The 144179-nt window shown below is 38.2% G+C and overlaps 1 protein-coding gene and 1 long non-coding RNA gene across 2 annotated transcripts; one reads left to right on the top strand and one right to left on the bottom strand.

Annotated features, from left to right (window-relative positions):
- Window positions 1-23110: 23110 nt before the first annotated feature.
- LOC139032366 (uncharacterized) lies at window positions 23111-87950 on the top strand. The gene is made up of 3 exons (XR_011484878.1): window positions 23111-23216; window positions 40022-40170; window positions 85957-87950. It is a non-coding gene; the product is annotated as an uncharacterized lncRNA (long non-coding RNA).
- A 49508-nt stretch (window positions 87951-137458) lies between these two features.
- LOC110141932 (heterogeneous nuclear ribonucleoprotein H-like) lies at window positions 137459-139594 on the bottom strand. Its single transcript, XM_070459649.1, is given in 3 exon segments — window positions 137459-138241; window positions 138292-139317; window positions 139319-139594. Coding segments are annotated over 3 exon segments (1356 nt in total). The 5' UTR covers window positions 139529-139594; the 3' UTR covers window positions 137459-138121.
- Between the last annotated feature and the right edge of the window lie 4585 nt (window positions 139595-144179).

Genomic DNA, 144179 nt, shown 5'->3' on the forward strand with positions numbered 1-144179 from the left:
AATCCTCATTGTTGTCATTAGTTTAGAGCCTTTTATACTGCAGACCCTTTTTAGAAGACTTTTTAGTAACAGATTTTAGAAACCCTGAAAACGTCCTACACTTTGATAAAGAATTTAGTTTTTTTAGAAATTCTAAGATAAGCGTTTCTGAGGCATATTAATGATTGTACATGAACAGCAAGGATTTTCAGTGGTTTAAACAGTTTGGCAAATGCTTGCTTAAATAAAGCTTTTAACTATGAGAATTTCTCAGAATTTTAATGTGCTAATGTATATTGTGAACTTTTATATTCCAAAAAAATATAAACAAACACTCTTGTCTAAACTTATTTGACTACAGAACCATTTTGTGGGGGGGAGTACTTCAAGAGATCAAACCACCATGTATTATGGTTTGAGAAATATTATCTCAATGACATCATTATGAAAGCCTGTAAAACTGAGCTATATGGATGTTCATAACAACATTGCATATAAGAGCAAAGGTAGTTAACACTTCATACATGTTTGAGTAGGTTCTCTATAAATAAATAATTCTAGATCTATTTAAGTGAATACTGTAGTAATGAAATATGGTTTAGAAGGGTAATTAATGCAGAAAGTGTTTGTGATATTTTATAAAGTAAAAAATCAGGTTGTAAAGCACTAACAATAATATCTAAGACACTTTGGGGTACATGCATGCATAGAAATATGGAAGGAGAATTGTCAAAATGTTAATAGGGGTAATTGCTAGTTTGTTATTATTTGTGACTCTGATTTTCTTTTTCTCATTTGTTCTTTTTATAAGGTACACAAATTACCTCTATTGTAGCAAAAGTGTTTTTATGTTATTACAAAAGATTTGTCTTTTATAGCTCTGTAAATTAATGTCAAATGTGCTTCTTTCACCCCTCCATTTCTTTCTTTCTTGTTCTTTTTTTTTTTTTTGGTGTTTTTAGTCTCTATTAAATTCTTTCTCACTGAAAATTTTTTTACTTGTGTCTTCATTTAATAGTGTGTACAGCTGTCCTCATATTTTCAAGGTGATATTTCATACATGAATTTTTTACTCACACTTCATCTTTGGTGCAGGAAATAATACCCTTTTAAAGCATCTGTTGCATTTTAAAATGTGTATTTAGATCATATCTTCTGCTTTAATTATTAACCTCATAACTGAGGTTGCATGAAATTTGAACACTTCTTAGTTCTGAGGACATTATGACATATGTAGAGCAGGCTGACAAGGGCTTTGACTCAAGAAAAATGCATATTTTGTGGTAATTCTTTTTTGCTTTCCAACTCTATTCATAAAACTGTGGATGCTCTTTGAAGGAACCACTATGTAACTGGGCAACTCTTTGAAGGAATCACCAATCTCCTTGTTTTCTTTTTGAACTAGGCTCACACATGTAAAAGGCTTCCTCGCTGGTTCAGCAATAAAGAATTCACCTGCAATGCAGGAGACACTGATTGGATTCATGGGCTGGGAAGATCTCCTGGAGGAGGAAATGGTAACCCACTCTAGTATTCTTGCCTGGAAAATCCCATGAACAGAGGAGCATGGTGGGCTACAGTCCATAGGTGTGCAAAGAGTTGGACACAACTAAATACACACTCACACACATGTGTAAAAAGCTCCTTTTCACTGTTTTTGTACTTCTGATGTCAGCTTTTCTGGCCTCATTCTCATTCCAGTTCCTTATAGGGTCCCCATGTCCTTAATCAGTAGCAACTCATGTTTTGAACTTTCCCCACCACACTTCTGTCTCCCACGTATAATTCTGTCTTTTCCCCCTCAGTTCTTTGACCTTTGGGAACCAACCTCATAAACTTCTCTGTTCCAGTGTTAACTCTCAAGGAAACCACAGGACAACTCTATGTTTAGTGTCAGGGACATGTCTCAGGCCCTGGAGAATGTTCTTTCTCTGCATGCATCCCAATTCAGGCTGCTGCTTTCTCTTTTCAGTGATCAACCATTTACTGCAGCCTGGGTTTCTTCACTCCTCAGGACTCAAGATTCAGGAGATGGAAGACTTTCCAGATTTATTTATTTTATTATTGCAATATAATTGCTTTATAAATGTTGTGTTGGCTTCTGGTGAACAACTATGTGAATCAGCTCTAAGTGTATCTGTATATATTAATATATGTACTTATTAATACTATTATATTACATATATTATATACATATGTGTATTATATATACATATACTTATATGTATATAAGTATATATATCCCCTCCCTCCTCAACTTCCCTCCCACCCCCATCGCACCCCTTGAGGTCATCACAGAGCTGCTGAGCTGAGCTCCCTGGGCTATATAGCAGCTTCCCACTAGCTATCCATTTTACACATGGTAGTGTGTATATGTCCAGATTTAAAGAGTAGTGGGAACAAAGGCACAGAAGAGGGAAGCAGAATGGCATCCAAAACTTTTGGGAATGGCTACAGTACAATAACTGGGGGGCAGTGGGATAGTATAACAAAGGGATCCAATCAGAAAGAACCCAGGGGTCCATATGGGGGGAGTATGAATTTTAACCAGAAGGATCCAGTGACCTGTTAAATAAGCAAATAATTTGACTGTATTTATACATCAGAAAGATCTGGTGAGATATCATGAAATAGAGGGGACTGAGGTTGGGGGCTGAGTAGTGGTGGAGGAAATTGATTAGAAGGTTAATGAAGACTTGATATTTGGACAGAGGAATGTTATTAGATAAGAATGTTGGTAGGAAACTTGAGAAATGAGTTGGCAATGATCAGAAACCCAACTCAAAAGCTTTTTTCCCTGCAAATTTTTAGTATTATTTGTTCTAGCTCTGTGAAAAATGCCATTGGTATTTCGATAAGACTTGCATTGAATCTACAGATTTCTTTGGGTAGCCTGCCCATAACTTTGTATCTGGAAGAAGTGCCAGTAAGTCCCTGCCTCTTGGGTTCATGCCCTAAAATTTGTATGAATCTCCTTCATGTATGACCCAGGTGCTTTCAAACTGCTGCCTCTGCACTAGGACTGAGAATGTAAGAGTTTTTGTGTTCCTATTTAAAATTTATTTTTTGGTCATATCAAGGGACATGTAGGATCTTAGTTCCCTGACCAGGGAGGGAACCCGTGCACTCTGCATTGGGAGCTCTGAGTATTGACTTCCGGACCATGAAGGAAGACCCTCTGTGTTCCTTTCAAGAGTGAAGCCTGGCTCTTCTGGACCTGAGCCCTGGTAGTTTTCAAAGCCAGACCGTAGGGGGCTTGTCTTCCCAGAGCAGATTCTCTGGCCTGGGTACCCAGTTGTGGGGAGTGGCTCTCTTGCTCCTCGGGGAGGACCCCACACTGTAAATACCCATCCTGCTTGTGTGTTGCCATGCCAACGCTACGGGCTGAGGCCAGATCTGCCCCTCTGCTCCTGTGTGTGCTACGTCACTTCAGGCATGTCTGACTCTTTGTGACCCTATAAACTGAAGCCTGCAGGCTCCCTTGTCCATGGGATTCTCCAGGCAAGAATACTGGAGTGGGCTGCCTTTTCCTCCTCCAAGGGATCTTCCTGACCCAGGAATCGAACCCATTGTCTCTTATGTTTCCTGCATTGGCAGGCAGGTTCTTTACCACTAACACCACCTGGGAAGCCTGTCTCTGCTGCTCTTAACCCATCTCAGTGTGGTTTTATCTTTCTGCCCTTAGTTATAGGAGATTGTTTCTGCTAGGCTTCAGGTCATTCTTAGAGATAGTTGCTCTGTATGTAGTTTTGGTGAGTTCGTGGAAGGTGCTGAGCTTAGGATCTTCCCACTCCTTCAACTTGTCCCTTCTTCACTTAATTTGTATGGGTGTGAGAGTTGGACTATAAAGAAAGCTGAGTGCCAAAGAATTGATGCATTTGAACTGTGGTGTTGGAGAAGACTCTTGAGAGTCCCTTGGACTGCAAGGAGATCCAACCAGTCCATTCTAAAGGAGACCAGTCCTGGGTCTTCATTGGAAGGACTGATGTTGAAGCTGAAACTCCAATACTTTGGCCACCTGATGCAAAGAGCTGACTCATTTGAAAAGACCCTGACACTGGGAAAGATTGAGGGCAGGAGGAGAAGGGGACGACAGAGGATAAGATGGTTGGATGGCATCACTGACTCAAGGGATATGGGTTTGGGTGGACTCTGGGAGTTGGTGATGGACAGGGAGGCCCGGCGTGCTGCGGTTCATGGGGTGGCAAAGAGTTGGACACGACTGAGTGACTGAACTGAACTGAAGGGCAGACAGATACGTGTTAAAGACTCCAATTGTTCCGACGCGTATCTCGGTCACCTTGCTTTTACTTTGTATATTTTGATATTGTTATACAACTTGCAGTATTTCAAGAGGTTTATATTTCATCAAATAGAACTGAAAGACAAATAGTTTCTTCCTTTGTTGATCCTCATAACCAGTTTTGCATCCTAAAGACAATCGATGCTTAATTATTTCTTAAATGAATTTTTTTTGGGAATATAGTTGATTTGCAGTGTTGTGTTAGTTTCTTCTGTAGAGCAAACTGACTCAGTTATTCATATACATATATCCACTCTTTCATAGATTCTATTCCCATATAGGTCATTAGAGAGTATTGAATAGAGTCCTGTGCTCTACAATAGCTTTACAATAGCTAATAGCTGCCTATTTTATATATGTCATAATGTGTATATGTTAATCTCATTCTCCCAATTTCTTCCTCTCCTCCCCCTTTCCTCTACGGTAGCCACAGATTTAATTTCTACATCTGTGACTCAACTTCTGTTTTGTAAATAGGTTCGTTTGTACCACTTCTTTAGATTCTACATATAAGTGATGTCGTATGATATTTGTCTTTGTCTGTCTGACTTAATTATTTCTTTTTGTGCTGGTTTGTTTTTTATTTCTTAACCAGTCTTCTTTCAAATGTGTAAATTCCCTAAACTCTCCCTCACTCCAGATCTCTGGGTTTGTTATTCCTCTGGCAGGAACCCTTCAATTCAGCTCTTCCTTTGGCTGCGTCCTCACTATCTCAGTGTCTGGTCATTTCTTCAGAGATGCCTATGGAGACCACTCAATCTGTAACAGGCCTGGCCTTCCCACTTCCCTTTCTAAAATTTTACCTTGCTTTGTTTTCCTTACAGAACACGTCCATGGGATTTCCCAGGCAAGAATACTGGAGTGGGTAGCCATTCCCTTCTCCAGGTGATCTTTCCTACCAAGGGATTGAACCTGGGTCTCCTGCATTGCAGGCAGATTTCTTATTGTCTGAGACACCAGGAAAGCCCCTTACAGAACACATGATGTAAAGTCATTTTATTTATCTCCTTGTTTAAATATAAACAGCTAGCTGATATTTATCCCTTTAGCATGTAAGCTTCCAAAACACTTATAACTTCTCTCTTCAAACATCCTGGACCTTCAGACCTAAAAGAATAACAAGCATGTCCATGGATCATTGGTGATCCATAAAAGTCTTGAATGAATACAGCAGTATTGGACCCTTACCTGAAGGGTAATATTCTGAGCTTGAAAGATCATTTTCACATTCTGTGTTCTATCTTCAAGTTTGGTCCCATGACTAGAATTTACACTGGCTGCTTCTGCTCCTTGGAATACTTTTGCACTAGATATCCACAAGGCTCACCTCTTCACCTTTTCCAAGAATTTGCTTAAATAAAATCTTCTCAGTGAGATGTTATCTGAGCACCTTTATTTAAAAGTGCAGGTCCCTTCCTACACCATCATTTCTGATTCATCTTACCTTAGTTTCCTTTCCCTTAGAGCATGTGCCATCTTCAAACAACTTCCTTTATTTATTATGTTTTATTGAATGTCTTTGGTTTGTCCTTCCTCATCCACTCTTCACCTGAAACCTCTATGCTCTGTACCCTGAAGGTCAGCTTGCATGGACCTGAGCTCCTGACAGGATCATCCCATACTGGCCAACTGCCTTGACCCAGGTTCACTGTTCCTGTATGCTGGGCCTTGCCTGGTTCCATGTTTCTATAGCGGCTCCCTTCCTTAATCATAGACCTATTGCTTATTGTCTGTTTTTCTGCTTTATCATGGAAACTCCACTAGAACAGGCAGTTTGTTGTCTGTTCATAGGTCTCATGCACCCTGAACAGTGCTTAATGCATATAAATGTTCAACAAATATTTGCTGAATGTTTAATGATCACTGACTCTGGTCTCAGAAAAATATTTAGCCCAACTAACATTCTTCCTTTTCTTCCCTCTTCTTATCCCCCACATTTTGATAATTATAGTATTATTTTTATTACCCTCCTGATTTCCTTCATAACTTTAAATAATATGATTAGAGCTTTATTTCTTATTCTGTAAAATTTAGATCATGTCCTTTGATTTCCTTCTGTCTAAAATGAGAAGATTAGGGCTGCTATCATACCCTCTACCTCTTCTTCCATCTGTCTCACCTTTTTATTTTATGCTATTAAATTCAATATGCTTTGGTAGATTTTCTTGACCCTATTTTCCAATTTTTGTATTAAGTCTTCCATTTTAGGTACAATATTTTAAATTTCAAAGAGCCCTTTCTTAGATGGCTGTATCTGTTTCATAGTTTCCTTTTCTTAAAAAATAACTTAAAAACTATACTTCCCAAGCAATGTCAAGAGTAAAACTGTCTTTCTTATTACAAAAGTCAATTAGTAAATTTTACTGCCTCCAATTTTTCTTCACTCATTTATTTTATTTTATCAGAAAAATTTGGAAATTTATTTGGAGCTTATTACTATTATTTAAAAATACTTAAAAAAAAAAACAATTTAACCCAAGGTTAATGCTACATATTTTACTCAAATAGTATTTTTGATATGCACAATAAAACATTTATATGAGATTTATGGATTTAATTCTATACTTTACTGTTTTTGGTGCTATTCCTTATGACAGTATATATTTTCTGAGTTTTAGTTATTTATATTGCTTTTTTCCTATTACTTTGAAAATAGTTCTTTTTTCCCCAGAAAAATTATATACAGAGGTTATTATCTGAGTACTTGCATATTTGAGAGACTTTCTGTTGCTTTCACACGTAAATGATAATAAGGTGGCTGGCTTTAGAATTCTTGGTCATGGTATTTTTCACTCAAAAGATCTTAGTTCTTCGTTCTTTGGCAATTAGAGTTGCTATAGACAATTGGGAGTTCAGCTCTCTATTTTTTTTCTTTGTAGCTCCCTAGATGCTGGCATCATTAATCCTTCAAGCTTAAAGTTAAAAAAATCACTGGCATAAATTTAATGTTAGTTTCTATCATGAATATTCTTTTTTAATGATCTGTCCTACAAATTTGCAGATGTGCATATAGGTGGGAAAATATTTCTTTTATGCAATTGATTTTTGCTTTTATAATATTGATTCTGATCTCACTGAAGCACTGACTACACTGACTATTCATATTTTAAATTACAAGCTATTCATAATCTCATTTCTTCATTCTGATTGCTTTTGTAATTTTTCATTTTAGGAGAATTCTCAAGTTTGTGCTTTAATCCATTTGGACTGTGATAAAAATACTCAAACTGGGTGACAACAAAATTTGTTTCTCACATTTCTTTAAAAATTTTTTTTTTTTTGGCTGTGCTGGGTGTTTGTTGCTTTGCTTGGACTTTCTCTAGTTGCAGCAAGCAGGGGCTACTCTTGGCTGTGGTGTATGGGCTTCTCATTGCAGGGACTTCTGTTGCAGAGCAGTCGGTCTAGGCTTCAGCAGCTGCAGCATGTGGGTTCAATAGTTGTGTCTTGCGGGTTCTGGAGTGTAGACTGAGTAGTCGCGGCACAAGGGGTTAGTTGCTCTGTGGCTTGTGGAATCTTCCCGGGTCAGAAATTGAACCCACGTCCCCTGTATTGGCAGGTGGATTCTTATCCACTGTGCCACTGGGGAGGTCCTTATTTTTCATATTTCTGAAGGCTGAGAAATCCAAGGTCATGGCATCAGGAGATTCAGTGTTTGATGAGAGCGTGCTGTAACCTCACATGGCAGAAGAGACAAGCTTACTTTCTGGAGTCTCCTTTATAAGGGCACTGTTCTGCTCACATAACCTAGTCACCTGTTGAAGTTTGCATTGCCTCATGTCATCATCTTGGTGGTTGGGATATCAACATATGAATTTTGCAGGGACACAAATATTCAGATCATAGCAGTAAGTCTGTAATCTAAACAGAACATAGATTCTGTCCTTTATTGCTGCCAAATGCCATCTTAAATCTTATCATAGTTTCCCTGTGTTCTTCCCTTAGAATGGCTTCTCAATTTTAGATGTTATCATCTTTTACCTTTTGCTTTATGTTTGGATATTCTTCCTTCCATTGGGATTATAAAACCAATGTTTACTAGAATAAATAATTTTTTAAAATATGTCCTTTTTCTGCCTTGTGTGCTGTATTTTTCTCTTTTATGCTGCTCCATTTATTTTTCAGATTTCATTGTTATTTTCTATTTATTCATCTTTCAGTAAGGAAAGGTCTATTATTTTGTGATATTTGTCCTAGTACAGTGATTTCTCTTTGGGTTTCAGAACTAATAGAAATTGTTACTATTCTCTTGAGGTATCTTATGCCAAAGAGTTGTGACTCATCTTCTGTAGAGTGTGGGTTTTGTGGAATAACCTATTCTGTTGGCAGTTCTAACGGGAACCTCCATCATTTCAAGTATTGTTCTCCTCTAGGGTTCTGGAACTGCTATACCAGTGGCTCTGTTAATACTGGAGGCACTTGATTCTGCAAGTTTATGGGACAGATTAGGAAGCCTCATCCCTATCTTCTTCAATGCAGAAGGTGTAGAAGCAGCCTTCTGACTGCTCTCTGGACGCAGCAACTTTCTTAGGAAGAGAAATTGGAAACTACCTTTGGGAATGTCCATAAGGATCATTCCAAGTAGACCGAAGCTCCCCACTAGCCTTTCCATCTCTTGTTTCTCAGACTGATGCCGGTTTTCTTTATTGCCATGTTTATTGCATATTTGGAAAAGTTTCTAAACCTCCTATGAAACTTCTCCATAGTCAAACTCAGTGTCAGTCAGTCAATAAAATGTCACCTTCATAAAAGTGACTAGTTCCAGGAACAAGCTATAACCCAGGAGAAATGTACAGTTTATAAATTGGGATAAATAATAGTCCATTCCTCAAAGTTTTGTTGCAAGAATCAAATGAGATTCACCAGGGCTGCACACAGTAAGCACTCAGGAAAATCTAGCTCTGTTATCTATATCAGGTATTTTTATTTTTTAAGATTTTTTTGATGTGACCATTTTAAAAGTCCCTATTGAATTTGTTACAATATTGATTCTGGTCTATGTTTTGGATTTTTGGCCATGAAGCATGTGGGATCTTAGCTCCTGACCAGGAATTGAACCTACATCTACTGCATTGGAAAACCAAGTCTTGACCACTGGGCCTCTATCAGTTTTTAAGCTAAGGAGTTGGTTCCCTATTTTCCTCCAACATGACTGACTATTTTTTCAACTGATTTATTATATGATTATAAACACCTAGTTTTAAATATAATTTGATGGGCTTCAATCTCTTGTATTTCTTCTTATTATTGATGCTCAGTGGAAAGAGCATACCATGTACCTGAAAATATAAATCTAGAATAAGCAATGCCAAGACTTATTCTAGTAAAACTACTGGACTGTAAAGAGAAACAAAAAATTCCTTTGGATGTCTAAATAGAAGAGATGTTTAAGGAGAAAAGTTAGATTATTATCTTTTTAGTGGTGATCTTTCATACCGAAAGAAAATGGAGTAATGAAGATATTCAAGAAAAGAAAATGTGAGTTAAGGATTTTAACAGAAACTGACTTTCATTTATAAAGGACACAAACTATAATTTACATGCATGAACTAAAGAAATATTGTTTCCATGAGCTTTCCTTGAGGAATCTACTAGAGAATATTCTAGATGAAAATGAGTAGGGAGATGTACCTGTAGAAACAAGATTAAATGAGGATTAAAAGAGAGGATAGTATGTAACAGCTATATGCCCTGATAATGTTAAAAAATTACTTTAAAAAAATGGGAGCAGAATGGGGTAAGCATATGCAAAAGTTTTTAATTGGTTTAAGTGATCAAAATTGCTATATTAGTATCACTTTTCAAAGATTGTTGTTTGTATAATGTGGGATAGAGCAAAAAGGAATTGTGGGTTATTCTAGTTCTATCATGTTCTGTGCCTTGGGAATTAAGATTCTCAGTGTGGAAAAAAATGCAGAAGTAATATAGGACTGGGTAAAGGAAATTCCTCCAGTACTTATTTAAAAGGAAATATGAATATGTACTTATGAGACATCTTATCTTAAAAAATAATCTCCCTGCTTCTCTTTCCTCTTATCTCTATTTTAGTTCTTGTTACTGAACTCAGGTCCTGCTGTTCATTCTCAAAAATCAATGCCCAAGAAGCAGTGGTTGGAGAACAGCTTTTGATCAGAAGGTTGGCAAGCTGGGCAGATGGTGAACTCAGTGTCCCCCCAAACTGTCTCCGAAGATTCTGCTCAGCTGTGAAAATTTTTAAAGGGAAAAAGGGAAGTAGTCTCAGTTAATCATTGAGATGGGGGTCAGAGTCATCACCATCACTCACTGGGTGCAGGCTTGTTGACTTCTTGTGATCTTTCCTCAGAGGTTATCTTTTGCCTGCAGTGTGTTTGTGAGATTACTGAAGGGAAAGAGATCTGGTTATCTGTAAAGTATTGGTTTTCATTTTTACTTCTTTGATCTATGGAAAGAACCAATAGTTTAGGAAAGATATTGTGTAGTCAGAAGATATGAAAGGTGTACTAGGGCCAGGGATGAGTAGAGCATGGGTGGTGCCTGATTTAAGGTTCCTGTCAAGACAAGGGGGCCTCATGCAGAGAGCTCCATCCTGGAAAGAGGTCTTATAAATCCCCACTTGTCAGAACATCATCCCATTTCTACTAGATTATGGATGAAGTTTCGTCTTCTGTAACTTCTTCATGCTGACATAGGGTGTAATGTTCTTAGAATGGAAGATTTTGACATGTGTCTGTAGTAGCTCTTTGCCGACAGTTGTACTTGCCTGTTTATCTATATGGGCAGAACAATCTTCAATTATTTTGATGCTTGAAAAGTAAGTATAGATTATTATGAACAACAGTGCTAATCCCATTCTCTTTCTAAATTTATTTTTCTTATCTGTACTTAAATTAGGTCCTTTAGTGCAATATTGAATAATGAGTAGCAGATATAGCAATCGAGGTTTATGCTTAGTTATGAATCTCTATAGTATTATCATAGATTTTTTTAAATCAGGTGAAGCAGTTTATCTTATTTTTAGTTTGCTAATGGCTTAAAATTTTTTAAAAAATCAGTGTTGAATTTTATTAAATCCATTTTACATAAATCATGTATTCACTGCTTTCACATTTTTGACATAGAAAACCACATCAATCCTATTCTCTTAAGGCCAGTTTTTGGAACTGTGCTGGTCATACTCAGTACTGCTCTAGATGGGACAGTCTGTCTCGGCTGCAGTCTGGTTATCAGTCAGTCAGCTCTTCCCCTCTCACGGCAGTTATAGCACCTGTAAAACAACTCAAGAATGTACATCAGACCCGGGACCTTTGACTCTATTGTCCTAAGCATTAGCTACTTGAGCTTGCTCTTTTGTGACTCAGGGAGGCCTGGGAGATCAGCTTTTCTATAAACAAGAGGCAGGGGACATCAAGGGGGCTTTGTACTTCATGGGGGGAAGGTGTCCCACAAGGTACCACTTCTCAGTTCCACTCTGTCCTCTGAAAAGGCCCATAAAACAATGTCTAGCCCAGTCTCAATGAGTATCCCTAGCTTACCTTGATTGTTGTCTTGAAACACTGTTTTCCACTGAATTGTCTGTTTCTAGGTGGAAACAGGAAATAAACAGGATGAGAATGGAACATCTTGTCATAACAAATAACAAGTAAGCTATTGAAGATACTAGATGCATATAAAAATGACCCAGGAACAAAATTGCAGAGTCTTCTGCTGGCCAAATTTGGTCCAATATGTCCACAGTTTCTTCAGCATTTTATTAGGAAAGTATTCATACATACAGCAATGTATATACACCTTTCCTCCTATCCCTAGATTCTACTGTTAACCTTTTACTCTACTGGTTTTATCACACATCTATCCACTACCCAGGCCCCCTTTCATTTTAATGTATCTTATTTTAGATGCATTTTAAAGTAAATTGCAGCTATTAATAACCTTTCTTCTAAATACTCCAGCATGAAAATATCCACTTTTAAAATGTAAATCTGGAAATCAAACACAAAGTTGACCCTGGTGACAGGCTAAGAGCACTGAAGTAGAGCTAAAAAGCAAAGAAAAAGGAAATCTAACAAAGACAGAAATTAAGGGCAGCTGGAAAGAAGTTCTTAATTTTGACAGTTTTGTCTGGGGCCATTCACAGGTGGATGGATTTTTTCCTCTTTCAATCTAAGTCATTCATCTTCACACATTTTTCCCTCTGCTGTCTGCATAATTGAGCAGGTAATTCTCTATATTTTATTTTCACCTAGGGTAAAGTAGCTGCTTTTAGGTTAGGCTTTGAGCTTATAAAAATGGAAGGAAAAATAACTAGTAAGTTATTCATTGAGACCCATTATGTTCACTTAGGGATGTAGAAGTCACCAACTTCGTCTTCCACAGTCCAGAAACTTAGCACCACTTGGAGCTGTTTGAGCTTATTGCCTTTTCACCGAAGAAACTTGTAACATGCTGCTTCCCCTGCCTGAGGAAAACATTAATCAATTGATCTAAGAAAGAAATGGAAAATTTTATTCAAACCAAAGTGTGGATTAGAATCCAGGAATAGCCTCTCAGAAAGCCCCGAGAACTGTTTCCCCCTGTTTAAGGTAAAAAAGCTCAGTTGTATAAGTTTTTGAGACAAATGACTTAGATAGTTTGCACAACCAAAGTTTGCAGGTACAAAGTGGAGGTCATCATGGCCTCTTATCAGATCAGGAAGGAATGCTGTTTTTTGAAGGAGCTGTCTTGTTGGTGCTAGGAGAATATTGCTGTTTCTGGCTGAGCAGATGTTTCTGCCCATGGGGAGGTTTGGTTGATGAGATTTTATACAATGCCCAGTAGAGGGGAGAAAAAAGGGGAGAGACAATTCCTTATGTCTAATTTTTTTCTTGTCTTGCCATAAAATATGAATTTTATTTCACACTGGAAAGCCCCCTCTCCCACTGCAAAATGTGTACATTTGTACAAAACTATGTATATGTCAGTTATATATATTGTGCGTTATGGTGGTTTAGTCATTAAGTTATGTCAGATTCTTTGTGACCTCATGGACTGTAACCCACCAAGCTCCTCTATCCATGAGATTTTCCAGGCAAGAATACTGGAGTGGGTTGCCATTTCTTTCTCAGGGGATCTTCCCCACCCAGGGATTGAACCTGGGTCTCCTGCATTGCAGGCAGATTCTTTACAAACTGAGCCACCAGGGAAGCTGCAAGAATTATAAGCAACTTCAAATTGAGGTTTATTTGCAATAGTTTACAAGTGATTAAAATGTGCATTATATATATACATATATATATATATAATATTCTCTATATGTTCTCATGATAATACACATATGTATATTTATTTACATATGTGCACACACATCACATGAATCAACTGTCTATTTAAGCCATTTTCCATAACAGCAATAGCTCAGGAGAGACAGCAGTCAATTCATTGCTATATATCTCTTTATAGATGTAGGTTCTTCCATTTTCATTGTTTCTTTGATCAAGGATTTGGGAAAATGCTTTCTTAAGAACTCAGTGAATGCTGAAACACTGGCATTAACCGCAGTATAGAGGAAGTTTCAATTTATAAGGGACATCTAAACTTTGTAAGGCTAAATTATGTACTATAATCTATGGACCTGCCCGTGTACATCAGTCATGACTGAAATCTTTCATTCAGAGCTAGGCACCAGCTTCTGGAGAACAGTAGGCTTCTGGCACCTTAAAAAGCTTGAATATACTTATTATTGAAGATAAAGATATTATCTACCATGATAGAAGCTGTGGAGTTACTCTTAGACCAGTCTTAAACTTTTTATCATTATTGGCATTCGCTCATGGGGTACAGAATATTTTGCCTTCACCATTTTAATGCAAGCATTTTAGTCACCATTATGATGCAGATAAAATTTTAAGACAGTAGTAAATGATATTAAATCAATTTAATTCTGTGGCTGCTTTTTTAAAAGATCAGTTAAACCATTTCCAGTTTTCCCATTTTCATTTTTATTTTAGAAAGTTAATTTTATCAGAATCAATTCTTTTCAATTTAAATTTTAAGATGAATGTATGGTTCATCAATCACATATTAGCAATCCAGGCATTTTGCCACTGGGGGATTTCTTTGGTGGGAATAATTGCCTCTAAGTTCAATACTCTTTCATCAATTTTTATGGCTTTAAATGCATCAAAAATATACCATTCTTAGATCAATTTTACTCAGTTTTCTTAATTCAACTTTAATACATTTATTTTGTGTGTATGTCTCTTGTAATGCTCACCATGAATTAGGTATGAGATTGACTTATAGCTATGTGTATATTAGCAATAGAAGACAAAACTGGGAGTGATTTTGTGATGGAGAGGGAGAGAAAAGCACAAAGAGAAGAGAGAGGTGTGGGGAGAAAAAAGAGAGGGCAACGGTAGGAGCAGAAGGAGAAAAAGGGAGATATGGAAGAAACTATTTTGGTGTATTGAGTGCTAAGCCACAGATATGAATGTGATACATATGGAGAGTAAGCTATTCAAAATATCCTTGGGGTGTTTTACATGCTTTACCTGTCAGTGCAAATCATTTTTGTAAAGACATTTTTGGACAAAGCTTCTTCATTCACAGAAGCTTGGAATCAAGGTTTGCCCTTCTTAGTTTAGGAGCAAATTTATTTCCTAGTGTGGGATCTTTTTCAGTTCCTGAGACACAGGAGAAAAAACAACATTGTACAATTCATTATAAGTAACTCAGGAAAAAAGTAAACATTTTAATCACTCGAAAACCATTGCAAATAAATCTTAATTTTAAGTTGCTTTTAATTCTCCTTGGGGCTTGCCGGGTGGCTCAGTGATAAAGAATCCACCTGCAATGCAGGAGACATGGATTTGACACCTGTGTCAGGAAGATACCCTGGAGAAGGGCATGGCAACCCATGAAAATCCCATGGTCAAAGGAGTCTGGTGGTCTATAGCCCACGGGGTCACAAAGAGTCTGACATGACCTAGCAATTAAACAACAACATAATTCTCCTTACTTTTTTTGATGGGGGGAGAGAGGATAGAAGAAATATCTTTAAGCTCTGTAGCATATTTTATGGGTGGGGCACTTTCAAATGCCGCCCCCCTCCCCCCCCACTTTACTGGGCTCACCTGCATTTTTGCTAGAAAATCATCTGAACTCTTATGGTGTATTGAAAATATCATGCCACCATCTGGACCTAAGGTAAGTGGTTTCTCCCTTCCAGGTTCTAACTTCCTCATGTGTGCAAAAGGGAGTTAAACTGTGAGGTTTTCTAGGTCTGATATGACAAGTTTGCTGTTTTTGAGATGTTTATATACACCCCTTTGGACATTTTGTAAATGATGAGAGAGCAGCTTTGCTTTTCTGCATACTATCTGGTGACTGGGATGCTTTCCCCATTGAGCAGCTGCCAGAATTTTCTTCCATTACTGACCCCAGCTTGTGTTAGGTCAGGGGCAGGGATTCGGCTCAGGCTGACCCTGGTTAATGGGAACCCAGTGTAATTACATTAGCTCAGTAGGGAGTTTTGAAAATCACATTAGCTCATCCAACAAAAGTGAATCTGCCAATAATTTATATGATGGATTTGCAAGTAGAATATAGAGGTCTTTCTTCTTCTTTGTGTTTTTTAAGTAAAGAAACAAAAAGAAAAATCACCTCAAAGAAATGAAGATTTCAAAGCATCTTACAGGTTATGTTTTAATAAAATTTCATTCTTTAGCTGTTAGTTTGTGTCCCTTAGTGAATGATACTTTACAGAATGATTTTTAATTGGTTGTTTTGTATAATCTACTATGAGTTTTTGGTAAAGATCACAAATAAATAATTTTGAATAGTTATTAAAAAATTTGTCAGAGCTAAAGACTTCAGGAATACTGCTTTGATAAAAAGTTCAGAGGAATATTTCATTGCTAGGTCTTTATAATCCAATTGTTTGAAAAGTACAATAATTGAGATTGTGTGAAGTGCTTAGCACCTAGATTTGGGAGCCTTTAATTCTGTCTTTGAATAGAGAAGTGGTAAGTGAAAGTGAAATTTGCTCAGTCATATCCGGCTCTTTGTGACCCAGTGGACTATACAGTCCATGGAATTCTCCAGGCCAGAATAATGAAGTGGGTAGCTTTTCCCTTCTCCAGGTGATCTTCCCAACCCAGGGATCAAACCCAGGTCTCCTGCATTGCAGGCGGGTTCTTTACCATCTGAGCCACAAGGGAAGTCCAGGGAAGTGGTAAAGGTAGACCAAAAAGGTAAGTAGGCATTTATTTGCACAGTAGGATTTGCCTAGGTAGCAACCATGAATCAAGTATAAATTTTACATCAAATATGGTGCTAAATGTTTTACATGCATTATATTAAGAACCTATGGAATATGATTTATTTATATTTCATTTCATAGGTGAAAAACTGAAGTTCACATTCTTTAAGCAGCTCGCCCATATCTCATAACTAATAGATTGAGCAAAACTTCAGAGTCTTGAGCACTGTTCTCAACTCAAGCTTTAGATAGAAAAATCACCTATGAGCTCAAAAATAACATCCACATCAACAGCAGCAATAACAATGAAGACACTGAATCAGAATCCTTGGGAGAGGGGCCATTTTAAAAAAGACATCTAAGAAATCTCACAGGTAATTCTGATACAGCCAGTACTGAGAGTTGTGGTTGAGGGGTATGGGCATTGTGGGCAGGTCCTAGTTTTGAAAAAACCCTAGTGTGTTGCTAGCAATGGTAAAACAATAGAGCTTTCAGTGGCCTTCAGGAGATATGACATACTTGTCTTCTTGTTGTAAATAATTATCAGCTATGTATATGTAAACTAAAAGTTAGTCACTGCACTCAGACTTGTCAAACACCTTTCACCCTAGGTTTACTGGAAGAATTGGAGTTACCTTCTTTTTTCCACCAAGAAGAAAGATAAGGTACTGAAACTAGAACACTGAAATTCCGTGAGAGGAGAGAGAGGCTCTTTCCAAGTAGGGTGAGTTGCAATAACCTAGGGAAGAGAAAATAACATTGGCTCTGAAAAAGGGTGCAGTTGTAAATGGAGCAAGATGCTGGAGGCAGTGTGATGTAACTGGAGAATGGAGAAATGGGAATGAGATGCTGTATCTGAAACAGCATCCCCTTATCCCAGAATGGGGAACAGCAGATTTAGATGGGTGACTTCTAAAATCTTTAAAAATATTCAAAGATACCATGTGGAGGATGGAGCTGGTAAATTCTGTTTTACTCCAAGGAGTACAGCTGAAACCAATGAAGTAGAAGTCAGAAGGAGACACAGTTTATTTGGATATGAGAAAATATTCTCTAACAGCCAGAAATAGACAGCTTAGTTATGAGATACAAGTGGACAGGCAGGGCTGGACAATTGTATTATTATTGAAGCTACTGAGTACATTTGAACATTGGTTGTATTGGTAAATCAGATAGCACTTACTGTCTCCTCTAACATGTTCTGTAACCTCTGACAAGCATTGGGAGAGGGATGCTCAGTCCCAGGTAGTCCAAGCATGTGTTCTTGTCTTATGTTGTTCCTCATGGTTCATATGTATATAGAACAAATAACAAAATTATTGGGTTGGCCAAAAAGTTCATTTGGGTTTTTCCATAACATCTTCCTGAAAAACCCTAATGAGCTTCTTTTGCCAAACCCAGTATTATGGGCTACATGGGCAGGTAGGGAATACTATGTTGCAGTAAAAGCCAGTATTTTGTTGCTAATCACATGGATCGCATCCTTGAATAACTCAATGAAACTATGAGCCATGCCATGCAAGGCCACCTAAGATGGGTGGGTCATGGTGGAGAGTTCTGACAAAATGTGGTCCACTGGAGAACGGAATGGCAAACCACTTCAGTATTCTTGCCTTGAGAAACCCATGAACAGTATGAAAAGGCAAAAAGACAGGGCACTGAAAGATGAACTCCCCAGATCGGTTCAGTTCAGTTCAGTTGCTCAACTGTGTCCAACTCTTTGCAACCCTATGAACCACAGCACGCCAGGCCTCCCTGTCCATCACCAACTCCTGGAGTTTACCCAAACCCATGTCCATTGAGTTGATGATGCCATCCAACCATCTCATCCTCTGTTGTCCACTGATGAGATAGTTGGATGGCATCACCAACTTGATGGATGTGAGTTTGAGCAAGCTCTGGCAGTTGATGACGGACAGGGAGGCCTGGCATGTTGCAGTCCATGGGATCGGAAAGAAGTGGACATAACTGAGCAACTGAACTGAACTGATCCATAATAAAGAACTAAAACTCCACAAAACAACAACAATCAAAAAAAAAAAAAAAAAAACCAAACATTAACTTCAAAACTGGATTAAAAAAGATATTTCTTCAAGGAAGATACACAAATGACCAATAAGCACAAGAAAATATGCTCCTATGCTTCACATTGGCAGTCATTAGGAAAATGAAAATCAAAACTGCTATTAGATGCCACTTCATAGTCATTAGGATGTCTGTAATCAAAAATAATATATTATAAATTAGTAGCAAGTATAGGTATGGGTAGTGTTGACAGTCACGCAACACTGCGAATGTATTGAATTATACACCTGTGAATGGTTAAAATGATACATGCCAGGTATATTTGACCACAATAATGATTGTTTAGAAAGAAAGACACATAGCAGTGATGATAATAGATGCAACTTATTGGAGAGGATGATAAATTCTGCCAGACTCCATGCTCTTAAAAAAGGATCAGGGGAATTCCTGGCAGTCCAGTGATTAGGACTCCATGTGCTCACTGCCAAAGCCCATCCCCCGGCCCCAGTTCAATTCCTGGTTTGGGAACTAAGATCCCACAAGACATGTGGCAAAAAAAAAAAAAAAAAAAAGATAAAGAAAGAAAAAACGGCAAAATATCTTAAGGCAGGACTTCAAAGATATTCTGGGGTCATTTGGGTTATATAGCTCTATTTTTCAGACTGTTGCTAATATAATTGGTTCAGACAATTTGTCTCTATACAATATTTACAACCCTGGTCCAAAGCACTTTTGGGCTGTTTGAGAGAGAATACCAAGAATAATAAGGGTAGTGACTACAGTAATAAAATTTTAAGGCTATAAATATACAATGTAATTATGTAACTTTAAACTTGAAGAACTGGCTGTGGCAGTCATATTTAGCCTGGACATTTTGTCAGTGATAAAACTGAGGCACAAACAAATGTTTATTATTTGTTTAAGGTCAAAGAGCTATTTCTACCAGAGTCATATTTCCTGACTTCTACTTCAGAGGCTCCTCTACTTTGTCACACTAATGTAATCTTTATTTATTCAGACACAATAAATACAATGATTTTGAGAGTTTAAGAGCCATATGGTTATTTGGCAACATAAAACCCATAACTTGAAAATTCTGAATGACACTTGAAAATGAACTAGCACTAATTTCAAAGAGCCCAGTTCATCCATAAAAGTATATTGGACCAGAAGAAAGGCTGTCATAGTTACAAGAACTCTATTTCAGGAAGTCATCTGACCACTTTCCAGTTATCTCTGACTCCTGTTGCTCCTTGATCCTAGCTTTCCTAATTAATCAATCCTGTCCTCATTTTGGTTCTAGCACTATTTATCTAAACTCTGTGATTCAGTTCAGTTCAGTACATCAGTCGTGTCCGACTCTTTGCAACGTTACAGACAGCAGTACGCCAGGCCTCCCTGTCCATCACCATCTCCTGGAGTCTACCCAAACTCATTGAGTCAGTGATGCCATCCAACCATCTCATCTTCTGTTGTCTCCTTCTCCTTCAATCTTTTCCAGCATCAGGGTCTTTTCAAATGAGTCAGCTCTTTGCATCAGGTGGCCAAAGTATTAGAGTTTCAGCTTCAACATCAAAAGAACACCCAGGACTGATCTCCTTTAGGATGGACTGGTTGGGTCTCCTTGCAGTCCAAGGGACTCTCAAGAGTCTTCTCCAACACCACACTTCAAAAGCATCAATTCTTCGGCGCTCAGCTTTCTTTATGGTCCAACTCTCACATCCATACCTGACCACTGGAAAAACCATAGCCTTGACTAGATGGACCTTTGTTGGCAAAGTAATGTCTCTGCTTTTTAACATGCTGTCTAGGTTGGTCATACCATTCCTGCCAAGGCTGCTGCTGCTGCTAAGTCGCTTCAGTCGTGTCCAACTCTGTGCGACCCCATAGATGGCAGCCCACCAGGCTCCTCCGTCCCTGGGATTCTCCAGGCAAGAATACTGGAGTGGGTTGCCATTTCCATCTCCAATGCATGCATGCATGCTAAGTTGCTTCAGTTGTGTCTGACTCTATGCGACCCTATGGATAGCAGCCCACCAGGCTCCTCTGTCCACAGGATTCTCTAGGCAAGAATACTGGAGTGGGTTGCCATTTCCTTCTCCATTCCTGCCAAGGAGTAAGCATCTTTTTAATATCATGGCTGCTGTCTCCATCTGCAGTGATTTTGGAACCCCTCAAAATTAAATCTCTCACTGTTTCCATTGTTTCCCTATCTATTTGCCATTTATTTGCTACTTATTCTGGATACGAGTCCCTTATTAGATATGTGATGTGCAATTATTTTCACTCTTTCAGGACTTTGTCTTTTCATTCTTGATTGTGTCTGTTGATGAATGAAAGTTCTCAGTTTTGATGAAGTGGATTTATTTTTTCTTTTGTTGCCTATGCTTTGCCAATTCCAATGTCATGAAGATTTTTCCCAGTGTTTTCTGTTAAGAATTTTGTAGATTTAGCTGTTACATTTAGACTTTTGGTCCATTTTGGGTAAATTTTTCTGTGTGGTATCAGGTAAGAGTCCAACATCATTTTTTTTTTTTTTTTGGCATGTGAATATCCAGTTTTCCGGGAACCATTTGTTGTCCTAGGACCATTTATTTCTCCACTGAATGGCCTTGGCATACTTGTTGAAAATCAATTGATTGTATATGTGTGATTTTACTTCTGGATTTTCTATTCAATTCCATTGATTCATATGTCTCCACTTATGCCTGTACCAAACTGTTTTAGTCACTGTAGCTTTGTAGATTGTTTTAAACTCAGGAGGTATGAATCCATCAACTTTATTTTTCTTTTTCAAGATTTGTTTTGGTGATTCACAGTCCCTTGCAATTCCATATGATTTTGAGGGTTGACTATAAGGACTCTTAAAATTTCATGAGAACTGCATTGAATCTGTAGATCACTCTGGTTAACACTGATATCTTAATAATATCAACTCTTCTTGTCCATGAGTGCAGAATGTCTTTCCATTTGTTTAGATCTTTAAGTTCTTTCAGCAATGCTTTCTAGTTTTCAGTGTACAAGTCTTTTACCTACTTTGTTAGATTTATTCTTAAGTATTTCTTTTTGATGCTGTTTTTAATGGAGCTGTTTTCTTAATTTCCTTTTCAGATTGTTCATTACTGTAAACAGAAACAAAACTGACTTTTCTCAGGGAAATATTATGAGATATTATGCCATACTCACTATATATTTCCTCTATTTGATGTGTTTTCTTTACTTTTTTGGATGCTTCTTTCTGAATGTTTGAAGCCTTTGTTTTTATTCTAGTCATTATTTTTCCTATGCTGACATCAATCCTCTTTTCCTTATTTAGGCTTCTACTATTTGGCTTTCAGTTTTAAGGCCAGAATACTGGAGTGGGTAGCCATTCCCTTCTCCAGGGGATCATCCTAACCCAGGGATCAAACCCAGATCTTCCATATTGCTGGCAGATTCTTTATCATCTAAGCCATCAGGGAAGCCTTTTTAAATAATATAAGCTAATTCTCATTGATAATCTAGGGATAATAACTGAGAAGATTGTACTCTTTTTTATTCTCCCATTATTTTAGTGCATCACTTCTATTTTTTTTTTCTTTACATTATACAAGAGTTAAATGTTAACCTTTCACTTGTCCTTTACATTTGCTTTTATCTTATGTCCAGGTGAATACATTAAAATTTTGTTATTATTCTTTTTGCTACAATATCCTCAAATTCTTGGTTTAATAAAACTTGTCATCTAGACTATTCCCCAAGAAATGTTTTTTTTTTCTTTAAATCTTTTCTGAGTTTTTAAACCTGTCAACTATGGGTTTTTTTTTTCTTTTAACTTTGATATTTAAAGAAATATTTAACTATGTCTAAAACTATCTCACACTTTTCTCCTTGACATTTAAAAATACTTCTTCAAGTTGTGTGATAACAAGATAATTTTATTTCTTTTGTGAGTAACCTGGTCTTTTACCTGAAGGCTCAGACTATATTTTTATTTTCTTCAAAGTCTAATAATTTCTAGTACATACATAGCTGTCAACCATATCAGACCTATTTTTCCAATTCCACCCTTAAGTATTTTTTACTTTCATCTTATTTTCCATGACTGTTTTCTTCATTTCATCATTTGGATGGTCATTTCTGTTAATCATTTCAATTGTTACATTTTGAAAATTTGAGTCAGGAATTTTTAAAATTTGCAAATGCTTTTTAAAAGGTATTTAGTTTATGTTGGAGTGTTTTTTTTTTTAATAGTTTTCCTCACTGTACTGTTGAATGGTTGATTTTTAAGGGGAGACTTTACTTTAGCTGCAATATTTTTATTCTTATTTTCTTAGACTGGCTTTGAAAGTATACAGTTTTCTGCTATCTTTCTCTTCATCTTTAAATGTTGCATTTTTCTGAATCAGCATTAATAGGTATATGTTGGCAGGAATTAGAGGTTTCATTGTGTTCTTGGTTTCTTATATCAAAGTTACTTTATTCTGTTAGTAAAGTGCAGTTTCTTGAATTGGTGATAATTCTTATGACTCGGTATGTTTTCTTATTTTGTGATTCTGATAAACGTAAATAATTTCAATTGTCATTTTCTTCCTTCTCTTTACCTTTAAGCCTCCAAGGGATGCTTGTTCACCCCAAGCCACTCTTCCGTTCCACAGAAATAATTTCTTCCCAAGCTTGCTGCTACTCGAATGCATTTCAAGCCATTTTCTTACAAAGGTAATTACAGAGACATGGTATTAAATGCAGTGTGTAATCTTCAAACAGGTAGACATTGGGCAATTGGCAAAACTCTATGATGGACTGTAGATAATTGAATAGTGTCATATAGTGTATCAAAGTTAAATCTCCTGAGTTTGAAAGCTGTAATGTGTTTATGTAAGTTAATTTTTTTCTTAGGAAGTACCAGGTAAAGGGGCATGATGTCTCCAACTTCCTTTCAAATAATTCAGAGAAAATAATATGCATATATAATATATTCATGTGTATATTATATTTATATATAATAATATTCACATGCACACCATATTTATATATAATAATATTCATATATATTTATATGTGGGATTCCCTGATGGCTCACCATGTAAGGTATCTGCCTGCAATACAGGAGACACAAGAGACACAGATTCGATCCCCGGGTCAGGGAGATTCCCCTGGAGAAGAAAATGGCAACTCACCCCAGTATTCTTGCCTGGAAAACCCCATGGACAGAGGAGCCTGATGGGCTATAGTCCAAAGGGTCACAAAGAGCTAGACATGACTGAGTGACTAAACACACATAAATATATTCATATATACTAATATGAATCTACCTAAAGGCAAACAATTAATTGATTTGGAAAAGTGTCATGATTACTCCTTGTATTCTTTCTGTAATATTTCTTGAAGCTTGTATTGAAAAAAAAAAGTTATAAATAAGAAGGGTTCTTCCTTTCAATTTTTTAGTAAAGAGATCCATGAGGTCACCGAGCTGTTTTTATTTTAATGTTTTTACTTCTTTTTCCCCAGCTTTATTGAAATGTAATTGACATATAGCATTGTGTAAGTTTCAGTTGTACAATATGATGATTTGATAGACATATATATTGCAAAATGATTACCACAATAAAGTTAGACAATACGTTCTTCACCTCACTTGATTACTATTTCATTGTGTTGTATACTGAGAATATTTAAGCTCTATTGTCATCACAACTTACAATATTATAGTTACTTCTGACACAGTTGCTTCTGCATTGCTAAAATATCTTTTTCTACTCTTTCTGGGTGTGTAAATTTAGATGTCAAACCTGTGTGAAGCACAGGTTCAACATTAAGAATTGCTAAGAAGTGTTCAACCTTAAGAATTGCTAAGTTTATTTTCCTACCCAGAGTCCAGAGAAACTTCCTCAATGCTCAGGTCATGGAGCTATTTTTAGTATTTCATCACTCCTGGTGGAATTCTTCACTCAAGATTTACAGTATTTGTTTTTCAATCTCACAATCCCCTAATCTCTTTTGCTTGCAGAAGCTCCTGCAGTCATAAATGAATGAGAAACTTAAGTGGTTATTTTGATGAATTACTGGGAACTGGAGGCAACATTCTTAGAGGGTCTCACACACTTTTGTGGGCTTCACCTCCATGAACTCCACCAGGTTTTCCTCCTGAAGACCTAAGGAAAAGCTCCTCAAAACTCTGGCTAGGAGAAAGTGAGAGAAAGTGTTAGCTGCTCAGTCAAGTCCGACCTTTTGCAACCCCGTGGACTGCAGCTCACCAGGGTCCTCTGTCCATGGAGTTTCCCAGGCAAGAATATTGGAGTTGCCATTCCCTTCTCCAGGGGCTCTTCCTGACCCAGGGATCGAACCTGGGTCTCCTGCACTGCAGGTAGATTCTTTATCATCTGAGCCACCATTGTCTTCATAACAAATGCCTTCTCTCCAGAGGAAGAGACTTTGCCAGTCTTAGCTGGGGTAGGACGTTCTTGCCACTTTTGAACCCTCTACCATTCTTGTATCACCTAAAGGTGGTAAGTATATAGCAAACAGGGATCAGGGCTTTAAAGAAATAGACTTGAAATATTGTAGCCTGAGAAACTAATGTGGGAGAAAAAAAGCTATACCACTGGAAAGTCACTTGTAAAGGTCAAAGACCAGAGACAGAGTCCTGCTAAAAGCTGAGATTTAATTATAAGATGATAGAATGCTTCTCTTCCCCGCACCTTATCATCACACTAACAGAGTTCTGGTGGTGCAGTGAATTACCGTGGAAAGAGCCCCGAGGCATAGATTCTCCCCAAGGAGAAGCACTTAAGGAAGCCCAAAGTCAACAGGGGGGACAAAAACAAGGACATTAAGAAACCTGATGCTTCTGGCTATGGAAAACATTAAATACAGCCAAGGTCTTTGCCAAGTTAATATAAATCCTCACGTCAAAGGCCTACTTACCTCAGTTCCTATTACCTAATACATCAAGTCCAGCTTTCAACAGAAAATTACAATATATGCCCAAGGCAAGAAAAACAGTCTTAAGAGACAAAGTAATCATTGGAACCAGACAGGTCACAGAGATGTAATTATCACAAAAGACACTTAAAATAACTCTGATTAATTTGTTAAAGACTCTAAAAGTGAAAAGTAGACAAGGCTATAACAACAAATGTGTAATGGAAAAGCAAATGGAAACTAAGGAAAAAGCTAAAGCAGGTGTTAGATCAAAAACACTGTAATACAACTGAAAGTGTTTGATGGGCCACCAGTAGACTCAACACAACTGAGGAAAGAATTAATGATCTTAAAACTGGATCTATAGAAACTTCCCAAACTAAAATTCAAAGAGAATGAAGGATGAAGAAAAGATAGAATATCTGAGAAATGTGGGACAATTTCAAAAGGTGTAATTTTTCTTGATTGAAATACCAGAAGGAGAACAAAGAGAAGATGAAACAGAAGAAATATTTGAAATGATTATGGTTATAAGCTTTCCAAAGTATAGATGACAAAGCAGATATTTTGGAAGCTGAGGGATAAATACCAAAAGTTAACCACATCTGGGCATGTCTCATACAAACTGCAGGAAGGAATAACAAAAGGATACTCTGGAAAGAAACCAGGAGGGAAAATTATTTTACCTGTATCAAGGATAAGAATCATACCAAACTTCTTTTCATAAACCATGCAAGTTAGAAGGGAGTGGTGTGAAATACTAAGTGTTGAGAGAGGAAATTCTATATTCAACAACATTATCTTTCAAAGTGAAGAGGAAAAAAGACCCTATCAGAAAAGATAACAACCATGACAAAAACTAAGAATTTATCAGCAGCAGACCTCTACTGCAAGAAATGTTAAAAGTTCTTCAGGCAGAGGAAAATGATACAGAATGAAAAATTGGATGTACATAATAAAAAGCATCTGAGAAGAAATAAAGGTAAAATAATTATTTTTCATATTCTCCACTGATCTAAAAGATAATTGTTTATTTAAATAAATGAGTAACAGTTTATTAGGGGATTTACATCATATTGATGAATGAAAACAATTTCACAAGGGACAGGAAGAAGGAATTTGGATTCCTCCCTATATGTGTACTCCATGTGAGGTCATATAATGTTATGTGAAGGTGAACTTAGATTAGTTAAAAATTTTTATTAGTAACTCTATAGCATCACTAGCAATGGCTAAAAAATAGAGGCATAAGTGACATGCTAAGAGAAAGGGTAAAATGGAATCATATAAAATACTTAATTAAAATCAGAGAAGTCAGAAGAAGAGGTAGAAAAAAAATACAGAACAAATGTGATGAATGGAAAATGGTTACAAACATGGTAGATATCAATCCAACTATATCAATAATTGCACTAAATGTGAATGTTATGGCACACCATTCAAAATACAGAAAAAATTGAATCTATATAAAAAAGAGCATCAGAGGAATAAAGATAAAATAAATACTTTCAATGTTCATATTCTCCATTGATCTAAAAGGGTAGCTATAAAGGACCCATTTACATATAGTAAACAAGAAATTAACTGTAAAGACTCAGGTTAAAAAAGTAAATGGAGTGAAAAAGATATATCACTCTTGTGAAAGCTGGAGTAGCTATGTCAGTTTCAGAGGAAGTAGCTGTCAGAGCTAGGAAGATAATCAGGGAAACAGAGAAGCATTACATGGTGATAAAGGAGTCAATTTTCCAAGAAGACAAATCAATCCTAAGTTTTTATGTAACTAACAACACAGCATTAAAATATGTGAGGCAAAAACTGATGGAAATGAAAGGAGAAATTGACAAACCCACTATTGTTAGAGAATTCAACATTCTTTGATTAGTGACTGAAGGAATAAATAGCTTGGAAATCAGTAAGGAGACAGATGACCTGAACAGCACTATCAATCAAAATTGACCTAATTGACATTTATAGATTACTTCATCAAATAATGGGAGAATAGGCTTTTTTCTCAAACTCTTATGGAAGACTCACCAAGATAGACTATATTCTGGGCCTTAAAAGATTACAAATTTAAAAGAAAAGAAATAATACAAAGTGGATTTTCGTACTACAAAAGAAATAAACTGGAAGAAATTCCCAGAATAGTTGTAAATTGAAGAACATATTTTTATACAACCATTGACCAAAGAAAAAGTCTCAAAATATAAATACATTTTTAGTAAAGCAAAATAAAAAATAGTCAAGATTTGTAGGATGTAGCTAAAGCAATACTTAGAAATTTATAGCAATTATATCAAATATATATATTGGAAAATTAGGCAGATTTAAATTCAGTGACTTAATCTTCCACCTTAGGAAACTAGAGAAAGAAATCTACGGCAAGCAGAAAAAGATGTAATAAAAATTAGAGCAGAAATCAGTGAAATGGAAAATAGGAAAACAATAATAATAATCTGTTGTATCAAAATGGGTTATTAAAAAAATCAGTAAAACAATAAACTATAGCTAGGTTAATGAGGAAATAAAGAGAAAAGACATGAAATACCAATAATAAGAATGAAACAGAGGCCAGCACTACTGATTCTGTGGACATGGCAAAGGTAATATAGAAATATTGTAAAAAATTCTGTGCTCACAAATTTGATAACTTAGATAACAGGGACTAATTCTTTGAAAGAAACCAATTACCAAAACTCATACAAAGAGAAATAGCCGTAGTAGACTTATGTTTATTTTATTAAAAATTTAAACATATTTAATTGACATATAACATTATATTAATTTCAGGTATACAACAATATGGTTCACTATTTGCATATATTGTGAAATAATCACATAATAAATCTAGTTAATATCTATCACCATAAATGTTAGTTACTCAGTTATGTCTAACTCTGATCCCATGGACGGTAGCTCACGAGCCTCCTCTGTCCATGGAATTTTCCAGGCAAGAATACTGGTGTGGGTTGCCATACCCTCCTCCAGGGGATCTTCCAGACCCATGGACTGAACCTGCATCTCCTGCGTTGGCAGGCAGATACTTTACCACTGTGCCACCTGGGAAGCCCTGATTGTGTACGGAGATAATGCCCAAATTTATCAGAAAAAAATTTGGACTACTAAGCATGTCTATCAAGTTTTCAGAATTCGAGGTTACACACAAAATCAATTGCTTTCAATGAACAATTGTAATTTGAAATAAAAAATTAATGATATTTACCATTGCATAAAAATGAACATGCTTAGTTACAAATCTAAAAAAATATTATGTATAGGATCTTAGTGATAGAGAACACTGATGAAAGAAATCAAAGGAAATCTAAATAAATGGAAATATATTTTGTGTTCATGGATTAGAAGACTTAATATTGTTAAAATGTCAGTCCTTCCTGGTTTGATCCATAGATTCAAGGCAATCCTAATCAAAATCTCAACAAGCTATTTTGTAGATATAAAGAAATTATTCTAAAGTTTATATGGAAAGGAAAAAGTTTACATGGAAAGCTGACACAGTACTGAAGAACAACAATGGACAGTTTTAAGCTATAGGATGAGATAATTGAGATGGTTGGATAGCATCACCGATTCAGTGGGCATGAACTTAACCCCAGGAGATGGTGAGGGAGAGGGAGGCCTGGTGTGCTGCAGTCCACAGGGTCTCAAAGAGTTGGACATGACTTAGCTACTGAACAACAAACTTATAGAAATCATAGTTTGGACTTTTCATAGGATAGATTTCTTGGGGTGAAATTACTACATTAAAAACCATGTTAATCCAAATGATGACAGACTGTATGACATTCCTCTTGCTGCTGTAACAAATGACTACACATTTAGCTACTTAAAGAACACAGATTTATTATCTTACAATTCTAGAGATTAGAAATATTAAACCAGTTTTACTGAGTTAAAATCAAGATGTTGGCAGGTGTGCATTCCTTCTTCTGGAGGATCTAGGGGAGACCCACTTTGTCACCTTTCTCAGTTTGTAGAGGTTGCCTTCTGACTCCTCCCTCCATCTTTAAAGCCAGAAGCATACCATTCCTATCTCCTCTTTGACCTTTGCTTCTGTCCTCACATACTCTCTCCTTAACCCTGGTCCTCCTTTCTCCTTCTTACATGACTGTTTTGATTACATTGGGTCCACTCAGATAACCCAGGATAATCTCTGGTTTATATTTGGCTTTTTTCCCCCTTAGGCACAAAGAATACAGTTCTGAAAAAAACAGATGAGGTCTATCATGTAGCCTGTATTCCAGCAAAGACCTAGAGATGGGATGGGTGGAAGGGAGATGGGCAAGTAAATGAACAAGAGAACTATTTGGAGTTTATATAAGGTATGAAAAAATAAAGTGATTATGTGATAGAGAATGATGATGATCATTATTATTTTTATTTTTATTTTATTTTTATTATTATTTTAGGTTAGGTGGTTAGAAAAAGTTTTACTGAGGTGTGAAATATATAAAAAGATAGCCATCCAAATAGAGAGCTAAGAACAGAGTGAAATAGGAATAGAAAGGCACATGGACAGATCCTGAAACATTTAGTATTTTGAGTGGACTTAGATCTGGGTGGCTTGACCCTATGGGAAATAATAAGCTTGAAGGTACAGGTTGAAATCAGATGAATGCAAAGTCTTTTCATTCTAAATCCAGTGGAAAGCCATTATAGAGGATCTGATTTGTGTTTTAGAAAGTGTTCTAATTGCTCTGTGGAGAGTGGATTTCAACTAGACAAGAGAGAAGACTAAAAATCCATCATAATTCATTTAAGAAAGGAGAGTGGCTTGAGATATTAGTAGCAAAGAGGGAAAAATTAAATGGGTTAGAAACAGGTTTTGTAGATGAAAGAGATAAGACTTGGTTATTAATTTCATATGGGATGATGAAATAGGATAAATAGAGTAACTATTAGAATTTGGGATTAAGTAAATGGTTGGTTTGTGGTGGCCATTTACTGGAATGGGAAAAATAAGAAAAAATAGACTTGGCTATAATATGATATATGAAGAATTCTGCTTTGTCTATGTTAGTTTTGTAATGACTGTTAGGCTTCTGTGTGGTGGTACAAGAGGGATCTTAGATTTATACACTTGGAGTTCAGTAAATGTTAGGAACGAAGATCCAAATTTTATAAGTCACCAGCATCTAGACTGTATTTATTAAGGACACCAGAATGAAAGGGATCTCTTAAGGAGAGAGCATAGACAGAAAAGTGGATAACATAGAACAGAGTCTTGAATCGTTTAATGTACTGATGTCAAGTGAAGAAGGAGAAACCAAAAGTGGTCAGTGACATAAGGAAAAGTCTAACAGTTTGGGAAGCGACAGAATTCAAGAGTAGGAAGTTGTTTAAACAGGGAGAGGAGGTGAACTTTGTTGAATGTTGCTGAGAGGTCAAGTAAGATGAGGACAGGAAAGTCGCTGGCAGCAGGAGTGACTGGATGTCACGGATCACTTTAATTTTCATAGTTTCAATGAAGTGGTAGTGATGGAGGCCCAGTGCCTCAGACTAGAGAAGATGTGATGAGAGGAAGTGAAGAAAGCCTTGCTCATAGGATGGAAGTTTTGCTTAGAAAGGAAACAGAGAAATGGGGTGCTAACTGGAGGAGGACATGGGGTATATGGGGTATGAAATACCATCTAGATGCGGATGACTCCTGGCGTCCCTCATAGCTCAGCTGGTAAAGAATCTGTCTGCAATGCGGGAGACCCAGGTTTGATCCCTGGATAGGGAAGATCCCCTGGAGAAGGAAATGACAACCAGTTCCAGTATTCTTGCCTGGGGAATCCCATGGACAGCGGAGCCTGGCGGGCTACAGTCCACAGGGTCGCAAGAGTCGGACACGACTGGGTGACTACCAGGTAGATGCCCTGATGCTCTGTGTGTGAAAATGGATGAGGCTAGATTAGGTTTGTATGCAGATAAAATTGATTCAGTACAGGGATAAATCAGTGATGATTAATGTGGGATTAAGACCCTGATGCTGGGAAGGATTGAGGGCAGAAGGAAAAGGGGGTGACAGAGGATGAGATGGTTGGATGGCATCATCCACCCAATGGACATGAGTTTCAACAAACTCCTGGAGACAGTGAAGGACAGGGAAGCCTGGTGTGTCCATGGGGTGACAAAGAGCTGGACACAGCTGAGTGACTGAACAACAACAAAAGTCCTTTTAAAAAAAAGTGGTGAGATCCAAAGAACAAAGGCAGGATTGTCCTCAAATTGGGTTAGTGATATTTTATCTACAATAACAAAGGCAAAGAAGATGGTATAGGTGCAGATGCAGAAATTGGTTGATATAGTGATGGCAAAATGAGGCATGACTAATCGCATATTTTTTCTTAATAAAATGTCAGACAAGATTAGCTGTAAAGGAAGTGACTGTAAAGGAAGTTTGGAAACATTGAAGGTTTGAAAAAAATAGAAGCATAAAGCTAACAATATTTTTGGAGAATGGGCGACTGAGCATCCCGGAAAGGGTAATGAGATTGTTGGATGGTGTTTTGTGCCTAGAAGAGATTTGTGGTCATGAGTTTGCAGTTAAACTTTCAGGGCAATTGTGTATTTTTCTCTGGATTGTTCTGGCTGTATATGAGCAGCTAGAGAGTAAGCAGAAAGATTTATTTAACCAGGATAGATGGAACATATGTGAGATCTCTTTCTCCATAATTTGACTTGCTGTTCAGTCACTCAGTTGTGTCCAACTCTTTGTGACTCCATGGTCTATAGCATGCCAGGCTTCCCTGTCCTTCATTATCTCCTGAAGTTTGCTCAGACTTATGTCCATTGAGCCGATGATGCCATCTAACTATCTCATCTTCTGTTGTCCCCTTCTCCTCCCGCCCTCAATCTTTCCCAGCATCAGGGTCTCTTCCAATGAGTCAGTGCTTCGAATCAGGTGGTCACAGTATTGGAGCTCCAGCATCAATCCTTCTGATGAATATTAGGGGTTGATTTCTTTTAGGATTGATGAATTTAATCTCCTTGATGTCCACGGGTCTCTCAAGAGTCTCCTCCAGCACCAAAGTTTGAAAGCATCAGTTCTTCAGCACTCAGCCTTTTTTGTATAATTTGACTAATTCTAGATATTATCAGTTTTAAATCTTTGTTACCATGGTAGCTAAAAAACAAAAATCTCACTTTATTTCATCTTGTGTTTCTCTGACCTCTAGGAAGACTATCCTTTTTTATGCTTTTCAGTCACTGTTTTTTTTTCTCTCCCCAAAATGATTCAGATTCTTTGTCTATTTTTCCTACTTAGTCATTTACCTTGTTTCTTATTGATTTTTAAAGATTTATGTAAGGATACTAACATTTCATTTGTTATATATCTTGCAGTATTTTCTCTCTGGGCATTGTATATACTTGATTTACCATGTCTTTCATTATATTGATGACTTGATAGTTTACATGGTCAAATATATTCACATTTTCCTTTGGAGCTTCTAGGTTTATGGGCTTCCTCTCTTCTATCCCACTGTAAGTTTATGAGCATTGTCTTCCATATTTTATTACAGTATTTTTCAAATTTTTTACATTTGAAACTTTAACATTTAGAGGTTAATTTTGTATATAGTATATGGTAAGAAATCTGTTATTTTGATGGATGGAAAGCCAGTTGTCCAATAATGTTTCCCAATGATTTAAAATACCATCTTTTCATATTTTATATTAATATACATACATACGTAGGTGGATATACAGTCATGTTAGGTTTCTCTTCTCTGTTCATTGGTTTGCTTGTCTTCACTTGTGTGCTGTTTTAACTCTTTTTTTTTTTTTTTTAGCATATTTTGCTATTTTCTAGGGTAAATCCCTCTCTTATTATTCTTCTTATTCTTCTTTTAAAATGTTTGTTGACTCTTTGTTTTTAAAAAATATATTTATTTATTTGGCTGCTTTGGGTCTGCACTGCATTATGTGGGATCTTTCATAGTGGCATACAGACTCTGGTTGCAGCCCACAGGCTTAGTTGCTCCACAGCATGTGGGATCCTAGTTCCCTGACCAGGGCTTGAACTTGTGTCCCCTGCCTTACAAAGTGAATTCTTAACCACTGGACCACCAGAGAAGTCCCTTCTGGAGTATTCTTGTATATTTACTCCTCCAAATAAATGTTTTAATTTGCTCAATTCCAGTGGGACTTGCTTGTATTGAGTTTACAAATTAATATGGGGAGAGAGCTTTGCTTTGGAGAGGAAGAAGAAAGCAAAATACCTACAGATTAAACAGGGTTAGTTGACTTGATCTCATGGATTTAAACACATGGTCTGAGACCCTCTGGATAGGAGAGTTCCAAAGGCAGAAGAAAGAAGGGGGCAGATATTGAAATCAATTTCCTTATCTCCATGCATTTGCTAAAGATTAGACTTGAAGTTTACAAATACAGTAATTTTGATAAAAACTACCTGCTGGAATAATGTCCAGTAAGTTACATCATAGCCATTTCCCCCCAAACTGATATTTACATTTGTTTAAATAAATTAATATTTTCAATTTACTCAGTAATTTGTTGGGAACAAATTCAAAAGAAAACAGAAACAAATAGTAGGAGAAAAAGGCAAGAATGGTGATGCGTAGGAGGAAAAGTTTACGATTTATCAAAATAAGACTACTGACAAACTAAAATAAATTCTTGTATGTGAGCATCTTAGATGAAAGAAACTTTGTAAGGGAATTAGAGTTTATTCAATAAAAGAAAAGATACTAGATTATTATACTAATTTCTTCTTTAGGACCCAAGAAAAACAGGCATTAGATGCCAACCCTGAAAGTACAGCAACTGAACACCTACCTAGCTTAATACTGGAAGGAGTATTAATAATGCACATGCATTATTTTCATAGTTGCATGAGTTAAAATTCTTGTGTAAAAGAAGCATTGCAGTCTCGAGCTGTACATCTATCCACACTTCCATTTTCTTTCCTGTGATATTTATCTTTCTGTCTGGCAGAAAGGAAAAAACTGGAAAAAAGAATGTTAGAATTAAATTTCCTTCAGCAGCACACAGAGCTGCACTATTGCTATAAAACCTTGTTTCTGGCGGGGCTAATGGCAGGGAGCTATTTATAGACCAGTTCTGAAATTTCCTTAGTAACAAGGTTTGCAAAGAACTCTCCTTGCTGCTAGAAGTGTCCCCAGCCACCCGGTAGCCTTGTTCCTGATTCCTTTAACTTTGGAATTCTTCTCAAGTGTTCCTAACCTCAATATTATTTCCCTTCATATCAACACATTATTCATGGTTGGAGAACTTTCATGAATATTTACCAACCCAATTTTGTACTATACTTTGTTTTGATGATAGTGTGTTCTCTCAAAGGGGAGATATTTCATGTTGATGGCTAAGCTTTTTACTGCAACAACTAATGTCTTTGCTTAAGTTTCTCATGCTTTGAGATTTATCAGCTTTCTATTATATTTCAGATTTCTGGGCATTGGCCAGAATCCCAACATTTTCTTCCTTCCCTTATGTTTGTTCTCTTTTTCCTTCCCTCCAGCTTGACCATCTGTCTCCCTACTTTTGCTTCTGTAGAAGTGTGGACTAGGACCCAGGGGTGAAACAGCACATGCTATCAAAGGATTCAGTTTTTGGAAGTCATCTCTGATCTATATAAGTACCGAACGACTTCTGCAGTGTTCTACATCTTGTTACCATCTGGATGTATTACCTCACCTAGTTAGAGCTCGGCTAACAAGGCCAAGGTCATGGATTCAGGCCCCATATGATCCAGTTTACTTTACACAGGATAGAAATTTCTTTTATGGCTCTAGTCTGAAATTGCAAATGCTAGTGGGTTCATCTTGGAAATGAGTCCATACTGGAGGACCTGGTGAGTGTTGGGTTGGAGCCAGGCCCTCATCATTATTATAGAAAACTTCAAAGCATATGTTCTACGGCTGGACAGTCAGCAGGACTCCTATCTCAATGCACTCTTTATATTAAGCTTTAGAATAGATAGGACACAAGCAATCATCTGTTTCAAACATCTAAGGTCACACAGGAAAATAAGAATCCAAAATTCAGTCCAGTCTTATGTGTCATTTTGCCCTTCTATTCATTTTTCCTGTTAACATCTCTATAAAGTGCATCTCTGAGGAGTTACAAATTTTACATATGGAGGTGAAGCTACTGGCACAATTAAACCTGGTGAGATGTGCTGCCACATGTAATTGGGAAGAGAATTGCCATTAAATGTGTACAATATCTGAAGACTTTAAGGAGGAGAAATTTTGAGAATCTCCATTTGGCTTTTGTGATACTAGTAAAACACTTGCAGGATGATTTAAAATTTATAGACCATTTTCATATCTTCCATCTCATTTGGTTCATCCAATGTGAGATTGGCTGGATAGACGTTATTCATGGTGCCGATTAGACAAATTATGTATATAAAGATTGTATGATTTGCCCAAAGTCATAACAAACGCTAAGGTCTTTGGATCCTGATCCAGGCAGCTTCCCGTGCTGTAACACTGTATTTTGTTACAGAAATGTCTCAATGGCAAACTGATTGTATTATTGAAACAATTTCTATTTTATTTTTGAGTTGACTTAGAGAGGGAAGATTTCATACAACTTCTATAATCACTATTACATACCAAACCAGTTTTATGAAGCTTGAGTGTGGCCTCTAAAGGATATTGAATAAATGGTTCTGAAAATCACCAAGAGCCCTTTTAGGGAGACTAGGTCACATGGCAGCTAATAAAGTTTTTGAAATTAGAGACTCTTGCTTTCAAAACTTGGATCTGCTTTAGTTTATTTTTCAACCCATCCTACCCTACATGATTAGGAAATAACCTTGGCAACAGTCTTTCTGAAGTGGATTTGCCAAATTGTGTAATAGCCCTGCTCAGAACTGAAATCAAAAGTGTGAAAATGATTAAAGGGATTTCAGTTCAGAATCCTGGGAGCAGGAGGAAGCAAAAGTTTTTAGTCTCTCTTTTTTTTTTGCCCTTGAGACCACTACACCTCAATCGTGTGACATTTCTTTTCCAATTAAAGCCATGTCTTGTAACCAAGGGGTCTCATTTACATATTGCTGCTTTGCAAGACCTAGCATCATCTTACCTTAGTTTTTACAATATTGCATAATGCATTATGTCTTGATGCAATTTAATGCCTCCTGCTGACTACTTGAAATTACTAAGCAGAAGGTCGGACTAGATCAGGGAACAGCTACTAAAATGCATAGGCAGCAACATGAACAGTGGATAATTAGTACTCAGTGCAAGCCAAAGCAGTGAGAAAAGTGAAGAAAAAAGATAAACAAGATGGTTGCTTAATTTTATGACAGTATCTTCCATTCATATTGATGCCCGTGGACTTAGATCTATCATCAATCTGTCTTTTTAAGGTTTGTTTATTTTTCTTCTGGTGAAATGTTTTATACATACAGAAGAGGACATAAAACATATGTGCAGGTTAAACAACAATTACAGAGCAACATTTGTGAATCACTCAGACCGAGTGGAAACTGGCCACATGCCTCTCCACAGTCAGAACAGACTTTTCCTCAATCAGACATAAAATCAAACAAAGAAAGGTGGCTATCTGGCCTAGCTTATCTCTATAGCTATTTCACTAAGGGTAAACCCTTAGTTTACTCACTAAGGGCTTCAGCTGGATTTTGTTTGCTTTCTTAATTTATATAAGCAAATTGTAGTTTGTTTTCTTTTTTGATGGCTTTTTTCACTCAACAGTATATTTGTAGGGTTCATCCATGTTGATGGATATATACATAGTTTATGCCTTTTTATGGTTGTATAGCTTAATACTATATTAGTAATAGTTTTTGTATTGACTCTATCTCAATGCACCTGGGATCATTTCCAATTTGGAGCTAATTTGAAAGATGCTGCTGTGAGCTCTCTGGTACCTAATTCCTAGCTGTGTACTAGAGTTTCTCCAGTGTGTCTAATTCAGGGTGGAATGCTACCTTTAACTTTATCAGAAAATGCTAAACTATTTGCAAAGAATTTGTGTCAGTTCTCACTCCTGAGAGAGTTCCTGTTATTCAGCTTTCTCACCAACACTTGAAATTGTCAGACAGTATGTTTTTTTGTGAATCTAATAGGTCTGTCCTATCACTTCATGGCAAATAGATGGGGAAACAGTGGAAACAATGGCTGACTTTATTTTTCTGGGCTCCAAAATCATTGCAGATGGTGACTGCAGCCATGAAATTAAAAGATGCTTACTCCTTGGAAGGAAAGTTATGACCAACCTAGACAGCATACTAAAAAGCAGAGACATTATTTTGCCAACAAAGGTCCATCTAGTCAAGGCTATGGTTTTTCCAGTTGTCATGTATGGATGTGAGAGTTGGACTCTAAAGAAAGCTGAGTGCCAAAGAATTGATGCTTTTGAACTGTGATGTTGGAGAAGACTCTTGAGAGTCCCTTGGACTGCAAGGAGATCCAACCAGTCCATCCTAAAGGAGACCAGTCCTGGGTGTTCATTGGAAGGACTGATGCTGAAGCTGAAAGCCTAATACATGGACACCTGATGTGAAGAGCTGACTCATTGGAAAAGACCCTGATGCTGGGAAAGATTGAGGGCAGGAGGAGGAGGGGACAACAGAGGCTGAGATGGTTGGATGGCATCATTGACTCGATGGACATGGGTTTGGGTGGACTCCGGGAGTTGCTGATGGACAGGGAGGCCTGGCGTGCTGTGGTTCATGGGGTCGCAAAGAGTTGGACACAACTGAGCAACTGAACTGAACTGAACTGAATAGGTCTGTAATGGTTTTCTGTCAGAACTTGGTCTTAATGGTCTTAATTTGCTTTCATTTGCTTGGTAAGGAACTGATCATATCTTCCTTTTTTAGTAACCATTTGGATTTCCTGTTTTGAGAAGAGTTTATTCAAATCTTATACCCAGTTTCTTTCAACTGGGATATTTGTCTTTCTTATTTATCATTGTGTGGGTTTTATGTTTTATATGCTCTTTGAAGCAATGACCTGAAGGAGAGAGGGCTTAGCCGTGGGGATACCTAAGGGAAGAGAGCACTCCAGACAATAGGACATGTCCAGTGCTAATGTCCTATTGCGCAAGCTTGCCTGGACTAAAACAATAGGGGGGAAATTTCAGTAGCAGATGAAATCATAGGGTAATGAAATGAGGTCTTGTAGACCTTATAGAAGTCTTTGGCTTGGACTCTGAATGAAATGGGGAGTAACTATAGTGTTCAGAGCAAAGGAATGACATGGCATGACTCTTCCCTCACTTTAAAAATTAGCATACTATTTATTTATTTAATGGAATTCCTTCAAAGCTCAGTTGTTAAAGAACTGACCTGCAGTGTAGGAGACTTGGGTTCTATCTGTCTATCCCTGGGTTGGAAAGATCTTCTGGAGAAGGAAATGGCAACCCACTCCAGTGTTCTTGCCTGGAGAATCCCATGGACAGAGGAACCTGACTCTCCTCATTTTAAAAAAATTAACATACTACTTATTTATTCAACACTTTTAGGTTTACAGAAAAATTTGAGTGGAATGTAATGTCTTTTTGGTAGAGTCTGTGCTTCCCATCTCTGCAACTATAGGCTCTACAAGGTTAGAGATTCTGGCCCCAAAGGAGGCACCCTGTTACTAGGAGACACTGTAAGAACTTATTGAAATGTATGCCATCCAAACTGCCAGGGTATCTTAGAGTCCTTTTTACAGGGACCAACAGATGAGAAGAGGAGAAATTGTATTGGCAGGAGTAGAAACAGGCACATCTGCTTTTTCATAGCAGAGGTAGAGAGGAACATTTGTGGTACCCAGGTGTTGCACTTAGATCCGTCATAGTGCTCTCTTGCCCAACTGTGACTCTGATTGAACACGTGCAGCAACCCCTAAGGATGGTATGATGACCATACATTCAGATTCTTCAGAAAAGGTTTGGTTTAAAGTACCAAGTAAGACACAAAAGGCTTCCTTGGTGGTTCAGTGATAAAGAATCTGCCTGTACTGTAGGAGACACGGGTTCCATCCCTGGGTCGGGAAGATCCCCTGGCAACCCACTCTAGTATTCTAGCCTGGAGAATCCCATGGACAGAGGAGCATAGTGGGCTACATACAGTCCATGGGGTTGCAAAGAGTCAGATATAACAAGCAACTGAGCATGCATGAGCTCAGTACCTTTATAGGTACCAGCTGAGGGTAGAGACATGTATAGTGAATGGTAAGGGAGGGAGATGATTAATATCGACTGTAGCCCTGAAACCAATGGCAGCAATGAGGGATGTAGGGAAAGAGGTCAACAGAACCATGGAAGATGTCTAGCCGCACGCCTCTGTGCAAGACAAAGATGGACTGTGGTGGCCATGGAGGGAACTGCACACTCAACAAGCAGATCTTCTGAAGGAAGCGTAGTTAGATAAACATCTCCAATTATACCTTTAGATATAACAGAGTGCTCACTCTGAAACCGTGCTTTCTTTGGGTTGTTCCCAGCACGGTAGAATTACTAGAGTTGGGACATTCCTGCCTCTAATGGGAAACCTTTGCTAGTGAGATTTCATTATCCTGCTGTGATACTCTCAGAACTATGAAATGATCTGAGGTTTCAATTTTCTTTTTCATTTTTTGCTTCTTTCACAGATGTTGGATCTGTATCATGGTCTAGAGGCTCTCCCAGCCTGCCCCAGTGGTCTCCTGGTGCTCCTCCACAAGCATGAGCCCCAGAAAATCTCTCGCCCCTCTAATCTCATTTTGGCATCTGTTTCTTGGAAGACCTGAGCTGAAATAAGGTATGTTTAATATAATTATCAGCATAATTTAGTTTCATTCTGCCATCTTGCTATTTATTGTCATTTCCCCCCATTTTCTGTTTGTTCCTTCCCCCTCTTCCTTTTGGATTCAGTTTAAAAAAATATGATTCTTTTATTATCTATACCTTGTTGTTTTGTTTTTTAGCATTTAACTTTAGTATCATTGGAAAGTTAGGGTTTAACTTTCAAGTGCTACTCTTCCACTTCACAAATGGTATTAAAAATGTACAGCAGAATTCACCCAAGCCTTCCCTCCTGTCCTTTGAGCTATTTTCAGATATTTTAGTTTGGTGTATGCCATAAACCCCACAATGCATTATTATTTTTGCTTTCAATAGTCAAATATCTTTTGCAGAGATTAAAAGTGATAAAAAATGTCTTTTGTACTTGTCCACATATTTACCCTTTATAATACTCTTCATTAATTTATGTAGAACCAGTATCTAATTGGTAACATTTTCCATCTTTCTTTAATATTTCATAGCATGAAGGTATACTGCTGATGAATTTTTTCATATTTTGTCTGAAAGTATTTCTCCTTCATTTGTTATTGTAAAATTTATAAAACAAAATTTATCATTTTAATCATTTTAAAATGTACTGGTCTATGGTATTAGATACATTTACATTGTTGTATTTCCTTCCTCACTATCCATCTTCAGAACTTTTTCTTTACCCACAAATGCAACTTTGTACCCATTTAAATATTACCCCCCCCATTCTCTTCTTTTGCAGTCCTGTCAACCACCATTCTTGCTGTCTCTAGTGTTTGACTACCCTAGGAACCTTGTATAAATGGAATCATACAGTATTTGTCCCTTTGATTGGCTTATTTCACTTAGTGTCTTTTATGTTCATCTGAGTTGTAGCATGTGTTAAAATTTTCTTCCCTTTTAAGGCTCAATAATATTTCATTGCATAAATAGGTTATATGTTGTTCATTAATTCATCAATCGATACAAGTTGTTTCACCTTTTTTGCTATTGTGAATAATGCTGCTATGAACATGAGTGTACAAATATCTGTTTGAGTACCTATTTTCACTTCTTTGGGGCACATGATCAGAAATGGAATTGCTAGATCACGTGGTATATTAGTTTTCTAGGGCTGCCGTAACAAAGTACTACAGACTCCGGGGCTTAAATAGCAGTCATTTATTGCCTCATAGTTCTTGAGGCTGGAAGTCTAAGACCAAGGTGTCTACAGGGTTGGTTCCTTCTGAGGCTTCTCTGCTTGGCTTGAAATGGGTCTTCTTGAGCCTTCCCTCTGGGCTTTTCTGTGGCCAAACTCCCTCTTCTTATAAGGAAATTTGAACCCAGTGTTAGGACTTACATTGAGTCCAGTGTTAGGACTCAGTATATGAATTTGGGGGAAAACCAATTAAAGTCATGATATTCTATTCTCTGGCTCCCTTAAATCATGTTCTTCTTGCATGCAAAAGACACTCACTCCATCTTAATAGACCCCAAGGTCCTAACTCGTCCTGCAGCCCCAAATCTCATCTACATATCATCTAAATCAGGTGTGGGTGAGACTTGAGGTGTGGTTAATCCTGAGGCAAAATTTCTCTCCAGCTGTGAAACTGAGAAACCAGACAGCAGGTTGCATGCTTCCAAGATGCAGTGATGGACAGGCATAGACCAGACATCTCTTTTCAAAAGGAGAAAATTGTCAAGTTCCTAATGGGGCCTTTTTCTAATTGTGGTAAAGACAACTAACATGAGGTTCCTTATCTGAGAAATTCTAAGTGCACAATATAGCACTGTTAACTAGACACACAATGTTGTACCGCAGACCACTCAATAGAAGTGTGTTTCCTAATGTTAAAATAGATGATTTTTCTAGATAGTTTGGTTTTTTATATAATAATTATTTATGTTAATAAGGCTTTGATTAAGCATGTGATTTTAATGTTTTAAAATGTGGTGAGGGTGTCTCTGTGGTCACTTAGACCAAGTATGTCAATATTGTTGTTCAGTCTCCTATACAGGCTTCAGAAATGTTGTGTGTTCAATTCCAGACCACTGCAATAAAATAAATATTTCAACAAAGCAAGTAATGTAAAGTTTTTGGTTTTATGCTTCATATAAAATTTATGTTTACATTATACTGTAGTTTATTAAGTGTGTAGTAGCATTATGTCTAAAAAACTATGTACATACTTTAATTAGAAAATACTTTATAGCTAAAAAAGTCAAAGCAATTACAGTAGTAACAATTTTCTTTAGAAGATTGTCAAGATTTCTCTGTTTTCTTACTTCATGCCAAACTGGCATAGTGGTGATAGCAACAGTATAAATTTGAGAACAAATGCCATCTATGCCAGTTGGTTTTTGAGAAGATCTAGGTTTGACATCAAATTTTTTTGTTTGACTCTCTTCTCCAGTTAACTGTTTGGAGACATCAGAAAAAATAAGTAGTAAAAGGTTAATAAAAAGCTCTTTCTGTGATACTGTGCTGTTTAGCATACTAATCCATCAATTTATCTTTTAAACAATTATCATGGCCTTTATATCACTGCACATTTGGTAAGAGCCTGCTATATTTAAACCCTGAGTGCTGAGACATTTAAAATGAAGGGAAATACATAGCAAGTTAAGTAACGCTAAAGTATTTGAATAATTCAAAGCAACAATAAAAGCAGTGTCACAATGCATAATAGTCAACAGATTGCTCAGGCAGTGACTTCTGTCAAAACTCAGATACATAACGGCTTTGACTCCAGGCAGGAATGATCTGGGGAGAGGCTTGCCAAGACAGCTGAAGAGGAGCTTAGTGAGGGTAGAGACGGTGGGGAAGGACCTTATAGATTGGTGTACCGTTGTTAATAAAGGTGTAGAGAGAGTAGGGGGCTAAGGGTAGTCTGTGAACCACTCTGAGGGGCACATGGCTTTAAAGAAGGCTACTGAATGAAAAAACAGAAACTTGCAGTCAGATTGTTCAGGGCCCTAATTATCAAGCTAATGACCATGAATAAGCAGCTAACAGAGAAGTTTTATTAGGTCATGGGAAGATAAGAAAAGCTGTGAGTGGTCAAGGTTAATGATTTTTGTCCTGTCATACGAGAGACAAAAAAACCCATAAAACAAAAAACAAACCTGGGGTAAGAAAGTGAACATTATCAATATGGAACCCCTAAGAGCACCCTGGGCTTCCCAGGTGGCTCAGTGGTAAAGAACTTGCCTGCTGATGCAGGAGATGTGGGCTTGATCCCTGGGTTGGGAAGATTTCCTGGAGAAGGAAATGGCAACCTATTCCAGTATCTTTACTTGGAGAATTTCATAGACAGAGGTGGGCTACAGTTCATGGGGTCACAAAGTACTGGACACAACTAAAACAGCAATGGAGCAAAAATAGACCCAAACAAAATATGCAGATATATTCAAACAATTAACAATGTTTAACCCATTGCCAATATTTTCTTTAAGTAATATGTATTTTTCATCATCTATATTAAGTGATGGCTACCAGGTGGAGCTAGTGGTAAAGAACCCACGTGCCAATGGAGAAGATGTAAGAGATGCAGGTTGGATCCCTGGGTCGGGAAGATCCCCCGGAGAAGTGAATGGCAACCCACTCCAGTATTCTTGCCTGGAGAATCCCATGGACAGTGGAGCCTGGCAGGCTACAGTCTGTGGGGTCACAAAGAGTTGGACACGAGTGAAGAGACTTAGCACAAGCATGCATGAGAACTGTGTTCCACCATGGAAAATTATAACACCATGTTATCTGAAGAATGTATATTCGGTTGTATGCACATGTAGATTGCAACAGCTTACTCTTCTTTCTTTAGAAAACTATTGTCTGTGATGACAATGGACTTATGGGTAAATTTTTCACTCATCTAAGAATCAAAAATAATTCTGTAAAAATAACTTACCTAGAAATCAGAAGTAGTTATGGTGCAGCATGACAATATAATCAATAAGTATATTTAAAAGAAAAGAAAAAGAGAAAAAAGAAGCAAAAAGAGAAAAGAACAAGAAGGCAAATGTGGATGGTGTTAGTGACTTAGTGGGAAGGGGAGAACCAGGGCACACGGGGGGCTCAGGTAGGTCTAAATAGTGACTTACCTTTGGATGAAGGAGCCCTCTGGCGGCTTTATTTCATTATTTCATGAGGAAAGAGGAAGATATTAGTATCTTCTAACTTCACAGTGTAGAAGAAATGTGCAGGTTTTCTTATAGATGGAAACTAAATGTTCTCCTGGGTATGTGAGATACATTTTGTCCCATACAACAGTCACTGGAAATATCCCATTCAGTTCCTGGTACAAAAGAAAGGGATTTGTGTGTGTGGCATGTGTGTTTGTGTGTCCGTTTTATGAATATTTAAAATGATAGTGTGGAAGGGAGAACGCTGGACTGTGGGTCATACTATATTGAATTCTGGGCACTGTTTTCTACTAACTGACTATGTAGCCCTTGATTTCTAATTCTTACACCTTTATTTTTTAACTTCTGCTAAAATGAGGGGTTGTACTACGTACTTCTGTGTAGCTTATGCTAACATTCTGTATGTTATTAGGCAAAGATAACTGACTCTTTCTGCTTTTACAAATGATCATCTGGTACCAAGAGGCCCTTGTCCTAGGGTAAAAGTCAACACCATTGAATGGCCAGAATATGTACAGGATTTAGAGACAATTGATTTAGAGACAATTATATTTTCTAATTACATGACTGATGAAAATGGATAAGTTTTCACTGAAGGGTATTTAGTGATCATAGTGGTTGAGTCTAAACAAAGCATTTCAAAGGAGACTGGTGAATGTTTATTCCCAGGACAGTGGGAAAATAGTTTTAGGAAAACGTCTGTGATCTATTCTAATCAAATCTTCAGTGTCTTTGGACAAAGCCTCTGTCTCATAGGATCCTGATTTCCGTCTCTCTGAGGAGGAGAAGTCATGGGAAATTAAGTTAAATTCAAATATATGTATTAAATAATAATACATGTCAGAAAGCACATGGTCTTTTAAAATAGCACCTTCTTCACAATGGCTAGGAAAGCCAGAGTATCTCTGTCAGCAAAATGGTCAAGTCACATTTACCCAATATGATGCTGATTATCTTAATTAGAAGGAACAGACGCTGCGGAGTTCTGGGAAGAATGGCAGTGGGAACTCAAATACTCGGGTCCCGGCCCCTCCGTTTCCATGAGAATTGGCTGAAATGAACAAAGAAATATAAAAATAGAAGAAAACCAGGATCAGTGATGTATGTGCATGTGAGCTAAGTCACTTCTGTTGTGCCCTCCTCCAGGGGATCTTCCAGACCCAGGGATCAAACCCACGTTTCTTTACATCTCCTGAAGGGGTGTCAGTCATTGCCACAAAAGGCAGAGTCTCTGCTGGTTCTCGGGCAGATGGAACCGGCGTGAAAGCTGTTAGAAGCCTAACTCGCTCTCGCTCGTGGAACGTGCTGGAAACTCACAAGGAAAATTCACAAGTCGTGCAGTTGTGGGCAGGGTGTGGAGAGAGAGAAGGGAGAGAGGGAGGAAGGAGGAGGGGCAAGGTAGAGGGAGGGAGAAGGAGAGATGTTGGGGGCATTGTTCCAGAGATGTTTGCATCCAGACATGGCTGCACTTGGAAGTTCTTTGTGAGGCTGCCTAACTTAACAGAGCCTGTAGAATTCGTTCTGACTCAGTTATTTTCCAGAATGTTCCAGGGCTCATCCTCATGCTCTAGGGATAATTCCTGACCACTGCAGTGGTCTCTCCAGATGGTGCAGGCAGTAGTAATACCAGTCAAGTCACAGAGCATGAGATGGAGCTTTGGCTGAAGAGAAACCGGATACAGAAAACCTCCTTGGTATAATATTTTCCATAAACACAGAGAAGAAGTCATACCGAGACAAAAATCTACCTGCTGGGATTATTCTTAGTTCAGTTCCCTCTCTGTCTTTCTCATACTGTTAAGTCACGGGTCAGAAATGTTTAAGCTGACATCATCCCTTCTCCAGACAACACATGGGAGAATTCTAATAAAGCTGGAGGAATAGTATGGAAAACTGTTAATGGTTAATAATATGGAAAATATAGTATATAAAACATATATAGAATATGGGGGCTTCCTTGGGGGTTCAGATGGTAAAGAATCCACTTGCAATGCAGGAGACTTGGGTTTGATCCCTGGGTTGGGAAGATCCCCTGGAGAAGGGAATGACAACCCACTTTGGTATTCTTGCCTGGAGAATCCCATGGCCAGAGGAGGCCTGGTGGGCTACAGATCATGGGGTCACAAAGAGTTGGATACAATGAGAGACTAACACTTTCACTTTCACATAGTACAGTAGTATGGAAAATAACTACCTCCCTTGAGGTAAATGCCAGGATAATCTAGAGCTAGTCTTCTTCAAATAGGAAGAGTAGAAGCATATTTAAAAAATAGTAATAACGCATAGTCTAATAATTCTACATATTTTTTAAAAAGAGTGTCTGTGTGTTTGTGTGGCCAAAGGGCAGAGTTTGGGAAACAGGGAAAAGTGAAAGAATGAAGATAGGGGATGAGAATTGTCATTGGAGTATGAGGAAAGAAATTGGATGAGTTAATGATCACAAAAATGTTAATGGAGATTTTCCCTGTGAACCAATAACTGGAAGTAAATTTAAAGCAAAAAAGATAATGGCATCAACAACAGAATGAAAATGGGAGTTCTTGGTGTGAGTGGATGTCTGTCTGGTGGAGTAGCCCTTTCTGGAAGTGGTAGATTCCTGGTGGGTGGACAGATGGTTGGGACCAGTGTGGTCACACTTCAGCTTCAGAGGTGATTGCCTCTGGTGGCCATTAGGGCAACTGTATTGTGAAGCCTGCCTATTGAATCAGGGGGTGTACATCCTTAAGACAAACACTGTAGACAGCTACAGGATTGGGGGTGAGAGCTGGGGAATGAGAGAAAGCAGTAGGGATGAAGTGTGACGTGATTTCTGACTGGATGAGCTTCCAGGGTGAGAACACTGATACAGAGATCCATCGGCCTAAAAGCAAAAGCAAGACAAAAGCAAAGCAAACAAGCCAAAGACTGGACCTGCACAAATAATTTCTGATTAAACTATAAAAGTCTAAAACAAAACAAAAACAAGTGTAACTTCTATAATATCCATTGGCTTAAGAAATCCATGTACTTTGATTTCTTTTTATATTTTTCCTTTTTCTAAACTTACTACCAAAACTTGCATTTCCTTCATGCTTACAAAAATATGTAGAATATATGTGTTGAAAAAAGGAAAGATAATTTGTAAATTCTTAGATTGGGTAAAAATTTTTATAAGTATATTATTTATAAGACAGCCAAAATTTACTGATTCAGCAGGGTTAAAGTATAAGTTGTAGAAAGACATAAAAACTTGGTGTAATAAAAAAATGCAGTGGTTGCCATATCAATATGGTGATTTTCAAAGAGAGATACAAAGATAATATTTTTATATATAGAATACAAAAATATGTCAAAATAGTCTTGAAGCTTTGTAGTTCAGATACCATATCAGCAGACTATATATAAAGTAAATCATTTCTATATAGAAATATGTAAAAGAAGCAAATGTCAGATAAAAGTAGCTGACAATTTCAACATACTTGGCTCAGCCTTTGACAGAATGATTATGCAAAATCAAAAGGAGTTTCTGGTCCTGGGTTTAGAAATTTAGGCATAGAAGTTTGACTCACCCACAAATTTGCAACTTTCAGATGGGTGGTTAATTTCTTTAAGCCTCACTGGCCCTGCCTGTCAAAGGAGATTAATATATGTCCTTATATTACAAAGCTGTTTGTTACAAGGGTACATGAGGGAACGCTGGATGGGTGGATGGTGGTAAGTTAAAGAAAAGGCCATCAGAGAACTTGAGGCTTGAATATTACTTAAGATTATTCCATGAACATAAACAGAGAAGAAAGAATTTCCCCTAGAGTAAGAAAAGATAGCACATGGAAGACACAGAGGTATGGAAAAGCAGAATGATAATTGTTATTGGGTTTAAAAAAAATTTTTTTTTTGATGTGGACCATTTTTAAAGTCTTTATTGCATTTGTTGCAATATTGTTTCTGTTTCGGTTTTTTGGTGGGAGGCTTGTGCGATCTTAGCTTCCTGACTAGGGATAAAACCTGTACCCCTTGCATTGGAAGGCAAGGTCTTAACCTCTGGACTGCCAGGGAGGTCCCATTGTTGTTATTTTTTTTTTTGATTACTTTTCATAAAAAAAAAAGAGCAATGTTACAGTGTTGATGTAGCAGGAACACAGAAAGTGGAGTGATGGGAGAAAATCCTGGAGAGATTGTGCCTGTACCATAGTGGTTAACAGCCCTCAATTTTAAGCCACCTCCAGGCTTCAAATCCTGTCTGAACCACTTAAGACTCATCTTCTTTGAAAATATCACTGAAATCCTGCATACCTCAGTTTTCTTGCCTGTAGAACGGAATTTTTGATGATTCCTAAAATGTGGGTACTAATAGACCCTATATCATAGGTCCTTTAAAAGGTTTTAAAAGGTATGGAGTATATTTAAGCAGCTTAAAACAATCCTTGGTATGTATCATTTACTATTGTTATTGTTTACTGTGTTGTTATTGTTGTTATTACCCCAATACGGAGCTATGGCTTTATCCTGTAAGTTAAAGACGCCATTAAAGGATGTTAAACAAGGCAAACCCAGATAGACATGTGCTTCATAAAAACAACTCTGGTAACATTGTGATGAATGGATCACAGAGATGTAAGACTGGAGGGCCACTTATGAGTCAGTTTCCTGTATGTTTCCTCTTGGTGAATAATGAGCATTAGGCCACTCTGAGCTTCTAATTTGCTTTTATTAGTTTTCCATCATAGATACAGTGCTACAAAGAGTGCCATGAGGCCCTGATGACTCAGGAGGCATTTAAAGGGCAGGCAAATACATCACAGCTACATGGAGGCGTTGTTACCCCCATTTTTCTTGTCAAAACATTCTCTAGAGTGACCCTGATGAATGCCAGTCATCAGCATTATTTCTGGAACCTTGGCAAACATTTTAATCTTTGTGCTCTGATCTTGATGGAGAGCAGATAAACCGAGTCTCCTGTTCTGCTTGCAGAACAATCAATACCACAGAAGAAAACGAAAAGCACTTAAGCTAAGCTTCCTGAATGGATACTCCGAAGAAGCACACAAATGATTTTTTTCCCAGAAAGGTGATCTTGAGGTTTGAATCCTTTATTTAGCAATGACAGATGGTTCAGAAAGGGGGATTAATAGAGTCTCTGAAATGATGGTGATAAGGTCATAGCTGAAGACGAAAATAAAAATACTTCCTTAGAACATGTCAGTTAGCAGAAACACCACTATTTATGAAGTATGCAGTCCTGTAGGATTAGGGTAATTCTGGTAATATAGCAGCATTGGTTCTTTATTTGATACATGTCTTTGAAGGTCTGACAGTGTTTCCTATCCTTCTTTAAAATCGGGTTTTCAGCAGGTACCTGAAATATCACAAGGCATTTCATTCATTCATTCAGAAGCAGAACACTGTGTGAGAGCCACTGATACCTGTTACTTTACCATCATAACTCTGTATGCCTAGCCTTTATCTTAGACATTACTACCTCCCAGTAAGTATTCTTGATCCCGCCCTCTGAGGCTGAATTACGGGTCCTTATTCTGTGCTCTCATAGAAGTCTCTGCTTCTGAAGGCACTATGTTGTAACTGCCTACTAAGTTGTTTTCTTTCCAAAGCCTTGCAGTCTTTGAAGAGTTCTGCCACTCTCAGGCCTTGCTGACACTCTCTGTGCAGCCCCTAGAACAATGCCCAAGATGCCCCAAAAACAACTTATGGAAGAGAGGGAAAGACAAGAGAGTTGATAACATTAAAAGGTTAAATCCTGAGTAATTAAATTTTCAGAGAAGATAGTGTTAGCTATCATTAACACTCCCTCCCGTCTCCACAGTCTTTTTCTTTGGCATCTGTGACTCAATTCTTTCCTGTTTTTTAAAAATTGGGGTATAGTTGTTTTACAATGTTGTGTTAGTTTAAGCTGTTCAGTGAAGTGAATCAGTTATATGTATTCATCCATCCTAAGTTGCTTCAGTCATGTCCTACTCTTTGTGACCCCATGGACTGTAGCCCACCAGGCTCCACTGTCCAAGGGATTCTCCAGGCAAGAATACTGGAATGGGTTGCCATTTCCTGCTCCAAGGGATCATCCTGACCCAGGGATTGAACCTGTTTATCTTAGGTATCCTGAATTTGCAGGCAGATTCTTCACAACTAGCACTGCCTGGAAAAGCAGCTATATGTTCAGTTCAGTTCAGTCTCTCAGTTGTGTCTGACTCTTTGTGACCCCATGAACCACAGCACGCCAGGCCTCCCTTTCCATCACCAACTCCTGGAGTCCACCCAAACCCATGTCCATTGAGTCAGTGATGCCATCCAACCATATCATCCTCTGTCATCCCCTTCTCCTCCTGCCCTCAATATTTCCCAGCATCAGGGTCTTTTCCAATGAGTCAGCTCTTCACATCAGGTGGCCAAAGTATTGGAGTTTCAGCTTCAGCATGAGTCCTTCCAATGAACACCCAGGACTGATCTCCTTTAGGATAGACTGGTTGGATCTCCTTGCAGTCCAAGGGACTCTCAAGAGTCTTCTCCAACACCACAGTTCAAAAGCATCAATTCTTTGGCACTCAGCTTTCTTTAGAGTCCAACTCTCACATCCATACATGACTACTGGAAAAACTACAGCCTTGACTAGATGGACCTTTGTTGGCAAAATAATGTCTCTGCTTTTTAGTATGCTGTCTAGGTTGGTCATAACTTTCCTTTCAAGGAGTAAGCGCCTTTTAATTTCATGGCGGCAGTCACCATCTGCAGTGATTTTGGAGCCCAGAAAAATAAAGTCAGCCACTGTTTCCACTGTTTCCCCATCTATTTGCCATGAAGTGATGGAACCAGATGCCATGATCTTCTTTTTCTGAATGTTGAGCTTTAAGCCAACTTCTTCACTCTCCTCTTTCACTTTCATCAAGAGGCTCTGTAGTCCTTCACTTTCTGCCCTAACGGTGGTGTCATTAATACATATGCCCCCTCTCTCTTGGACCTCCCTCCTACCGACTCCCCCTCTTACTCGTCTGGGTCACCGCAGAGCACCGAGCCGTACCGCTCCCCGTGCTCAGCCCGTCCCCACTAGCCGTCTAGTTTACACACGATAATGCACTCATGTCAGTGGTGCTCTCCCAGTTCATCCCACCCTCCTCTCCCCTCCCTCACCCCCAGGTCCGCATGTCCATTCTCTACTTCTGCATTCCTATTCTTCCCCTGCAAGTAGGTTCATCTGTACCATTTTTATAGATTCTACATATGTGTTAATAGATGATATTTGTTTTTCCCTTTCTGACTTAATACACAGACAGGTCATGCAGCTCAATATCAAAAGAAGGAAACAGCCCAATCAGAAAATGGGCAGAAGACCTAAATAGACATTTCTCCAAAGGAGACACACAGATGGGCAGGAATCACATGAAAATATGCTCCACATTACCAGTTATTAGACAAAGGCAGATCCTGGAGTTCTTCTTATCTCCCTGCTTTTTCTAAATATCTTTTCCAGGCACCACTCCTCGTCTGTCTCTTAGTTGCCTCTGTTTTTCAGGGTTTCAACTTGGCCTGTTTTCCTTCTAAACATGCACAATTTCCCCACACTGTCCTTATCTCTCTCATTTCTTTCTCCCTTCCCAATGATCTTATTTAACTAATGGCGATCAAATTTATATCTCTTGCCCTATAGTCTCCTCTTGAGCTTCAGACTCATAAATTCCAACAACTGACTAAATGTCTCTACGTGGATATTCAGCTGATACCCAAAGCTTAGTGTCTCCAAAATCATAAACTTTTCCCAAGAAACTGATTCAACTACTGATTCTGTTCTGAAGTCAAGCCTCTGTATTTTTTAATCTTGAAAATCTTTTTCCAGTCATTCTCCCATTCACCTAATGAATGAACAAGTGAAGACAATTCTATTTTCCAGATTGTTCTTAAACCATCCACTTCTCTTTGTTTTCACTAGCCAACTTTCTCTCTTACCTGGATCCTTGCAACGGCACACCATTTGGTGTCCAATTTCCCTTTCCTCTAGTACACACACCTCTAGAATTTGCTTTTCTAAAGTGCAAATCTAGAAAAACAATAAAGTGCAAATCTAATCATATTGTCAGCAACCCCTACATTCAAAACTTTTTTTATTTCCAAGGATTCTAAGGAAAAAGTTCAAACTTCTTCGTGGCCTTATCGCCTGCTCTTAGTCTTATTAAGCTAGTTACAACTCCTTGACTATTTCGTGGTCTTTCTCTTCCTCTCTTCTTTCTTTGCCTCTTCTCTTTCAGTCTCTTTCCCCACCATCTCTCTCTCTCTCCCCTCTTAGTTTCTTCTCTTTGGATCTCTCTTCCTTTCCGTGCCTGTCATTTGATGGGCTAACTTTTCCTTATCCTTCTGACTTTACCTTAGATGTCACTGCTTCCTGAGAAGAATTCTTGATCCTGTTCTGCAAGTCTGGATTATGGATCCTTGTTATGTACTCCCACAGAATTATCTACTTTCCCCTTCTGAAGCCATTTATAACAGTATATTGTGATGGTCTACTTAAATTTTTTTTTTCCTAAAACTATAAACTCCTTGAAGACAGATGCTGTTGCCACTGTCTTTGTACCATGTAAAATAATACCAGGCATGTAGTAGGTACTCAAAAATATTTCAGAGAGAGAGGAAGAGAAGAAGAAGAAGAGAAGGAGGAGGAGGAAGAAGGAAGAAAAAGGAGAAGGATAAGAATGAATTTGTGACATGGAAAGGTTGTTAAGTCCTAAGGAATTGAATTTTCAGAGAAGGTGGCTTTAAGCACATTTTATTTGAGTTTCCAGCTGTGCTTAATTTCATTCATACTATGTTTAACACAGAATTAATTATATAGATAAAATTGTTTAAAAATATATGACTGGATATTGTAAACAGTACTGCAATGAGCATTGGGATGCATGTATCCTTTTGGACCTTGTTTTTCTCCAGACATATGCCAGGGCGGTGGAGAGAAAAGATAGGGAGTTTCGGAGGGACATATACACACTGCTGTATTTAAAATAGATAACCAACAACGACCTGCTTTATAGCATAGAGAACTCTGCTCAATGTTATGTGACAACCTAAATGGGAAGAGAATTTGGAAAAGAATAGCTGAATCACTTTGCTGTATACCCAAAATGGACACAATATTGTTAACCAACTATACTCCAATATAAAATAAGAGGTTAAATGAATGGATACACAATTGTTTTACAATCTAAAAAGAAAAAAAAGCTTTATATACTTCAATAAACCAAATTCATAATTTGGTTTTAGTTCAGACTGTTTTACCTCAGTGCCCTCTGACTCAGAGAAGACATTATAATGTACAAAAACCATACACTCTGTCTTTCTCTCCTATATTTATCTCTGACTCCTATTGATTTTGCCTACTAAATATCTACTTGATCTTACCTCCACCACAGAATCTTTGCACATATTTTTCCTTTTGTTTAGAAGGTGTTTCTACCCCCACCCCCAGTTTCTCCTTTCATAGTTGTCCTTGTTTTTCTGTCTAACATAATTTGATTGTCCTACCTTCAGAAGAGCTTGTATACAAATGTTGGCTCCCTTGTGGGGCATATGTGAGAGTTCTTTAGAGAATACATTGGGATCTCTTCATGACACAAATCTGTAATGTAAGAGTTTCAGTTTTGGCTCAATCTCTTATACAAGCCCCTAATTCCTGCCATCACTACCAAGCATCTGCTGGTGGAGTCTCCTTATCCAGTGAAATACCTGCAAAAGGGGGTTGAGCCTACTTTCCTAGGTATTTACTCAGCCCCAAGAAAACTCTTTGCCTTTTTCACACGAGACAGTAGGCTTGGGGCTTCCCTGCTGGTTCAGTGGTGAAGAATCCACCTTCCAACGCAGGGGACCAGAGTTCCATCCTTGGTCGGGGAAACGAGATCCCACGTGCAGTGGGGCGACTAGGGCCATGCCCTGCAACTGGAGAAAAGCCTGTGCATCGCAGCAAAGAGCCAAATGCTCCAGCTAAGACCCAACATAGCTTAAGAAAAAAGAAAGAAAAAAGAAACATAGGCCTTTAGGTCGCTTCGTTGCATTCCCTCTCTTACCTACACTATTCATCTCCAGTTCCCTTTTCATCTAAGTAGCACTATTTTGAAAGGCTTGCTGGATAATTCAGTATTTAAACAAGAAACAAAATTCAAGTTACCGTTCTTTAGGAACTCTTCTCAATAATTTTCTGGGATCTCCCTTCCTTGGCTTCTCATGGAAAAAGAAGGAACTAATCTCTTTCAAGGCACACTGTTCTCCCCAGAAAGGCTGACAACCTACTCCCACATCCCTAATCCTCTTAATATAATGGCTGATGTGGTAAGTTCTTTTTGCCCTGGTGCCTGTCAGCAAACCTTATTAGGAAGTGGTTAGGTCCAGCTGTTGGTAGGTCTCAACCTTAAAATGTGAAGTCCTTAGGATAATTCCCCCCCTCGCTCTGTGCCTGACTCATAATTTCAGGACAATAGAAATCATTCTTCTCAACAACTTATATGCTCAACATAAATCTCCTTTGGATGATTCAGGACAAGTCTTCAGCACTGAACTTTGTATTAATTAAGCCATGTTACCACTAGAGACATGAATTGGAAAGTTAAAAGAGATGTATGTCATATTTATCTTCCAAGCTAAGTGAATTATAACAATTATAAATGTTTTTTTTTAAAATAATGAGATAAAGAATTACTGAATTCAAAGAGTCACAAAAATCCATGATTTGACTTCTAAGATAAAGCTTGTAGTTATTCTTGTGGTTAGTTGCTCAGTCATGTCCAACTCTGTGACCCCATGGATTGTAGCCCACCAGGCTCCTCTGTCCATAGTAATTCTCCAGGCAAGAATACTGGAGTGGGTTGCCATACCCTCCCTCCTCCAGGGGATCTTCCCAACCCAGGAATCGAACTCCGGTCTCCCACGTTGCAGGCAGATTCTTTACCTAAGTGACCCAAATGAAAGAGGTTACATAGAGATTTAGTTATCTATGGTCAATGTCATTCTACTTTTTATACTCTTCCCCTCCTGGGAAGCACTTTATTTGACCAAAGTTCTATCATCTTTCTTAATATTTCACTCAAAGTGTCCCAGAGACGTCAGTGCTGATCACATTCTTAAATATGCTGAGACATTGGAAATAGAGCTATTGTGAATTCAGTGCTGAGTGCTGAAATTTGAGATGAAAATCCTCATGATTCCTAGCTACTTCAAAACCTGATGTGTTTGGAGCAAAGACTTGATCTTTCCTAAGGCACACTTGGTGCCAAACACTCTTTGTGTACTGATGTGGGCTCATATGTGGGTTCATAATAAGACATTATTTGATTTCTTCTTTTCTAGGACTTTTATCCAAAGGGAAGACAGGGTCCCAAACTAAAGCATAAAAGACCCGTTTCAAGTGACTTTTAAATTCAGACTAGGCTTGGAGAACTGCTCAGATCTTTTCAACTTCACTTTGTCCTAAGAGAATTATTTGATTTTTTGTCTTAATAATATTACCTCTTGTAATTGCTAATGACTATTGTTGCTTGGATCAATCCTGGAACATCCTACAGATATTCTAAGTAGGATTTCATATTCTGGGCTGAATGTCAACAGTATCAGCCAGTTAAAATTTCCAACTGCAATTGATTGTTGATCTAATATTGGAATGAGGTTGGGGCATTCCTCAGGCCCAAAGGGAAAACTTTAAGCTCTAACAATAGCAAACATATATTGATTTTGCACCAAATGCCAGGAACTAAACATTTTACAAGTATTATGTTGATTTATCTTCAGAGTCTTCCCTATGAGGTAGATTCATTATTAACTCCATTTCATCGATGGGAAGATTGAGGGCATAGAGATACAATTGTACAAAGTCACACGGTGAGCAGATGTCAGAATTAAGAGTGCATTTAAGTCTGTCTGATGCTGAAGTTGATGCTCTTAACCACTGTATGCATTTCCTCTCAGAATGCTGATAAAGCTGTCTTTGGCATGGCTTCTTTCCTGGGGCCACTTTTATAGATCAGTAGCTCTAAGACATATGGGTATAAAATAATTCTTGCAAACATCATCATACCAGGAGGTTATCTGTCTGTGATACTGGATTAGTGCCTAGAGACTCAAGTTTCCCCAATATACCTTTTAACCTTTTGCAACATAATCCCTTCATTGAGAATAAGGAGAGGATTCACGTTCAGAAGAAGTTCCTTCTATCACCTTTGTGAATTTAACAAATGGATGAGTTTAACTCAGATGACCATTATATTTACTACTGTGAGCAAGAATCCCTTAGAAGAAATGGAGTGGCCCTCATAGTCAACAAAAGAGTCTGAAATGCAGTACTTGGGGGCAATCTCAAAAACTGCAGAATGATCTCTGTTCCTTTCCAAGACAAACTTTCAATATCACAGTAATCCAAGTCTATGCCCTGACCAGTAATGTTGAAGAAGCTGAAGTTGAAGGGTTCTATGAAGACCTACAAGACCTTCTAGAACTAACACCAAAAATAGATGTCCTCTTCAATATAGGGGACTGGAATGCAAAAGTAGGAAGTCAAGAGATAGCCGAAGTAAAATGAAACTTTGACTTTGGAGTACAGAATGAAACAGGTCAAAGGCTAGCAAAGTTTTGGCAAGAAACCACACCGGTCATAGTGAACAACCTCTTCCAACAACACAAGAGAAGACTCTACACATGGACATCACCAGATGGTCAATACCAAAATCAGATTGATTATATTCTTTGCAGCCAAAGATGGAGAAGCTCTATACAGTCAGCAAAAACAAGACCAGGAGCTGACTGTGGCTCAGACCATAAACTCCTTATTGCCAAATTCAGACTTAAATTGAAGAAAGTAGGGAAAACCACTAGACCATTCAGGTATGACTTAAATCAAATCCTTTATGATTATACAGTAGAAGTGACAAAAAGATTTGAGGGAGTAGATATGATAGAGTGCCTGAAGAACTATGGACAGAGGTTCATGACATTGTACAGAAGCAGCGATCAAGACCATCTCCCAGAAAAAGAAATGCAAAAAGGCAAAATGGTTGTTTGACGAGGCCTTACAAATAGCTGAGAAAAGAAGAGCCACTAAAGGCAAAGGAGAAAAGGAAAGATAGACCCATTTGAATACAGAGTTCTAAAGAATAGCAGGGAGAGATAAAAAAGCCTTTCTCAGTGATCAGTGCAAAGAAATAGAGGAAAACACTAGAATGGGAAAGACTAGAGATCTCTTCAAGAAAATTAAAGATGCCAAGGGAATATTTCATGCAAAGATGGGCACAATAAAGGACAGAAATGGTACGGACCTAACAGAAACAGAAGACATTAAGAAGAAGTGGCAAGAATACACAGAAGAACTACACAGAAAAGATCTTCATGACCCAGATAATCACAGTGGTGTGATCACTCCCTTGGAGCCAGACATCCTGGAATGTGAAGTCAAGCAGGCTTAGGAAGCATCACTACAAACAAAGCTAGTGAAGGTGATGGAATTCTAGTTGAGCTATTTCAAATTCTAAAAGATTATGCTGTGAAAGTGCTGCACTCAGTATGCCAGCAAATTTGGAAAACTCAGCAGTGGCCACAGGACTGGAAAATGTCAGTTTTCATTCCAGTTATAAGCAAAGGCAATCCCAAAGAATGCTCAAACTACCACACAATTGCACTCATCTCACATGCTATCAAAGTAATGGTCAAAATTCTCCAAGCCGGGCTTCAGCAATACGTGAACCAAGAACTTCCAGATGTTCAAGCTGGATTTAACAATGGCAGTGGAACCAGAGATCAAATTGCCAACATCCATTGGATCATCGAAGAAGCAAGAGAGTTCCTGAAAAATATCTACTTCTGCTTTATTGACTATGCCTTTGACTGTGTAGATCACAAAAAACTATGGAAAATTCTGAAAGAGATGGGAATAGCAGACCATCTTACCTGCCTCCTGAGAGGCAGGTCATGGAACAACAGACTGGTTCCAAATCGGGAAAGGCTATATATTCTCACCCTGATTATTTAACTTATATGCATAGTACATCATGCGAAATTCTGAGCTGGATGAAGCATAAGATGAAATCAAGTTTGCTGGGAGGAATATCAATAACCTCAGATATGCAGATGACACCACCCTTATGGCAGAAAGTGAAGAAGAACTAAAGAGCCTTTAAATGAACGTGAAAGAGGAGAGTGAAAAAGTTGGCTTAAAACTCAACATTCAGAAAACTAAGATCATGGCATCAGGTCCCATCACTTCGCAGCAAATAGGTGGGGAAACAATGGAAACAGTGAGAGACTATTTCTGGTGGCTCCAAAATCACTGCAGATGGTGATTGCAGCCACGAAATTAAAAGACGCTTGCTCCTTGGAAGAAAAGCTATGACCAACCTAGATAGCATATTAAAGAGCGGAGACATTACTTTGCCAACAAAGGTTTGTCTAGTCAAAGCTATGGTTTTTCCAGTAGCCGTGTATGGATGTGAGAGTTGAACTGTAAATAAAGCTGTGTGCCAAAGTATTGATGCTTTTGAACTGTGGTGTTGGAGAAGACTCTTGAGAGTCCCTTGGACTGCAAGGAGATCCAACCAGTCCTGAATATTCATTGGAAGGACTGATGCTGATGCTGAAACTCCAATACTTTGGCCACCTGATGCAAAGAACTGACTCATTGGGAAAGACCCTGATTGAAGGCGGGAGAAGGGGACGACAGAGGATGAGATGGTTGGATGGCATCACTGACTTGAAGGACATGAGTCTGAGTGTGCTCCGGGAGCTGGTGATGGACAGGGAAGCCTGGACTGCTGCAGTCCATGGAGTCACAAAGGTTCGTGCATGACTGAGTGACTGAAATGACTGACTTACTGATCACCTTTGTAGTCGAATATCTTTTTTATCCTGATTGTCCCAAGAAAATCCAAGCTTGAATTTTGTAAACACTGAGAGGATTTTTAGCTTATTACCTGGAACTTCTGTGATCATGTCACTTGGACCATGAGAGAACATTTTATGTGGAGTCAGAATCTCTATTTCCTGTTTTAACTCTTGTTCCAAAGCTTTGTACAATTACGATGGTGACCTCTTCCTCCCTTGCGTATGGCAGTAAGGATTCCAGTATTTTCTTATGGCCCCTTTGCGGGCCAGGCTACTGCATCTACTAAGTGAGCTACTTGATACAGTATATTATCTAATTTTCTTGTAGCATTTATATTATTTCTTTCTTGTATTGTTAATAAATCAGACACATATATAACTGAAACACCATTTTCCTTTCTTTTTGATTTCCTTAATTATCTCCCATTACCAATCAGAAAAAGAAAATTTATCTTTTCATTAATTCCTTTCAAATTCAAAAATCTCTTTTGGGTAATAACCATACTCAAGTATTATCATCTCAATTACTATTCTCAACTCTGTTTACAAGTGAGCATTTTTCCTTATGGGTCTTTCTTATCCTATTTTTAATTGAATGGCAGCATGAAGGACGTGCTAATACTTTGTACTATTTTGTTGTGCTGTTACTTATTCTATACTCCAAAACTGTTTATATTTTACCACCTCAGAGACGTAAATGTGATATGATTAGTTTGGTTTCTAATGTAAGTTTCATATAGGTCTTCTGGTTTACTATTTCATGTCATCAGCAATACTTTGCCTCAGACCTAGCATGTAGCATATAATCTATGAGAATTTACTTCTGTCTGCCAAAGCTCCCTTCCTTTCATTTCCCTCCTTCCTCTTTTCACCAACCCCTCCCCCCCACCCTGCGACCAAATAGGAATTTTCCACATATTAACTCAAAAATAAAAAAACCTGGGGGAATTTTCCAGTAAGCAGTCTATAACTAAAGATACATTTTTCATCCTAGTCATTTTGGTTATTGCTCATAGAAACCTTCCGTGTTCAAAACACTGCCCCAAAACCCATTTTTCATGGGGTGAGGCTTAGAGCATTCCAATTTTATTACAGAATATTTAAGTCCAGGACCACAACTCTTATGGGATTCTGCCACTGCACATGGTCCTAGAGGCCAGAGGCAGTGGCCTCTGTTGCTGTCATTACAAGCTACATTTTGCTCTGAAAACAAAAAACAAACAAGAATAAGAAAGTTCAGTGGCATAAACCAATGAAACCTTATCTCTCGTTAATGCAACACATCCATTCTAGCCCAGCAGGGTTCACTGTTGTCACCCAGGGACCCAGAGATAACACAGGGCCACCTTTTTGAATAATGTCAAATGTTTTCCAGAGAGAAAGAGCATGGTAAATCATGGATTGGCTCTTATAGCTTCTAATAGAAGTGACTCTCACATTTCAAATTCAGCCTCACAACCACTTCCACGCTTAGGGTGAAGGAATGCTATTCTACTTTGCCTGGGAGAAGAACCAGGAATACTGGGAAAACAACAGCATACATCCATGATAGGATGTATCTTTTTTTATACTGTGGATCATTTTTAACTTTTTATAGAATTTTTTACAATATTGCTTCTGTTAATGTTCTGGGTTTTTGTTTGAGAGGCATGTGAAATCTTAGCTCTCCCACCAGGGACTGAACCCACACCCCCTGCATTGGAAGGGAGTGTTTTAACCACTGGACCACCAGGGAAGTCCTGTGATAGGATGCTTCTTTTGCCTTAAGACTGTTGTCTTAAGATTTTGTCTTCTACTATAATTTCAGTCTCATGAGAAGGATAGAAAGGGGGAAAATGGACACTTTTAAATTTTGGATTCAGGTTCCCTTATAACTGATAAGTAGGACTGAATCACTTGTGAACTATGGAAACTTCCTTTGGGACTCAGGCCTAAGAGTCTCACCAGATGGAGGCTGGGAAGACCCCAGATTCTGAGTTTGTTTTGTTTCACTTATAGGGACAAGAAGGAAAGACATCTAAGCCCAAGTAAAATGGTACTAGAGGAATATCTTCTTCCTATAGTCTAGGCTAGAGTCAAGAGAAGCATCCCACTGCTAAGTGTCTGTTTAGTAGGAGATGTCACCCACACAGGGACAATGGCCTTGTTTATCTGAACGTGCATAGATGGGTGCATAGAGAGAGAAGACATCTAAAGACTTAAGACTGCAAAGCAATTATGGCAGAAATCATGAGTTTAAGTCTCTTTACTATAACTCTAAAAATGTCCAAATATAGCCTCCAAGAGAAAGTCTGAATCTCTCCTTCTCAAAGTTGGAATGAAAGGTGAGTGCTTGAATTCCTCCTAAAGGATAGCAGTGACCTTAGGTAAGGAGCCAGTTTTACCCATTTTCTTTATGTGGACAGATTCTCTAATAAGGAGAAGAAGTTTCTGGAGAACATTGAATTTCTGTCTCCCTAACTATTAATTAAAGAAAAAAAAACCCTGCAGCTGCAATGTTAATAGATTTAGAGGATTACTTTAACTATATGTTAAAAGCTACAAGACTGAGTGGCTTAATAACAAGAGATCATTTATTTTACCTTCCCAGAGTTAATTCAGTAGCATAACCATGTCCTCAAACACCCAAGTGCTTTCTGTTTTCCTGCCCTGCCATCTTTGTTATACGGGTGGCATTTCTCCTCATGGTCACTGGATGGCTGCCTCAGCTCCAAACATTAATTACATCTTCATAGAGAAGATCCAAATGCAGGAAGGGCCAAGTCCCCATCTATGTCCCTTCTAACACTGAGAAAAATGTCTTTAGAGGCATGCTGTCTTAGATCTCAATTGCCAGATTGCTTTACATATCCATGTTTATAATGATAACAGTAAGGGTAATGGAAATACTATAATCAATATTCATTGCCTGGGGCTGAGAAGTACTCATCTTCCTTGAGCTCAGGGGAAGCTGACTATCCAACCAAAACTGGAATTCTGCCAGCAAAAAGTACATGGAGAGAAAGACACGGTTCATGGCAACCTCAGAATCAAGACCCAGAGAGGTGCTGTGGTTCCTTCCCTTGGATTCTGTGAAGTTGGTGCAGAGTTAGATTGAGAACACTGGCCTCCTGTCTCCTCAGCACCATGTCTTTGTCTTTGTCTGTGTCTTTGTCGCTTTCTCTACAAAAGGGTTTGGCATAGAGTTTGCCTAAGTTCTATGGTGAGTAAGCATCATCATCCTAATTAAAAAAAGAAGACCTGCTGAAGGGATTACTTCCATGTGGAACAATGAAACAATCACCTAAATAGCCACAGCTCTGTTCACAGATGCTGCTGCCTGGATATAGGAAGAGTGCTGACTTACTGCACTGCTCTGCGGGGGCTATATCCTCACCCCACCTCTGACCAGCTGGTACGCCTCATCTCATGCCTTTGCTAGCATTTGCTGGCTGTGATGTATGTCCCCTGCAAGAAGGAAGAAAAACAAATCTCTCCTGGGGGTTTGTACTGCAGACTAGCAATCCCCCCTTTTGGCCCAGTATTTCTGCAGAGCTGACACACACACAGTTCTTTGCACAGAGATGCTGAAACCAACTGCCTCGTCATTGCACTGACTCAGAGAAAGAGCTGGAGCCTGTCTGGACTCGAGTCAGCAAGCAGGGCAGCTTGATACTCCCTCTGCCTTTTGCCTTCTAGAGGCTCAGGTGCATATTTTTAAATCCTTTGAGACTGCAAAAGAGAGAAGATAAATAGGCACCCACTCATTGGTTGGGTCTTGGTAAGCTGATACTATCCCATTGAGCAAACAGGGGAGGAGAATTCACCAGTGAGGAGGGAGATTGCAGTTAAGATGAGGACTGCAGAGTTCTGTCTGAATCAGCATCATCTTGTCCTGCAGAGCTCTCAGGTGACCCACGGCCAAGGACACTGCAAGGACAGTGTCACGTGGTCAGACACAGAAAATGGATGCTTTGGAAGCCAACCGGCATTTGCTATTTAATTACCTCCTCTTGGCTTCTGAAGATGATTTTTTTTTTTAATAGCAAAAAGCCAGGAAGAGAAGAAAATGTTCTTTCTTCAGAGCTAACCATGTCCGTACATTAACCTTTAACATTGATTAAGATAGATGCTGTTTCAACCACTGATGCTTTTAGAAAAGATTTGAATTCGGGTGCCCAGCTCTTGACAAGCTTGCATTCAGCTTCTGTGATGTCCCTCAGTCACCTTGGGTTGTTAATGACAGGGTGAACATCCAGTCACCTAGAATTAGTGTGACCACAACAAATGGAGCTCAGGTTCTTTTTCCTGTCTCCTGGGTAGTTACTCAGGCACCGCCAGGTCTTGTGGTCATAAATAGCTGTAAAGCAATCCACACAATGCACCACGTGAGCAGGACTGACTGATCATAAATGCGATAGCAATTCAGAGTAGGCACTTCTGCTGAGGTTATCCTGGAGAGCTTACTGGAGGAAATTGATTATTCTATTGAGAAAAATAATGACGTTTAAAACATAATCATATCCATACTTTCTTTTAGGAAGGGAGGTGAAAAATGATAATTCATAAAGCTTATTTAGTTTAAAAAATATATAGGAAGTTTATCTTTTTCTCATTAAAAGCAGCACCAGCCTCCAGTCACTTGACTGAGTTCTTTCGGATGGTGGTTGTGAGGGACCCAGCATTATGTACAGGCAAGGGGTGCCCAATGGTGTTCATTTTGCCAAAAGAAAGCATGTCCTCCGCAAGAAGACTGACAACTGAAATCCTGAGAACTGCAGCTGGCAGGAAACAAAGAGGCTGAGTTAGAATTTTTTTTCCTTAAGCATCCGATCATCTATCCCACCTCACCCACCTGGTAGAAGCTTCTGTGGACCCTGCCGGAAACAAATCTCAAGATGAGTTTTTACAAGAATTTAGATCGACTGTACTAAGAGTTTCTTTCCTCTTTTTTTTCTTTTTTGTGAGAGCCGAGATCTGATGCCACAACGAGGTAGCCCATAACTAGAGTAGGCTAACCCACAGAGATACAGGGTTTGCAAAAACTGCTTCATTCTCCCAGCAGGGATATCTGCTCTCAGAGAGAAGGTGCATTTGTTACCCCCACATGGGTGGCTTGGGCCACCTGCCCTTCACTGAGGTAGGTAATGGATAGACCCACAGGAAGAGAGTCCCTTCCTGTGAAGTCTGAGTTTATTTGTTATTCATGGGAGTAGCTTGAGTTTTGCATGAAGGAAAAGGAAGGTGACTAGGTGTAAGCTTGCCCATGTATCTTCTTCCTTTTAAGAATTCTCTGGGTGTTGGGAGGCATTATATACTGATTACTGATGATTTAGCTTATCCCACGCACAGCCTACTCCCCTGCATAAAAGGAACCAAACTGAAGAGGAACAGCACAGAGTGAAGGAGACAGGCAGAGGTCAATGCAGCCGGTTGCTCTGGAGCTGAAATCCCAGGAATGTTCCCTCCCCCTCTTGCCTCCCAATCCAATTTGTACTGTTTCCTTTGCTCCCCAACTTCCTGCTCATCCACTACCTTCCCGGGGGAAGTTTAGGGTTGCAGGCAGTTTTATTCAAGGACAGCACGCTGCTGGGAGCAATTCGCTCAGGGAAGGAAATGAGCAGGATGTATTTTCGTAGGTGCCTAGTGCTGGGAGGGACCTGGTGAGACCATGGATCTCTAGTCCCCCCTTCAAGGGAAGGTCGCCAGTAAATCAGATTATGTGGCTGACCTCTCGTGGATTCTTAGAGGATTTCTTTTTTTTTCATTCTAAGAGGGATGAAGAACATCTTGCATGACAGTTGGCGAGTTGACATTTCATATTCTGAGGGCAGATATATTTAGATGGATTTGATTGTTCATTAACATTCTGAAGCCAGGGCAAACTTGGTTCTCACAGCACTAGCCTGACCAGCATTCTCCTCTCTAGAGGCTGCAAACTCATCACAGGAAACATGGGAGAGTGAATCTCCTAAAGACCAGCCTTGGATATAAGCTGACTTCTCTCAGGGGTGTGGGCTGAATGTCTCCCCTCGTCTCTTCATCGCCATTGCCTTGTTTCTTTCGCGTATCTTAACCTCCTCTCCTTGTCTCTCTTTCTGCTTCCACAGATTTCTGTCATCCCCCACAGGGACTGAATTCACTTTGCGTTTTGGAGAATGTGCCTTATTTTCCACTGGAAGTAGAGAAGAATATTCATCTTTACTTCCTGCATGGGAATGACTTCTAAAATGATTTGGCTCTGAGAGAGTCAATTGAAGCCCTTCATAAACTAAACCTTAGAGAATTTGGCTTAAGGAAAAAAAAAAAAATCCACAAGAACCACCAGATCAAAACCTTCCCTTCTCTAATGAAAACAGCAATACCCCCAATACTATCCAAGGTGCCTTCAGAGGAAAATACATTTGAACATCAAAGATAGTATTTCTTTGAATTATTTATACCAATTCGGTTACATAAACATTTACAAATGTGTTAATAGCAGTGGCAATGATTTAGTGATGTAGAATGAAAGAGGTATTATCTATCACTGGCTGGAAACCTTATTGTAAATTTCTTCGTGTGCCTGTGTGTGTGTGCGCATACACTCAGTGGCTCAGTCATGTCCAACTCTTTGCGCTCCCTTGGATTGTAACCTACCAGGCTCCTCTGTCCCTGGGATTTCCCAGGCAAGAATACTGGGGTGAGTTGCCATTTCCTTCTCCAGAGTATCGTCTCGATCGAGGGGTTGAATCCTCATCTCTTACATCTCCTGCATTGGTAGGCAGATTCTTTACCCCTGCAGTACCAGAGAAGCCCAGCTGTACATGAAATGTTCTCTTGATGTTTATATCTTTGTCACTCTTACGTCTTGAATCCATATTATCTCCTTACTCAGAGCAAGATGCCTTGAGTATCCTCAAGAGCATTAGTAAAATATTGCCTGTTGAATAAGTTTAATATTGTATATTGTGTCATACCCTAAGTTTGAGGGTATATTTCTAGGGTATCAGTCTATAAAGCAAAGCGCCTTCTGTTTTGTAAGACAATGTAAAAGGTGGTGTTTCAGAGAGTTTGGTATTTTAGATGTTGCTATTTGTGTCTGCAAAATACCCAAAACCAAACAACTAAAATAATGACTAGAAACCCCTCCAGGAGTCTAGGAAAGCTGAAAGAAAGCCTAGACAATCTCAGCACTCAACCTCTTTCTTTAGCTGCCCTGTCACCCTCCACTCTGGTTGTAGGGAAAACCAGTGCTTCCATGATGTGTGCTTGGACTAAGGTGTCTTGTCTATGGCTGTACACCCCAACATTCCTCCCTCCTTTACCCCATCAGGATATCTTGATGTGCATTCTACTTGATCCAAGCACTCAATTAATTTTCACAAATAGACACCCTCAAGGTATTGGCCAGATGTGTCTAGAGCCAGAGCAGGGCTTTATCTTTGACAGACCTTGGTGGGTGGGGAGTGGGTATGGGTACAGGATGTGGACTCTGATAGATAGGGAAGAAAAAACAAAAGCAGGATGTGGAAAGTTAATGTGCTCTTGCTCATCAGAATCCCTGTCTGCCTCAAAAAACCTGGAGTTTGCACACAAGTGAGAACTTATTTTGAGTTAGATGATGTCAAACTGCAAGAAGTAAGGAGACAGAAGGTGATTTGAAGGGCCTCTGCGTCTAGACAATATGTTAACTTTGCCACTGTGCATCAGATCTTGTGATACTTAACAGGTCAGGTGATGGAAATAGAAGTATAAATAGATTTGAAAGTCAATCGTAGTTAGAGAATAGGCTGATGGCAGAATTTCAGAGCATAAGTAAGACATTACTTCATAAGTAAAGGTGATAAGTGACTGACACATTCTGAATCAATATGAAGAAACAAACATTATAGAAGATAGACAGTTGTTAATAAGATTAAGAAACCTAATAGGAAAAATTAATAATAAGCATGAAATGGCAATTCACAGCAAAAAGAACAAAGGCCCACTAAGTGTAAAAAGTAATGAAAGTTATAGAACAAACAAAATGTGATCATTTTTTTCTGTTAATTTGGCAAATAATTTTTTTAAAGATATTGACCAGTATTGATGAAGATATGATAAAAAGATAAGTCCATTTTGTAGTCAATACATTTGACTACGAAATGTATAGTCAAGACTATACATTTGTATAACTTTCTTGAAGGGTAATTTGGTGGTTTGATTAAAAATATATATAATGTTCAATTCATTATTCTTTAACAATACAAGTCAACTTTTAGGAATCAATTTCCATAAAAATAAGTCACACACAAAGATTTAATATAAATATATTAGTTGTAGTTTTGAATAGTAAAATATTAGGAACAAATGCCTATCAGAAGTTAAGTTCAGGTCATTGGGCTATTACTTTGCTATTAAGAGAACCAGAAATTTGTCAATACAAATTGATACCATCACATCTTCCTAAGAAGACCAGAGGGAAATATATTTCTATATATAGGAAAAGAAAAGTGTCAGTGGAAGGCAAAGTTACATGTTAGCTGTGCTCTGAACTTCAGACAATTTGGGCCATGTAGAGAAATTTTTATTTTACTAGGTCAGCTTGAATGATCTTGAGGGGCAAAGTAGTATTCTTTGATCTTTTCTCTGGATTGTCTCAGAATTTACCACTTCAATGACTCAAAAATCCATATTCATTATACAAGATGACACGAGCCTGCAAAATAGCAAAAAAAAAAAAAAAAAAAAAAGAGTAAATGTTTCCTTCTTAATCACTATCGTTGGACTTTCTCCCTGACTTTCCTCAAATATCCAGTCTTGTGTAACTTTTTCTGGTGTGGACTAGGTAGAAACAGATTTAGTTACCTTGATAGAAATGTATGATTGGATTTTCTAACATTTCAGAAGAATCTCTGCCTGGAGCAATGTGTTTTCAAAGACAGAAGAAAGTGAGAATAGCAATGGCTATGAATGCTGAAATTCATCCCTTCAAAATATCACTGCTTAAAAAATGCAGTCATAATGCATATTCTTGAACTTGAGCAATATACCCTCCTCTAGGAGACATTAACTATTTGCCCTGTTTTCTGAATCTTCCTTGAGAAGAATAAGGGTGAGGAAAGAAGAGGAACATTGATATGACAATGGAGCCAAAAATGTCCACAAATTATGTATGTCCTGGTGTATATAATTTGTATAATGTCACAAGGTCAAGACATTAAAAACCATGGACATGAAAAGTAACATCACAAAAAATGTAGAGTTTAGTGAAAAAAAGCTAGCTATGATATGTACAGTCTGAATTTAATAGTGCAAATATTATACATATTTATAGAAAAAAGTATAAGATGATGATAGATAACTCAAAGTATTAAGAATGTACATGAGTCACATTTCTCTCTTTCAATGCAAAAAAAAAAAAAAAAAGATCAAACTTTAGTGATTATGGGATATATTTTAAGTCATAAAAATCAACTAATACTTCCAGCATGATGAAACAACTGTATCAGTCTTTTTTTTCCTGCCATAAACTTCTGGAAAACAGAGCATATATATGGAGCAACTGTCTGTAGGCATTGGAAAGCAGGTTGCAGAGGACTGAGACTTTTGAGAGAAGAGTGAAAACCAAGATAAGAAAGATAATCTTCCTGGATTTCTGCTTGGAAGAACCTTCTGTATGGTGGGGAAGGAGAACTCAAGCAGAGGAAACTGACATTCCAGAGTCAAGAGCATAGAGATTAGAATATTAGGGTTTGGGTAACTTGAGGCAGCTGAAATTTATGGGCAAGAACATGGGAAAGGTGGGAACTGTGCAAAGGAGTATCTCCAGAAATCTGTACAAAGATCACATGGAGACTTTGATCGGACACTAAGGTCTGTATGGAGAAGACTCTTGAAAGTCATCTTGGACAGCAAGGAGATCCAACCAGTCCATCCTAAAGGAAATCAGTCCTGAATATTCATTGGAAGGACTAATGCTGAAGGTGAAGCTCCAATACTTTGGCCACCTGATGCAAAGAGCCTACTCACGGGAAAAGGCCCTGATGCTGGGAAAGATTGAGGGCAGGAGGAGAAGGGGGTGATAGAGGATGAGATGGTTGTATGACATTATTGACTCAGTGGACCTGAGTTTGAGCAAACTCCAAAAGATAGTGAAGGACAGGGAACCCTGGCATGCTGCAGTTCATGGGGTCTCAAAGAGTCAGGCATGGCTGAGAGACAGAACAACAACAAAGGTCTGTCTGTGGAAACTGAGATTCCAGGAACTCAATAGAATGGTAGGGAATGTTGAAGTTTTCATGAACCATGGTGGAGATACCTCATGGAATGCTCAAGACATTCTGCACATGTCTTGGAAGAATCATTCCTTAGTAGTAGAGCTCAGCTCACTTTGAGGTATAAGCTATTCTGGATGCACCCCAACAAATCTTGAAAACCTGTCTCAAGAGACTCAAGGAGGTCCATGTATGTCTTTATTATTGGCCAAAATAAAAGTCAACATCTTTAAGTGGGGACAACGAAATCCAGATGCTCAATAAAGCAATATTTATAAATCCTAACTTCCTAGGTGGCTCAGTGGTAAAGAATCTGCTTGCACTGCCAGAGATGTGTGTTTGATCCCTGGGTTGGGAAGATCCCCTGGAAAAGGAAATGGCAACCCATTCCAGTATTCTTGCTTGGGAAATTCCATGGAGAGAGGAGCCTGGAAGGCTGCAATCCATGCAGCTGCAAAAGAGTCAACTAAACAACAACAGCTATGAATGATGTGAATATTGGGAAAAATGAAGGGGAGGTAATGAGGGAGAAGTGATGAGAGGTAATGATGAGAGAATATATGGAAACTCTGTGTTTTCTTGTCATATTTATGAAAAACTAAAACTGTTCTATAAAGTCTATTAATGAAAATGTTGCTTAGAGGAATGTTAAGAAGGTGTGAGAAAAGAAAAAACTTCACAAAACATCTCAGAGGTCGTAAAAACCTAAACTCCCATCTTAAGAACCCAGGAAGAAAGAGCAAAGTAAACTCAATAAGTGGAGGGAAGGGAATAAAAAGATAAGAGTAGAAATTAGTAAAACAGAAAATGAATAAAATAAAGAAGATAAATGAAAGCAAAACTATTTCTTTGAACACATCATTTTGATTTATAAACCTCAAGCTAGATTAATCAAGAAAGGAAGGAGAAAAATACATATTACTATTATCGGGAATAATTGAGAGAACACCATCAGATATGCAATAGAATGGAAATGATAGTAAGGGGATATTATGAATTACTTCAAACCAACAAATCTGAAATTTAGAGAATTTAAATTGGAGAAATTCTTTGAAAGAGACAAATTACCAACACTAATACTTTTAAGACACTTGCTCCTTGAAAGAAAAGTCATGACCAACCTAGACAGCATATTAAAAAGCAGAGACATTACTTTGCTAACAAAGTTCTGTCTAGTTAAGGCTATGGTTTTTCCAGTAGTCATGTATAGATGTGAGAGTTGGACTATAAAGAAAACTGAGCGCTGAAGAATTGATGCTTTTGAACTGTGATGTTGGAGAAGAGTCTTGAAAGTCCCTTGGACAGCAAGGAGATCAAATCAGTCCATCCTAAAGGAGATCAGTCCTGAATATTCATTGGAAGGACTGATGCTGAAGCTGAAATTCCAATACTTTGGCCACCTGATGCATAGAACTGACTCATTTGAAAAGATTGTAGGCAGGAGCAGAAGGGGATGACAGAGGATGAGATGGTTGGATGGCATCACCAACTCAATGGACATGAGTTTGAGCAAACTCTGGGAGCTGGTGATAGACAGGGAGTCCTGGCATGCTGCAGTCCATGGAGTCACAAAGAGTTGGACATGACTGAGTGACTGAACTGAACTAATACTTTTAAAATTAGAATAAATGAATTTGCCTAAGCCACTGTAATAAGATAAGAGAAATAAAGTAATTATTTACAATAGACAGTAAAAGAGCAAGTCAAACAATCTCTGTTTATAGTTGATATGATTTTTTGAACACTGAAAGATCTAAGATGTTGAAAAATGTAGATCTAACATGCAAATTTAGTAAGAGTGCAGAATGCAATATGAGTAGAGATATCAACTGTTTTTCCACATACTAACAGCAAGCAAATGGAAATTTATTTACAATAGTATAAAATATGCAATAATTAGGAATAAGCTGAACATAAGATAGTCAAGAATGCTATGCTAAACTATAATACGTAATATTGCTGAGTGAGATTAAACATAGATGACCTCCATAAATGGGATGGTAATATGTTCATGAATTGCAAGGCTCAGTATTGTTAAATGTTCATTCTTTCAGAATCAATCTATGGATTTCAATGCAATTCCAATCAAAATCTCTGCAGGTTTATTTGCGCAAAATCACAAGGTGATTCTAAAATTTATATTGATATGTAGAAGTCTAAAAGAGCCCATACTGGTGCACTGGGAAGACCCAGAGGGATGGGATGGGGAGGGAGGCGGGAGGGGGGATCTGGATGGGGAACACATGTAAATCCATGGCTGATTCATGTCAATGTATGGCAAAACCCACTACAATATTGTAAAGTAATTAGCCTCCAACTAATAAAAATAAATGAAAAAAAAGAGCCCATATATTACTAGTGGAAATGTATGATGGCATGTTTGATTTGAAAAAATCCTAAAGAATGCATGTGTGTAAAAGATAAAATTCATGAAGTATCCAATTAATGTTTTTATAAGTTAGATTACATGTCAGAAGAGTGGGAAGATAAGACAGTTAGTATGCATGTGTCTGTAAAGAACATTGTATCAATAAGAAGTTTAGGAGGAAGTAATACTAGCATCCATTCTAAACAACTATTGTCAAGCAAGTCTTATTTCAAGAAATATCATCATCACCATTGCTGTGTGCACAGAGATTCCTCTTCTCCCTTGCTCTCTTTTCTTCTCTCTGGGCTCAGATGCTGTGATTAGTGTTGCCAAAATCCAGCTCTTTCTGTGTCATTGATGACCTTTGCTGGAGGCAGGAGGGAACCTCGAAGAATGGAAATGGTTGGTCACAGCTAACCCCAGGAAACAACAAACAACTTAGAACACTATTTCTCCTTGATTCATCCTACATTATTTATTACTTATTCAAAAGTCACCTAACTGCAAATTTTTACTAATTAAACCTTTTAAATAGCTATTTGCTACCATCTTCTCAACCTTTATTTTTGTTTTGGGGGAAAAAGGGAATCAACCTACAGTCTTCAATGGCACAGAAATGTGTGTATAAATCTAAGATATTGAACATATAATCTTGAAAGACATTAATCTAGCTAATTCTTCTGCCATCCTGTAGATGCTCTTTCCATGTATTTATTCATTCCTTATTTCTTCTTAATGACACTACAATATAGGCATGCTTCATTTTATTGCTCTTTGCTTTATTGTGCTTCATAAATATTTCATTTTTACAAATTGAAGGTTTGTGGCAACCCTGGATCAAGCAAGTGTATCAGTGCCATTTTCCAACATCGTTTGCTCACTCTATGTCTCTTTGTCACATTTTGATAATTCTTGGAATATTTCAAACTTTCTACCAGCAAAAAGATTGCAACTTGCTGAAGGCTCAGATGATGGTTAGAAATTTTTAGTGATAAAGTGTTTAAAATTAATGTGTATACCTTTTTTTTTTTTTTAAGCCATAATGCTATTGTATACTTAATAGACTGCAGTGTAGTACAAAGTCACTTTTGTATGTACTGGCATGCCAAGAAAATTCACGTGACCCACTTCATTGCAATATCTGTTTTATTGTGGTGCCCTGGAACTGAAGCAGAAATATCTCCAAGGTATGCCCAAGATCTACCTGTATGCCCAAGATTATGCTAGGTGCTGTGGTAAACTGCGGAGAAATAAAAGCAAATGAAATTAAGAACTCTGTCTTCTGTGTAATGCACAGTCACATAAACATTGTCATTGAAATAGGGCACAGACAGCATAGCTGGTGTGAGAAACTCAGTGGAAGTTTTACAGAGGAGAAGATCATTGAAGTATAATCGAGAGAGCTTCAAATAGAAAAGGAGACGGATCTTTCAATGCAAGGATAAAACAGATAAAAATTAGATTCTGACCACCTTGTCAACCATTCTTAAGGGCTTACGTGTCCAAACACTGAACAGATAGAGGCTTACTGGATTTGAAAAAAAGGAGCACAAGTAATAGCTTTTGTTTTTCCATATGCGAGGTTACATTCTGCAGGACAAATCGTTTAGCACTTGTGGTTCTGTTTCTGCATTTCTCAATCATCAGATCAGATATATTTTTAGCACATAGTGATGGTTCTCAGCAGGTGGTAAAGATGAAACTTGTACTTATCCTTTTTATTAAGCTAAAATGACAACAATAACCACCTCCTTGCTGTTTAAAACATTATGAACAATTTCCGCCCTCTAAGATAGAAACTTTGAAGAAGAGTGACTCACTGATCTTGGGGGAAATAATTTAAGCCTTGAAAGAATCCTTTTACTTAGGCAAATAAAGACTATGTTCCCACCTCTTATTCTTGTAGAAGACCTGAATGCAATGAAACACTCCAGATATTATCAACACTTCAGCCTGAAAAACAGTATTCTGTAGAGCAATGTAATACAGATATGTCTTTTTAAATTTGCCTTTATTTTTTTTTAGGTTACACTTGCAACCGGGATATTTTCCCCTGAACTTTAGTTTCATGTGTCCAAACCTGCATATCATTTCCTGTTCTAGGGGAGCTGTGGCTATGTTCATCTTAGTTCCATTATTTTCAGATGATGTAGAGCTGGGATGTAGATTGTGGGAAGGACTTGAAAAGTTTGATGAGAAACTAGGAGGAAAAAACTTCAGGAAAGACAGCAGCCTAGAATTGTTTCAGCATAATGTTGAAATTATGGACCTGGTTTTATTTACAATTCAATAACCTTGGGCAGGGCCTTCCCAGGTGGCACTAATGGTAAAGAAGCTGCCTGCTAATGCAAGAGAGTTGCGGGTTCAATCCATGGAGAAGGGCATGGCAACCCACTCCAGTATTCCTGCCTGGAGAATGTCATGGACAGAGGAGCCTGGTGGGCTTCAGTCCATAGGGTCAGAACAGTCTTTTGGACTCTGTGGGAGAGGGCAAGGGCAGGATGATATGGGAGGATGGCATTGAAACATGTAAATTATCATATGTGAAACGAATCGCCAGTCCAGGTTTGATGCATGATACAGGATGCTCTTGGGCTGGTGTGCTGGGATGACCCAGAGGGATGGGATGGGGAGGGAGGTGGGATGGGGGTTCAGGATGGGGAACACATGTACACCCATGGTGGATCCAAGTCAATGTATGGCAAAACCAATACAATGATATAAAATAAAATAAATAAATAAAAGAAAGAATGCGACATGACTGAGGCAACTTAGCATGCATTCCTGCAACCTTGGGAAATGTAGTGATGTCAGAAAAAGTTCCTGACCAGAGAAGCCCGATGAAGGGTGGAAAAACTGTTCAATACTGGATGCTGGCTCAGGGGCCAGCTGCAACAAAACTGTCTTGAGAAACATTTAAATGACCCCTGGTGATAAACTCTCTAGTTGTTCCAAAATGTTAGTGAATTTCAATGTTTCACTTTCATTTTCAACAAGAGGAAAGGATTTCCACTTAAAAACTTAAACAATAGTTGAAAAGATAAAGTTGATGAAACACTGAGTCAAATTGGCTGTTGACTTGGACCACTGTGTCTTGGCCATTAAAGTGAAGTTAGGACTCCATAGAGTGGTTAAGTTTGTGACAGTTACTTACTGTGTATATTATAAATAATACACAAATATTGGATTACTATTTCATACATAAATATAATGACAAAATGTCAGTTTAATGATAATGATAAGGTAAAATGTAGATAAACTTGGCTAGCAGAGAAACCTAGGGTTCTTGGAGAAGACTCTAGATGCGGTACCTTATTATGTAAAATGTTTACATTTTTATATTTGCCAAAATTATGTCAGTTTTCTGAGGATGAGTCAGTTATTTTACCTTAATCATCTAAAAGACAAAGCATTTTCTGTTGAAGTTACCTCATTATTCATGAGACAACTTAACCTCAATTGTAAAACAGTGAAGAAGGGGCAAAAGTACATGGAACCCTATTGAAATTCATGATTAATCTACTTACAAATTCAGTGCAAAATTCAGCATAGACACCTACTTAGACTTCAGACTCATTTACTTCATCCAACTTAGGGGTGGTTAGGGAGATAAAAATAAAAAGTGATATAACAATGTTAGCAACAGCTGTAGGTTCTGAGTTTTATATATCCAGTTGACTTTGTATTGGGTACCAGGAAGTATATACATGGTACTGAAATCATATAAAAATGTACAGGATTAAAATCCAGAAGTGTGTTAGCCATTCAGTCATGTCTGACTCTTTGCAACCCCATGGACTGAAGCCTGCAAGGCTCCTATGTCCATGGAATTCTCCAGCCAAGAATACTGGAGTGGGTAACCATTCCCTTCTCCAGGGGATCTTCCCAACCCAAGGACTGAACGCACGTCTCCTGCATTGCAGATGGATTCTTTACAGTTTTAGCTAACAGTAGTAGTTGTTCAGTTGCTAAGTCATGTCTGGCTATTTGTGACCCCATGGAATGCAGCATGCCAAGCTTCCCTGTCCTTCACTATCTCCTGGAGTTTGCTCAGTTTCATGTCCATTGAGTCAGTGATGCTACTTAACCATCTCATCTTCTGCTGCCCTCTTTTCCTTTTGCCCTCAATCTTTACCAGCAGCAGAATCTTTTCCAAACAGTCGGCTCTTTGCATCAGGTGGCCAAAGTATTGGAACTTCAGCTTCAGCATCAGTTCTTCCAATGAATACTCAAGGTTGATTTCCTTTAGGACTAGCTGGTTTGATCTTGCAGTCCATGGGACTTATGAGAGTCTTCTCCAGCACCACAATTCAAAAGCTTCAAATACTGAGATCATATAAAAATGAACAGGATTAAGATCCAGAAGAAAGAAATCCAGTTCCAGTTTGCTATGTTAATATGCTTTGTTATCAAACTTTCTTCTCCTTTCTCTTGCCCTTTTCTTCTTCTTTTCCTCCTCCTTCATCATCATCATCCTTATCCATCAGTGAATGACATGATTTGTAGCAGCCTAGGTCTAATAAATTAACATAACAGTTACTTTATGGCTATAAAGTAGAGCTGAATTCTGTTTATATACTCAGAAAGAGGGAACAAATGGAACATTTAGCACTTATTAGGTGCTAGATTTTACAGTTTGTAAGAAACATGTTTTCCCATTTTACACGGAAGTTCTTTAGAGAGGTTAAATTGCTGAATGACACATCGCTGGTAAGTGCCAGTGGATCAGAGACCAAAAATAATTCCACCTAATTCTAAAACCTGTGCATTGCCCATGATACAACCCAACTTTCCATCTGATCTCATGGTTGGATAAACCAGCAAATGCTCTCCTACAGTCTATTAACAGTGGTAAATAACTTTAATCAGAATGAAACTATGTGAAAGAAAGCTAGTACTTATTAACAGGAGATATGCTTGGAGCCACTTTGCAATGCAAGGGTTATGAACAATATGTCTACATGAATTGTTGGAATTAGAGCGTGAAGAGGGCTATCTAACACTGACTATAGAGAATGGCTCTGAGTGAATGTTCAATACCACAGATTATGACTCAATGGATCTGGTGAGTTTTCAAGTGAAAGTCGCTCAGTCGTGTCCAATTCTTTGTGACCCCGTACAGTTTATGGAATGCTCCAGGCTAGAATACTGGAGTGGGTAGCCTTTCCCTTTTCCAGAGGATCTTCCCAACCAGGGATTGAACCCAGGTCTCCCACATTGCTGGCAGATTCTTTACCAGCTGAGCCACATGGGAAGCCGAAGAATACTGGAGTGGGTAGCCTATCCCTTCTCCAGTGGATCTTTCTGACCCAGGAGTTGAACCGGGTCTCTGCATTGCAGGCAGATTCTTTACCGACTGTAAGTTTCCATGGCGTTTTCACCCACGTTATCATATGTTACTTTTCATAACAATCATGACAACTAGCTAGGGAAAATTTATTCTTTTCATTATTTCTATGAAAACATTGAAATCCAGAAATCTATATGGCATATTTGTTAGCATTAAAAAAATTTTCTGTATAGGTTATTTTTTATTATATCATATAATTATTATCTATAAGATTTGGATATTAAATGGTAATACAGGTACAGCCACTACAGAAAACAGTATGGAAGATTAAAAGTAAAATTGCTATATGATCCAGGATTCCCTGCTGGCTCAAATGGTAAAGAATCTGCCTTCAATGCAGGAGACCAGGTCTGATCCCTGGTCAGGAAGATTCCCTGAAGAGGGGAATGGCAACCCACTCCAGTATTCTTGCCTGGAGAGTTCCATGGACAGAGGAGTTGGGCAGGCTACAGTCCATGGGGTCGCAAAAAGTCACCCAAATGAGTGACTAACAGTTTTACTTACCATTAGATCCAGGAATTCTACTTCTGGGAATATATCCAAGGGAAGTAAAAACAATAACTTGAAAAGGCACCTGAACCCTTGTGTTTGTAGCAGCATTATATGCAATAGCCAAGACATGGCTACAACCTAAGTGTCCACTGATGGATGAATAGATAAAAAAGTTATGGTATATAAATAATATTTCATTGTTTGTGTATAACATTAACATTGTTAGCATTGTATATAGCCTACCTAAATGAGGTACTAAAATGAGGACTAAAATGAGGACATCTTACCATTTTCTACATCATGGATGGACTTTCACTTATTATATTAAGTGAAATAAAACAGAGAAAAGCATACTATATGATTTCACATATATATGGAATATTAGAAACAAACACCACCACCAAACTCATAGAAAAAGAAATCAGACTTATGGTTACTGTAGGTGGAAGATGGGGGAAGTGGAGATTGGAGGATGGTAGTCTAAAGGTATAAACTTCCAGTTACAAGATAAATTGGCACTAAGGGTGCAGTGTACAACAGAATTACTATGGCTAAGCCTGCTGTATGTATATAGAAAAGACATTGAAAGTAAACCTTATGAGTTCTCATTACAAAGAGAAATTTTTTCCTTCTTTTCTTTTTATTGTATTATGAGAACATAGATGTTAACCGAATCTGTTCTGGTAATCATTTCACAATACATGTCAATCAAACCATCATGTTCTACACCTTTCACTTACACAGGATGTATGTTAATTATTTCTCAATAAAACTGGAAAAAGATAAATGGGAATAGAATTTCTTGCTCTTTGACCACTGTTTTTGTTTTATTTATTTATATTAGTTGGAGGCTAATTATTTTACAATATTGTAGTGGTTTTTGTCATACATTGACATGAACCAGCCATGGATTTACATCTGTTCCCCATCCCGATCCCCCATCCTGCCTCCCTCCCCATGCCATCCCTCTGTGTCTTCCCAGTGCACCAGGCCCTGAGCACTTGTCTCATGCATCCAACCTGGGCTGGTGATCTGTTTCACTCTTGATAGTATACTTGTTTCAATGCTATTCTCTCAGAACATCCCACCCTGGCCTTCTCCCACAGAGTCCAAAAGTCTGTTCTGTACATCTCTGTCTCTTTTTCTGCCTTGCATATAGGGTTATCATAACCATCTTTTAAATTTCCATATATATGCATTAGTATACTGTATTGGTGTTTATCTTTCTGGCTTACTTCACTCTGTATAATGGGCTCCAGTTTCATCCATCTCATTAGAACTGATTCAAATGAATTATTTTTAATGGCTGAGTAATATTCCATAGTGTATATGTACCACAGCTTTCTTATCCATTCTTCTGCTGATGGGCATCGAGGTTGCTTCCATGTCCCAGCTATTATAAACAGTGCTGCAATGAACATTGGAGTACACGTGTCTCTTTCAGTTCTGGTTTCCTTGGTGCGTATGCCCAGGAGTGGGATTGCTGGGTCAAATGGCAGTTCTATTTCCAGTTTTTTAAGGAATCTCCATACTGTTCTCCATAGTGGCTGTACTAGTTTGCATTCCCACCAACAGCATAAGAGGGTTCCCTTTACTCCACACCCTCTCTAGCATTTATTGCTTGTAGACTTTTGGATAGCAGCCATCCTGACTGGCGTGTAATGATACCTCATTGTGGTTCTGATTTGCATTTCTCTGATAATGAGTGTTTGTTAGCCATCTGTATGTATGTCTTCTTTGGAGAAATGCCTGTTTAGTTCTTTGGCCCATTTTTTTGATTGGGTCATTCATTTTCCTGGAATTGAGCTGCAGGAGTTGCTTGTATATTTTTGAGATTAATCCTTTGTCTGTTGCTTCATTTGCTATTATTTTTTCCCATTCTGAAGGCTGTCTTTTCACCTTGCTTATACTTTCCTGCTAAAACCAGCTTTTAGCTTTGTTAATTTTTGCTATGGTCTCTTAAGTTTCTTTTGCATTTATTTCTGCCCTAATTTTTAAGATTTCTTTCCTTCTACTAACCCTGGGGTTCTTCATTTCTTCTTCCTCTAGTTGCTTTAGGTGTAGAGTTAGGTTATTTATTTGACTTTTTTCTTGTTTCTTGAAGTAGGCCTGTAATGCTATGCATCTTCCCCTTAGCACTGCTTTTACAGTGTCCCATAGGTTTTGGGTTGTTGTGTTATCATTTTCATTCATTTCTATGCATATTTTGATTTCTTTTTTGATTTCTTCTATGATTTGCTGGTTATTCAGAAGAGAATTTCTTAGTTATTTTTTAAATCCCCAACTCCCAAAAGAATCTGATGGATTGACCCTTGGTGTATCTTTTAAATAGTAATATCAGATCATAATTTTGATCTGAAAGCAAATATACCAATCCATTACTTATGAAAATAAATAAATACTTAATTGGAGTACTACAGAAAGGAGGTACTAACATGTTGAAGTTTAATTTGCTAGGGATTTTACATATATTACTTTCATATTAGTTTATTTTACCTTCACATTCAGAAATTCACAGATGAGTGATTTAGGTCTGTAGTTTCCATTTTTTCAATGTAGAAGGGGAGCTCTGAGGGATTAAATAATTACCCAAGGTCATGTAGCTTCATTTTTCAGGATAGAAACCAGACTGAAGTCTTCTGTCATCAAAACTCATCATCTTTTCAGATCAGCTTGGAATGTTACTGTTTGGTTCTTCCCTCTCTCCTACTTGGTTTATACTGACCTCTCAATGGCTCTTAAACTGCTATGGGTTTTCTCATCTTACTATGGACGCATTTTGTTGCCCTGAAATATGCATCTTCCTTGCTGCCAGTCTTTGAATCCCAGCTGAAATTTTATTGCTTAGAGAAAAGTCTTGAGAAAACTGAAAGTGATCTTTGCATTCTCCGTACTGTAGTAGAACTTGTTTGTATTATTTGAATGTCATCTGTTGCTAATTATTTGTTCATGTCATTAAAATTTCTCCAGCTCATTCAAGGTTTTTGAGGGTAGGGACCACTCCTATTAAATCTTGTCTCAATGATAAGCACAGTGGCATGGAGTAGATGTTCAATAAATATTGTTTGAATTTTAGTAGAGAGTGCTTAGTGAACAACTAACTTGGCTCAGATTTAGAGAGAGCCAGACTACTAATAAGCAGTGTTAAGCCATTTTAAATATTGACAGCAACATCAATGGAGCAAAAAGATTGTCAAATGGAAAATTTTCTAGTCTTGTTAGTGGCATAACATAGATGATTTGTACTAGGCCACTAATTTTATTCTATATGTAGATATTAATAAAGCCATTCCAATTTTCACCTTAAAACAAAATAAGGTAAGTTTTTTCTATCTTTTTAATATTTTTTTTTTGCTTATCACATTTTAATCTCTGCCCCCCGCATTGAGTACTAAAATAAGTGCCAGTAAAGTGTCACTAGACTAAGTGCCACCTTCAGTCAAAACAATCACATGTGGACTCACTCTGAACTGACAAGATTTCATGAGGTCTTTGTGAATCTTCCTGGTGCTGATTTAAGGCATGAATATTTTAGATTTTATTGTACAGGAAACAGAAAACTTGTCTTATAAACATAAAGCTTTTGAGAATTGAATTTTCTGCAAGCAACATAAGTTAACCCCCTGCCCTCACATTATGACTGCCTCCCGTAATATGATATAACTTATGTGCTTAATACACATTTTCTAGGTTAAATGTAGAAATATGAGATTTTTTTAAATGGCCAATTGAATGTCACATCCACAGAAGTATTGTAGTGCTCTTGAAAATCTTTTCCTCTTATCCTGTCTCTTTGGAGGCAGATCTTAACATTGATGCTCAAGGCTAGAGGATAACTCACTTTCAAGAGGCCAGTCTAGGCATGTGCCATGAAGACAGTGGTTCAATTACCAAAGTAGAAATATGCCTGATTAACCTCATTTGGTCTTTGGTGTCCTCAATCATCTTAGATGATTTAAGCCATACTGCAGTTGGAACCTCAGAATTTCCAATGGTTTAAAGCACTGGTGATGTTTAATTAAAATTTCCCATATTTATAAAATTGCATAATGTAAAAATTAAGTTTCTTACAATAATGCAGTGGTACTAAGTCAAGAGTTGAGCTAATAAAGCTAACTTAAGTTCTCTTATAACCTTGAGTCTGCTTCCTTTTGGAAAGAATCTAAAAGTTACAAGTTTCTTGAGAAAATTAATACAAAGAGAAATTTAGAATTATTTCTAGTTCACTTTTGCTCTTCAGAAAAGTTTATTGTGTAACACTTGTATCATATTTTTAATTTTGGAAAGCATTTTTATCTATTATCTCATTCAATTCATCATCATTGCAAATCTTAGATCTTATTTATTAAAGTGGAGATGAAACAAGAACATTGTCTTTAGATTCGTAAGACCAAATTTTAAGCAATATGTCAATTTAAAATGACTTAATATATTGCTGTGGTGAAATTCTATGTGGATCTGTAGCTCTCATAAATCAGAAGTTCATACAGAAAATAGTCTAACACAGAGTTTAACCTAAACACATTTATAGACTCAAGAGGGACCTTATTTAATCATTTAATTTATTAATAAGGGTAAAGTAAATTTCTGTAAGATATGCTCTAAGATTTCAGTGGCTTTGCACATAGCAATCCAGTGAAATTTTTGACACTTTCTTTGTGCTAATCTTTCAAAGATCCAGTTTCTTTCCATCTTGTAGCTCTATTATCCTCAAGACCTCAGAGAGAGGCCCTCTGAAAAGGAAGAAGAGGGTAAAGAAGGTCCATCTACTTATTAAACACATTGGCCTAGAGGTGATATATGTCATTTTTACTCATAGCACATCATCAGGAACTAATAACATGGGGATTTTCTGTGTGTCCCAGAAGAAGAGAAATCAGGCTTGGTAAACATCTAGACCAACTATGCTACCTTTTATTTTTGAGTTACTTAAGAATATCTTCTATTCCCCATGTACCTTCCTTTATATACTTAAAATCAACTAGAATTGATTTTAAAAAATTTAACCAGAAATTATAGTTGATAGAATAATGGACACAGAGGAAGATCTAAAGATGAACATGTTGGTTCTAGGGGCATTCTTATGCAGTGAAATAGAATGGTTTTAACTCAACAAGGCAGGCAGATGACACACATTTATATTTTCTCTTTTCTCAAAAGTCATTAAAGAAAACAAAGGTAAAGAAAACAAACAAAAGCAAAACAAAGTATCACCTTTAATGAAACATTGGGGGTGGACCATTAGTAGAATAGAGATTATAGCAACTTTGTGGAAGATGGAAAGAAGGTAAGAAGACAGATGACTGATTAAGCAGAGTGAAGGAAATTGGGTTCTAAAATATATGTGGCTGGTGGGGTCAACTGAGGCAGGAGCAGCAGTCCCTTAGAGATCTATAGAACATTGGTTCTCAAGGTAAGATTCTCAGATTGTCAGTGTCATTGTCACCTGATCACTAGTTATAAATGCTAACTCTCAGGCCTTACCCAGATCATCTGAATCAGAAACCAAGGATGCTAGTCTGAATTATTAAATTATTTAATGATACAAATGAACTTATTTACAAAACAGAAACATACTCACAGACTTAGAGAAGGAACTTACAGTTACTGGTGGGAAAGAAGAAAGGAAGGACTAGTTAGGGAGTTTGGGATGGATCTGTACATTCTGGTATATTTAGAATGGATAACCAACAAGGTCCTACTGCATAGTACAGGGTACTCTGCTCAGGGTTTTGTGGGAGCCTAGATGGGAGGGGAGTTTGGGGGAGAAGATATATGTGTATGTATGACTGTGTCCCTTTTCTGTCCTGAAACTATCACAACACTGTTAATCAGCTATACTCCAATAAAAAAATTAAAAAAGCTATAAAATAAAGACATTTGCATTCTGGCACCCCCAACCAGCTCCCTGGCTACTTCTGAGGTGAAGCCTGATGATGGAGTCTCTGTTCACATAAATCATCCAATCAGCATGAGGCAATTTTGCAACATTTCAGAGGAAAGAAAAAAATTGATAAGAAAAGATAACCCTAACAAAAATTAAGATATAGAAGATTTCATTTCAGGTATAGAAGTAATCTTTAAAATACATCAGTACCCTCAGAACAACTTAAGAAAACATTATCTCTGTAATTAGATCAGAAGAGGCTTGAAAAATAAGGAAGTTAGAGAATAAAAAAAAAATATATATATATATTTTTGAAAATCAAAACAGTAAAAATGTTAATATATAAAAATTCCAATCATAAAACTGGAATATAAGTTTTAGGAAATTTTTTTGCTACCTAAAAAAATAGACAAATAGAGAGAAAAACTAAATGAAAAGATGAGAGGATTGAAAATGGAGGTAGTCATTTGACTAACAGGAGATACAGAGAAAGTATGTAGAAGGATAGAGCAAATGTTAGAAGATAAATTCCTACAGATAAGTACAAGTGCCCTCAGATTGAAAGGGTTTAAATAACACAAATTATAAAAATGCTACTAGACATATCAATGACATTTTACAATGTCAGAATAAATGAAAAATTCTAAAATCTTCCATAGAATAAAGTGAATGTTCACTTATAAAGGAATGAGACTCAGACTAATATTAATTTCACATCAGCAATACTGGATACTAAAAGGAAATATATAGTAAATGTTAATATAATATGGTAAATATTATCCTAACCACTGGACCTTCAGGGAATTCCCCAAGGAGTTTTTGAATACCAAGTAAAATTCTCATCAGGATGAGTAAAGAAGATGTTTACAGAAACCAAATGAGTTTACTTCCCAGATGAACTTTCCTAGGACCTTACTTGAGGATATAGTTTAGCAAAATTAGAAGAGTGAATAAGAATGGACAGACAACATGGACTCCAGGGAAAGGTAGATTGAAGGTAGGTGAGAAAGGCAGGAGTCCCAGAATGGCAGCTTTGCAGCGGTTTAGACAAAAGTAAGGGAACAAAGGATTCAAGAGGGAAGCATCTAGCAAAAAAAAAAAAAAAGCATTTCATACATTTGATATTATCCCCAAGAAGGTAGAACTACTTTGCTCTACAATGTAATAGAGCGATCAAAATGAGAAAATAAGAAGGTACTAGAAACTCCAGAAAAATTCAAAAGCTATACAAAAATCAAAACTACTTGACTCTGAAAAGAACAGTACCTACCAAGGAATAACAAGCAAAACATCAGTCTATTTTTATGATCAAACTGTAGCTAACCATAGAAGATAGTTTTGCCCTTGGAAAAGAATGTAAACATTATCCACCTTGACAGTTTAAAGGCAAGAGATGTTGCTTATAATTGCTACAAAAAGAAATATAATGGTGGACATTTATTCAAAGTTACAAAAATAATTAAAAGAAAAGCAAAAAAAGAGGATAAGTATCACATTGGTGGAATGGGGCTTGGATGATATGAGAATTATCTCATGTCAGAGTAGGAAGTCATTATCTCAAATTAATGAATCAAGAAAGAGGGTGGAAATTTAAACACTGAAAGTAATAATCAGAAATACAATTTTAGAAATAGCTTGAAAGGTTAAAAATTGTTACTACTGTATGAAAAACTAGAAATTGGGAGGTATAGGACAAAAGATTTTTGTTTTTCATTTATTTATTTATTTTTTCATTTATTTTTATTAGTTGGAGGCTAATTACTTTACAATATTGTAGTGGGTTTTGTCATACATTGACATGAATCAGCCGTGGATTTACATGTGTTCCCCATCCTGATCCCCCCTCCCATCTCCCTCCCCATCCCATCCCTCTGGGTCTTCCCAGTGCACCAGCCCCGAGCACTTGTCTCATGCATCCAACCTGGGCTGGTGATCTGTTTCACACTTGATAGTATACTTGTTTCAATGCTATTCTCTCAGAACATCCCACCCTCACCTTCTCCCACAGAGTTCAAAAGCCTGTTCTATACATCTGTGTCTCTTTTTCTGTCTTGCATATGGGGTTATCATTACCATCTTTTTAAATTTCATATATATGCATTAGTATACTGTATTGGTGTTTACCTTTCTGGCTTACTTCACTCTGTATAATGGGCTCCAGTTTCATCCATCTCATTAGAACTGATTCAAATAAATTCTTTTTAATGGCTGAGTAATATTCCATTGTATATATGTACCACAGCTTTCTTATCCATTCATCTGCTGATGGGCATCTAGATTGCTTCCATGTCCTGGATATTATAAACAGTGCTGCGATGAACATTGGGGTGCATGTGTCTCTTTCAGATAATTTAAACATCTCCACTTACTGCTTCTTTCAAGTCATATGAATGAATAAATCCATTTAATCAAAATTTATAAAAAATAAAGCATTTTTTTCTTAATTAGTGTAGAGCACACAGTTGGTTTCCTACTCATTTTTTGTTCCCCTTCTTCTTTATTGACAGATCTCCAGGATTCTTTGTACAGCTACTTCCTTCACGCAACTGTGTGAGGAAGGTGACTTTATCACCAACTATGAGGTTCAAATGGCAACCCACTCCAGTACTCTCGCCTGGAAAATTCCATAGATGGAGGAGCCTGGTACACAGTCCATGGGGTCATAAAGAGTCAGACACAACTGAATGACTTCACTTTTTTTTTTTTAAATGAGGTTCATTTGCATTTACTTAAATTATCACGGTATTGATAATTCCATTTTCTAATAGATAGATAGGGTTAGTTACTTGTATGATCCAGTTCTGACCAAAGAGAAAAGAGGTGTGTCTGCTAGCAGCTTTTGAAAAAGGACTCCTTGTTTTTAAAAATAGGTACCCCCCAAAACAGTGTTGCTTGTCACAGGTATGACTTCTGGAACTCTGCAGGCCAACTGATAGCCCCAAGAGCAGCTAGCCTGGGGACAGAGAAGAGATGCTGAGGGTATTCAACAGAATGATGGCAAAAAACTCGGGTCCGTGGCGAGGCTGATAAAGCTCTCAACTCAGCAACTCTCTGAAGTCAGGTAGCCATGCATTCCAAGGACTTACTGTGTGTAATACCTTCCCTTGAAACACCATTTGTCTTAGAAGTCCAGCTGAAATTTTATCTCTTTGAGAAAAGTCTTGAAAAAACGGAAAGTAATCTTTTGAGTTTGATATTCTGTTCTTTGGGGTTGAGGGTTTAAACCCTAAGACCATTCTTTCTCAGGATGTTTTCAAACAAGTGGGTTGGGATTGGGCTCTGAGGGCTCTCCCAACAGTGCGATTGCTTTTCTCCCCATTATTGGCATAAAAAATTGATTATTCATTGCTTTTATTAAAAAGCATAAAGAGCTAAAAAACTAAAAGACCAATCCAGTTCATCATAGATATTCAAAATATAGCAGTAAATAAAAGAAAGCACCTATGATTCTGAGCTAATACTGAAATTTAAATATTATTTGTACTCAAATTAATTCTTTCAAATCAACTTGGAAAATCACATAACCATATTTAATTCCTCTGAGAAGAGTTGTTCATTGTTCAGTTCCAACTGTCTGCTAAATTAAGCTGCGGTGATTATAATGGTTACAACAAAGCTGATATGAAAGAAGGTAATAACTTTAGGTATAAAACAAAGCTTTGGGAGAATATTTATTTGTGCCCTCTTCAGTTTCTTTCATTAATGTTTTATAATTTTCAATATGCATGTCTTTCACATCCTTATATTCATCCCTAGATATTTTTTCTTTAAGATACAGTTTTAAATGAGATAGTTTTCTTAATTTCTCTTTCTGATAATTTATTATTAGTATATAGAAACTCTAGAATTTTGTGTATTGATTTTATATCATGCAACTTAATTCATTTATTAGTTCCAGTAGTGCATTTTATGGAGTTTTACACATGTATATATATTATATATATGGGCTTCCCTGGTAGCTCAGATAGTAAGGACCCTGCCTGCAATGCAAGAGACCCAAATTCAATCCCTGGGTCTGGAAGATCTCTGGAAGAATACCCGCTCTGGTATTCTTGCCTGAAGAATTCCATGGACAGAGGAGCCTGAAAAGCTAGAGTGTATATACAATATCATGTCATCTGCAAATAGTGATAGTTTTACTTCTTCCTTTCCAGTTTGGATGCCTTTTATCTCTTTTTCTTGCCTAATTGCTCTGGTTAAGACCCCCAATACTATATTGAATAAAGTAGTGAGTGTGAGCATCCTTGTCTTGTTCTTGATCTTAGAGTAAAAATTCTCAATTTTCACCATTGAGTGTGCTATTAGCTGTGCAATTGCTATATATTGCCTTTCATATGTTGAAGTACATTTCCTTTATACTTATTTTATTGAGAGATTTTATTATACATGGATGTTGAATTTTCCCAAATGCTTTTTTTTATACCTGTTAAAATGATTACATGATTTTTATCCTTCATCTTAATGATGTGTATCAAATTGACTGTGATGTTGAAATATCTTTGCATCCCTGGAATAAATCCCATTTGATCATGTTGTGTAATTCTTTTAATGTACTGTTGAGTGTGTTTTGCTATTAATTTGTTAAGGATTTTTGCATCTATTTTCATCAGGGATATTGGCTTGTAATCTCTCTCTTTTTTTGGTATACTTGTTTGGTTTTGGCATCAGAGTAATGTTGACTTCATAAAACATGTTAGGAAGAATTACTCCCTTTCTATTTAAAAAGATTGAGAAAGACTGGTATTATCAATAATTCAATTCTTTGAATGCTTGGTACAAACCAACAGTAAAGCCATCTGGTCCTGGACTTTCATTTGTTGGAAGGTATTTGACCATAGATTTGGTCTCCTTACTAGTAAAATATCTGTTCAGATTTTCAACTTCATCATGACTCAGTCTTGGCAAGTTGTATGTTTCTAGGAATTTGTTTTTTTTTAATCAGTTTTTTTCCCAGTTTGTTTACATATAATTGTAGTAATCTCTTATGAATATTTCTGTTTCTGTGGTATCAGTTGTAACATCTCTTCTTTCATTTTTGATTTAATTTATTTGAATTTTCTTTTTTTCTTGGTGAGTCTAACTAAAGTTTGTCAATTTTGTTTACCTTTTCAAAGAATCAACTCTTAGTTTCATTGATCTTTTAACTTGTCTTTTTGGTCTTCATTTCTGCTCTAATCTTTATTTCCTTTCTTCTACTAACTTTGAGCTTCATTTGTTCTTCTTTTTATGTTTTTTATGTTGTGTGTTTTTTATGATGTCTCAAGGCTTTGTTCAAAAGAACATTCCTGGGATAAGGAAGTGAAGTGACAAGCTCAAACTCTAACTCCCTCTTGAAACACTGAATTTGAACCCAAGTTGTGAGTGTCAGCCATGAGCCTGCATATTAGCTCATGCTAACTTCATCAACTGATTAATTGCTTCTAAGTTTGTTAGTTCTCATGGTTCTGCCATTGTATTAATATGAACAGGGATACTCACCTTTCCTAATGAAAAACAGTGGTGGTATCAAAGGTATCACCTAAGGGACTTTCAGAAATGATTTCTCTCTATTGACTTTTATTGCCTAGGCTATCATTAGTCTTTTCTTTCCACATAGTTGATAGAAGCCTGAATAATAGCCATCTCTCAGATGACAGCCAGAGGAGATATTTGTAATTTGGCACTAGCTTTGATGGAAATAGTCTAGGATTTATGGTTTTGGAGAGTGGAAACAAACCAAGATAAAATTAAGATATTATAGCTTTGGGAACAAAGATTTTTTTTTGGTCAGTTTTCTTGGGCAGGTAATTTGTGTTTGGCAGATTGTTCTCAAAGTAATGGCAATGAATAGAAATAACTTTACCCTGAATGGCCTTTCAGGGAGCATATTCCTCTTAATGTCTCAATTTATAGGGCCTGGGATCTATAGAATTTGGTAACAGAGACATAGCAGAGATGTTCTGCTGAGTATTCAATATTCTTTTTACATATGCATCATTTTTCTTGAGGTTAAAGTGCATCAACTCTGGTCTAATGAGTCTTCATATGCAAGGAGGTGAGTGTATCACTATGTTCCTCAGTTTTTGGATGGGCAAGCTGAATTACAATAACTCAACATCTCTCTAATTGTCAGAATTAGGGCCATGTATAAGATTGAAATCTCCTGAATTCTGGCTTGTACATGGTACATGAGCTGACTATTTCTTTGTATTTTCCAAACTGGACAAGGTCTCTGAGTTGTCATAGCAATAGAGAATTGAATATCCAAGGTCAGTGCTTCAGAGTTCTTTGGAAGATGGCTTTAATTCTTTGTCATAATGTGTCAATGAGGAGCCAGGTGAATTTGAATAATCTTAGGTGCATATGCCCATGCTCAGCCAGCTCTTGAAACATTTGACAAGAGTAGAAATTTATCTAAGGAGATTCTTGTTAGCTTTATGTCATTTTCTTATAGCATATTCATATCTTCATCAACCTTTCGTTCTCCAAGTTACAAGTCCAGGAAAACAGGCTTTTATTTCTGCCTGGTGAGAATCCATGTAGAAAAAATGATAGAGTCACTGCTTCTGCTTTGGACAACTTTTCTGTTTCCATGGAAGGCTGGTCAACTGATTTAAACTAAAACTTCTGCTGTTTCCTTACATTCTGCCACCCAGTTGTCCGTCCTTTTGTTCTCTGGTTGAAACACTACAGGCACGAATATAAATCTTGAGATATTAGTTTGAAAATGTTATGTTTTTAAAGCTTCTGGGGTCTTTGGTATATAATCTCCCCTTATTCTTCACACTGCTAGGAAGTTGGAAAGAAAGAAGAGTGTTTTGATGAACACAGAGAATCCCTGTGATGAGTCCAAAGCTCAGTTTATCATGAAGCTTACTCTATATTAATTTCCTCACCTTTTTAGAGTTGATTAGTTGTCTTATAGTTTGCACTCTCTAAGAAAATATTATATTAGAGGCTAATGAATAAATTAGGAGTGACAGTGATTATTCATATTAGCTATGAATATGTGTCCTTCATATTTGCCATGAAAAGTGTCCCTTCCAAATTCATATGTTGAAATCTAATCCCCCAAGGTAATGATATTAAGAGGTGGTGGTGGGGGGTGGTCTTTGGGAGGAGGGGGAGGTGTTTAGGAGGTGATTAAGTAATGAGGGCAAAGCTCTTATAAATGAAATTAATAACCTTATGAAAGAGATCTGAGAGAGTTCCTTCACCCCTTTTATCATATAAGAATACCACTGGCAAGAAGGCACTCTTTATGAACCAGAAAGCCAGATTCTCACCAGACACAGAGTCTGAAGGTGTCTTCATTTTGGACTTCCTAGCCTCCAGGACTGTGAGTAATAAATTTCTTTTTTATAAACTAACCAGGCTATGGTATTTTAACATAGTAGCCTGAATGGACTAAAATAGTATTCTAAAAGATTATATTTTTAAGACTAAGTTATGGGGGGAAAAAGATAGCCTCTGAACAATTTTTTTCCAAAATGAAGAAGCGTTTGTTTATAAATCACTTAATATTTGGGAAGAAAGGGGTAACTGATGATAAAGAATGGTAATGTGGCTAAAAAATGCAGGCAAATAATGTGATGACTTCAGAAAAATCATGCCCTTTATTTCTATTTATTTTTTTCCATTTATTTTTATTAGTTGGAGGCTAATTACTTTACAACATTGCAGTGGTTTTTATCATACATTGAAATGAATTAGCCATGGATTTACATGTATTCCCCATCCCAGTCCCCCCTCCACCTCCCTCTCCACCCGATCCCTCTGGGTCTTCCCAGTGCACCAGGCCCGAGCACATGTCTCATGCATCCAACCTGGGCTGGTGATCTGTTTCACCCTAGATAATATACATGTTTCGATGCTGTTCTCTTGAAACATCCCACCCTCGCCTTCTCCCACAGAGTCCACAAGTCTGTTCTATACATCTGAGTCTCTTTTTCTGTTTTGCATACAGGGTTATCGTTACCATCTTTCTAAATTCCATATATATGTGTTAGTATACTGTAATGGTCTTTATCTTTCTGGCTTACTTCACTCTGTATAATGGGCTCCAGTTTCATCCATCTCATTAAAACTGATTCAAATGAATTCTTTTTAATGGCTGAGTAATATTCCATGGTGTATATGTACCACAGCTTCCTCATCCATTCATCTGCTGATGGGCATCTAGGTTGCTTCCATGTCCTGGCTATTATAAACAGTGCTGCAATGAACACTGGGGTGCACGTGTCTCTTTCAGATCTGGTTTCCTCGGTGTGTATGCCCAGAAGTGGTATTGCTGGGTCATATGGCAGTTCTATTTCTAGCTTTTTAAGAAATTTCCACACTGTTTTCCATAGTGGCTGTACTAATTTGCAAATGGATTAAAGATCTAAATGTAAGACCAGAAACTATAAAACTCCTAGAGAAGAACATAGGCAAAACACTCTCCGACATAAATCACAGCAGGATCCTCTATGACCCACATCCCAGAATTTTAGAAACAAAAGCAATAATAAACAAATGGGACCTAATGAAACTTAAAAGCTTTTGCACAACAAAGGAAACTATAAGCAAGGTGAAAAGACAGCCCTCAGATTGGGAGAAAATAATAGCAAACAAAGCAACAGACAAAGGATTAATCTCAAAAATATACAAGCAACTCCTCCAGCTCAACTCCAGAAAAATAAATGACCCAATCAAAAAATGGGCCAAAGAACTCAACAGACATTTCTCCAAGGAAGACATACAGATGGCTAACAAACACATGAAAAGATGCTCAACATCACTCATTATCAGAGAAATGCAAATCAAAACCACAATGAGGTACCATTACACGCCAGTCAGGATGGCTGCTATCCAAAAGTCTCCAAGCAATAAATGCTGGAGAGGGTGTGGAGAAAAGGGAACCCTCTTACACTGTTGGTGGGAATGCAAATCATGCCCTTTAAAATAAAATTCCTAGAAAGGATAATACAAGTAAAATTCCATAGTGTTATTTTCATTAGAAAGAACACAAATTTTCAGTACACATTGCAACCAATAAGTCAAATAAATATGCTTAGTAAATGTCAAACTTTTTCAATGCTGTTCCATGTATTGAAAAGAAAACAGAACAAATATAAGTTATTGGAGAAGCTTCCATTCAAGTTGAAGAGGCATGATACATTATAAGCAACAGTTAAGCAAAACAGAGAGTAGCTGAGGTCCAGGGCTCCATTGTGCAAAACAATTCTCAAGCACTATTAGTGTTTCACATATGGAAAGATCAAATCAATAAGGATTGCTTTTATCATGACAGCTCCATTGGAAGAGATAGGAAAAATCATTTTTATGATTATGGAGCTTTCCAGTTCTTATAGTTATCCTATACTTTGATATATTAAGGTTAATCAAGTCAAGTGAATGGAAAACTAAAGATTTCTATTATGTTTAAATATTTGAAGTGAAATGATCTTGTAAAGTTTTCTGTTATTTCCAGAGTATGTTTATTTACTGTTAATTCAAAGGATAGAGGAGAAGGGGAACAGGATGGAGGGAGACCTAGAGGAAGAAAGAAAAAGACCTTTTAAACATCCTATAGGAATTCTCTGTTTGCCTTCAATAACGATCAGAGAATTTACTCTAACAGCAAGTCAAAGGATAATTTTCATTTTGCCATTTCTGTACACTCTACTGTGGCCACAGGACTGGAAAAGGTCAGTTTTCATTCCAATCTCTAAGAAAGGCAATGCCAAATAATGCTCAAACTACCGCACAATTGCATTCGTCTCACATGCTAGTAAAGTAATGCTCAAAATTCTCCAAGCCAGGCTTCAGCAATACGTGAACCGTGAATGTTCAGATGTTCAAGCTGGTTTCGGAAAAGGCAGAGGAACCAGAGGTCAAATTGCCAAATTCGCTAGATCATGAAAAAAGCAAGAGTTCCAGAAAAGCATCTATTTCTGCTTAATTGACTATGCCAAAGCCTTTGACTGTGTGGATCACAATAAACTGTGGAAAATTCTGAAAGAGTTGGGAATACCAGACCACCTGACTTGCCTCTTGAGAAACCTGTATGACGGTCAGGAAGCAACAGTTAGAACTGGACATGGAACAACAGACTCGTTCCAAATAGGAAAAGGTGTACGTCAAGGTTGTATATTGTCACCTTGCTTCTTTAACTTATATGCAGAGTACATCATGAGAAATGCCAGGCTGGATGAAGCACAAGCTGGAATCAAGATTGCCAGGAGAAATATCAATAACCTCAGATATGCAGATAACACCTCCCTTATTGCAGAAAGTGAAGATGAACTAAAGGAGAAGACAATGGCACCCCACTCCAGTATTCTTGCCTGGAAAATCCCATGGACAGAGGAGCCTGGTAGGCTGCAGTCCATGGGATCGCTGAGTCAGACGCGACTGAGCAACTTCACTTTGATTTTTCACTTTCATGCATTGGAGAAGGAAATGGCAACCCACTCCATTGTTCTTGCCTGGAGAATCCCAGGGATGGGGGAGCCTTGGTGGGCTGCCATCTAGGGGTCGCACAGTGTCAGACACGACTGAAACGACTTAGAAGCAGCAGCAGCAGAAGAAGAACTAAAGAACCTGTTGATGAAAGTGAAAGAGGAGAGTGAAAAAGTTGGCTTAAAACTCAACATTCAGAAAACTAAGATCATGGCATTCGGTTCCATCTCTTTGTGGCAAATAGATGGGGAAACAGTGGAAACAGAGACTGACTTTATTTTTTTGGGCTCCAAAATCACTCCAGATGGTGACTGCAGTCATGAAATTAAAAGACACTTACTCCTTGGAAGGAAACTTATGACCAACCTAGACAGCATATTAAAAAGCAGAGACATTACTTTGTTAACAAAGGTCCGTCTAGTCAACGCTTTGGTTTTTCCTGTGGTCATGTATGGATGTGAGAGTTAGACTATAAAGAAAGCTGAGCACTGAAGAATTGATGCTTTTGAACTGTGGTGTTGGAGAAGACTCTTGAGAGTCCCTTGAACTGCAAGGAGATCCAACCAGTCCATCCTAAAGGAGATCAGTCTTGAATATTCATTGGAAGGACTGATGTTGAAGCTGAAGCTCCAGTATTTTCACCACCTGATGTGAAGAACTGACTCATTGGAAAAGACTCTGATGCTGGGAAAGATTGAAGGCAGGAGGAGAAGAGGATGGCAGAGGATGAGATGGTTGGATGGCATCACTGACTCAATGGACATGAGTTTGAGCAACCTCCAGTAGTTGGTGATGGACAGGGAGGTCTGTCGTGCTGTGGTCCATGGGGTCGCGAAAAGTCAGACATGACTGAGCAACTGAACTGAACTGAACTGAACTGAACTACTGTGTAAATAACCTGCATTCCCTACACACATTTTAGACAAATTTGGTTAAAGAAGAAACATCAGCTATTTCACAGAGAGCTGTCCAAGGCATTTTTTTTTTTTTTTTTGGTCTGAGGCATTTTTAATGAAACCTTTCCAGAGCATCCCTTCTGTACTTCCTACTATTGTGTATTTAAACTTCAAACAGAAAAATAAATCTTTTAATCAGATGTTCAGGATTGTGTGGGTTTCATAGACACCACATCTTCACTAAATCTACTTTAGCTCTAGAACCTATACTTCATTAAAGTTGCTTTGCTTTCATTGTTTTCACTTTATTATCAGCAATTAATTTTCTACACATCTGCTATTGGTCTATAGGTCCCTATCTGCCTGAAAGGAAAGATTGTTCCACATATGATTTGAGGTTCTGTCTTAGCCATGCATGCTAAAGATTACATGATGCTTTTTCTAAACATGCTATTTAGCTTCTTTGCCACCATTTCTCCTTAGGGAAAATGTCGGATGAGGTGGTGTTTTACTCTCAAAGATTGTTGGTGCAGTGGAACATGTCCCAGTAGTACAGACAACTCAGGTTCAATTTTATAGATCCCAAAGTAATTCATTTAAAGCAGCAACTTACTCATTTATGAAGCATTTGACTTTTAAAACCATCTGGCTCATAGTTTCAGAAATAACGCAGCAGCCTTTCAATTGTCCCCTCATCTCCCATCCTGGGAGGGGCCATTCCGTTTCATTTCAGAAATGGCAAAATCTTGATTGACTGCCAAGTATCAGCATTCAGTGCAATCGTGATACTTTCATTTACACACCCTCTTCGAGATAAAGGTTGTATGCGGAAAAGCTTATGGTGTCTTTGCTCTGGATTTGGTTTTAAAGCAAATGAGGTTTCTGTAAAATATATAATTACACAGCTTGGGATACTACAATATTATTTCCTTCAATTTTCAAAACTGGGCAAAATACAGCATAAATTCTTCAGATAGCTTATTGGCTTTTGGATCAATATTGACTTCTCTCTCTCTCTCTTTGTTACATATGTGCTTATTTTTCTGTTTAGCCTTTGCTATTTGCTCTGGCTTTGGTTGTGTAGCTTTTGGTGGGATAAACTTATTTCAGCTTATCATCTAACTATGCAGAGAAAAACCTTGTGCTGCCTTTTGGAATTATACACAACAAAGTATTAGGGCTATAGCAGAATATATTCTTATTTTTAAAAATGTCCCAGTGTGTATTTAGTGATTGTTTTTATAATCCTAGTTTATGTAGAGAGTTTATAATTAGCTACACTAAAATGTAGTAGACAGGAGACATAATACATCTGCTTAATTTAAGATTTGTTTTTGATGCTGGTTATGTATGCAACATTCCCCTCCGGGATGCAAGTTTCCTGGAATTACATTGCTAGTCTTGTTTCCTGCATTTCTTGAATATCTCTGTGCACCTATCAAACTGAACCACTTCTTTTTTCCCCCTAGATATTTGCACACTTTCCTGTTTTGCAACCTTTTCTCTTTTCTTGTGTTTCTCTAGCTTCAGTTAACTCTTCTATAAGAGTATTTATCACCTCAAATCTAAACTCTGTCTTTACCTTTTATGTATTCTAAACCACTGCTTCTTTCTTCAGACCAGTCATTGCAAATTTTTTCTTTGACCTTCTATAGCACTTACTTTCCATCATTTCAATTTTTAAAATTAATTAATTAACTTTTGATTTTAATTGGAGGATAATTACTTTACAATATTTTGGTGGTTTTTGCCATACATTCACATGATTCAGCCATGGGTGTACATGTGCTTCCCATCCTGAATCCCCCCTCCCACCTCCCTCCCCATCCCATCCCTCAGGGTCATCCCAGTGCACCAGCCCTGAGCACCCTGTCTCATGCATCGACCCTGGACTGGCGACCTATTTCACATATGATAATATACATGTTTCAAAGCCATTCTCTCAAATAATCCCACCCTTGCCTTCTCCCACAGAGTCCAAAAAATGTGTTCTTTACATCTGTGTCTCTTTTGCTGTCTCACATGTAGGGTCATTGTTACCATCTTTCTAAATTCCATATATATGCATTAATATACTGTATTGGTGTTTTTCTTTCTGACTTACTTCACTATGTATAATAGGCTCCAGTTTCATCCACCTCATTAGAACTGATTCAAATGCATTCTTTTTAATAGATGAGTAATATTCCATTGTGTATATATACCACAGCTTTCTTATTCAGTCATCTGCCGATGGACATCTAGGCTGCTTCCATGTTCTGACTATTGTAAACAGTGCTGTGATGAACATTGGGGTACACGTGTCTCTTTCAATTCTGGTTTCCTCAGTGTGTATGCCTAGGAGTGGGATTGCTGGTTCATATGGCAGTTCTATTTCCAATTTTTTAAGGAATCTCCATACTGTTCTCCATAGTGGTTGTACTAGTTTGCATTCACACCAATGGTGTTAGAGGATTCCTTTTTCTCTGCACCCTCTCCAGCATTTATTGCTTATAGGCTTTTTGATGGCAGCCATTCTGGCCAGTGTGTGATGGTACCTCATTGTGGTTTTGATTTGCATTTCTCTGATAATGAATGATGTTGAGCACCTTTTCATGTGTTTGTTAGCCATCTGTATGTCTTCTTTGGAGAAATTTCTGTGTAGTTCTTTGGCCCATTTTTTGATTGGGTTGCTTAATTTCCTGGAACAGAGCTGTAGGTGTTGCTTGTATATTTTTGAGATTAATTTTTTGTCAGTTGCTTCATTTGCTATTATTTTCTCCCATTCTGAAGGCTGTCTTTTCACCTTGCTTATAGTTTCCTGCATTGTGCAAAAGCTTTTAAGTTTAATTAGGTCCCATTTGTTTATTTTTGCTTTTATTTCCAATATTCTGGGAGGTGGGTCATAGAGGATCCTGCCATGGTTTATGTCAGAGAGTGTTTTGCCTGTGTTCTCCTCTAGGAGTTTTATAGTTTCTGGTCTTACATTTAGATCTTTAATCCATTTTGAGTTTATTTTTGTGTATGGTATTAGACAGTGCTCTAGTTTCATTCTTTTACAAGTGGTTGACCAGTTTTCCAAGCACCACTTGTTAATGAGATTGTCTTTCTCCATTGCATATTCTTGTTTCCTTTGTCAAAGATAAGGTGTCCATAGGTGTGTGGATTTATCTCTGGGCTTTCTATTCTGTTCCATTGATCTATATTTCTGTCTTTGTGCCAGTACCATACTGTACTTGATGACTGTAGCCTTGTAGTATAGTCTGAAGTCAGGCAGGATGATTTCTCTAGTTCCATTCTTCTTTCTCAAGATTGTTTTGTCTATTTGAGTTTTTTTTTTTTTGTATTTCCATACAAATTATGAAATTATTTGTTTTAGTTCTCTGAAAATTACTGTTGGTAGCTTGATAGGGAGTGCACTGAATCTATAGATTGCTTTGAGTCGTATACTCATTTTCGCTATATTGATTCTTCCACTTGATGAACATGGTATATTTCTCCATATATTTGTGTCATCTTTGATTTTTGCATCAGTGTTTTATAGTTTTCTATATATAGGCCTTTTGTTTCTTTAGGTAGCTTTATTCCTAAGTATTTTATTCTTTTCATTGCAGTGGTGAATGGAATTGTTTCCTTAATTGCTTTTTCTGTTTTCTCATTGTTAGTGTATCAGAATGCAAGGGACTTCTGTGTGTTAATTTTACATCCTGCCACTTTACTATATTCCTTGATTAGCTCTAGTAATTTTCTGGTGGAGTCTTTAGGGTTTTCTATGTAGAGGATCATGCCATCTGCAAACAGCGAGAATTTTACTTCTTCTTTTTCCAATCTGGATTCCTTTTTATTTCTTTTTCTTCTCTGATTGCCATGACTAAAACTTCCAAAACTATGTTGAATAGCAGTGGTGAGAGTGGGCACCCTTGTCTTGTTCCTGACTTTAGGGAAAATGCTTTCAATTTTTCACCATTGAGGATAATGTTTGCTGTGGGTTTTTCATATATGGCTTTTATTATGTTGAGGTATGTTCCTTCTATGCCTGCTTTCTGGAGGATTTTTTTAAAAAAATCATAAATGGATACTGATTTTTTCAAAGGCTTTCTCTGCATCTATTGAGATAATCATATGGTTTTTATCTTTCAATTTGTTAATGTGGTATATCACATTGATTGATTTGTGAATATTGAAGAATCCTTGCATCCCTGGTATAAAGCCCACTTGGTCATGATGTATGATCTTTTAAATATGTTGTTGGATTCTCTTTGCTAGAATTTGTTAAGGATTTTTGCATCTATGTTCATAAGTGATATTGGCCTGTAGTTCTCTTTTCTTTTCTTTTTTTGTGTGGCATCTTTGTCTGGTTTTGGTATTATGGTGATGGTGGCCTCATAGAATGAGTTTGGAAATTTACCTTCCTCCGCAATTTTCTGAAAGAGTTTGAGTAGCATGGGTGTTAGCTTTCTTGTGCAAATTTTTGGTAGAATTTAGCTGTGAAGCCATCTGGTCCTGGGCTTTTGCTTGTTGGAAGATTTCTGATTACAGGTTTGATTTCTGTGCTTGTGATGGGCATATTATTTTCTATTTCTTCCTGGCTTAGTTTTGGAAAGTTATACTTTTCTAAGAATTTGTTCATTTCTTCCAGGTTGTCCATTTTATTGGCATATATTTGCTGATAGTAGTCTCTTATGATCCTTTGTATTTCTGTGTTGTCTGTTGTGATTTCTCTATTTTCCTTTCTAATTTTGTTGATTTGATTTGTCTCCGTTTTTTTCTTGATGAGTCTTGCTAAAGGTTTGTCTATTTTATTTATCTTCTCAAAGAACCAGCTTTTAGCTTTGTTGATTTTTGCTATGGTCTCCTTTGTTTCTTTTGCATTTATTTCTGCCCTAATTTTTATGATTTCTTTCCTTCTCTATCCCTGGGGTTCTTCATTTCTTCTTTATCTAGTTGCCTTAGGTGTAGAGTTGGGTTATTTATTTGATTTCTCTCCTGTTTCTTGAGGTAAGCTTGTATTGCTATGAACCTTCCCCTTAGCACTGCTTTTACTGAATCCTGTAGGTTTCGGGTTGTTGTATTTTCATTTTCATTCATTTCTATGCATATTTTGATTTCTCTTTTGATTTCTTCTGTGATTTGTTGGTTATTCAGAAGCGTGTTGCTTAGCCTCCATATGCTTGTATTTTTAACAGTTTTTTTCTTGTAGTTGACATCTAATCTTACCATATTGTGATAAGAAAAGATGCTTGAGGTGATTTCAATTTGTTTGAATTTGCCAAGGCTAGATTTATGGCCCAGGGTGTGATCTATCCTGGAGAAGGTTCCGTGTGCACTTGAGAAAAAGGTGAAATTCATTGTTTAGGGTGAAATGTCCTATAGATATCAATTAGGTCTAACTGGTCCATTGTATCATTTAAAGTTTGTGTTTCCTTGCTACTTTTCTATTTAGTTGATCTATCTATAGGTGTGAGTGGGGTATTAAAATCTCCCACTATTATTGTGTTACTGTTAATTTCCCCTTTCATACTTGTTAGCATTTGCCTTACATATTGCAGTGCTCCTATGTTGGGTGCATATATATTTATAATAGTTATATCTTCTTGGATTGATCCTTTGATCATTACATAGTTCCTTCTTTGTCTCTTTTCACAGCTTTTACATCAAAGTCTATTTTATCTGATATTAGTATTGCTACCCCTACTTTCTTTAGGTCTCCATCTGCGTAAAATATCTTTTTCCAGCCCTTCGCTTTCGGTCTGTATGTGTCCCTTGTTTTGAGATGGGTCTCTTGTAGACAGCATATATAAGGGTCTTGTTTTTGTATCCATCCAGTCAGTCTTTGTCTTTTGGTTGGGGCATTCAACCCATTTACATTTAGGGTAATTATTGATAAGTATGATCACGTTGCCATTTATTTGTTGTTTTGGGTTTGAGTCTATAAATCTTTTCTGTGCTTCCTGTCTAGAGAAGATCTTTTAGTATTTGTTGAAGAGCTGGTTTGGTGGTGCTGAATTCTCTCAGCTTTTATTTGTCTGTAAAGCTTTTGATTTCTCCTTCATATTTGAATGAGATCCTTGCTGGGTACAGTAATCTAGGTTGTAGGTTTTTCTCTTTCATCACTTTAAGTATGTCCTGCCATTCCCTTCTGGCCTGAAGAGTTTCTATTGAAAGATCAGCTGTTATCCTTATGGGAATCCCCTTGTGTGTTATTTGTTGTTTCTCTTGCTGCTTTTAATATTTGTTCTTTGTGTTTGATCTTTGTTAATTTGATGAATATGTGTCTTTATGTGTCTTGGGGGCTTTTCGCATTGGGTTTATCCTGTTTGGGACTCTCAGGGTTTCTTGGACTTGGGTGGCTATTTCCTTTCCCATTTTAGGGATGTTTTCAGCTATTATCTCCTAAGTATTTTCTCATGGCCTTTCTTTTTGTCTTCTTCTTCTGGGACTCCTATGATTCGAATGTTGGGGTATTTAACATTGTCCCAGAGGTCTCTGAGGTTGTCCTCATTTCTTTTCTTTTTTCATCTTTGCTTCACTTATTTCCACCATTCTATCTTCCACCTCACTTATCCTATCTTCTGCTTCAGTTATTCTACTGTTGGTTCCCTCCAGAGTGCTTTTGATCTCAGTTGTTGCATTATTCATTATTGACTGACTCTTTTTTATTTCTTCTAGGTCCTTGTTAACCATTCTTGCATCTTCTCAATCCTTGTCTCCAGACTATTTATTGTAACTTCATTTTGTTTTCAAGATTTTGGATCATTTTTCGTATCATTATTATGAATTGTTTTTCAAGTAGACTCCCTATCTCCTCCTGTTTTGTTTGGTTTGGTGGGCTTTTATCTTGTTCCTTTACCTGCTGAATATTTCTCTGCCTTTTCATCTTGTTTAGATTGCTATGTTTGAAGTGGCCTTTCTGTATGCTGGAAGTTTGTGGTTCCTTTTTATTGTGGAGGTTCCTCCCTGTGGGTGGAGTTGGACAAGTGGCTTGTCAAAGTTTCCTGGTTAGGGAGGCTTGCATCGGTGTTCTGGTGGGTGGAGCTGGCGCTCTTCTCTCTGAGTGAAGTGAACTGTCCAGGAGTGAGTTTTGAGGTGTCTATGGCTTTGGTGTGAATTTTGGCCACCTGTATTTTAATGCTCAGGGTTATGTTCCTGCATTGTTGGAGAATTAGCTTGGTATGTCTTGCTCTGAAACTTGTTGGCTCTTGGGTGGAGGTTGGTTTCAGTGTAGGTATGGAGGCTTTTGGATGAGCTCTTGTTGATTAATGTTCCTTGGAGTCGGGAGTTTTCTGGTGTTCTCGAGTTTTGGATTGAAGCCTCCTGCCTCTGGCTTTCAATTTCCATACAGCACTGATGATAAAACATCTAGGTTAATGGAGAAAAGACTCCACAGTGAAGGACAACCAGAGAGGTGCACAGAGTTACATGGAGAAGAGAAGAGGGAGGAGGGAGATAGATGAGCCCAGGAGGAGAGGAGGGAGAGTCAAAAGGAGAGAGACCATTCTAGCCTGGGATCAGTTCCCTAAGTGTTCTCCGCAGCCTCAAACACCCAAAGGGATTCACAGAGTTAAGTAGGGAAGAGAAGGGGGAGGGAGGAGACAGAAGTGACCTGGGGGAGAAAAAGGAGGGTCAAAAGGAGAGAAAGCAATAAAGCCAGTAATCACACTAAGTAAAAATGGGTACTGAAGATTGGATTCTTAAAGGTACAAAATTGATAACAAATACCAAAAAGCAAAGATTAAAAATCTAGAGTCAAGGTTAGACTCTCAAAAATATGATATTAAAAAAACAAAACAAAATCACAAAAATTATAAAATATATATATATGAAATTTGCTTTAAAAATAAGGTCTTTTTTGGCAAGGTAATAGTAGGTTTTAAAAATGAAAATTAAAGGAATAAAGAAGTTAAAAATTAAAAAAATATTTAAAAAATGAAAAATGATAATAGTAAAATATGTCTAGGAATTTATCTGTAGCTGTTGAGGGCAGTATGGGGTCAGTTCAGTTTCAGATTATTCCTTGTTCCAACTTATACTTCTTCTCAAGATCTATAGGCCCCTTCCAATGTAGTCAGTGCTAACGACAGGGTTTTAATCTGTTGCATCTGACAAAAAGAATAAAATACTTAGGAGTATATCTACCTAAAGAAACAAAAGACCTATACATAGAAAACTATAAAACACTGATGAAAGAAATCAAAGAGGACACAAACAGATGGAGAAATATACCGTGTTCATGGATTGGAAGAATCAATATTGTCAAAATGGCTATACTACCCAAAGCAATCTATAGATTCAATGCAATCCCTATCAAGCTACCAACGGTATTTTTCACAGAACTAGAACAAATAATCTCACAATTTGTATGGAAATACAAGAAACCTCGAATAGCCAAAGTAACCTTGAGAAAGAAGAATGGAACTGGAGGAATCAATCTGCCTGACTTCAGACTATACTACAAAGCCACAGTCATCAAGACAGTATGGTACTGGCACAAAGACAGAAGTATAGATCAATGGAACAGAATAGAAAGCCCAGAGATAAATCCACGAACCTATGGTCACCTTATCTTCGACAAAGGAGGCAAGGATATACAATGGAAAAAAGACAACCTCTTTAACAAGTGGTGCTGGGAAAACTGGTCAACCACTTGTAAAAGAATGAAACTAGAACACTTTCTAACACCATACACAAAAATAAACTCAAAATGGATTAAAGATCTAAATGTAAGACCAGAAACTATCAAACTCCTAGAGGAGAACATAGGCAAAACACTCTCTGACATAAATCACAGCAGGATCCTCTATGACCCACATCCCAGAATTTTAGAAACAAAAGCAAAAATAAACAAATGGGACCTAATGAAACTTAAAAGCTTTTGTACAACAAAGGAAACTATAAGTAAGGTGAAAAGACAGCCCTCAGATTGGGAGAAAATAATAGCAAATGAAGCAACAGACAAAGGATTAATTTCAAAAATATACAAGCAACTCCTCCAGCTCAACTCCAGAAAAATAAATGACCCAATCAAAAAATGGGCCAAAGAACTCAACAGACATTTCTCCAAGGAAGACTAAAAATACGGATGGCTAAAAAACACATGAAAAGATGCTCAACATCACTCATTATCAGAGAAATGCAAATCAAAACCACAATGAGGTACCATTACACGCCAGTCAGGATGGCTGCTATCCAAAAGTCTACAAGCAATAAATGCTGGAGAGGGTGTCGAGAAAAGGGAACCCTCGTACACTGTTGGTGGGAATGCAAACTAGTACAGCCGCTATGGAAAACAGTGTGGAGATTTCTTAAAAAACTGGAAATAGAACTGCCATATGACCCAGCAATACCACTTCTAGGCATATACACCAAGGAAACCAGATCTGAAAGAGACACGTGCACCCCAATGTTCATCGCAGCACTGTTTATAATTGCCAGGACATGGAAGCAACCTAGATGCCCATCAGCAGATGAATGGATGAGGAAGCTGTGGTACATATACACCATGGAATATTACTCAGCCGTTAAAAAGAATTCATTTGAATCAGTTCTAATGAGATGGGTGAAACTGGAGCCCATTATACAGAGTGAAGTAAGCCAGAAAGATAAAGACCATTACAGTATACTAACACATATATGTGGAATTTAGAAAGATGGTAACGATAACCCTATATGCAAAAAAAGAAAAAGAGACTCAGATGTATAGAACAGACTTGTGGACTCTATGGGAGAACCCGGGGGTGGGATGTTTCAAGAGAACAGCATCGAAACATGTATATCTAGGGTGAAACAGATCACCAGCCCAGGTTGGATGCATGAGACAAGTGCTCAGGCCTGGTGCACTGGGAGGACCCAGAGGGATGGGGTGGAGAGGGAGGTGGGAGGGGGGGACCGGGATGGGGAATATATGTAAATCCATGGCTAATTCAATGTATGACAAAAACCACTGCAATGCTGTAAAGTAATTAGCCTCCAACTAATAAAAATAAATGGGAAAAAAAAAAAAATAATCTGTTGCATCTGTCACTTCCAAAGCGGGTCCCTCTTCTTTGTTTATTTTGGCATCCTCTGTTTGCAAGTCTATTCAGTGTCTAACTTCCACCCTGACACAAGGGGGCAAAGATGGTCGCTTATTTAGGCTCACTTGTTCAGTCGTGCTGTGGGGAGGGAGGGACACTGCAAGCAAATCTCACTGGCGTGTGTGGGGAGTGCTTGCAGTGTCCCGGCCACACTGGGTTTGCCCTGCTCACGGCGTGTGTGCTTTCATGGTCTACACTGCTCAGGCTCCAGGTTGCTCTGCCAGGAACTGTCTGAGGCGGGCCCTGGGTTGCGTGCACTTCCCAGGTCTAAGCCGCTCAGGTTCAGGTTCTTGGGTACTCCACACAGGTGCAGACTCGGTTGGGCCTGCATTTTGTGCCCTGCCCAGGCCCGAACAGCCTCAGGCGACCAGGCGCTTGGCCAGTGCACACTCGCCAGGCGCAGTGCATCTTATCACCTCCCTGGTCCCAGCCCCTGGGTTTCCTGGGTGCGGAGTGGAGTGCCACCTCAGGTGTGCCAGGCATCTCCTCTGCGGAGCTGAGCTCTGGCCGCGACCCTCCTAGCGGATGTCAACTGTCCAGGATCCCAGGAAGACTGTTAGCGACTGGAAGCCTGCTTGCAGTTTGGTAGGGGATGCCACCTCTGGGACTGAGTTTGCCCCTCATCTTTCGGCTCTGGCTGTCGCCCGCCTGCCTCCCTGCCTCCAGCAGGGGATGGGCTGGTCCACTGCCTGCTAGCTCTCCTCTGATATTCACTCAGTCCTTTGCTCTGTGAGCGGGCCCAGCAGTGCCTCAGGTTAGATCTTTTCATGGGAAAGTTCTCCCTCTCTCTCTCTTTTTCTCCCCCCCCACCCCCCCACTCTGGCTATCCCACAGTTTGGGTTGCAATCTCACGTTAGCTCCCTCACATTGTCCTCAGGGCATTCAGGCCCAGTCCTTATCCTAAGCAATGCAGCCCACGCCTCCCTGTTCAGCGCCCGCTTGCTGGTGGTGGATGTCAGCATCTGGGCTACTTCTCCACTGGGAGTTGCAGTTAGGTGTGTAATCTGTGGGTTTTACTTACTTGTTTTTTCCTCCCGGTTATGTTGCCCTCTGAGATTTCAAAACTCCCCGCAGACCTGCTGGTGGGAGGGTTTCCTGGTGTTTGGGAACTTCTCTTTTACAACTCCCTCCCCAGGACAGGTTTCCTTCCCTAACTCTTTTGTCTCTCTTTATATCTTTTAAATTTTGTCCTACCTCCCTTCAAAGACAATGGGCTGCCTTTTTGGGTGCTTTGTGTCCTCTGCCAGCATTCAGAAGTTGTTTTGTGGAATTTGCTCAACGTTCAAATGATCTTTCGATGAATTTGTGGGGGAGAAAGTGGTTTCCCCGTCCTATTCCTCTGCCATCTTAGGACCACCCCCCTCCATCATTTCAATTTTATTCTCTTTCTTTTTATGCTATATTTCTTCTATCTTCTATCAATCTATCTATCTTCTCTTCATCCACTCATTCACTCATCCATTCATTCTCCATTCAGCTACTTAGTTTCATTTTTTAATCTTCTCTTGTAACTCTGTACACTGATTTATCCTTGTATTCTTTCATTATATTCAGCATTCTTTAATTGTGATCTTATAATAGATATTCATTAAATATTTATTGATAAATCAATCAATGAAAATCTCTGCAGGTCATGGCTGCATAATAGATTTTTTAAAAATTGCAATAATTATAAATTTCCTAACTTGATTAACTCGATTCACTTGATTCTTGTAACCATTTCAAGTTTTGACCTAGGTTCTGTTTTTGTTTTTTTTTTTTTCTTTTTCAATCACTCTCATTATATAAAACAAGTGGGTAGTGGATTAGAAATAGTTAAGATTAAGAATATAAAAAATGGAAAGAGAAAATAGGAAACATCTTGTCTTGTTCTCTTCACTACCATAAATTTATTTTGTTCCCTTTACAGGAGTAAAGGCAGAAAATTTCATTTTTCTTGAGCATTGTGAAACCTATTATATTCTCTCTCCAATTAGGAGGATTTAAAAAAAAATTTTAGATATTTCTGAATACATTTTGCAGCAGATGAGTTTTTTTAAAATCAAAATATAAAAGTTTCAAATTTCCTCTGACACAATCTGCTATGTATCTTTCACCATGTAACATTGTATTTGGAAGAGAAATGAGAGGTTTCAAGAATAATAGTAAATTATTTTGTCATAGATTTTGGGATATATTTTGGAGGAGAGCAAGGTGGCATTGACTTCAAAAGTGTAGAGCAGCATCATGAAATACCATAGCTTTCTTTACAAAGGTATTAATATAGCAATCCTTGGGAGTGAATGTCTAAGTCAACTTTAAATTGCATTTTCAGTCTGCACAATCTTAGAAGAAATGAGTGTTTACTCTAGATTCACTATATGTCTATTTGATAAAAGTTGGTTTATATAGATTGCATCATTCCAGTTAAAGACTCAAGGACATCTCTAGGGCTTCATAAGTATAGATACGTATACTGAACTTTGAAAAGAAGGTTCTACCATAAGTGTGAGAAGCATAATATAATAATTCTCTTCATGTTGTAAACAGCATGGAAGACACTAGATTGGAAGAAGAAAGTGTTGGATACTTGGAGAAACAGCAGGGTCAGAAGCTAAGGGCCATCTGTAATCCAAAATGGACAAGTCTCCCTGAATGTAACAAGATTTCATTCCATTCCCAGGCAAGCAAACAGATTGATATAAAATGAAGTAAATCTGGTTAGTTTTGGAGAATATTGCCTGCTTTGAAATTTCTGGACAACTCTAATGTTCACTGTTGGTACAGTAAGATCTTTTAGCTAGTGAATTTGATGTAATGCAAGGTAAGCTGCAATGAATAGTTAAGATTCATGAAAAAAAGTGGCCAGAATCTCATAATTGGTAAATGCCCCAATGGGGGGCACATTATTGGTATCCCTCTAGACACCAACAACTCAAACTTACAGACAAATTCAAGAGACCTGGAAAGTTTGCCTTCCCATCTGCAAGTGGGTGGCAAATAAATGAAATGCTGCTAGTCGTTCATTCATTTATTCATACTAGTTTTTATTGAACACTTGTTCTGAGTCTTTTAGCCCCTAAGGTGTTGGAGACATAAGGATGAACACAGAATATCTCTTTGCTCTGAAGGAGCTTACCCATGGTGGTGGGAGAGTGGTAGACTGATTGTATGGTGGTAGTTTAGTCGCTAAGTGATGTGACTCTCGTGACCCCATGGACTGTAGCTCCCCAGATCCCTCTGTCCATGGGATTTCCTAAGCAAGAATACTGGAGTGGGTTGCCATTTCCTTCTCCAGGGCATCTTCCCCACCCAGGGATCAAACCTGCAACTCCTGCATTGCAAGTGAATTCTTTACTGACTGAGTCACCAGGGAAGCCTAGACTGATTGTACAAATGACCCAATTCTTCATCCTATCTGTACATAAATCATTTGACTTGAAATTTTGAATTCTTCTGGCTGAAATGACAGTGTATTTCTATGCACCTTGATTCTGAGTTTGACCATGTGACTCACTTTGGCTAATGGAATTTTAGCAGAGGTGAGGCACCTGAGACTTAAAAAAGGATTTGCACCTTTGCTTCTGCTTGAACTGTGAGAATATATCAGGGTTAGCCTCTGAGAGGGAAGCAAAAAACTCACAGAAGAGAGCCAAGTGAGCCTAGCTGATAACTAGTCAACTATAAGGCATGTGAAGAGCCCATCTCAGCTCAGAAGAACCATCTGTTCTAAACCATCACTTCATAGGCTTATGAGCAAATAAATGTATATAGTTTTTAGTCCTTGAATTTTGAGGTGGCTTGCTTGTTATAGTAGTAAGTGCTTAATATGGGAGATATAGAAAAGTCAATAGTAACAATTTAGAGTGATAAAGGACATGATAAAATGCACACAAGGGAAACTTCTGCTTCTGGAAGATGAAGTAGTACTTGTTCCTAGTTCTCTTGGTAAGTTCAATGAAAAATTTTGAACATTTACATAGAAACTAACATAAGATGACTTGGAAAGGTGTAGAGATGAAGGCAGATGGGTGATGGATCTCAAAACCCAAGGAATGACGGCTAATTGCCTGGGTTCCTTTTCTGTCTGATATATACCAAACTTGGAGCTGAAAAAACTGGCAACCCAGAAATATTGCCAGGTGCAGAAAAAAAAAATCCCCAACCAAAGCTCTCCATCCAAAGGACCAGAAGAGAGGAAGCATAGCAATGCAAAATTATTTTTCAGTGATAATTGTCCTGCTCCAGCCAAACATCATAGAAAATACTGTGGCCCAACTCCCACCCCATCAACAAATTAAAAAGTTTAATTTTTATTTTTTTTTTCTTTTTTTTTTTTAAATTTTTATTAGTTGGAGGCTAATTACTTTACATCATTACAGTAGTTTTTGTTATACATTGATATGAATTAGCCATGGATTTACATGTATTCCCCATCCCAGTCCCCCCTCCCACCTCCCTCTCCACCCGATCCCTCTGGGTCTTCCCAGTGCACCAGGCCCGAGCACTTGTCTCATGTACCCAACCTGAGCTGGTTATCCGTTTCACCCTAGATAATATACATGTTTCAATGCTGTTCTCCTGAAACATCCCACCCTCTCCTTCTCCCAGAGTCCACAAGTCTGTTCCATACATCTGAGTCTCTTTTTCTGTTTTGCATATAGGGTTATCGTTACCATCTTTCTAAAGTCCATATATATGTGTTAGTATACTGTAATGGTCTTTATGTTTCTGGCTTACTTCGCTCTGTATAATGGGCTCCAGTTTCATCCATCTCATTAGAACTGATTCAAATGAATTCTTTTTAATGGCTGAGTAGTATTCCATGGTGTATATGTACCACAGCTTCCTCATCCATTCGTCTGCTGATGGGCATCTGGGTTGCTTCCATGTCCTGGCTATTATAAACAGTGCTGCGATGAACATTGGGGTGCATGTGGTTCTTTCAGATCTGGTTTCCTTGGTGTGTATGCCCAGAAGTGGGATTGCTGGGTCATATAGCAGTTCTATTTCCAGCTTTTTAAGAAATCTCCACACTGTTTTCCATAGTGGCTGTACTAATTTGCATTCCCACCAACAGTGTAAGAGGGTTCCCTTTTCTCCACACCCTCTCCAGCATTTATTGCTTGTAGACTTTTGGATAGCAGCCATCCTGACTGGCGTGTAATGGTACCTCATTGTGGTTTTGATTTGCATTTCTCTAATAATGAGTGATGTTGAGCATCTTTTCATGTGTTTGTTAGCCATCTGTATGTCTTCCTTGGAGAAATGTCTGTTTAGTTCTTTGGCCCATTTTTTGATTGGGTCATTTATTTTTCTGGAGTTGAGCTGGAGGAGTTGCTTGTATATTTTTGAGATTAATCCTTTGTCTGTTGCTTCGTTTGCTATTATTTTCTCCCAATCTGAGGGCTGTCTTTTCACCTTGCTTATAGTTTCCTTTGTTGTGCAAAAGCTTTTAAGTTTCATTAGGTCCCATTTGTTTATTTTTGCTTTTATTTCTGAAATTCTGGGATGTGGGTCATAGAGGATCCTGCTGTGATTTATGTCGGAGAGTGTTTTGCCTATGTTCTCCTCTAGGAGTCTTATAGTTTCTGGTCTTACATTTAGATCTTTAATCCATTTTGAGTTTATTTTTGTGTATGGTGTTAGAAAGTGTTCTAGTTTCATTCTTTTACAGGTGGTTGACCAGTTTTCCCAGCACCACTTGTTAAAGAGGTTATCTTTTTTCCATTGTATATCCTTGCCTCCTTTGTCGAAGATAAGGTGACCATAGGTTCGTGGACTTATCTCTGGGCTTTCTATTCTGTTCCATTGATCTATATTTCTGTCTTTGTGCCAGTACCATACTGTCTTGATGACTGTGGCTTTGTAGTAGAGTCTGAAGTCAGGCAGATTGATTCCTCCAGTTCCATTCTTCTTTCTCAGGATTACTTTGGCTATTCGAGGTTTTTTGTATTTCCATACAAATTGTGAAATTATTTGTTCTAGTTCTGTGAAAAATACTGTTGGTAGTTTGATAGGGATTGCATTGAATCTATAGATTACTTTGGGTAGTATAGCCATTTTGACAATATTGATTCTTCCAATCCATGAACATGGTATATTTCTCTATCTGCTTGTGTCCTCTTTGATTTCTTTCATCAGTGTTTTATAGTTTTCTATGTATAGGTCTTTTGTTTCTTTAGGTAGATTTTCTCCTAAGTATTTTATTCTTTTTGTTGCAATGGTGAATGGTATTGTTTCCTTAATTTCTCTTTCTGTTTTCTCATTGTTAGTGTATAGGAATGCAAGAGATTTCTGTGTGTTAATTTTATATCCTGCAACTTGACTGTATTCGTTGATTAGCTCTAGTAATTTTCTGGTAGAGTCTTTAGGGTTTTCTATGTAGAGGATCATGTCATCTGCAAACAGCGAGAGTTTCAGTTCTTCTTTTCCTATCTGGATTCCTTTTACTTCTTTTTCTGCCCTGATTGCTGTGGCCAAAACTTCCAAAACTATGTTGAATAGTAGTGGTGAGAGTGGGCACCCTTGTCTTGTTCCTGATTTCAGGGGAAATGCTTTCAATTTTTCACCATTGAGGGTGATGCTTGCTGTGGGTTTGTCATATATAGCTTTTATTATGTTGAGGTATGTTCCTTCTATTCCTGCTTTCTGGAGAGTTTTAATCATAAATGGATGTTGAACTTTGTCAAAGGCTTTTTCTGCATCTATTGAGATAATCATATGGTTTTTATCAAAAAGTTTAATTTTTAAAAATGCACTTGGGTTGATGAAGAGCTAGCCACCATCCTTGAGTTTTTATTATTATTATTACTTCCTAAGTATTTTGCTCCTTGATATTGGAATCACAAGTGATTTTTTGATAGATTCAACAAAAAAACTAGTATGAAAATATCCCAAGCAGATAGATGGTGTGAGAAGTGTTGGATATGAACCACTTTGTAAAAGTTCTTGTGCCTCTGCCTTGGTTTTGATATTCTTATTACAGGTCAAATTTTAGTTGACTGTGTGTGTGTTTATTTCTGGGCTCTGGATTCTGTTCCACTATTCTATGTGTCTATATGTCAGGCATATTGTTTTGATTACCATAACTTTGTAGTAAAGCTTGAAATAAGGAAGTTTGATGCCTCCAGCTTTGTTCTTTCTCAAGATCCCTTTTGCTATTTGGGATCTTTCGGTTGTTGTTGTCCCATATGAATTTTGGAATTGTTCTTTTAATTTATGTGAAAAAAATTCTTTGGAATTTTGATGGGGATTGCATTAAATCTATATATGGCTTTGGGTAGTATGGACACTTTAACAATACTAAGTCTTTTGATCCATAAACATGGGCTATCTTTCCCTTTATTTGTGTCTTCATCAATTTCTTTCATCAGTGATTACAGTTTTTGATTATAGATCTTTCACTCTGTAGCTAATTTTTAATAAATATTTTAGTTTTTAATTATCAGATTCTATTCACCTCCTTCTCCCTTACATTATTGCTTACCTCATTTATTGCCTAGAAATTTAGGAGGCCTGGAGTGGCTTGTGATACATAGATTCATACATTAAGGGAGGCTCTGTATATAGAATTACACAGACTAGAAAAGTAACACTTAAAACTGATAAAGCTATTCATTCTATATTTAAGCATTTTTTTTCATTGAAGTAGAATTTACATACATTGCAATGCATAGACTGTATGTGTACAAATTGGTGAGTTTTGATAAACATATTCACTGATGTAACCATCACCATAATCAGAACATAGAACAAGTCCATCACCCCAGAAACCTTCCTTGTTACTCCTTCCCATCAATCCTCACCTGACATATATAATTGACCTTCTGATATCTCTTTTCATAGATTAATCTTGCTTTGTGCAGTTCTTCATCTAAATGGAATCATTGGGAATGTGTTATTTTTGTCTAACTGGGGGCTGTACCAGTTTACTTTCTTACTGGCAATGCTTCATGTTCATTCTAAGTTATAGAGAAAATGAAAAATGTTCAAAAGACACTCATCTTCCAGGAAAATAGTTCATCACATGCTATCTGATTTTCTATGTTTGCAGTTGATCATCATCTTTTGAGTGAACTTCCAGAAATCTTGATGCTGTAGACATCAACTTTACAACATACAATTCAAAACTCAGACTCCCAGCTCCTCGACAACTCAGACACTGACATTAACTCTATCAAGCATACATTCTCTCAGGGAACTTTGATTTAGAAATGAGTACTGTGAACAGGTTCAACAACAAGCTCCCATTTTGCTGGCAAAAATATCATTTCTTTTATTTTGGTTTTGGGATAATGTTCTTGGAAATTTAGTTTTGGATCTGTTACTTCAGGTATTCTAGTGATTCTGTGAACTATCTTATATTCTTTTATATTCAGCTTAACTATCCAGAACCTATCCAAATTATTTGCAGCCAGGAACTCTGAGTAGGGCACTCTATGTTACATGGAATTCACATGTCTTAGTTTACTTCCTCCACTAATCTAAAGTAGTATGTATTGCAATTGTGCTGACTCTTGACAACATTTTAACTTGCTTCAAAATTATCACAGAAAATAGATTTTGATTTAGCATATGCTTTGGATTAGATGTATTTTGATACATTTTAATTCTTTGAAAGCTATTATTTCCTCTATAGATTAGAGAATCTGAGTGGTGTAACATTCACAAGAAGAGTCAAGACTGACATAGCACTCCTTGTTGTTCAGTTGCTCAGTCATGTCTGACTCTTTGTGACCCCATGAACTGCAGCACACCCGTCTTCCTTGTCCTTCACTATTTCCCGGAGTTTGCTCAAATTCATGTCCATTGAGTCGGTGATGCCATCCAACCATCTTGTCTTCGGTCATCCCCTTCTTCTCTTGCCATCAGTCTTTCCCAGTATCAGATGGCAAAAGAGATGCCACTTCGTATCAGGTGGCCAAAGTATTGGAGCTTCAGCGCTCCAGCATCAGTCCTTCCAATGAATATTCATGGTTGATTTCCTCTAGGATTGACTGGTTTGATCTCTTTGCTGTCCAAGGGACTGTCAAGAGTCTTCTCCAGCACCACAGTTTGAAGGCATCAATTCTTTGGCACCCAGACTTTTTATTGTCCCGCTCTCACATCCGTACATGACTATTAGAAAAACCATAGCTTTGACTATACTATTGTACTTCTAGTAGAAATATCACACAAGTAACTTAAAACTTTCCAGAAGCCACAGTAAAAAAGTAAAAAGTTAACAGGTGAAATTTATATTAATATTGCATTTTATTTGACTCAAAAATACAAACTCTCTCAATATCTAGTCAATTTAACAGCTTATTAATGATGTAACTTACATTATTTATTTGAATTAAAGTTTCAAAACCCAGTGTGTATTTTACACTTATAGTATATCTCTGTTTAAATTAACCACAATTTCAAGTGCTGGATAGCCTACAAAGACTGCTAGCTGCCATGCCAAACAGACCATGCATGATTCACCATGGCTTACCCAAAAATGTCAGCACAGAGTAGAACTGAAATTGTTGCAGGAAGGGGGAACCCCTTCCAGGGCCGGAAACTGGGCTGTTGTCTAACACTCAGAAATGAATTGTTCAAGAAGACACATGTGCTGACAAAGGCAAGAGGTTTTACTGGGAAAGGGCACGTGGGCAGAGAGCAGTGGGGTGAGAGAGAGAACTACTCTGCCCCATGGCTCCTAGTCTCAGGTTTTATGGGGATGGCGTACACGCCTTGTTTAGCCAAGGTGGATGCAAGCGAGGATTCTGGGAGGTGGTCTGACAATGTGGTGTCTCCTTTTGACTTTTCTCAAACTCTTCCTGTTGGTGGTGGCTTATTAGTTTCATGTTCCTTACCAGGACCTCCTGTCATAAAACAACTCATGCAAATGGTTACATGGTGCCTGGCCAGGGTGGGTGGTTTCAGTCAGTGTGCTTCCCCTAACAAAATGAAAAACCATTTAGGAAAATGCTAAGCCATATGGGGTGGGTTGGATATTAATAGAATCAGATGATTTATCCGGGGGTAGAACTAAACCCCAGATGGTGTTTGTATCAGGAATAAGGAATCAAGATTCTAAACGTGATGGTGTATATTGTCAACAGCTTATCTTCTTAGGCAAGTAATTAATCATTTTTTAATTTTTGATTCTTGTAACTCATCCCTTTGTTCAAATGGTACCCAGTGACTGCACTCTGCCTTGACTGCCAGCTGATGAGTATTTAGGTATTTTTATAATCAGGTTAAGTAACTGAACGCCACATTCTCTGGCTGTACTAAATAACAATGTTGAGTGCACCTTTATTTGTTCAAGCAAATGATGTCTCACACGGAGTAGGTATTCAAAAAATTTCAGGTTCCCTTCCCCCTGTTAAAAACGCTCTATTGGATTTATTTATTTATTTTGACCAAGCCTTAGCTCCTCGAGAAAGGATCAGACCTGCACCCCCTACATTGGAAGTGCAGACTCTTAATCACTCTGGGAAGTTCCCTCCTCCTACTTTCTAATGTTCATAGTCAATTACCCAGTCCCAGCAAAACTGTGCAACTCTTGGCAGTTGGACCATTTTCCATAAAATATGTACTATTAGGAGAGATAATTGCTTCTAGATGCCTTGTTCTATTTTCTGAAATATAGGGTTGCATCTTTTTTTGCCTGTCTCATGGGATTATGGATCAGATGAAATGGGACAGATTATGAGAACTCTTAAAAATTAATTGTGCAAGAATTACTGAAAAAAATGTGTAATAATATTATTTAGTATTACTAAATAAATGTTATTTAGTAATAAAATAGTATTATCCACGAGTTTTGTGGTGTCATGAAGTATTTTCTTAAGAAAATCTATTTCTATTTAAAATTTAATTTTACTTAAACTCAAATTTAAATGGTTATAATTAGTTAAGGCAATTATTAACTGTCTCTTTTCTAAATAAGCAATACACGTTCTGGTCACTGGCATTTTATTTAAAAAAATTTAATTCAAAATTTGAGTGCTTTCAGTGGAGGAAAATACTTGCATGAGTTTGTATTATGTTTTGATCCATGGAGGGAAATGAGAGTTTTAAAAAAAACAAAAAACAGAAGGCATTTCATTGATAACTCACTGAAAAAACTGAAGAAAGTCATAGCAAAAACTACAGTAGTTTGCGCTGAACAGAGTCTCTTCATAATTGCAGACCTCATTATGAGAAGCCACACTGACATTGGTGTGTGGGGACAAAGGAGACAGATCAAAGAATCATTTAGCTTTGCTAACAGAACGGTGATACAAATAGGCCTGGTATCCACCATCCTGGGGAGGATATGAAAGACCATGACCTCTCGATGCCGTTTGACCTGTTAGAGTACAAATGTCTCAGATATCTTATCTAAGATTAGCATTCCTCTTTTATTGCTCTGTCAGTATAATGGAAAATCTCAGATTTTTCTTCCTGAGTAGAGGAAAGCCCCGTTAATCCTGTCTGTGTGTTTCTTTCATGTGAGTCTCTTACTTTTATATAGAACACCTCACTTCTTGTCACTTCTATTCACCAAATACACGAAGATTTTCCATCACACCAAGCAGTTCTCTGTGACATCAGCTGTGTGTTTTATAATATAACTCAGTGCTGACTCCTAGTACCAGGAGACAGTGTCAGCTCTTACAGGTTAAGGGCTCAGTCCTTTAAGACTGCCCCCAACCCCGAATGCATACTTCAGATGCCAGGTACAGGTACAGGTTGTAACCTGTGGAATGCACCAATTAAATTGGAATCTCTGGGCAAAAAGAACTCAGACACATAAGTATATCTTAGAGGTCCTAAATGATCCAGCCATACAGCTGGGTTTGAGACTCCCTGGCGATGATGCAGCTGTGAATGGGCTCCTTTTAGGAGCTGCTGTGTCAGAAGACGCGCCACCTGCTGACTTCTTCTTAGATATCCCAGGAAAACTGTATCTGTGTGCTGTAGTTAAAACAGGGGTGAAAGTGATATAAAATGGAGTGCTCTCCGTTTTTCTCACAGCCTTCATTTAACTTTAGATATTTTCTTTAGATAAGTGGGCATTCACAACAGTGTGCAAATATTTTTCTATTTACTACTTAAGGCAATGTACCAATTTCTGGATAAAGGATTTTGTGAGTTAGTTGTTTGAAACGCCACTAACAGGAATATCTGTCTGTTGGATTATGTTTGTGTGTGCTATGTTCTCAGTCATGTCTGACTCTTGGTGACCTCATGGACTGTAGTGCTCCAGGCTTCTCTGTCCATGGGAATTTTCAGGCAAGAAGAATGTAGTGGGTTGCCTTTCTTCCTCAAGGAGATCTTCCTAACTTAGAGATCAAACCTGTGGCTCTTAATATCTGCGTTGGCAGGCAGATTTTTCACTACTGTGCTGACTGGGAAGCCCCTATAGGATTCCACTTTTGTTTATTTTTTTCATCACTGATGTTGGATTCCCTATATTTTTATATTTCCTTTGGATATCTTAGTTATCAGCTAACAGGGAGAAAGATACTTAAGTTTCATAGATGACAATTATGATTACAACTACTATATATTGAGTACGTAAAGACATCATACCCATCAACTGTGCATGATTGATCACATTCAATCTTTACAATAATTTTGAGAGGTGCATAGTGTATCTCTGGTTTAAGTGATACTCCAGTTGTCATCCTACCTGACAATCTTCAGCTAAACTGTGAAAAATGACAAAAGGCAGTCTATCACATGACATGGTAGTGATGGGTTCCAGGGCAAAGAGGAGGGTGGAGAGATGGATTAATGCAAGGCATCCTAGAACCACCAGTTCCAGCCCACTCAGGACCAAGCTCCATGAGAAACAAGCTTCATGGTAAAATTAGAAACCACTCCCCAGCAAATATTATTTAGAAGTAGTCTAATTAGCCCAGTTTCCTTCATTTTTCCAGCAGTGATTTCCACCCTTCCTAGTGTAGCAAACCTGGTGAAAAAATTTAATTGGTGTCCATAAGAAAACTGAAACCTAACTGACAGAATCTATTGGATTGGCCAAAAAAGTTCATTTCTGCAACACTGGATGGAAAAACCTGAACGAACTTTTTGGCCACCCCAATAATCTTCACCACGTGGCAAAGTTTTCTTTTGATTTTTATTAAAGCATAGCTGACTTTCAATGTTGTGTTTATTTCAGGTGTGCAAAGTGAATCAGTTATAATTAAACACACACTCACTATTTTTGGACTAATTTTCTTGGAGGGTTCTTGACAGTCTGGTGCCTTGGATGGTTCCCGTTGGAAAATGCAGCCTCGTTTTTAACGTCTGAGAACTGATTAACAGCCATGACCGCCTCATTTTCTGTTTACTCCTCTTTTCTGGGGGCTGAATTCTGCCTCAGAGCTCCTTTGTCCCATCCTTACTGCATGATTAGTGACTTCAGTTGCCTACAACTCCTTGTGACCCCATGTACTTTTTATACTGTTCATGGGGTTCTCAAGGCAAGAATACTGAAGCGGTCTGCCAGTCACTCTCAGGACTGTAGCCTGCTAGGCTCCTCTGTGCACGGGATTTTTCTGGCGAGAATATTGGATTGGGTTGCCATGTCCTCCTCCAGAGAATCTTCCCACCCCAGGGATCAAACCTGCATCTCTTGTGTCTCCTGCATGAACAGGCAAATTCTTTACTGCTGAGCCACCTGGGAAGCCCTGTCCTATCTTTTAAAAATGTTTTTATTTTTAAAAATTGTATTGTTTGTCCAGTGTGTATATATATGTGTGTGCGTGTGTGTGTGTGTCTACACACATTTTCTTTATCCATTCATCTGCGGACAGATACTTAGGTTGCTTTCATATCTTGCCTTGTTTCACCATAAATGAGCTTATCTTACCTGGTGAGAATGGCTCCTGCCTCAATAGTTGGATGTGTACATTCTGTTTGATTTATCTATCTTGCTCACTGAGTTTTTGTTTTTAAATTGGGATATAGTTGCTCTACAACTATGTCATGCTAGTTTCTGATGTACAATGAACTGAATCATCTATATGTGTCCATGTATCCTCTCCTTCTTAGACCTGCCTCCCAGTCCCCCATTTTACCCCTCTAGAGGTCATCACAGATCACTAAGCTGAGTTCCCTGTGCTATGCAGCAGCTTCCCACTGGCTTTTTCTTTTTTTTTCCCTTGATCTTAAGGCTTTATTTGCTAAAGTTGATAGAGATATTGATTAGAAATGCTAGGAACAGGATTTGGAGAAGGAAAATTAGAAATGTTATATTCTTAGAATATACCCTTAAAATTTTAATTGGAGTACTTTACAATATTGTGATGGATTTTGTCATACATCAACATGAGTCGACCATAGGCATACATGTGTCCCCACCCCGCTGAGCTCCCCTTTCCCCTCACTCCCCACCCTACCCCTACAGGTTGTCACAGAGCACCAGTTTTGGGCATCTTGAGTCATAAAAACTCCCACTGGCTATCTGTTTTACATATGGTAATGTCTGTGTTTCAATGCTATTCTCTCAAATCATCCCACTCTCTCCTTCTCCCACTGAGTCCAAAAGTCTATTCTTTATGTCTGTGCCTCCTTTGTTCCCTGCGAAATAAGTCAGAAACAGAAAGGCAATTATTGTCTAATAATGCATGTACATGGAGTCTAGAAAGATGGTACGGATGATCTCAGTAGCTGTTTTACACTTGGTAATGTATACATGTTGGTCCCAACCTCCCACTTCTGCTTACATGATTTTTCCTTTTCCTTACTCTCTTGGTTATTTGTAAGTGTGCTGCTTTTCCCTTTAGGATGGAAATGCATGGTCAGTTTTCCCAATTTCTTAGCCTGTCTACAAGGACATCCTCTGCTTTCCTTTGAGATAAAGTGCTCCACATGCTATGTGTCCGGAGAGAATTGCCTCTGACACTTGTGTTTATCTGACTTGAATTTCTTATCAGTGTTTCTGCCAAGAGGCTGCTTTGATTCTCACGCCACTGGGATTTCTAGGGGCCTGCCCTGCTTTTTCCTTCCTAATGTAGACAAGTGTGTCTTGTCTCCTTCAGAACTTTTGTGACATAAGCATTAGAGAAACTCCAGAAGACATTTGATCGGTCATTGAAGATTTTCTATCTTGAAAAGGAGAAATCTCAGCCACAGTTCAGGATTGCCTATATCTCGTTATGAAAGCAGAAGAATATAACATTTTTGAAGGCTGAGAAGATTTCATTCTACCTGGGTGTGTCACAGTGAAAGGAGTATATGGGGCTGACATTAGGAACCTTGGCCAAAAGTATTCAGCCGTGGTTGTTGTTTAGTCGCTAAGTCATGTCCGACTCTTTTCTGACCCCACGGACTGTAGCCTGCCAGACTCCCCTGTTCGTGGGATTTTCCAGGCAAGAATACTGGAGTGGATTGCCATTTCCTCCTCCAGGGGATCTTCCCCTACTCAGGGACTGAACCTGCAGCTCCTGCATTGGCAGGTGTGTTCTTTACCAGCCAAGCGACCAGGGAAGCCCATTAAGCTGTTAATCCCTTTGAATCATTGTCAGTCCATCTCCAGAATGCCCAAGGTTTGCATACACACTGATGAGCCTACTGTTATTTTTCTGTCTTATCTCACCAGGAGCTTCTCACCCAGGTGTTCAAAAATGTCAATATTTGAAATTTCAACAGTGATCTCAACTCTGTAGAGACAACACTTAGCTGGGGAATTGATCGGAAGCTTTGAACAAGAAGGTCAGGTTGCAGAGGGATAAAACTCCCCAACAGGGACAGTCAGGAGAAAAAGAATGCTTTGAAGAGTTTATTTTGAGTCATTGGCTGACTTTTATTCTCACAATCTGCAAAAGTTCAGTAGAGGAAAGAACTTCCAATTTGATAACCTGGGATATCACCTCTCACAAACACATTTGTCCTTTCAGATGTTTGCTGAGCCTTGGCATGAAAACTAACCCCCATGCTGTGAAAGGCAAGACACATTCCAGCCACAAAGCATTTCTTTTCTAGATGGATTCTAGCAGAAAATTGACCTTGCCCTGAAAGCTTGGAGGTAGACACCCTTGGGAGTAAGTGGCAAAAAGGAATTAAGCAGAAGGTCCTTTCAATTACTTAAGGTCAGTCAGGGTATACTTTTTTTAATTTCTCTTTTTCATCCTTAGTAGTTAAAAGTAAGAGTCCTAACCTTTATTTCAAAAAATTTCTGGCCAACTCAATGATCCCCATTAATTATCTCTTTGTTAAGTACTTTCATTTGTCTCTAGGTTTTTGAGCAAGACAAATATTTTCTGTCTCAGAAGCTGGTGTGATTTTAATCAGGGCCTGCTGTAAGAGATACCCTATGTTTATGAACAGAAATGATAGAAGGAATTCCATTTACTCACTTATGGTTTTTGCAGGAGACATTTGACTTCTTCATGCTTTAACAGTATAAAAAAAATTAAATTTCTTACAAAAGGAAAAAAAAAAAAAAACCCAAACATCTCTTGGAGCTACCAGACGAAGGGGAAATTTCTTCCCATTCTTCCTCTTTTCTCTTGCCTTCTAAGCAAACCTTTGTTCTCAGTATGGGGAATAGATGTTTCTTTCACAACAGCAGAACTGTACTGTTTCAACTGCCTTAGTAAAATTAACAACACAGAAAAGAAAATGTTGGTTCAGAAATTTAGTATAAAATAATAGAAAAGCAAGCATTTATTGAGTGCATTAAATAAGCTAAACCTAGTACTCAGTTCTTGATCTACAGTAGGTTTTCAGTTCTCTTGCATGAGTGCATGTGTGTGTGTTCAGTCGTGTCTGACTCTTTGTGACCTCATGGTCTGTAGCCTGCCAGTCTCCTCCATCCATGGGGTTTTTGAGACAAGAATACTTGAATGGAATGTCATTTCCTACTCCAGGGGATCTTCCCAACACAGAGATCATACCCAGTTCTCTTGCATCTCCTGCATTTGCAGGCCGATTCTTTACCACTGAGCCCATCTAGGAAGCCTCAGTTCTCTTAACATTCTCTAGATTATTATCCATTTTACAGGTAAGATCCTAAAGGTTCATAAACATTAGGTAACTTATTCAAGGTCATGTAGGTAATAAATGGTAGACCCTGGGTTTAAATTGGGATTGTCTGATTTTGGAATTCTATTTCATATCCATAACACAATACTTCCTTTCAGTATGAAGTTACTTCACAAAACTGGTGGAAAAAATATGTTTTATTCTATTAAGTTTCAGGTAATCACTGAATCTTGCAGGTGTGCTCAATCGCTGAGTTGTGTCCGACTCTTTGTGAACCCATGGACTGTAGCCCGCCAGGTTCCTCTGTCCATGGAATTCTCCAGACAAGAATACTGGAGTGGGTTGCCATTTCCTTCTCCAGAGGATCTTCCCAATGCAAGGATTGAACTTGAATCTCTCTCATCTCCTGCTTTGGCAGGTGGATTGTTTGCCACCGAGACACCAGGGTAGCCCAGGCTTTCCGTTACAGCAAAATTAAAGCCTTTGAGTGCCAAATGTGGCACCCTTAGCCAGGGAAATAATATCTAGCCATGGACTATGCTATCTAAAGGATGACTTTTAGTGGGTAGGTATCATTGGAGAATAAATATACTGCAGAAATTTTAAATGAGATCAACAAGATTTAGTCTCTCTTCCTCTAGAAAGGTTTTAAATAATGTGATGTGAATTAATTTGTTTGACAACCACACAAGTAGACCAGAGGAATTGGATAAAACCACTGACCTCTGGGAGAAAGTGATAAATCAGGAACTTGTGATTAACATATGCACATTACTATGTATAAGGTAGATGATCGGCAAGGACCTATTTATCATATAGCATGGGGAAATTTATCACTAGTCTGTGATAACCTATATGAGAAAAAAATCCCAAAAAGAATGAACGTGTGTATAACTGAATCACTTTGCTGTACACCTGAAACTGACAGAACATTGCCAATCAACTATAATCCAATAAAAATTTTAAAAATACTGATTTTTTTTTCATATAAATCATCCAACTTAGTAAGCAGGAGAAAAAAATGGAAACAGTGAGAGACCTCACTTTCTTGGGCTCCAAAATAACTACAGGTCATGATTGCAGCCATGAAATTAAAAGACACTTGCTCTTTGAAAGAAAAGCTATGGCAAACCTAGACAGTTTGTTAAAAAGCAGAGATATCACTTTGCTGATAAAGGTCCATATAGTCAAAGCTATGGTTTTTCCAGTAGTCATGTATAGAAGTGAGTGCTGGATAATGAAAATGGCTGAGCACCCAATTGATGCCTTTAAAATGTGGTGCTGGAGAAGATTCTTGAGAGTCCTTTGGACTACAAGGAGATCACATCTGTCAATCCCAAAGGAAATCAACCCTGAGTATTCATTGGAATACTCTGGCCACCTGATGCTATGAACTGACTTACTGGAAAAGACCCTGATGCTGGGAAAGATTGGGAGCAGGAGGAGAAGGGCAACAGAGGATGAAATGGTTGAATGGCATCACTGACTCAATGGACGTGAGTTTATGCTAATTCCGGGAGACAGTGAAGGACAGGGCAGCCTAGTGTGCTTCAGTCCATGGGGTCATAAAAAGTCAGACACAACTGAGCAACTGAACAACAAAAGTGAGCAGGAGGCTAGAGTTCAAGGAAGTTTGGTGACGTCAAATTGTCATACTTGGCACTGGCCCATATCTTCTGAGCACACAGGGTTTATAAGCATTGGCTTTGGAACCAAACTGACTTGAGATTGAGCTTAAGTTCCAACACTACCCAGCTGTATGGTTTGTGGGGAGTTTTTGCATGTCTCAGGGACTGTGTCCTTATTCATAAAGAAGGAGTAACAATGGTCCTAGTCACCAGTCATATGCTGGTAAATGGTTAACACCCAGTTCTCTGGAAGAAAAACAAAACCCAGAAAACTGAATTGTATTTGCTGATTGCTCTTAAGTAGGTAGTCCCACCGTGGCTAATTTCAAGGTATATGTGATGTCACTGAACATAGACTAGGGGAAAGATGCAAACAGTAAAGAGATGCTCTCACCAACTGATACAAGCTGGCTCCAACACATCACTGTTTATCACAGAAGGCAGTGGGAGGCTTGAGCAGCTACTTCTCTTAATGTGCTTAGCACAGGGTCTGGGTGTGGCAAATAGCAGATGCTCAGTAATGTTCACAGGTATTTCCTGGTATTCCTGACTCCTAGCGGAGTACCTCTTCACTGTATCAGGCTGCTTTTTATAATGCGGCACACAAGCTTATGAATCATGTCTGCAGTGGGACGGGGACTGGACTGATTAATGCAAGTGCAGTGTTGCTTGTCCCTTGATGCTGCCAGCACCCACTTAATGCATTCCTGTTGTTTTGGGATCACAGTTGAAGTCATTTATCAAAGTGAGTCTGCCTGAGGGCTTTCTTCCCTCTTGAACAGCATCACTACATTCTTTATGTCCTCTTCTACAAGGTCAGCCTCTGGGCCTACCTGCTTCTTGGAGAATTTTAATAGTTTTTGACAAGAAGCATCTGTTCCTCCTTCTCAGAGTCCTCCAGATATCTGTAGTCGTTGCCTCCGATGGCTTGCAGGATAGCCTGAGCATGCGTGTGAGGTTTTGGCAGCCTATGCATGCATGTATACAAGTTCAGTCACTCAGCTGTGTCTAGCTCTTTGAGACCCCTCGGACTGTAGCCCACTAGGCTCCTTGTCAACTCTTTGAGGCCCCATGGACTGTAGCCTGCCAAGTATCCTGTCTGTCCATGGGATTACTCCAGCAAGAATACTGGAGTGGGTTGCCATTTCTTCTTCCAGGGGATCTTCTCGACCCAGAGATAGAAACTGAGTCTCCTGCGTCTCCTGCATTGCAGGTGAATTCTGCACTTGCAATCAAATGGCACTTCTCTCTTAGCTAAGGAGCTGTCTTATCTAATGTATCTCAGATTATGAAACAGAATAGTTTCAAAAAATCCACTCTAGCTGAGATAGTCTGTGACTCTCTGGTTCCTCATTCTCTAAATTCTTTTATAGTGCCACAAATTAAATGTATTTAAGTCTCAGAGAAGAAATTCAGAGCAAAATAAATTTGTCTATTTGCTCCTATTCATCTACTTACCCCCATGTTCTTTTAGCGTATCCATTCTTTTCACGTAAGGTGCTTAAAGACTTAATGCTGATTTTTCTTTCTAAGTCTTGTTGGGTGTTCTTCTCATTATTCCCAAGCTCCTAGCTGTTAAGTGAAAGGATGGTTCTTATTTATTTATTTACTGCCTTAAACAATTGTATTATTGGAGTATAATTGCTTTGCAATGTTGTGTTAGTTTCTACTGTATAATGAAGTGAATCAGCTGTATGTATACACATATCCCCTGCCTCACATTGCCCCCCTCCTCATCTCATCCCTCTAGGTCATGCCAGAGCGCTGAGCTGAACTCCCTCTGCTATGCAGCAGCTTCCCACCAGCTGTCTATTATACACATGAGAGTGTACATACGTCAGTGCTACTCTTCAATTCACCCCTCCCTCTGCTTCATCCACTGTGTTCACATGTCCTTTCTCGACATCTGCGTCCCTATTCCTGCCCTGCAAATAGGTTCGCCTGTAGCATTTTTCTAGAGTCCATATATATGTGTTCATGTATGATATTTGTTTTTCTCTTTCTGACTTACTTCACTCCATGAGACTCTAGGTCCATCCACATCACTACACATGACCCAATTTCATTCAAAAGGATGGTTCTAAGTTAATCAAATAAAATGATTTCTGATGACTTTTTTTAGCTTTCAATATGCAGTTCCTCCTAGATTGTGTAATTTAGATTATTGGAATGTTAATTTACATTCCTCCAAAAGGTCCAAAATAATAATTCCAATAGACAGCTATGAACATTGTGGCAGGGATAGACAGGATGGTACTGGGGTGTGCTCTGGTAAAGGACAAGGATTTGGGGGTACAAATATCCTTAAAATAGTGCAAGATAGGCATGACTGCAGATGGTGACTGTAGCTGTGAATTTAAAACTGCTTGCTCCTTGGAAGGAAAGCTATGACACACCTAAACAACAGTTAAAAAATAGACATCACTTTGCAGACAAATGTCCTTATAGTCAAAGACATGGTTTTCCCAGTAGTCATGTACAGATGTGACAGATGGACCATATGAAGGTTGAGTGCCAAAGAATTGATACTTTTGAATTGTGGTGCTGGAGAAGACTCTTTGATAGTCCCTTGGACAACAAGGAGATCAAACCAGTCAATCCTAAAGGAAATCAACCCGGAATATTTATTGGAAGGATTGATGCTAAAACGCCAATACTTTGGGCACCTGACACAAAGAGCCAACTCACTGGAAAAGACCCCGATGCTAGGAAAGACTGAAGGCAAAAAGATAAGAGGGCAGAAGAGGATGAGATGGTTGGATGGCATCACTGACTCAATGGACATGAGTTTGAGCAAATTTGGAAGATTGTGAAGGACAGGGAAGCCTGGTATGCTTCAGTTCATGGGGTCACAAAGATTCAGACATGAGTTAATGACTGAACAAAAATAACAACTGGCATGATATTGCAGTGTGACAAAATGAAATTTTTTCTAACTCAAGTGGTGTTAATACAACCTAAGCAATGATTTTCTAAAAATCTCTGTCAAATTTTCACATCTAAAATGATCAGATCTTTAGCTTCCTTAATATGCAGGGCTTAATGAGCTATGGCTCATTAGAATCATATATACAGAAAAGAGGATTGTGTTTTGTTGGAAAAATTTCCTGGACTCTGAGACTGGTATGATTCTGTATCATTTTTCTGGGCAAAACAGCTAGTAGAACAGACCACCATATGCCAAGTGGGTAGTAATTCCTATGAGCTTGGAAGAGTTAGCTGACAGAGGTATTCCATGTATGAGTTTTATCTTTTATGGAGTTTTACATTCTTCCCAACAAATGGAATTTTGAATATTTCATAAATACCTGTTAGTGTCAGTGATTTCTTTGGGTGCTCTGTGTCGCTGAAAAAGCGAAGTGAAAGTGTTAGCCCCTCATTAGTGTCTGACTCTTTGCAACCTCATTGACTGTAGCCTGCCAGGCTCCTCTGTCCACGGGATCCTCCATGCAAAAGAACTGGAGTGGGTAGCCGTTCTCTTCTCCAGGGGATCTTCCCAACCCATGGATCCAACCTTGGTCTCTTGCATTGCAGGCAGATTCTTTATCATCTGAGCCACTAGGGAAGCTGCTCTATGTCAGTAGATTCACATATTTTATTGGGACCACTTGGATTTTAGACATTTGGTACCTTACTGTGTTCCTTCAGTGTCTCTTATTTGACTCAGAACGGATAAGGCATTTGCATCTGCACACTTAGTGGAGTTCTGCTTAATCTGTTTTATTGGGGCTATTTATGATTGTTGATTTCTCACTTGAACATCTTCATTTGCTGAACCAATCTGTCAACCAAGCATATTGATTGAGTACCCCCCATTTACAAGGCTGCAGGCTGGGGTTGGTTCCAAAAACAATAATGCATTATATATCTATCAAAGGCCTTTCTGGCAAAAGAAAGCTCCATGCACACAACCTTATTTTATTCTCTCTGAGAGAGATTAATGGAAAATAGATTCAATTCCATCTTTGCATCTATTCACACAAGCCCCAAAAATGTTTTTTGACGTGCTCAAGGTCATGCAGAGAGTGAGGGTGAAAAACTGACAAATCGGAATCAGAGAGTAAACTAAGTGGACACAGAGGATTTTTAAGTCGTGGGCTCATGTAGGACCTAGGATTTCCTTTATGCGTAATTTGGAGAGCTGGTTTCAGCAAAAACAATTTGTGCAGGGGGTAATCTGATTATTGACACTATCCATCTTCACAACGCAAGGTCAGCATTGACTTTCACTTTGCCATTCTCAACAGCTGGGCAAGGTAAGCATAATCACAGGCAAATTTCAACTATTTGGCTTGTTCAATTTGTGCTTAACCACATGGGTTCTTCAAATACAAAAAAAATGCTGCTCAGGCATATCATAATTTTCACTTCTCAGAGCTGAGATCTTTTGATTAGGACTTGTCAAGAACCAGACTTTGACCTTCAGTCCATTGAGGGGTGGGGAGAATTCTGTTTGCCTGTATTTTTTAAATGCTGAAGTAGAGGTTGAGTTGACAGAAACCATTGACCTTGAGAATGTATTGAGATCTTCATTTTCTTGTTTTATCCTGAACAGAAGAAGTTAAAAAAACCTAAACAACCAAAATCCAAGAAGTCACCCCAAACCAAACAAAACCAAAACATTGGAGTCATAACTCATAAGCACCAGTTTAATTACTTAGCTTGAAATACAATAATTGCTAGTTGCCATGATTATGTGGGAGTGGCATGTGTGGTGAGGTGAGGAGAGGTGGTATTCTTAGCCATCTCATTATCAGCCATATGTTTCCATTTCTTCACGTGACTGGTGATCTTTGACTGGATGCATGCATTGTGAATTTTCCTTTGTTGAGTGCCAAACATTTTTGTATTGCTCTAAATACACTTTACCTTAATTTTAACATGCAGTTAAGAAACTTGGAAACAGTTTAATCCTTTGGGATTTTTATTAAGTCAAAGCTCACTCTGCTTGCCACACACAATGGACCAATAAATTGGAGATGAGGTGTTGAGGCAAGGAATACAACTTCATTAGGAAATGCCAGGCTTCCAAGAAGATGGCAGACTAATGTCCCCAAATAACCATCTCACTGGGGTCTGGATGCCAACTTCTTTTTAGAACTCAAGCATGTGGAAGTTAAGGAAGTAAAGTAAAAAAGACATTAATCTTGCAAATATCTCTTGAAATGGCCATCCTTGGCGGGGATGGAGGGAGTGCTGTGTGTTAATTTCTTCCTGTGGCCATTCACAGGTGGACAGGGTCAGGATGTTTCACTGAACAGGGGCATTTTAGTTTAACATTCAGGCCAAGGGGCAGGGTTCCCTGAGGCAGGCCATTATGTACAGACAGTATCCTTTCAGCGAATAAAAGCAATGAGAAGCAAGGGTTAAAGTAAAATAACAGATCCAACATGGAATCAGACTTTTTTCTTCCCTGTTAAAGAGTCTTGCTTTTAAGGTGGGATCAGAGCAGTACCTTTCCCCACTAATGAAGCAAAATGATTCTGAGTACTCTATGCAATGTGCAATGCTCCATGAATGATAAGGTTTTCCAATCTGTCCCATGAGCATAGAGACTATCCCAGACTTGTTTGGCTGCTGGGTACTGCTTCTTCTAATCCTTCAAAAAGTTTTTTCCCATGACCTTAGGTAATTTCCTCACTTGCAAACACTGGAGTGATGAATAATCCAGCAAGATGCTTTGGAGATCTCTAGGGTTCTCTCTGTGTACAGAACTTTGGCACTCTCTACAGAGTCTTCTTGTGGGTATTATCTCCTGAGAGATCTGATTGCCTTGCTCTCCCAGACTCTTAGTTCTCTCTGCTCAACTCAGGGAGTCTGCCGGTCTCTGTCTGAATTCTTTCTCCCTGCCCTTTGAAGCAGGAAACTGGGACAGCCATATGACTTATCTCATCTGTTCTCCATCTCCTAGAGGTCCCTATCCTTCCTTGTCTTTTATACAGTGTTTTGAAATGTTTTGATATTTATATTTGATATTTTATATATATATATGTGTATATATATATATATATATATATATATATATATCAACACTGAGAAGATGGCAAAATAATGTCCCTAAATAACTAATTTGGGGTTGTGTGTGTGTGATTTGTTTCAAGTGGCAGGAAAATCTGGTCCCTATTATCACATCTTAGCCAGAAGGAAAGGTTTGTGTTGATCATGAGTGGTAGAAATGGCAACCAATAAATCAAGAAAAGCACTTGTCAAAACCAATAGAAAGGATATACAATGGAATATTACACAGCCAAAAAAAGAATGAATTTGAGACAGTTCTAGTGAGGTGGATGAACCTAGAGCCTATTACACATCGTGAAGTAGATCAGAGAGAAAAACAAATATAGTGTATTAAGGAAAATGTGTGGAATCTAGAGATAGATACTGATGAACCTATCTGCAGGGAAGGAATTGAGGTGCAGTTGTAGAGAATGGACATGTGGACACAGTTGGGGAGGGAGAGAGACAAATGGAGAAAGCATCAATACTTACAGACTATCAATATATACTCTATCAGGTGTAAGATGGATAGTTGGTGGGAAGTTACTGTGTAATATAGGGAGCCCAGTCTGGTGCTCTGTGATGACTTGGAGGGATGGGATGGGGGAAGGGGAGGGAGGCTAGGGAGGGAGGATAGGGAGGGAGGGGATTTTTGTTGCTGTATGGCAGAAACCAATACAACATTGTAAAAAATATATGTATGTGCGTGCATGCTCGGTTGCTTCAGTCGTGTCCAGCTCTTTGCAACCCTACGGACTGCAGCCTGCTAGGCTCCTCTGTCCATAGGATTCTCCAGGAAAGAATACTGGAGTGGGTTGCCATGCCGTCCTCCAGGGGATCTTCCTGACCCAAGGGCTGAACCCGCATGTCCTGTGTCTCCTGCACTGCAGGTGGATTCTTTGCTGCTGAGTCATTGGGGAACCCCATATGTACTTATATATAAAACCAATAGAGGCTGGGCCAGGGAATATCATTTCATGATGACTAGCTCTTGGTAATAGCCAGGTCAGATCTGGGGATGGGCTGAGAAATAGGTGTCCAGGTACCTGAGTGCTTACCAGAAGGGAAGTGTGTTTGTACATTTCTCCTATGGCCCTGACTTTTCTTTTCCTTAAAGTGACAGTGCTCTTGAGTTACCAATCAATATTTTTATCCACTTACTGGAATATTAATATGGTGCATTCATTTGCAAAAAACTACCAATATTTACCACAAGAGATATCTATCATTACAAAAAGATCTTCCCTAATTTAGAGGAATTACCTTTTTATCTGATACAGAAATACAGCAGATTCCCATAGTGCATTTGTGCACTTAATACAGATGACTGTTTGTCAAGAAGCTTGTAAGTGGTCTTTGTGAGTTTCCTTTACACTTTCAAATATTTGATCTTTACTCATCTGTTGGGAAACTACTGAGTTTTTTTTTTTTTCTTTCAATTCTGTTGGGTTTTGTTTTATAGCTTTTGACGCTCTGTTGTTTGGTGTACACACATTGAAGACTGCTACGTGAATTGACCCCTTATTATTGTGTAATGATCCTCTGTCTCTAATAATTTTCTTCACTTTGAGGTCTATTTTATCTAATATTAGGATAATCTCTTCTGCTTTAATGCTTGCATGCTATTTCTTTTCCCATATTTTTACTCCCAACCTACTATGTCATATTTGAAAAGTGAATTTGTTTATGCCAAGCAAATAGTTCAGTAATTTTTTTTTTAATTCACTCTGGCAATTGAATCAGACACAACTGAAGCGCCCTAGTAGGCATGACAATCTCTGGTATGTTTCAGCCATTCACAGTTAAAAGTTATGACATGTTAGGGCTTAAGTCCGCCGTTTTATTGTTTGTTTTCTGTTTGTTCCCTCTGTTTCCCATTTCTCTAACATCCTCTTCTTGCCCACCCTTGGTTTCTTGAACATTTGTTTAGAATCAACTTTATATGTCATGATTTTGAATATACCACTTTGCATACTATTTTTAGTGATTGCCCTAGATATTACAATATACATATATAACCTATCACTCTCTACTTGTAAAGAAGTTTTACCACTTCGAGTGAAGTGTAGAAATCTTATTTTCATTTAGGCATCTTTACCCTCTCCACTTTAAAAATATAGCATTTTTAGTAGTGGGTTGGCCAAAACTTCATTTGAATTTTTCTGTAAGATCTTATAGCAATATCAAATGAAGTTTTTCACCAACCCTCTATTTTCTCTTCATACACTGAGTGCCACACTGGATAATATATTTTTCTTCAACTATCAAAGGTAGTTTTAAAAACTCATGAACAGAAAGATAGCCTATTTTACTGAGTTGATTTTGACCCATTCTATTGATCTTTCTTCCTTTGCAGATTTCCACATCGCCTCTGTTATACTTACTTTCTGTTTGGAGAACTTCCTATGATAATTCTTTTTTGTTTCTTCATGATAAATTCTCTTAGCTTTCTTTCCTTTGAGAATGTCTTTATTTCCCCTTCACTGCTAAAGAATATTTTTACTGGGTATAGAATTCAAAGGTAGCATTTCTTTTTGTAAGCATTTTTAAAGTATTGTCCTGCATCCTGTTGGTTTGATTGTTTCAGATGAGATACTTACTGCCATTCAAATCATGGTTCCCTTGGATGTGTCCTTTATTTCTAGCTGCTTTCATTAATGTTTTCTTTGTCTTCCACTTTTAGAAGTTTAATTATGGTGTGTCTTGATATAGATTTCTTTCAGTGAATACTGTTTGGAGTTTCCTCGATTTCTTGAATTTGTAGTTTTAGGTTTTTCACAAATTTGGGAAATTTTTAGCTATGATTTTTGTGAATATTTTTTTAACTTCGTGTTTTTTCCCTTGTCATTCTGGGACTCTGATGATAAATTTTAAATCTCTTTTTACTGTCCCCCAGGTTTCTAAGCCTCTGGTTTCTTTTTGCTTTTTTATTTTTTTTTTGTTTACTTTTTTTCCCACTCTTCCAGCTGGGTAAATTCTATTGATTTGTGCTCAGTTTCAATGATTCTTTTGTATGACATTTCCACCTTACTTTTGAATCCATCCAGTGAAGTTTTAAGAAAAATTATCACAGTATTTCTTAGGTCTGCAATTTCACTTTGGTTCCTTTTTATGACTTTTTTCTTGGGATTTTCTTTTCTTCTCCATTGGTTTCATGAGAATCTGTAATTTCCTGCTGAAGTACTTTTATGGTGGATCCTTTACAATCCCTGCCAGTTAATTTCAGCACGTCACTCACCTTAGTGCTGGTATCTGTTTCTGTCTTTTCTTCCCCAAGCTGTGATTTTCCTGGTTCTTGATAGTTATATCTTTTATTTTAGCAGATCATTTTAAATCTGTTTAGGTTTAGAACACACATCCTGGTCTGCTTTGGGGGCTGTAATACTGATATCACTTCAGTTTTCGGAAAATTGGACCTAGGACTCTACCTTTATTAGGACTTGAGGTGCAATGTCTAGAGTTTCGTAAAGTCACTGTTTATTGGCTCATTTAAAGTATGAAAACAGGAATTAGGGCACAGGGACAGAGAGTCAGGGTCACTCCAAAGATCAGTCATTTAGGTTACCCCAGACTTTCTGAAAGAGGGAACTTCGTGGCTGGGGGTGGTCTAATTCCTCAACTGGTTACTGTGCTAATAGCTGTGTCATACAGTTTGCAATGTATTTGAATCTTTCAGCACATGTATGTGTGCACATGTGCACACACATACAGACACAGCTTAAAAAATTTTTTTTGGATTTCAGGTACAGAAGGTTGCATTAATTGTTCCCTTCAGTATATGGCATACTGTCATCACTGGCCTGTATAAGGCACTCTTTAGATTTTTCTCTTCTTTATCATTAAATTCTTGCTCTCATTTTCTCCCAATGGACACCTGCTCCAGGGACTTTGGTACATGGCCCTGAATTGGCATGTGCTCATAAAATATATAATGTTGTTTTTCATGTGTCTCCAGTTTACCTAAAGGGGGCCTATCAGTTTTTTTTTTTTCTTGCAACAAACTACATTCATTGTGTATACATCTAGTTTATATCATTTAACACTTACATGAATGTTAAGTGCACCTACCACATTTTATTTTGTGATGGTTACATGGAATATCTTCAACTTCCCAGCATAATCAACAAGTCTGAAATAATTATTCTCATTTTAGCTTCTTTATGGATTTATATGAGAATTTCTCTAAGATATATTCCCAAAACTGGGGTGTCTGATTGCATGTATAGATAATAATGTAAAGACTCAATTTCACAAGGATTGACAGACTACTTTCCCAAATGGCTATTCCAGTTTATCCTCTCCTTTCCAGCCTAGAAGATTCCTATCTAAACACTCTGCCAACATTTAGTATTATGTGGTGGGCTTGCAGGGTTGTTTTATTTTGGATTTGTTGACTGCTAGAGAACTTGGGGCTTCTCTGCTGACTTAGATGGTAAAGGATCCACCTGCAAAGCAGGAGACCCAGGTTCAAACCCTGGGCCAATAAAATCCCCTGGAGAAGGGCATGGCAGCCCACTCTAGTATTCTTGCCTGGAGAATCCCATAGACAGAGGATCCTGGTGGGCTATAGTCCACGGAGTTGCAAAGTCGGACACGATTGAGGGACTAAAATTGTCACCTTTTCAATAGAGAATTTGAACATTTCTTCCCATACTTGATGGATCTAAAAAAAAAAATCAAAAATCAAAGGGAAGCAAACTCATACTGAGTTCCTAATGTGTGTGTGTTATGTGTTGTATGCTTCCTGTCAACTCATTACTGTGTTCTCATTTTCAAGATGAGAAAGCCAAGGTTTAGATGATTATGTCAACAGTCTAAGTTCACACTGGGATCCCTTTGTAATACAGCCTGTCTGACCCAAGCTCAAGATTAACACACTTCATTACTCTGGGCATTAGAATATTTATTGAAGGGGTTAAATGGAAATTTTTTCCCTCTTGGCAGAAGCAAAGGGATTAGGTGGGGGAAATGAAGGCAACCGCATAGTTCTGCAATTTCCTCTAAGAAAAAAGAAATTGCTAACATGGTTTTAAGTAATGGGCAAGTAAGTTTGGTTGGGCCAACATCCTTCAGGCTCTGAGTCATTAAAATTCATTCCCAAACACTTGCTGTACCTGCTGTATGCACAGTATCCTGAAGAGACTACGAATGCTGGTGAAATAAATTAGATATGAACCTTGTCTCAAGGTACTTTCTATTCAGCTGAGGATTAAGTGAAAATAGCCACAATTCTGAGTGGCATGCAGGAAGGTGTAGACAGGGGCTCAATCCTCCATAGGCACTTAGTGTCAGCTATCAAGGCTCAGCGCGTGCAAGACCAGGTGGAGGTCACCTTCAGTGATCTGTGCTGTTTTCAGTACCTTCTGGTTAAAAGAAACTTTCTGATGTTGTAAGTAACATGCAAAATAGATGTTGGAGAAAGTGAACCCTTTAAGATTTTTTTTTTTTGGATACAAACCATTTTCAAAGTCTTTATTGAATTTGTTACAATATTGCTTGTGTTTTATATTTTGTTTTTTCGGGATTTTAGCTCCCCTACCAGGGATTGAACCTGCACACCCTACCTTGGAAGGCCATGTCTTAACTACTGGATCATCACATAATTCCTTGAAACCTTTATTTTAATAAAAATTCTGGGATTCCCAAAGACACCAAAAGTAAACTAAAAAAAAAAACCCACTAAGATTGTGATGCATTTAAGGATAGCTTCATATTAAGGTGAAAAAGAAAAAAAAAAAAATAACGTGATCCCCCCATCCCCCGAAATGTTTGGTGCCAGCATTTGCCCTAAACCAGCTTGAGTGAATATAACAACCTGAAGTTGACACAGCCTCATGGAAAAAAAGTTCATTTGTTTCCTCAATTTACCGGCCTGCTTCCACCCACCAGTGCACACACATTAGGCTAAGGCTCCTCCCATGCAGACCGGTTGACCTGCTTCAGGAAAGGATCACCCCTGACAGTCCAGAAGGGGTAAATTATTGCACACTGCCATCTATCAGATCAGCGAATCTCTCTGATGTTCAGCAACCCCCATCCTTTGTCTCTCTTCTCCAATGATCTTCAGAGATGTTAAGGCAGTTATCGGGAAGAAAAAAGATCATTTCAAAAACTCCCTGAGAAGTATGTACACTTTATTAGTAGCTTTCATTGAGACAGCTTTCCCCAATTTTATATCAATATGTGCAAAATCTCTGATGCAACCTGGAGAAGTAGACATTATTCCCATTTTATGGATGAGAAAACTGAAGCTTAGAGAGGTGATTATTAATACCTGACTGAGTTCACCAAGCAACTTAGCAGCACATCTAACACATGAACTCAGGCTGCTTAAGTCTAAAACCCATGTTTTTAAACCCATCATTTCAATATAAAGAGGGATACATTGGACTTTTGCAAAGCCCAGTTCATGAGGCTTCTAAAGCTGAAAAAATAGAAAATCATGCAAGAAAAAAAAAGTGTAGTAAAAATGGACTAGAAAGAACTTTCCTGGAGGTTCAGTAGCTAAGACTTTGCTCTCCCAACTCAGGGGGTCAGGTTCAACTTCTGACCAGAGAACTAGATCCTTCATGCCATAACTAAGAGTTCTCTTGTCACAGTAAAAAGATCCTGCATGCTGCAACTAAGACCTGACACAGGCAAATGAAAAAATAAATAAAATATTTTCCAAAATGAACCAGAAGAATGGAAACAAGGGGCATCACCAAGGAAAAGGTAGCCCCTCCCTCCACATTTTTTTCTGAAGTCTTTAATAAATTGCTCGGGGTTGGTCCAGATGTCTTTTCTATTCCAAGGAGACCAAAGCAGGGGATTGGTTTTAGAAAGACTGTTAGATTAATGGATTAAATATACTGCAGTCCTAAATAGCTTTCATCATTTCATTATTTACAAATTCACTGAGGCCATGCATTGCCAGCTCCAGGACACAGGTCTCTTGGGTCAGCCCAGTAATGGCTTTGGGTGCCTCCAGACTAATCCATCTCCGGCACTGGATGACATTTATAAGAAAGTTAAAAAAACCTTTGGCCTAGTTAAAGAAACTCACGAAGTAGAAAATATAAATATACTAGATTTACATATACAGTTACAAAGGAAAATAGGAACATGTTAAAAAAAAGATGCACAGATACCATTCTGGGTGAGACAGCTATAGGATGGAGCCATTAATGAAGAAATGAAAAAATTTCCCAGTACCACTGGTTAAGAAGTTTAGACGTAGAGACCACCAGAGTTTTTGGAGAACAAATGATGCTTCTGAGTCCAAAGAAAATGAAAATTTAAGGCTGTATTGCGGAATAGGAAATGGCAACCCACTCCAGTATTCTTGCCTGGGAAATCCCGTGGACAGAGGAGCCTGGCGGGTGGCAAAGAGTCAGCCACGCACGCAAGGGTATATTGCATGATTTCGCTGATCAGGTCAGCGAAAGTTGCAAATGGGAAGAAAAGAGCAAGACAGGTGAAGGGCAGAGGGGTCACAGATATCGTCAGCAGAATAGTGAAATTCATTGCAGCTTAAGCCTGTGTCTCAGACAGAAGGTATTTGAACAAGTGAAATGTTTGCAGACCTCCATATGTAGATAGGATAAAAGTTAATAAGTAGATGATGATGCAGTTTTTTGGAAGTGAACCAGTTCCTGTTTTAATCAGCTAAGTATCTCCTTTGGCCAGGGGTGGAGACAAGAGGGAGCTAGCTTTCTTTCCTGTCTAAGCAGTTTCAAAGTATCCTCAAGGCTCTTCTGCTTCTTCCCTTATTTTATTCTCCCCCTTCCTTCCAGAACTCATTATTTTAACTTTAAAAGTATTTTCATTGTATATATGTACCACATTTTCCCTATCAATCTCTCTGTTGATGGACATCTTGGTTACTTCCATGTCCTGTAGCTATTGTAAATGGTTCTGCAATGAACGTTGGGAACACATATGTCTTTTTGGGTTGTGGTTTTCTCAGGGTATATACCCACTAGAAGGATTGCTGGCTCATATGGTAGTTCTGTGCTTAGTTTTATAAGGAGTCTCCAAACTGCACTGTTCTGTTCTATGGCTGTACCAGTTTACATTCCCATCAACAGTGTGAGAGGGTTTGCTTTTCTCTTTTTTTTTTTTTGCAGTTTCTAAAAGGAAGATTTATTCGACAAGTTTCACTTAGCGCAATACACCTAAAAGGAAAACCACAATACAATGGAAAATTTAACTCAAGGCCTCAGAATTTCATACAAACACCAAGACCAAAATCCTAAAGTATTGGTATTGTGTGTCAAATTTCCCCCATTAACTTAAAAAAAAGAAAGCTTAAACTTACGTGCCATAGAGGTTATTAAATGAAACTAGAATTAACAAACATGCCAAATGTTTCACTTTTAATTGTAGACACAGTTCCCATATTGAGTTTTACAAAAAAGCATGTCTTTCAACATGCATCCAGACAGTGTTCAATGTAATGTGATGTAAGAGCAACATTTAACATAATTCAACTGCTTTAACCTAAATACACTTACTGCTTAAGTACATCCTACAATAGAACTAACTTGAGAAAAGCTGAAAATTATTTAACAGTAATAGTTTACCCAACCTAGTTGTTACATCCTAGATGAATGTGTGTTCAAAAATACTGAACCTTAAGTCTTTAAAACAATCCTGATTTCCACTTAGAGTAAGCATAAATCACAAGCTTGTATTGCAAAACTGTTGAGACTTAAGTTTTTCTTTTAAAAAACATTGACCAAGGTCAGCGATCAGGATCGATCACATCCCCCATCCACCACTCATACTGGACATGCCAGACATCCCTCCCATTCCGTTCACGCCCACAGACGTTCGGCGCCCGCTGCTGAAGTAGCTTCTGTTCACTGCTCCTTGGCTGCCTGTGCAATGTTTGATTGAAAATCACTGGAGTTTTCCTGTAAAACTTGGTCATATCCACTCATGCTGCTCTGGCCACCATAGCCGCCTCCATAACCACCACTCAGCTGCTGGCTGGCCGGGCCACCATAACTGGACTGGTTTGACAAGCCCATGCCTCCCATCATTTGGCTACCATAAGCACCACCGCTTGCTCCTGCTGTAGAATTCAAGAAGAGTTCTACATATCTGTGTTGCATATTTGCTTTGTCTTTTGACATAGCTGCCACAGCATCTTCATGAGTTGCAAACTCGACATCTGCTTCACCAGTTACTCTGCCATCAGGACCAATTTCAATACGTACTCTCACAGGGTTGAGTGGTGAAAAAAAATTATAAATGTCATTCTCAGTAGTTCTGTAAGGTAATCCCCGCATGTGTACACAGTGTCCTGTTGTGCTCTGGAAAGTAGAGCCACCATCCCCGTATCTGTGATCTGACATTCCTGAAAAACAGTAATTGAGGTCTCTTCCAAATCTATCTGACCCAAGTCCATAGCCATCATTATAGCCATTATAATCATCATAGCCTCCATAACCTCCACCATAAGCACCACGCCTCATCCTTTCAAAGCCAGCTCCTCTTCCAATGCTGTTATACCCTCTGCCAGCCCCAGGTCTGTCATAGGGACCTGGTCGCTGCATGGCCATAAGTTTTCGTGGTGGATCATAGTGAGTTCTAACTTCAGCTCTACTGCTCTTAAAGATTTCGATATACCTGTGCCCTATTCTTTCCTTGTGTTTCTTTAGAGCCTTTTCAGCTATTTCCTGTGAAGCAAACTGCACGAAGACCTCCCCCGCACTCCTCCCCTGGAAGTCCACCGGCAATGTTATCCCATTTGGCACAATTTCCAACCCTGAGAAGAACTGAACAATTTCTTCCTTGCTACATCCAAAGAGGAGTCCTCTAAGCCATACAAAGCCATCATTGGCCGTGTCAGGACTATTTGGACCAGTATGCTTCAACACCCAATCCATTTCAACGTTGTTTGACTTGAATACTTCAACATATCTGTGTCCCATAGTTTCTCTGTCTTTTTTTCAGGGCCAATTTGACTTCATCTTCTGATTCAAGTTCAACAAAAGCCTCGCCACTCAGTCTGCCTTCTCTGGTGTAGATGAAACGAATACCTTGAGCCCCATTTTGAATTTTGCAGTCAGAAAAAAACTGCTGCACTTCGTCTGCAGAGCAAGACCAAGGCAAGCCCCGGACCTTCACCACGAACCCCTCACCGCCTTCGGTGCCCAACATCACTGTCTCTTAGTGGGTGCTGGCATCGAATCAGACTGCTCACACAACTTCGGTGCGGCAGAGACGAAATGGGGTTTGCTTTTCTTCATACCCTCTCCAGAATTCATTGTAGATTTTTTTGATGATGGGCATCCTGACTCAGCCATAAAAATGAATGAAAATGAGTCACTTGGAGTGATGTGGATGAACCTAGAGCCTGTAGCACAGAGTGAGGTAAGTCAGAGCAGAAAGAGAAGAACAAATGTTGTGTATTAACACATATATAAGGAATCTAGAAAAATGATACTGTTGAACCTATTTTACATCTGTGAAAGTCAAAGACTGCATTTGCTCATAATCCAAAAAAACAGAAACCAAATCAAAGCTGAACACTGAGACATGTATAAACTAGAAATGTTCAAAATACAAAAAAAAGTAGAATGTTTTGATTTAAGATCTTTAAAAATAGATAGTAAATGTTTAGGTGAAATAAGGAGCTAAGAGCTACTTTGGATGCTGAAGAGTTTTCAGCTAATTTTTATGACTGCTGTAAGAATATACACACACACATATGAATGACTCTTCCACACTCTTTGGGGCTATAAAGCCATACTTTCTAATTAGATGTATAAGACTTGGCTTGCTCAGAATTGGTTTTGGTTCTCAAGCAACTGATTTGTAGCAGCTGGGAGTTTTAGCACCCTGTGCTGTTGTTAGAACTACTAGCCTGACTGCTCAGAACCAGGCCTTGGGGTATGTTCTCCACCTTTATTGCTTTGAGGGTTCTATATTGGATTGATGGGCAATGTTGCAGAGATATAGGATGTTCACAGGGATTCAAATCCAGTGTTTATTTAGCAATTATTTGATGAGTGTTTTAGAAGAGATAACTCATTTAATGCTCACAAAAGTCATTGGCATTAGGTACCCTTGGAGACTCCATTTGATAGATTAGGAAACCAGAAGATGTTTTACAACTAGTTATACAGTCATACAGCTAGTTAGTAATGACAATGAGATTTGAACTCAGATAGTTTGGAGCAAGCCCATATACATAAGTACTGCCTCCTACGTAAGTGCCTGCAACACCCTTGTCCCCTGCCTCAAAGGAGAAAAATATTCCAGTTGGGGCATACCTTGTTTTATTAGACTTTGCTTTATAGTGCTTCACAGATACTGCATTTTTCACAAATTTAAGGCTTGTGGCAACCTTGAATTGAGCAAGTCGTGTCAGTATCATTTTTCCAACCACGTTTATTCATGTCATGTCTCTGTTTCACATTTTGGTAACTCTCCCTATATTTCAAACTTTTCCTTTATTATTATATTTGCTATGATGATCTGTAATCAGTGACCTTTTATGTTATCATTGCAAAAAAATTACAGTTTGCTCAAGGTTCGGATGATGATTATAGTTTTTTAGCAATGAGTTTTTTTTTGCTTAAAGTTTCTATTTTTTTAAATTAATTTTTATTGGAATATAGGTGTTTCACAATGTTTTGCTAGTTTCTGCTATACGGCAAAGTGAACCAGCCACATGTGTACACATGTCCCCCTTTCATTGATTTCCTTCCCATTTAGGTCTCCACAAAGCCCTACATAGAGTTCTCTGTGCTGTGTAATAGGTTCTCATCAGTTATCTATTTTACACATAGTATCAATAGTGTGTATACATCAATCCCAATCTCCCAATTCATCCCACCCTCCCTTGACCTGTGGTATTCATTCATTCGTTCTCTACGTTGGTGTCTCTATGTCAGGCTTTGCAAATAAAATCATCTATACCATTTTTGAAGATTTCACATATATGCATAATTCTGACATCACTCTGTATGCCAGTCTCTAGGTCCATCCACTTCTCTGCAAATGGCAGAATTTCACTCCTTTTGGCAATAAGTATATTAAAATTAAATTATGTATCCATATTTAACATAATATTACTCACACTTTATTGATTAAATTATAGTGTAAACATAGCTTTTACACACATTGAGAACCCCCCCAAAATTCATGTGACTTGTTTTAGGGAATATTTGCTTCATTGCAGTGGTCTGGACCTGAATCTGCAGTATCTCTGGGTATACCTATGCTTCATCAGCCCCTGGAAAAAGGTGTTTTCTTGCTTTGTAGGCATGGAAAATAATTATAAGTGTGAAATGAGAGTGACATTCAGTAACTTATAAATACTGTGCACGGTTCATGCATGCTGAGTAACTTTAGTCGTGTCTGACTCTTTGCGACCTTAGGCTCCTCTGTCCATGGGATTCTCCAGGCAAGAATAGTGGAGTGGGTTGCCATGCCTGCCTCTAGGGGATCTTCCCGACCCAGGGACTGAACCCACTTCTCTTATGTTTCTTGCATTGGCAGGCAGGTTCTTTATTACTAGCGCCACCTGGGAAGCCCTGTAAATACTGACAGGGCCCTAAATATATTGCTTCTTATTCATTCTTCTAAGCCTTTGCTCTCAACATTTCCCCAGTCCACAGTTCCCTCTTTCTGCTTCCCTGGCTACAGAAACTTCTGGCAGGGGTTGGGGATTAAAGTCCACATCCCCTATTCCAAACTGGTTTATGTGATTTTATATTGTTTCTCCCAGTCATGGACATCCTTGACACTTTGAGTTTGTTTCATTTAGAGACAGATGGATAAAGTGAAAAGGGCATTGAAATTGAAATCAGAATAATTGTGTTTAAGATCCAACTCAAACATTATTTGCTCGGTGACCTTCACGAGATCACGTCTCTGAGACATCCCCTTTTTTCTTGCCAGTTTTAATAAGAAACAGATGTATCCATTTAGGAAACGATCTTTATCTAAGGATCAATCAAGATTACAAATGTAAAAGCATTTGTAAATTGTAAATGCGCTCTACAATGTGTACTATGGTGTTATTCTAGGCTCTTTTCCTCAGCTCCTGGAAATTCTAATTTTAGCACATTTATATTTTCTTTAACACCAAGCTTCGTGTCTTGAGTTTAAGGGGTGCTCAATGAAATCCCAGGGACGGGGGAGCCTGGTGGGCTGCGGTCCATGGGGTCGCAGAGTCGGACACAACTGAAGCGACTTAGCAGCAGCAGCAATTAACATTTGCTGATTTGATTTGCAGATGAAGGTCATTTTCCCCCCAGCCCCACCCCACAGGGAGCTATTGCTGATTTGATTTGCAGATGAAGGTGGTTTTCCCCCCAGCCCCACCCCACAGGGAGCTATTTTTAGTTTTTTATACATATCCAGTTTATCTGCATTGGTACATTGACAGGTATTTTTCTCAAGTTATGTGTCTCCAATTCTTTACATTTTGCCTTTCTGTTTTGGGAATATATATTTTCAAATGACAGGTGTGTGTGTGGGAATTTCTCCTTTTTGCAAACTTAAAGATGAGGGAGAATGAAAGAATAAGGTATAACATATAGAAGAAAAGATTGGATTCATGTTTTGGTGAGACAGAAACCGCAAACGAGAAGAAAAATTAAGGCTGGACTTGGTGTTTGTAGAGGTGGATTAGATGATGTTGAAAAGCTACCAATATTCTTCATTTTTTTGAGTGGAGATATGCATGATACCAGTTTCAATTCCTTGTGTTTGGATGGGATGGAGATTTTATGGGCCTCAATGGGGAGTTAATTTAATCCGGCCTATAGGATGAAGCTGACATATGGCCAGTTCCTCCTCCATAGTCCACGGCAGCTCCCCCTTCCTATTATGGGGAAAGACCTGATCTTTTCTGTATGTGTTGCAAAGCAAGGGAGGCAGTTAGTTATATTCCTAAATGCTGGTTGCGCTTTGTGGGCTGCTTAGAAACGGTTGCTAAGGTGTTTCCCATCCTTTCAGTTCCCTGCTGCCACCTGGGTTCCTGCGGGACATCCCAGAGCTGCAGAAGGATGGGCTGATGGGCGGGTGGCTAGATTGCCGCTCAGCCTCACCACCTGGCTCCAGAACCGCTCCATCTGTCAGTGGTTCCGGGCAGCTGAAGAGTCCAGCAGTTCAAAGCTCCACTCCGGGCTGCTTCTGAACATTTCTTTATTCTCCCAGGACCTGATATTCTGGCCAGGGAGAGGGCATTGGAACCAAGAGCTTCTCATCCCAGCAGCCCAGGGTGTACAGGGTTGGCAGCCAAGAGGCTCCACGCTGTTTTGCTCCTTAGGAATTTGCATAAGAATTGTTGTGCTTATTTCTGTTCACTTTACCATTTTCTCTTTTCATGATTTGTCTGTGAGAAGTTTGGGATGAATTATAAATTTACTATCCAATAAGGCTTGGAGGTAATGTAAGGTGGTACTTCAGTCATGGCACAGATAAAAAAGCTGAGGGTTCACCTAGTAAATCTGAAAAGAAGAAAATGCTGTTAGTGTTGGAGGAATGTTAGCCTAGCAGATCCAGGGAGGCCCCTTTCTGGGAAACCGAATTGACACTTAGGCAGATGTATGTGCTGTCTGTTTCCAAGCCCATTTTAACAGTCAGGTTTTAAAGATTCAGATTACCTATCTGTGTTGTAGCTGCACAATGCAGACAGAGGAGCAAATGAGGTTCCTTTATTGATTTTCTATTTGTACCTAACAAACTCTCTCACACTTGACTGCTTAAACCACACACATTTATGCTCTCACAGTTCTGTGGTTTAGGAATCCAGGCTTGGCTGAACTTGGTCCTCACCTCAGGGTCTCACCAGACT

This window comes from Odocoileus virginianus, chromosome 31 (assembly GCF_023699985.2).
Source record: "Odocoileus virginianus isolate 20LAN1187 ecotype Illinois chromosome 31, Ovbor_1.2, whole genome shotgun sequence".
NCBI classification, from domain to species: Eukaryota; Metazoa; Chordata; class Mammalia; order Artiodactyla; family Cervidae; genus Odocoileus; species Odocoileus virginianus.